At 46.5% G+C, this 119,686-nt stretch overlaps 2 protein-coding genes across 2 annotated transcripts; both read right to left on the bottom strand.

Annotated features, from left to right (window-relative positions):
- Window positions 1-19,948: 19,948 nt before the first annotated feature.
- Window positions 19,949-41,669, bottom strand: LOC134407938 (protein BTG3-like). Its single transcript, XM_063139947.1, has 5 exons — window positions 41,631-41,669; window positions 29,396-29,590; window positions 24,636-24,773; window positions 23,327-23,504; window positions 19,949-21,232 (listed from the first exon to the last, which is right to left on the bottom strand). The coding sequence occupies exons 2-5, from the start codon at window positions 29,566-29,568 to the stop codon at window positions 21,038-21,040; spliced, it is 684 nt and encodes a 227-aa protein (XP_062996017.1). The 5' UTR covers window positions 29,569-29,590; window positions 41,631-41,669; the 3' UTR covers window positions 19,949-21,037.
- A 9,103-nt stretch (window positions 41,670-50,772) lies between these two features.
- Window positions 50,773-71,194, bottom strand: SPACA6 (sperm acrosome associated 6). The gene is made up of 9 exons (XM_063140059.1): window positions 70,992-71,194; window positions 68,161-68,238; window positions 66,782-66,850; window positions 65,407-65,430; window positions 64,177-64,254; window positions 60,838-60,941; window positions 56,242-56,398; window positions 53,295-53,511; window positions 50,773-50,833 (listed from the first exon to the last, which is right to left on the bottom strand). The coding sequence occupies exons 1-9, from the start codon at window positions 71,176-71,178 to the stop codon at window positions 50,797-50,799; spliced, it is 951 nt and encodes a 316-aa protein (XP_062996129.1). The 5' UTR covers window positions 71,179-71,194; the 3' UTR covers window positions 50,773-50,796.
- Window positions 71,195-119,686: the final 48,492 nt, after the last annotated feature.

Genomic DNA, 119,686 nt, shown 5'->3' with positions numbered 1-119,686 from the left:
CTTCCTAAATGCAGAGGTGTGGGGTGGGGGACGGGTAGCAGTTCCAAGAGGACGATGTTCCAGCATTTGGGAGAAGCACAGGAGAAAGGCCTTTCCCACATGCTCTGCAAGTGGGTGTGTCTTCCTCTCCTGCTGATCTTAATTAGGGTGACCATATGAAGAGGAGGACCGGGTGCCTGTACCTTTAACAGTTGTGTAGAAAAAAGAATTTCAGCAGGTGTCATTTGTATGCATGCAGCAAAGCTTGAAATTCCCTCTTCATCGCAGCAGTTAAAGTTGCAGGAGCTATGCTAGAGTAACCAGATGCAAAAGAAGGCAGGGCTCCTGCAGCTTTCACTGTTGTGATAAAGAGGGAATCCCTGCATGCATAGAAATGACACCTGCTGAAATTCCCTTTTCTACGCATCTGTTAAAGATACAGGAGCCCCGTCCTCCTTTTCATATGGTCACTCTATTAATAACCACGCAGATTCATATTGAGACAGGCGTTCCCTCAGAGAGTGAGGCCCTAAACCTGTTAAAGCTTTAAAGGTTAAAATCAACACCTTGAATCGAGTCGAGAAAACAACTGGCAGCCAGTGCTGACCTTTCAGTGTTGCCCTGGCAAGCAACTTGGTCACCACATTATGCAGCAATCGAAGCTTCCGGACAGTCTTCAAGGGTAGCCCAATAGAGAGAGCTTTGCAGTAGTCTAACTGTGATGTAACCAAGGCGTGGATAACTGTTGACAAAGAATGTGGGGGGTACTAGAGAGTTCAGGAGGAAATTTACACAGATGAAACCCAGGGCCAAATTAAATGTATTTATCACATCATTTGGCCACTGAGCGACTGCAGCCAGTTTCCCACAGACATGCAACCAAAAACCAATCAATATATGTTTTTTCTTCCTCCTTCCCTTTCAATGAATGCTTAAAAATGGGGAAGTGACTAATCTGTTATTGAGAGTGAGAGAGCACTGGGTGGTAGCTACTCTGCATTCCTTAATCTAGATTACAAGGCTGCAATCCTGCTTGTATAAACTATGTACCTTCAGAAATGAGATGGATGTGTGGGACGGTCACAAACTTCATTTGCCATGGCTTCATCAGTTGGATTTCTGTCTGGCAGCTGGGACAGGGGCACATGCATGAGGAAAGGGCATTTGCAGGACTGAATATTCACCAGGCTGCAGCCTTTTCTGGATATGGATAGCCTTGCCACGGTGATTCATGCTCTGGTAACATCCAGGCTGGATTACTGTAATGCATTATAGATGGGGCTGCCCTTGAAAAACTGTTCAGAAGAGGCATCTTGTGCTAAATTCAGCAGCTGGAATTTAGAATGATTCATCTCGATGGTGTCATATTACACCAATTCTTAAAGATTTACATTAGATCCATATTTGCTACCGAATGTTAACATTTGCCCAGCCCTCATTCATATCTGGGCACCTAGGAAGAATCTACTATATTGGACTGTTAGTAGAATCCTTCAGTGCTGGGGCGCGGGGAATTAGTGCATCTGAGCATATGTTTGACTAAGCACAACCACCCTGCTTATAAATAGAGGTGTGCAGTTATAGGGCACGGCTTCTAGATCAGTGTTTGACTTCCAGGGAAACTTCAACACCTCTGTTTTGAAAGCAGACGGAAAGGCAGACATACACACCCCTCCAGCACTCCCGAAAATGCTCTGATTGCAGCTGGAAGAATGGATGTGGGTGGGGTCGTATTAAGAGCGCTTAGACTGAAGCCGTTAGCACAACCGCATGGCAGTGAATGAGTCAGATATGTCAACGGCAAGTTTAGCCTTGAGCTGTATCTTAAGAGTCATTCATACAAGCCTCGGGAAGTGTGAAACACTTTGTCAGGGTTGTTAATCATCCCCATGATGACAGCAATCTGAAGGGAATCATTGTTATTACTCCCCTTTTACAGACAAGGAACTGAGGCCCTAGCGGAGAGCGAGACAGCAAACCTGAACCCAGCACTCCTCCGATTTTACACATTTTTGTGTGTATTCCAGAACACGTGTGGTCAGAGGGTGCCATAAAGGATAAATACACTCCCTTTCAGGACAGGTTTATGGACACAACATGGAATTCAAAGCTCTATTAAAGGCTGTGAGCATAGAGTCAAGGGCTGGTAATTATTCAGTTTAATTAACCCAGAGTAAAAGGGAGAACATCGAGCCTCATGTGGTGCAGAGCAGTAAAGCAGCAGTTTCTGCAGCCGAAACTCTCCCCGCGGCCTGAGTTCGATCCCAGCAGAAGCTGGTTTCAGGCAGCCGGCTCGGGTCGACTCAGCCTTCCATCCTCCCGAGGTCGGTAAAATGAGTACCCATTTAGCTGGGGGAAAGGTAATAACGGCCGGGGAAGGCAACGGCAAACCACCCCGCTATAAGGCCTGCCAAGAAAACGTCAACGAAAGCTGGCGTCCCTCCAAGAGTCAGTAATGACTCAGTGCTTGCACGAGAGGTTCCTTTCCTTTCCCAAAAGGGAGCACACTTGTACATAAACTTTTCCCCCTTGCCACTGCTGCTACCTTCCATTCCAGCCTCACAACCCTTGTTAACTCTGCCTTACAGTGGTTGTTGCTGCTATTCTGTTCAAGAACCATACCCTTGAACATGGGTTATTTGAGGGTTGTTTAATCCTCAAACAACCCCTGCTGCCCAGGTTCGGACGACGACGATCATGTGAACCAGATTGCAGTGTGAGGAGAGGACAGATGGGTGGTGGAGAAACAGTGCAGGAGCCTGAAGCCTGCTCAGGATATCTCAACCATGGTTTGGCCTGGATGTCTGAACAAGAAGGTGCTAGAGATGGGTGACAGATCTGGATGATGGATATTCCATCACAGGTGCCAATGTTTTGTGTCAACTTGACTTCCATCCCAAAACCATCCCACCGCTACAAGTACAACTAACACCACCACCGTGCCCCACTGATCCAAGTTGCTGCTTCTAATTGCCTTAGGTACATAACCAAGATGATCAAAGTGTGTAACACCCTCCATCCCATAACAAAAAAGGCAAAAATGTGAATACAACAAATACCTTTCTACGAAGAAATGTAATCATGCAAACGCATGCACGAGAGAGACAGGATTGGCTTCGTCTCATGTTTGGGACACATACGTTGAGAAAACCAGATCTGTTGCTGCATGATGATTGAAATTTAAGTCTTTTTCATCAGAACCTAAAAACATATTTTATTTCGGTAGGCTTTTAAAAATATGTGGTATTTCTTTTATACTTTTAAAGCTTTATATTATGTTTTGATCTGTTGTATTTTACGATTTTAATTGTGAACTGCCCAGAGAGGCACAGATATTGGAAAGTATTAATATGTCATACATTAATAAAATAAATAAATAGTGTACGGTTTTAGATCTTACTATTGCCTGGTTTTATTGTGATTCTTAATGTGTTGTCTGTTTTATATTGCCAGTTTTAGTTAACGGCTTATTTCACTTGTATTTTATGATGATGATGATGATTTTTAATCTGCATTGTTAGCTACTCTGAGTACATCAGTTGAAGAGTGGGATAGAAGTACACTATATTGTGGTTATTATTCATTATTATTATCAAATGGCTTCACAGAGTTTCTGATAGTCTGCAGTGAAGAAGCAGTGGGTGTGCATGGTTCATAGCTGGGATTGGCAACTCACTGCATCGTGAATATAAAAAGCACTGCTACCCTGCCCCCTGCTCCACCCAACCGTCCCAACCTGGGGCGTTGGCTTGGGTCTGACTCAATGGGTTTGATGCCACGCCGGTGAGTCATCAACTGAACATCCTGGAGGATTTGGGTATTTTCCTTGGAGGTGTCCCATCAAAGGAAATTTGGGGCCCTGGCTTTCTGGCACAGGAGGTCCCCTCTTCTGCTGACGTTCAGAGAACAGAAGTGGTTTAGAAATGATAGGGAAGGACAAATCAACACAGATTCTGTGGCTGGGGTTCTTTTGGATACAATCAGCTAGGCTTGCCACGAAGATTCAGCAGTCCTTTTGCACTGCCCTGTACAATCAGTCACTCCAGCTCAGAGGAAGCTGCATTTTGGCATCTGGTAGTTGGGCGTATACAGCATCCAAGGGTGGCTTGATGAATATTCTTGTAGAGCCTTTAGCAAACAGAGAGGCCTTCCTTCCTTCCGTCCTGGCTCATTGCTTTTCTGGTTAGCTTTGCTGCCTAGCAGAAATATATCAACACACATCTTGTGTTTATAAACCAACTTTACATGTGATCGGATGCTATCTATCTTTCTACAGCCCTTGAAGGAGTGCTCTGTGCAGAGTTGTCATTTGCCACCCGAAGAACTCCCAAATAAGGAACACAATTTGTGAAACCATATGGACCTCTCAACGTTATGTGTCTCGGAACACACACGTACACATAGGCCGTAGCTAGACCTAAGGTTTATCCCAGGATCATCCCGGGTTCGTCCCTGCCTGAGCACTGGATGCCCTGTGTGGCACTTAGGCCACAGCTAGACCTAAGGTTTATCCTGGGATCATCCAGGGTTCGCCCCTGCCTGAGCACTGGATCCCCTGTGTGTCACCTAGATGAACAGGTTTGGCCCCTGGACGATCCAGGGATAAACCTTAGGTCTAGCTATGGCCTTAGATGAACAGGTTTGACTCCAGGACAATCCTGGGATAAACCTTAGGTCTAGCTACGGCCATAGACACACACTGTTATTGAAAGGTGCTAAATTAAAATGGCATTTTGCAGCTATGAAATAAGTTTGACTCCTCCCTCTCCTTTACTCCTCACATTGAGGCAGTAGCTAAATCCTGTCGTTTCTTCCTATATAATATTGCCAGGATTCGACCATTTTTGTCTGTCTCTTCTGCCAAGACTCTCGTTCACGCACTGGTTATCTCTCGGCTGGACTACTGCAACCTTCTTCTCTCTGGCCTTCCTTCGTCTCACATCAGTCCGCTGGTCTCTGTCCACCACTCTGCCGCTAAGATCATCTTCCTGGCCCACCGCTCTGACCATGTCACTCCACTTCTGAAATCTCTTCATTGGCTTCCAATTCACTCCAGAATCCAATATAAACTTCTCCAGCTGACCTTCAAAGCTCTTCACGGTCTAGCTCCTGCCTATCTCTCCTCTCTCATCTCACACTATCGCCCCGCTCGGGCTCTCCGCTCCTCTGATGCCATGCTTCTCGCCTGCCCAAGGACCTCCACTTCCCTTACTCGGCTTCGTCCTTTTTCTTCTGCTGCCCCGTACGCCTGGAACGCTCTTCTAGAACAATTGAGAACTACAATCTCAATCACTGCTTTTAAAACTCAGCTAAAAACTTTTCTTTTCCCTATAGCCTTCAAATATTGAGTTTGTTCTGACTCTATACTGTTAGCTTCTCCCTAGCCTGTTTACACTTCCTTGTGCTTGTTTGCATTCTCCTTCCCTCTTTATTGTTTACTACAACTTATTAGATTGTAAGCCTATGGCAGGGTCTTGCTATTTACTGTGTTATCTGTACAGCACCATGTACATTGATGGTGCTATATAAATAAATAAATAATAATAATAATAATAAATAAGGAATCGTTCCTCAAAGTAAGGAAGGGGTGGTAAACCTAGCTCTTTGAAACCTGAAAGCTTGCATAGCTATATGCTAAAAAGAGAGCTGTTGAATTTCAACCCAATGAAAGGGAGGATGCTATTTCACTCTTGGCTTGCTTGTGGACTTCTTACTGGGACGTGGTTGGCCACTGTGGAAACAGAATGTTGGAACTAGAGAAACATTTTGTCCGATCCAGCAAGATGCTTCTTATGTCCTTAACCCTGTGTAGAAGCCGCGTTATGACCTGGAAGGCTTCCTTTTATTCCCGGTAGAGCCAACTATGGTTACTCTGAACATGTTCTGCCAGGGTTCTTTGCTGAACTGCAATCTATCTTCAGCATCATAACTGGAACCAGCAGCACTATGAAACAGAGCAATAAAAGCCGCAGTCTAAAAAGCTTCCATAAACCAGCACTAAAGTAAGCAAAAACGCAATAGAAGGGAAGCAATACAATATTATTTGAGACCCTCCAAATGTGTTAATTGACCTCCAGACCCATCTTCCATATGGCTATGAAAGACAAGCGGGTTATTGCATAAGATTCCCCCATGATTCCTTTCTGTGCTGAATAATGATGCACCAGCCATTGGGAGGGAGAGAGAAATTATGATTCATAGAAGGCCATTATGACACAGAAACTACTATTTTCGTGAAGGGTGGGAAGCCATCGGAAGTTGGAACCTTAGCTTGGCTTGGAAAGATTGAGAGTTTACCCCTAAGGAGGAGGAGTGCCTGAAATGAAAGCACGCTTGCAGGAAGAAAGAAACAGCTTTGCCCTTGCATTTGACATAATCCAAAAACAGTGGGTTGCTGTGGGTTAAAATTGGATCCAGCAGAACTCTCGGTTATGATTTTAGGGAAGAAGAGAAACCAGCTGAAGAGAATTCAGAAGAGCAAGATCAACCTAAGCCCCAGAGCTGTCTGACGCTGCCAGGCCCATGAGATACAGCGTAGCGTCCAATTGAGTTGGTCATATCTGTCCACCATTAAAGGATGTGAACTTATCCGTTTATAATGCTCCCCTCCTACCTCTCATTTGAAAACTGAACTTGCGTGTGTTCTGTAACGTAATAATTTGGGGTTAGAAACCTGGTTTGACGGGGGAGGGGTATGTTTTTAAGGCCACAGCTAGACCTAAGGTTTATCCTGGGATCATCCAGGGTTCGCCCCTGCCTGAGCACTGGATCCCCTGTGTGTCACCTAGATGAACAGGTTTGACCCCTGAACGATCCAGGGATAAACCTTAGGTCTAGCTATGGCCTAAGATGATGGAGAATGAATGCTTCACCTGTTGTAACACTGGCAATGAGTAGGTAGGATGATCAGGTACAAAGGAGGACAGGGCTGCACTTTCTTTGACAGTTGTCTTCCTTCTTTTTTTTGAAACTGAAAAGATATATATATATATATATATATATAAAATATTTTTACAGTTCTGGTTACATAGGTCAAGCAATACAACATATATATGCATTTGGAGTCTGTACAAATATAAATACATGTTCCCATCTGGGTTTCAGGTTGTTTAACATTAATTAATTTAATTTAATTTAATTTAATTTAATTTAGGGCACCCCGGAAACTAGTCTCTTTATCCATCCACCACCTAGACTTTCCATAACTCTATATACGCTGAAGGAGGTGTTCTCTCATCTTCTTCTTTGTTCACATAATCAATAAATTCCTGCCATACCCCCTCAGATTTATCTTCACTTAGTTGTCCTCATGCGTTCCTCAGTTTTTGCATCAACTTTTCTAAGAGAGCAATCTACTGCACCCTTTGGTACCAATTATCAATATGGAGTTGTGATGAAGAGGGAACCTTTGATAAACAGAACTTTTCTCATCCCTGTATGACAAGCAACAGTTCCCTGTTTGACACAGCTGTTAAGGAGCATCAGAGGCAGTAAGCCTGTATACACTAGTTGTTGGGGAACATGGATGGAAGGGTGCTGTTGCACCTGTGTCCTGCTTGTGATTTCCTGGCCAACATCTGTTTGGCCACTGTGTGAACACAGTGCTGGACTAGATGGACCCTTGGTCTGTTCCAGCAGGGCTCTTCTTAGGTTCTTCTGTTCTTCTGAGCCCCGACTCCTGCTCACCCTCAAGCACCTTAGACAGAGGGTCTTAAACAGAAGTGGAATAAAGTACAATGAATTAATTGTGGACTGACCTTCAAGTACACCCCGGTCTCCTTCCATCTCTTCTTGTGTATCAGCCTCATAAATAAATCAGTTTAAGTTATCGATAAATACCTCCATCCTAGACTGGAAACCACCACCCCGAAAATAAGGATGAAGAGTCAAAGAAAACTACGGGAATTTTAGAACATCCTATAATCTAATAGGCTAACAAATTTGTTTGTATTAGCTTTAATGTTTCAGGGGAATAAGGGAATTTGTATAACACACAAAGCAAAATTTGTAGAATGTAGAATGTTCAGTTGGGTTTGCACAAACAAAGATAAGGGCGTTCAGTATAAAAAGGAGAGACTTCCCTCCCCAAAAATGGGGGGAGTTCTGCCTATGTCCCCCAATAACGTCATTGGTTTTATAATTTGTAATGCATTATAATAGGAATAATAGGGTTGTTTGGTGGCAGTATAAACCTACTCTATTGAAAGAGAGGGAAGAATAAGAATTTGGTATTATTTAGAGAGTATGAGTATGAGTGACATATTGGTGATGTGTTTTTGCAGGCTAGTGTAATTCTGAGAAATATGATTTAATTAATGAAAACATCCATTCCTAACCCCCCCCCCCCGCAAAAAAACACCCTTATTCCTAATAAACATCTCAATCTAATACTGTTGGATCAATAGTCTGAACGCAAAACCCAAGGTTCAACAGACAAAACCAAAAGGGAAATTAACAAGGGACAAGTTCCTGCAAAAGACCGGTGTCAGCGCTCAATGAAAGGTCTTCCTCAGAGGTCTTTCTCCAGATTTACTGTAACTGACCAACATCTTCTCATAATAACTGAACTCTTAGCTCCCCTGAACATTCAATGCTTAGATTTCTTTGATCCCTCTAGGATTGCCAACTGACCCCCCCCCCAACTCTACCCGTTCCTTTGTTTTTATCAGAAGCTTGATCTACAGAAATCAACAGGTGAAGCTCTCCATCGTGCAGGAACAATGCTTTATCACCTGTGCTAATGTCTGCCAATAAGACCCAGAGACAGAAATTCTGTGCCCAGGGGCCTGGGAATCATTGCAGAACAGACTGAACATACGATTTCATACTGTTCGTTTTATACTTTGAACGGTTTTAATTTTTGTGAACCACCCATAGAGCTTCAGCTATTGGGCGGCATAAAAATGCAATAAATAAATAAAATAAATTCAGGCAGCATGACATGTTGAAAGTTATGTAATTAAATTCCATATTAATAAAAGTTAACTTTCCAAAAAATTTAAAAACAAGAGTGCATATTTGGGATCTCCAGTGATTTTGAATTCTTTTGTCCAGAATCTTGGAGGGCAGAAACATATTTACTTCTTATAGAGCGATATGCTTTACGTACATAGCTTTAATGAAAGCTAAAAACAGTCAGGCAGCAGCCTGGAATACCCACGCCCAGCCCACCACTTTTGACATGGATGGGCTCACACAGCACCCTAAACCACACTTAGTGGTTGAATGTGGGTTATTGTTGAACCGTGGGTTATCGTGTTGTCTGGATATAGTGCATTTTCTGCAGGGTGGCTTGCTAACCCCACATTGTGGTTTGTTAACCACTCTCAACAACCCAACAACAAGCCATGGATTTCCAAGGTGGCTCATTCGAGGAAAATAAGCCACGCTGCATGGTGAACAAGCTACCCTGTGAAAAACCTGCTGTGTTCAGACAGCACGATAATCCATGATACCACAACACTCCACAGCTCAGCAACAACCCATATTCAACCATGCAGTCTGGGTTAGCGTGTGGTGTGAAGCCAGTCTATGGCTGTGTAATCAAACTGTTGTTAAAGGTGCTATTCTTTCCCCAATGCTATTTAATATTTACATGAAACCACTGGGAGGGAGCATCCGGAGGTATGGGGCAGGGTGCTATCGGTATGCTGATGACACCCAAATGTATTTCTCCATACCTTCGACAACAGCGTCAGCTAAGGATAGCGTGTCTCCTCTGAATAAATGCTTAGAGTCGGTAATGGGCTGGATGAGGAAAAACAAACTGAAGCTGAATCCAGACAAGATGGAGGTGCTCGCTGTCAAAGGCCACAACCTGGGTTTGGAGGTGTGTCAACCAGTTCTGGATGGGGTTACACTCCCCCTGAAAAACAGTGTTCGCAACTTGGGGGTACTTCTGAATCCGTTGCTCCAAATGACAGGCTGGATAGATGCGACGGCCAGGAGTGCCTACTATCAGTTTCGGCTGATACACCAGCTGCACCCCTTCCTAGAGTTAGAAGGCCTAAAGACGGTAGTGCACGTGCTGGTAACTTCAAGGCTCAACTTCTGCAATGTACTCTACATAGGGCTACCATTGTGCCTAGTCAGGAAACTTCAACTAGTTCAAAATATGGCAGCCAGGCTGGTCACTGGTACATCTAGGGGTGACCACATTATACCAGTCTTAAAAACTCTTCACTAGCTGCCAATTAGTTTCTGGGCAAAGTATAAAGTGTAGGTTATTACCTTTAAAGCCCTACATGGTTTGGGTCCAGGCTACCTGTGGGATCGCCTTCTCCCGTACAATCCGCCCCGCACACTCAGGTCTTCTGGGAAAAATCTACTTCAGTCAGCAAATACTAGGGCCATAGCTAGACCTAAGGTTTATCCCTGGATCGCCCAGGGGTCAAACCTGTTCATCTAGGTGACACACAGGGGATCCAGTGCTCAGGCAGGGATGAACCCAGGATGATCCTGGGATAAACCTTAGGTCTAGCTACGACCTAGATTAACAACTGTTACCCAGAGGACCTTTTCTTCTGCTGCTCCCAGACTGCGGAATAGCCTGCTGGAAGAGACTTGTCAGCTTGACAGTCTTTTAGTGTTCAAGAAAGCTATCAAGACTGATCTCTTCCGGCAGGCCTATCCAGTGGAATTTTAGGTTACTTTTAGGATGTTTTTAGGATGCCTTTAGGATGTTTTTAACAGTGTATGCTGTGTTTTTAATCAGTATTTTATGTATTTTATGATTGCTGTTGTTCCCCACCTCGATCCAATTGGAGAGGCAGGTAAGAAGTATATTATTATTATTATTATTATTATTTATTATTATTATTATTATTATTATTATTATTATTATTATTATTATTGGCACAGGAATGGAACAGGAGCCTTTAAAGACAGACTGCCACCACTAACAGTGTGAACCTTTTGCAAATCTGATCACAAACTTGCCAACGTCTGTAAAGCTATAAGAGCGAGATTTAGGTCAGCTTTGCAAACAATTCTTCAAAAAATCACTAACCCTGGAGCACATGTGTTAGTTATTTTAAGTCTTTTAGCTCAAAAGGAAAACAAAAAGAAAAGAAGAACCAACGCTTGTCCAGATTTCCTGCTGGGTTTCCCAAGCTGATTTACTTGCCACATGAGATCATGTGAGTAGCAACATGCCATCTGATTTCGTTTTTTCCTCTCACCCCACCGCCTGCTGTTTGACTTTCAAGGAAAGAAAAGCAATTTTCACTTTTGCAGTGGTTCCACATTTATTTGCAAGTGCATATTTGCTATCAGCAAAAGCATTTGGACTCTGCATGCCCCCAGACTTTTAATCAATGGCTTAAATCGTTGCAACTCTGCATTGTTTGCAAATTTTACTCTAGATGCTACTGCTTTGCTTAATGCATTCAAGACCTTTGAATAAATCAGTCTAGAATTTTCATGATTTGCAATTTTATCTTGATTTGCAGATGACACCTCACGGGAACCTCTGCTTTGAACAAGAAGCTCAGCTTTATTTATTTGGTTTGTAGAGACACCAGATGACACTTCAGGCTCTGTGGTTAGAGAAACTGGGGTTAGCACTGACCACAAGCCGTGCTGTTGCACACAACACTTTGAACCATGGTTAGAGCCACTAACCTTGCTGCAGACGGTCCAACTGTGGCCAGTGAGAGAGCAGGGTTTAGCAAAATGCATCGCACCAGACACCTTAAACCCTGTTGCTTAACCAAAAGCCTTAACTAGCAGGGTTTAAGGTGTCTTCTGAACAGGCCCACAGTATTCTTGTTTCATCGTACAAGGTCAGCTTTTGCCATTTACCCTAATTCCTCTATCATATTAACAGGAGATCAGCAAGGATTTTTGACTCTGAACTGCTTAACCATAGTAACAACAAAACAATCTCTCCCCTCCCCACCGACCAAAAAATTATACTGCGTTGAAGGAAGCTTGGTGTAACTTAGAGTAGATTTCCATGAACAAGGGCTGTTAATTTTATACAGTTCTGGCACTGAAAACAAATTCCTGGGCTCAGAATACTTTAATTCTATTTCTAAGTGTATGTCTTTTGCATATGGATCCAACTGGTGTATCTTGAGGCTCTACTAAAAGAAATAAGTACACTTGGTAAACGTTTCCACCCATTTAACTTCAGGGAATATATATATTTGATTGAAACATTTGTAAAAATAATTAAGACCTGTATATAAACATGGCTGCCACATTTGTTTCTGCCAGTGTTGCATAAATTATGCTAATCCAAGTGCGTTCAAATCCAATATTGAGACACTTACGAAAGATCACAAGCAAGGCGTTGTTGGGCACTAAACATTTATTCTCGAGAACAGGTGAGACCTGGCGCTCACGCAGCAAAGACAGGGTCACAACATGCCACATTCAAACCACAGCATATATAGTCCAGATATTACACGTCATTTGTCCACATCCTATTGGTCCACCTCATCTATTACATCACCCAGGCATGCGCAGGTGTGCACGAGCGGTGGCCAGGAAAGGAACTGCAGTGGGGAAAACATCTGGACGCTGCCATCGCCACGTGTAAAATCCTGGTTCCCAGATGTGCTTTGCGCGGCATACCTGTTCAATGGATTTCTCTTTTCCCCAGCATGGATATGGAACGATGGATAAGGATTGACCTGTTAGGTGTCTGCCTGTCATGCATAGGAGCCCTGCTACGAAAAAAACAAGACTCGTTTTGGGAAAGGTGGCAAACACATTTTCTGCAGTTGCTTGGGGTCTTGAGCATCCAAAAAGAAAACAAATCTGTCACTAATCTCTTTAGAAGCTTACCTCTTTTGGCCAAACTGCAAATCGGGGACTCTATGCAAGGAATGTGGCATCTCAGCTTTGCCCCCTTGCTGGGCTGGGTCAGCACCCATTTTTGGGGGGATTCTCACCATCTCTTCTCTTTCTTCACCAGCGTGTCGGTCAAGAAGCAAGTCGGCGGTTGATGTCTAAGAATGAATCAAAACAAGACTTAATGAAACTTATTGCATAATTTTTAAAGGGGTGTTATTACGTTTTGTTGTTCTTTGTTTAGAAAGAGATGTTTTATGGCAACTGTATGTTTTATACAACAGAAAATAAATGCTTCTTAGCATTATACACTGTTTTCCGAGAGCAGTGAATATGCGTTTTGTTCAAGTCCCAATTGACCGAGCTAAATGTTGTCCAATCAAAAAAATAATAGCAGATTTGAATTCCTGACATCAAAAGGCATATTTTTAGATCTCCTAATTCAAAAATTTGTGGAAAATAATTTTTAACCCTCTGAATGACACGCCCTAGTGTCTCAAGTCTACGGTTCGTCGCAGGCAGCAAACATTTCTTTATTCCTTTGAAATTAGGGACACCTTTTTATTTATTACATTTCTATACCACCAAATAGCCGAAGCGCTCTTTTTTAAAAAAAATATGACGCACCTGACACTGTGCAATTCTTTAAAGCTATGGTTATCAAAGTGTAGGGCAGATCTCCTTTGGGGGCTGAGGGGGCTGACATTCCAGAGGAAGATAGCATTTTAAAGTCAGCAATGCTTCTTTCCCCGTCTGGCCAAGATTTTAAGAGGATTGGCAGTGCCCGGCCATGGACCCTCACTGCCCCTGCAGTCAGGACTGGCTCTGCCCTCACTTGCTCCATCAGCGTTCAGCAAGAGCTGCTGATTTGCTATTATGAGGTTTCCTTGAGTTTTCAGGAGGTAGTCAGAGAGATAATTTTCTATTCCTTTGCTATTGCCTGTGTTGGAATTCGCACCCCAAACCCTAACAATTAGCAGCAGGGTGCATATGCATGGGCACACATTTCAGAAAGAGTTCTCTAAAAGATTCTAGGAACAATTACAAAACTCCTGAACTGAGAGGGCTAATTGGTTCAGACTGCCTTGTGAAATCCGGTAAAGAATTTTAATAGCCTGATGAAAAGCCTAAAAGTTATCAACCTCCTTTCTCTCTTTCCCTCCACCACCCCATCCACTTCTTTTTTTACAGCTGGTAAAAAAAAAACATACCTAGCAGGTGAAACTTGGGCCATAGCTAGACGGGGCGATATCCCTGGGATCGCCCAGGAATCATCCCTGGGCACAGGGTTTCCCAAGAGCAGGGAGGGATGTCGTTCCCTCCCTTTCCCCGGGATCTCGCCCTACACTTCTAGCCTGCTTTTCCCAGTCTCAGACTGATCCCAAGACCACAGAATGTGTGGGCAGGTGTCGCAGTTTATCCTGACTCCTCGCGAGTAACCGCAAGGAGCTGGGAACCGTGCATGGGGCACAGAGCTCCTCAGGAGCTCTGTGGCCATCGGGGTGGGGTGGGGTGGGGTGGGGTGAGCAGGGAAAGTATTTTTTTTAAAAAAAACAACTCACAATTTTTCACACTTGCGCTCTGTCTGCTTTAACAAAAATAATAATAATGGCGGGTGCAATGTCACGCACCACATGTAGACTAGGGCAACAATCTCACGATCATAAAATTGCGAGATCGTCGCCGTAAACCCCCACGGTCTAGCTGAGGCCTTGGTTCCACCACTTACCTCCATGCCAGGAAACACTTCATCTGCTAAGGTTTTCCATTTTGTTTTGCTTTGTTTACTCCTAGGGCAATTGTTAAAGTATAGTGTCTACTTATGAATCGCCCCAAAAAGAAGCCAATCATCACCCAAAAAGAGGGCCAAAGGGGGGCCGTGATTTGCATAAGAGGTGGCTCTGCTAATTTATAGGGATAAATGCAAATATAGACATTATTATAGTTTAAACATCTCGTGATTGAGAGGAAGTCTGTGATCAGGTGACTTTCCTGCCTGCCTGTTCAGTCTTGGTTCAGGTGCTATTAATGGGAAACACTTTATGTGGTTCTTCGTCTTTGAACTGGAATTGGACAGGGTAACCCCTCAAATAAAAGACAGTCTTCTGGTAGCCTTCAAACAGAGATCTGACTTCTGTAAATGAGGACACAGGGCTACCCTAGGCGGAGCCCCTTAGGAAACAGTTGATCTGCTTCTCAGATATGATCACAAAGAATGGCCGGATTTTTTTTTTCCAAGCAGGGCTTTTGTGCCATAACTGAATTCAGTCCGCAAAGCTGCTCCTGGAATGGAGAGGCAGTGATGAGAAAGCTTCACCAGTTGAATTTTTCCTTGACATGGCGGTGCTTAAAGGGTGCTTAAAGCTGCTCGCGGTCTGTCCATGACTAAAATAAATAATGAAGCCGAGTTTAACTGGAGGGATTGTTTCCCCCGAGACAGAAGCAGTTCTAATGAGGGTATTACCTGATATGGCGTTAAGTCCGAAGAAGCTGGAACAGCGAAAACGGGAAATTTAATTGCAAATTCCTGTCATTCAATGCATTGACAACGCTGAAAAGAATAGAAAATGAGAAGAAACCCTATTTTTGTATATATATTATTCTGATGGTATTGTCTCAGGTGCTAAGTGTTATAAAAGTCTGTAATATTGTTGGACCGTATTATAATTGTACTCTTTCATGTATGGTATATATTATTGGTGATTATAGTATTCAACATCGTGATTGTTAACCACCTTGAGACACATCAGTTTGTTTTACATATCTTTACAAATTGTAAATAAATGGGTTATTTGATAATTATCACTTTTTATTGGTGTTTGGAGTAGCTGTGTGCCTCCTGGCACCTTATATAGTAGTGCTTAAAGGTACAGGAACTCTGGCATGTCACCAATGTCTTTTGTAACTATGTTATAAATCTCCAAAGTATAAGGGTGCCGCCTGTGCCTTCAACAATTACATGACAAGCAAAAATCCAACAGGTGCAGCATAGGGCTGTTTCCCCCTTCCTTTCCTGTCAGGACTCCCCGTGTATTTACAGCTTCCTTAACCTGCAGAAATGTAGTAAATGAAGCTTTTACTAGCACTTCTAAGGGCACAAGTAACAGGGCCTGAAAATAAGTGACAATACTGTCAGCTGTGGATTCCCAGGCACAATTAGAGTGGTTTATCCAGTAAAATTGGGTTCTACCAGGTAACCAGTATCCCAGTCCTAAAAGCTGGTCAGGTTTTGCCCACAATACTCTGTACTATCTCCGCCCATCAGATTGTGCCCAAGTTCTGGACTGTTTTATGTCCAGGATTGCCAGCAAATGTTAGGGTGACCCTATTTGGGAAACCAAAAAAGAGGACACCTAGTGTGTGTGGGGGGGAAGCAGCTTTCTGAGTCCTGCAGAAAGTACGTTATTCCCCCGCCACCTTAAAGAACCCGATTGGAGTGGAGGAGGGGAAAGGATTTCATTCTGCACCACCACCATCCACTCCAATTGGGGCCTTTTCTATAATGTCCACGAATGACCCACTTTCCCCTTTAAGACCTCAATTGGAGCTTGGGGTGGGGGAATGATGTGCCTCAAGAAAGCATGTCATTCCCTCCTGCCATGCTAATGGCAGCCTTAAAAAGGAAGGTGTATCATTCCAGGACATTATTGAAAATTATAGAAAATCCCCCGAACACCATGGAAAGAACAAAAACCAGGACAAATCTGGGGAAATCCTGACAGTTGGTCACCCTAGCAAATGTGCTATACCTTCTTTAAGAGATGGTTTGCAAAAATCGGCATGCAAATCTTTTCACAGCAGGAGGGAAATAGGCCCAATCCCCTGCCCATGTGTGTGCACTTCAAACTTCTGTGAAAAGCAGGCCTAAGGTGGCCACCAACTCATCCGTTTCTTTGCAGTTGCTTTGGCCTTACAAGGGAGGAATCTTCCTAAAATCAAATGTTGACAGTTGTTAGGCCCATCTGTTTATTTATTTATTTTTTATTTATTTATTTTATACCGCCCAATAGCCGAAGCTCTCTGGGCGGTTTTAAGAAAGACCTGGTGGGCCTAGAAGGGCTGCATTTGTCATTTTAAAACAAAGGGCCTCAGACCTTGTTAGATAAGGGTGCAGCCCAGAGATAGGACTGCTAATTTTGCAATTTAGAACAACAGCGTGACTGTGTGCTCTTCTTAGCAAGAAAAGATAATTTGTTATCATCTGCTAAGTACTACATTATCAAGCCACACTTAGGCAGGGTTCAGCTGCAAAGATGTCCGTCTGCACTTGGATTGGATGCATGAGAGAATCTGATTCTTTTAAGTTTTGTATATAGTTGGATAGCAGCACACTGCTAAGTAAATGGCGTTCCTTCTCATTCAGACTCTTGTGTCTCATTTTATAATCTTGCAAACCTTACATATGATACGGAGAACATTTAACTAGGCCCAAACAACCTAGCACCAGTAATGCCTGACTAGGCAAACATCCCCCTCCACACACAAAAAAACACCCCCACTGTCTCCATTTCCCATATTACTCCCTCCCCCCCCCCCCCGTTCATCCAGTTCCCCATCCCCAGCATAAAAGGGACTAACAAACCTAGGGTGACCATATGAAAAGGAGGACAGGGCTCCTGTATCTTTAACAGTTGTACTGAAAAGGGAATTTCAGCAGTTGTCATTGGTATATATGGAGAACCTGGTGAAATTTCCTCTTCCTCACAACAGTTAAAGATGCAGGTGCCCTGCCCTCTTTTAAATCTGGTCACTCTAGTACAGCTCCTGCAGCTTTAACTGTTGTGATGAAGAGGGAATTCCACCAGGTTCTCCATATATACAAATGACCCCTGCTGAAATTCCCTTTTCTATTAAAGGGAATTTTCTGTTAAAGATACAGGAGCCCTGTCCTCCTTTTCATATGGTCACCCTAAACAAACCCGAGTATTGTATTAAGACAAGAAACCGAGTCGGCAGCTGTAACTCTGTACTGCTGTTGGTTCAATATTAGGATTGTTAGGTGAAGGATTAGGAGGGAAAGACAGGTGGCTTGCGGTGGGTGAGTGGGTGGGTGTCCCCTCCCCTCAAAAGCATCTACATGACCATATGAAAAAGAGGACAGGGCTCCTGTATCTTTAACAGTTGCATAGAAAAGGAAATTTCAGTAGGTGTCATTTGTATGCCTGCAGCACCTGGTGAAATTTCCTCTTCATCACAACAGTTAAAGCTGCAGGAGCTATACGGTGACCAGATTTAAAAGAGGGCAGGGCACCTGCAGCTGTTGTAATGAAGAGGGAATTTCACCAGGTTCTCCATATGTACAAATGACACCTGCTGAAATTCCCTTTTCAATACAACTGTTAAAGATACAGGAGCCCTGTCCTCCTTTTCATAGGGTCACCCGAATTAACTTCCTCCCATGGCAGAAAATGTGATTTTGCAGCACTAGTGTGGTTTTGTCCTTGGTCGCCGGCCATTCACACACATGCAGGGAAATAGCCCACCCTGCTGGGCCTTAGGCAGAATTGCAGCTCGAAGCACTCACTATTCCGTTTGTGATCACTTCCCTTTCCTAAAGCTGTGAGATTTTTAACTTTCCGCAGGAAAACTTTTGCAGCTTGAACGATTTACTGTGCAACCCCCAGTCCTCTTACTTTGAGTATGCTGTTAAGATTATCGCTGTTATTTTCCTTGTAGCGGAGTACATACAATCCTGATGTACGAATTAACACTCCCCACTCTTTGGAGGGGTCCTGGACTTTTAACACTTACTTACCAGGCAGGAATCCAACAGGTGAAGCTTTTCTTAGCACAGAGGTTCACTGATGGGCAAAAAAACCCAACCAAAACCCCTCCAGGATGTAGGAGCCCTGCCAGGGATGTATAGGGTGACAAAGCAGGGCTTCCTCCTGCCAGCCTGTGCAGGCACTGTTCCTGCCAGCAGAGCGGTTGACTTATAGGATAAGACTAGTAGAAGCATGATCAGGGGTCTGGAAACAAAGAGACTGGGAGAACTGGGCATGTTTAGCCTGGAGAAGAGAAGATTGAGGGGAGACATGATAGCACTCTTCAAATACTTGACAGGTTGTCACACAGAGGAGGGCCAGGATCTCTTCTCAATCATCCCAGAGTGTAGGATATGGAATAACGGGCTCAAGTTACAGGAAGCCAGATTACGACTGGACATCAGGAAAAACTTCCTGACTGTTAGAGCAGTAGACAATGGAACCAGTTACCTAGGGAGGTGGTGGGCTCTCCCACACTAGAGGCCTTCAAGAGACAGCTGGACAACCATCTGTCAGGGATGCTTTAAGGTGGATTCTTGCATTGAGCGGGGGAGGGGGAGGGCTTCCAACTCTACTAGTCTATGTTTCATATGGAAAGGACAGGGCTCCTGTATCTTTAACAGTTGTATAGAAAAGGGCATTTCAGCAGGTGTCGTTTGTATGCAGGCAGCACCTGGTGATATTCCCTCTTCATCACCACAGTTAAAGCTGCAGGAGCCCTGCCCTCTTTTGTATCTGGTCATGCTAGGCAGGGCTCCTGCAGCTTTAACTGTGGTGATGAGAGAAATTCACGAAGTGCTAAATGCATACAAATGGCACCTGCTGAAATTCCCTTTTCTAAACAACTGTTAAAAAGGTGCAGAAACCCTGTCCTCTTTTTCATATATATGGTCACCCTGTGTGTGTGTGTGTGTGTGTGTGTGTGTGTGTGTGTGTGTGTGTGTGTGTATATATGTATGTATAGTGTGTGTATAAATGGGTAACCTGCGTGCTGCTGTCTTCCCTCCAATCCTGCCTGAAAACTAGGGTGGGTTCAAGGTATCAGCCTCAGTCCCTTTTGAAAGGAAGACTAAAAACTTGCAACTGAACTGGACAACAACATATTCTCTCTCTCTCTCCCGCCCACCACAGATTCACCCTTTTTACCTTCCACCTTGTCAATATTTTTAAGACTATGAGCTCATTAGGGTGGAAACCTGTTAGGGTGGAAACTAAAGGTACAGGAGCCCTTATCTCTTCCTCTCCATCTGAGCACCCTCCCTGAAAACAGAAAACCATCCATTCAACAGTTGCAGACACTAGCATCGTTTTATATTTTTTTTTTAATAAATCATTTTCAAGCTTTTCATAGAAAGATTTGGTTTTTAAAAAAGGTAAAAATACATTGTATCAATGGTGCATAAAAACAAGCTGCAGGTAAGATATTTACACAACTAAGCGCATTCCATAAATTAAAAAGCTCGCAATTGTTATTTACAGGATATATATTAACTATTATTATTAACAACAACAACAATAATAATAATAATAATAATAACAATAATAATACTTTGCCCAACAACAAGTCATTCAAGTCAAGCTCCAAAAATCCTTCAAAATATAATAGTTAAACTCTCCCTTGCTCACTCCTCTTTACATCAGCATTGCTTGAGGTAGGTAAGTATTATCTTTGCAGCTGTGGGTATTCCCAGAGCCCACTGTGGCAAGCATAGAAATGGCTTTTGGATACAACATTTGGCATTCTAATTAAAAAATATTTTATAGCCCTTAAAGTTGTAAAAATAAAAGAACTGGAAGTGCAAGGGAAATACTTGGGAGAAATTTCAGAGGCTGGAAATGATGGGGCAGGCAGAAAGAAGAGCAGCCACAGACAGGGGACACATAGCTCTAGTCATCTTTGCCCCGCAGAAGCAGAATAAGTTATGCAAAATAAGCCAGCATATGCAAATGTACAATGAATTAACAGAGGTCAACAATGGTTATCCCCTCTTTGGCAGCAGCAGAATTTCTGTTTTCTTGTTATTTTTTAAAGTGCAGAATATACAAAGTTTCCATTATTATGCCATTTTTACAGAAGCGCTAAAATGTTTGGAGAAAAGGAAATGGCTGAAGGGGTGAGAATTCTTTCCCACTAAACCTCAATCCTCTCCAAGAGCTTAATAATAGAAACTTTGTTAAATCCAGCTCCCCTGCCTAGACTGCTCTAACTACTAGACACCCTTTTCCCTTCCAGAGCAGAGAAAAGAACCCAGGTGTCCTAGTCCCAATTTCTTTTCCTCTGCCAGACCCATGTTAAAACCCAGGCTTCCGGTTCCAAGTGCACGATCAAGTGCGAAGTAATATACACAATCTGAATGCTACAGTCGTTTAGCACCATGGAAACAAGGTGACCCACCCCCCAACCCTGAAACACGCACAACTCTGCTTGAGGCATGTGATCAGGAACCACAGGCTCCACCTGGCCTCACTTTCTCTCCTCCACCTCCCCACAACCCTCATACTTTGGAGGCCCGCTTGGTGAGGCGTTTCACCAGGTTCGGGTTGGGTTTCCTGGTGACCGGCGGTTTTGGGACAGTAGCCGGTGGTATGTAATAGAAGGTGACGGGCTGGTAGGCGGGGATGTAGCTGACCACCATCTGAGGGTGCGGGATCCAGAGAGGAGACGGGGTATTGTAGTAATACTGAGTAGCCTGGAAGAAAGAAGAAACAGAAGAGCTGTCAAAATCGGGAGGGTTTTGCAGATACCGTGCACTGCAGAAAAGGACAAAACGAGTGGGTCCTAGAACACAAATTAAGCCAGACCTCTCACTAGAAGCAAAAATGTTGTTGTTGTATTGTATTTATTTGTATCCCGCCTTTTGCCCGATCCTGGGCCTCAAGGCGGCCTTACAAAGTTTAAAATATACATTGTAAAACATAGGAAAAGAAATGTAAAAAAACAACACACGTTTAAAATGCACAACAAAATTACAAGCCATTAACATAGATGGGGGACCAAATTACTCTCCAAAGGCCTGCTGGAACAAACAGGTTTTTGCCTGCTTCCGAAAGCCCATCAAGGAGGGAGCCAGTCTAGCTTCCCCGGGAAGAGAGTTCCAAAGCACTGGAGCAGCCACTAAGAAGGCCCTCTCCCACCTTCCCACCAAGCGTGCCTTTGAAGATGATGGGACTGAAAGAAGGGCCTCTCCAGAAGATCTCAAAGCACGGGCAGGCTCATAAGGGAGAATACGGTCTTTCAAATAACCTGGACCTGAGCCATATAGGGCTTTATAGGTCATAAACAGCATTTTGAATTGTGCCCGGAAACAGACTGGAAGGCAGTGGAGCCTTTTTTAACAGGGGAGTTGTCTGCTCCCTGTAACCAGCCCCAGTCAACAATCTGGCTGCAGCTCTTTGAACCAGCTGGAGTTTCCGAACACTCTTTAAAGGCAGCCCCACGTAGAGCACGTTACAGAAATCCAATCGGGATTACTGTTGAAACTTTATGACATACTCTGGACAGTTAATGACAAGAAAGGACTCATTAGAAAAGACAGATGGAAGAAGGAAAAGAGGAAAACCAAACAAGAGCTGGATGGAATCCGTAAAGGAAGATACGGACACGAAATCAGGGTGGTTTAACAACAGATGTGAACGGAACCGAGGTCGCTGATTCATAGGGTTGCCATAAGTCGAAGGAGACCTGAATTACTACTATTAAATAAGCGTTCTTGAGACTTCCCCAATCAGGGACAACCTCCTGCAGATGAGCTTCCAGTTAACACCCTTTTACACTGATGCACAATCAATGACCAGGATTTTGGAGAGGGAGGCCAACCAGACCAGGAAGACTAGAGGTTCATGCTATGGACATGCTGGACTTGGACGCAGGCCCCAGCACCTAGTGAGAGTGGGAAACTGCCAACCATGGCAATATCTACACTACTGCAATAATAATAATAATAATAATAATAATAATAATAATAATAATAATAATAATAATGATGATGATGATGATGATGATGATGGAATTGTATTTCTTTAAAATGGTTTAATAGTTTTGACAACTGTAGGGGCCCAGGACACACTCCATATACCGTTTTTCGAAATGTTTTCAAAGTGTTTTATCCTGCTTGGTGAAGATCTGGCACCATGAGTCCCTTGAACCGGGGACCCCCGAACTGAGATCTCCAGAGACAGCACCCCTTGAAGGATGGGAGATTTTGGGAGGGGCGGGCTGGATTCAGATTGGGTAGTGACCCTGGAAATCTTTTGGGGTGCATGCAAGCATACACGTTTTAACTGTGCCTACAATACGTAGCTAGGCTCACTCACTCAAGTCACCTAAAGCACCAGCCTTCCGCAAGTGGGTCACGGATTGCTCTAAAGCAGATTGCGTTCTATTATTATTATTATTGTTGTTATTATTATTATTATTATTATTATTATTATTATTATTAATGTTCATTTATAAATTTAACTTATTTATTTTAAGGAGAATGAGAAAAAGATGGGGGAAAGAGAATAGAAAGATGATCACCTGTGCTTAAAACACAGACAAAAGGGTTAAAAAGTGGGCCTGAAAAAGGGTGAAGAAAAGGGATCTTTGCTCTGCAGAGACTTTAGGGCATCCTGCTCGGTTTCCCCTCTGACCCACCTCTGCAACATTCAGATGAAAAGGAAATGAGATGTTGTGCTTTTAGTACAGGATGAGAAACAACCCAGGCCCTCCTCTTACTCTGATTCTTGCTACACGAGCCCTCGCCTCCAAATTAACTTCAATTCCAGGGATCTTTCTCTCTCACCTGTTTGGCCTTGCTCCTCTCCGGTTCACTTGTCGAAGCCCTGGCCATCCCCTCGTCCTCCGACGAGCACTCCGAGGGAGACTCAGAATGGTAGTCCGACGTGACCAGCTCCGGACTGGCTTTCCCGCTGCGGGGCTCCTCGTCTTTCACCTGGAAGTGGCGGCTGTTCTCCCTAAGCCTGAGCGGAGGAGGAAGAGACAAGAAAGGTCAAGCACAGAAGCTTTCGATTTAGGGCTGTCGGTACTGCTCTTGCAACAGGCAGAAATTCAACAGGCAAAGCTTTCCCCGTGCTGAGAAAGCCATTGCCTGGTCAATTTTCAGTCTGTTATGAAGCTATTCAAAGGTGCAGGAGACCTAAATTTTTATTTATTTATTTATTTATTTATTGCATTTCTATGCCGCCCAATAGCTGAAGCTCTCTGGGCGCTTCACAAAACAGACATCTCTATTTCCCACTTGCTGCAGCCTTGCAGAGCAACCTTTCCTGCTGCCATTTAGCAAGGAAATGAGACCTCCCACGTCGCAGAAGGGTTTGAGCCATGTTTCGGCCGGTGTCTTCTGCTGCCCACGCTGGGCTGTGATTCCCCCACGTTTGTGGTGTATGCTTGCAGAGCACAGGTGGGTTAACTCCTTTATCTACGCCCCAAGATATGTTAGTTTACAAAGTGCTGGCGTGAACTCTCAAATTAATTATTATTATTATTATTATTATTATTATTATTAATTTATATAGCACCATCAATGTACATGGTGCTGTACAGAGTAAAACAGTAAATAGCAAGACCCTGCCGCATAGGCTTACATTCTAATAAAATCATAATAAAACAATAAGGAGGGGAAGAGAATGCAAACAGGCACAGGGTAGGGTAAACAGGCACTGGGTAGGGTAAAACTAACAGTATAAAGTCAGAACAAAATCAAGTTTTAAAAGCTTTAGGAAAAAGAAAAGTTTTTAGCTGAGCTTTAAAAGCTGTGGTTGAACTTGTAGTTCTCAAATGTTCTGGAAGAGCGTTCCTAAAGTCCTAAACGGCTTGGGGCCAGGTGATCTGAAGGGTTGCCTCCTCCCTTTTATACCTGCCTGGAGCCCAAAATCATCTCTAGAGGCCCTGCTCTGGGTGCCCCCGCCAAATAAAGTGAGGTGAGCAGCTACTAAGGAAAGGGCTTTTCGGTGGTGGCGCCTTGATTGTGGAATCCCAGAGAGGCTCACCTGGCATCTACACTGCGGTTGCTTTGGGACCTGTTTATTCTCCTAGGCATTTTAGTTCTTCAGGTTTTAGTGTTAAAAATTAGCTCAGCCTTGCATACTCACCTACAACAGACCTCGTCAGGGTCAATCCAGATGGTGATTTCCCGAGGCAACGCCAACTCCGAGTAATCCAGGCCGGATTCTTGGCAAGCTTTCAGGAGCGACTCATCTACAGGATGATTCTGATTAATCCGGATGCACCTGGGAGGAAGGAGAAAAAGAGAGCCTAGGTTTAGAATGAGATGGATCCTAGGATCATTATACAAGAGAACCACACAACTTGTCATCTGTCACCACCACCACTGCTTTTATTCATTTCACCCAACCCTTCCTCCAAGGAGACTTAAGGAAGCCACTTTGGTTGCCCCCCCCCCTTGATCTCCACAACAATCCTGCAAGGTAGCTTAGCTTGAGTAAGTGAGACCTGCCCAAATACATCTAGTAAGCTCTAAGCCTCCTATGAAGGCCCAACAACCAACCACCCGCCCCCTTCTTTCAGATGAAACTCTGAAGAGGGCATATTCAGAATCTGCCCAACACTTCCCATTTCAAGTTCTGAATGCAAATGTTCCACAGAAATTTGAATGTGCATCCCAAATGCAGAGGTTTGGCCCGATATTCAAGGAACGGGTTGCAACCTACAGAATTTCCACAGCAGAGTGAGACGGCTCGCATGTAACAAGAAGACTTCTCTTCCCGTTGTAGTGGCGCTGGCCGCCATTTTGAAAATTCAAGCTGTCGGGGGCACACCGCAACAGCAGTCTCCGCAGTGAAATCCACCCACGGTGGCTTGCTGTTACGTGCAAACCGGGTAAATATATAGGTTTACTCATCCTTAAGGCGCCATGTGATTCTTTGTGGTTGCTGTTTTTTAAGGGCAAGCAAGGACCTTGCAAGAATCGCAACTCTTAATGCCAGTCTACCCCAACCTGGAGCTCTCCAGATGTGTCAAAATACAATTCCCATCAAGAAATGATGCCAATTGTAGTCCAACACAGCTGGATGGTACCTAGTTGGAGAACGCCACCCTATACAATGTGTAAATGAGTACATCTTTTTTAAAAAAGAAAAAGAAAAAAGGAAGGCTTCATAACCATCATCACAGTAATTGCAAACTCAATGCTCCAAATGCCAAGTTCCACGTAGCCGCACAGCATCATCTATGTGTGAAGTATCAGCAAGATCAGGGGACCCTCAAGGTATGCAGAAGCATGAAGAAGCCTTACCCTAAAGTGAGAGGGGGTGAGGGAGACATAAAAAAAATACCCCAATGAGGAATGAGCATCCTCAATGCCATGGTGGGGAGGAGAGACAGAAAATCTGGTTAAAGAATGGAATATCCTTAAATTAGGCATGGCAGATTGGCTGGCAAACTGGCCAAGAACACTCCACGCTGTAACATTTTGTTGCAGTTCCCACTTTTATATACTAAATGGTTCCAGTTCTCCGAAGTACTGTTCCTTATCTAGCCAAAACACCATTCACACAGGACATGGAATAATGGGCTCAAGTTAAAGGAAGCCAGATTCCAGCTGGACATCAGGAAAAACTTCCTGACTGTTAGAGCAGTACGACAATGGAACCAATAACCTAGGGAGGTTGTGGGCTCTCCCACCCTAGAGGCCTTCAAGAGGCAGCTGGACAAGCATCTGTCGGGGATGCTTTAGGGTGGATTCCTGCATTGAGCAGGGGGTTGGACTCGATGGCCTTGTAGGCCCCTTCCGGCTCTGCTATTCTATGATTCTATGATAAAAAACCTGAAAGTAAACAGGCAGGAGTGTGCTGGCACTACCCTTGGGTACAGGGTGTGCACAAGAGTGTAATACTCTGAAACAAGAACTGCCAGCTAATAATCTATAGCACAACAAGCTCTAGATAGCGCCTTACAAACAAAACTGCCGTCCGACCTGCAGGCTAGTGACACAGGCTGAGCAGCCAGCTGGTATGCAAACTGCGGTTCTATCAGACAAATAGCCTTGAGAGGTACAATGCAGTTATTTCACAGCTTGCTCTGCAAACAATCGACTCCATTAAAAAAAAAAGGCATTAGACCATTGCTTCATAGCATACCGGACAAACAGTGCGAACAAAGTCAAGGGTGTTCACAATAGGCCTGTTTGCATGTAGCGGTGGCAAATTGTGGGTTGACGAACTACTAAGCGTCGAGAACCCAAGATTTGCTATTGTTACATGCGAACCAGGTCAATGCCTGGAATCACAGTGCAGAGCACAAGGTGCAGCCTCGAAGATAAAAATATAACTGCTGTTCTTCTAGGTCTAATTTGACTTTTGTCTTTTAAATATGAACTTTAATTGAGCAAGTATCTAATGATTCTGGAGAGGAAACTTCATATTGCATTATATACGTGTTTTATATATTCTTCATTTCAGCAGTATAGTTTAAGGGCGAGGGAAAATAAATTTGCTGCTGGCAAAACAACGGGGAGTCAGAAATACTTGCAGGTCTCCTCAGGCCCGGTGCTGCCATACAGGCAACTCAGGCGGCTGCCTAGAGCACCAAGCAAACGAGGGCGCCGAACAGCGTACTGGGAAGCTGCTCTCCTAGAGCAGCTTCCAGGTGTGCTGTTCCAAAGCTGCCACCCCAGCCTCTGCCCAACCCCAGCATCCTGGCTCCTTCGAAGCCAGGATGCTGGGGTTGGAGGTGGAGGCTTCAGTATGGCGCGCCAGGAAGCCACTTCCAGGCGCGCCGCTTCAAAGCCTCTGCCCCGTCCCCCAACCCCAACATCCTGGCTTCAAAGCCAGGAGTGGGAGGGAGCGGGCGGTGAGTGGGCGAGCAAGGGGGGAGCCGTAGCGGTGAGTGAGCGAGCGAGGGCGGCGGGCGAGCGATGGGGGGAGCTGGAGCGTGTGAGCGAGGGGGGAGCCGGAGCGGCAAGCGGGTGGGGGTGGGCGGGAGCAGTGAGTGAGTGAGCAAGCGGGTGGGCAGGCGAGTGAGGGGGCGGTGAGTGAGCGAGCGGGGGGCGGCGGCTTCAGAACGCGCCTGCCTAGGGCGCAATATAGTCTGGTGCTGGCCCTGGGTCTCCTGCAAATCAGCTACCTAAGAGAGACGCCAGCTCCTTCAATACTGCATGTCACATTCTTGCAAAACAACTGAGGTCATGAAATGGGACTTGGCTAGAACGTGGTCAAAGACATCTCTATTTCAAATCTCACAACAGTCTGGAAATCCGTAGTGCGAACTCACTCACTCACTCTCTCAGCCTCACAGAATCCCAAAAGCCTGATAGTGCAAGATCAAATATGAGACTGGGTTCTGCATTCATGGAGGGATTTCCACATAAAGCCCGTCCCTGCCCTCTTTATGCAACCATCTACTTGCTTCCTTTGCTGGGAAAAGCCTGTAATGTTCCTGTTAAAGAGAAACACTCAATTTCTTCTGAAGTGTAAAAATCACAATTTTGTTCCTGAATCTGCAGCTGTTGCAGATCTAATTTCATTAAACTAAACTGCGTGTGTTGCTTTGGTGATCGTTTTACACATTTAAGTCATCGATGCGCCGTTTTAGCATTCTGGTTTTCGTAAAAGCGACAACAGCAGAACGGCCTTTGGGCTAGCCAAGAAACCAAAATTCACTCAGGTTGAACTGTGGCCATTCAGGACTCAGCACTGGCATCTGCTTGCAAACCCAAGACCAGAATGCCTCTGAACATGTGCAGTTTAGTTGTTGATTATTAACAAAACGGCAAGCATACATACCCAACCCACTGTCTCCCTGTAGATATTGATATGAAATACATCGATATGGGGAAGGGGAAATTTTATATATAATGTCAAGAACGGGAGAGAGACAAAGAAATATTCACTTCCTGGGATTAGGGAGCAAGACCCCTGGTGACTCTCTCATTTTAGAAATTAAATGCTCTCAGTGTGCATTTTAGGGGGCAGGGTTAGGAGTTCACCTAGAATTCTGAGATTCCCATATCATAGTTCACCCGAGACAGATTTTCCAGAACCATTGTAAAGACTGGTGGGGTGTTCAAAATAAAGGGACCTGAACACCCTATCTTTAGTGAAGCCTCCACCCCTTGACTATTATTTTTAAAAAGCTACTGGGGAGGGTGATGCACTGACAAAGCTCACTGGGAGTCCAGGGGTGATGCTTGGGGATTTCATATTAGAAGCTCCCTGTACCTTTCCCAGATTTCGAAGACATGTTCATTTGAACATGGCTAGATTCTGAATGTAAAAAAAACAATGTATAAGCAATACATTGGTTTTTTTACATTCAGAATTTAAGCCATGTTCAAATGAACGTGTTGAATTAGATCTGTTGAATCGGCAGATGAACATAGCACAAGCCTTTTCAGAAGTAAAAACCACTGTGTTCAGTGGGGCTTACTTCCAGGTAAGTGCACGCAAGATTGCAACTGAACAGCGTAAGCCTAACCACATTTACTCTGAATTAAGCCCCACTGTGTTTAAAGGAACAGACTCCCTAATACGAGTGTTTCAGATGGCGGGTGTCACCATTTAAAGCTTTAGGGTGGGTCACAAGTTGGCTTTTGGTTGTTGATTTTAAAGCTCTTTGGGTTCCAGCGGGTTGCCAAAATACAGAATGAAAAGAAGAAAAAAACATAAAAATATTTCTAACAATGAACGGCAGATTTTCTTACTGAAATTCTAATACTTCCTTCACAATTTCAAACAACAGCAACGTAGCCCTCTTAGATTGAGGTTTTGGTAACCTGGACATCAGTTTACTTCGGTGTTGCTCCTAAAGTAGGCAAATCTACCAGGTAAACATCACTTGACAGCATCTCCCATCAATTTATTTTTAAAAAATAACCCCAATCACCCTCGTTTACCTGTAGGCTTGTCCTTTGAGGGGTTTATCTGGGTACCAATGATCAGTGTAGCGCTCACACAGGATCGCGGTCAGGCACTCGCCGAAATACTCCACCTGCCAACTGTTCAGCTTCTCGTGCCGGTTCACCAGGCGGGTGATGAACCGCACTGCTTTTTCCACTGCTGCTTTCATCGCGGGGCGTCAGTCGTGTGTCCTGCGGAGGAAAGAGGAATTCCCAGTCAGCGCCTGGAGTGTGGGCAAAGCGAACGAAGCCAATCTTTTCAGAACGCCCCCTGTTTGCCAGAGGAACACAGCAGGCCCTGCGTCCACCTGCCCGGTGTCCCAATTGCAGGTAGCCGAGGTTTCCCCTTTGGCACAAGGAAGGCCTTTGTCTCTAAAGTTGCAACACAGAGCGTGAGAAATGACTCGGGCCTGTGATAGAGACGTGAGTCACTGAACAAGGGGAAGGGAGATTGCAGGCCTCTTACATCAGGGAACGCGCGCACACACATACACGCCAGGCAAAACCAGACTGCTTTCTTGCTACATAACCAGGGGGAAACCCAGAGGCCATCCAATCCAACTCCCCTGCCCGGTCAGTGCCATACAGGTCAAACTGAGCTGCGAACAGACGAGTGGGTGGACAGGTCTCCTGCACACCACTGCTGCCCACCCACTTGGCCTCTCCAAAGTGGTGCCCTCTAGATGTCTCTGACTTTCAACTTGCATCAGCCCTAACCAGCATGGTCAATGGTCAGGAATGCTTGTAGTCCAAAACAGCTGGAGGACCCCAGTTTGGGGGAAACTGCCCTACGCCCAAACCTCACCACCACCCAAAGGGGAAAAGCAAGACATATGGGAACTGCTGATCCTTCTCCTCATGGCCGCTGACACGATCATAAAAGGAAGGTGAACACACAGCGACAACAAGGAAGGGGAGCAGCAGCAGAACCAGCCCCCCCCTCCAGATTCCTGACTTCTTTGTGGGCCTTGGTACATGCCCAGGAATGCCGACCCCTAATGACACCCTTGCACTAAGGCAGTGGTTCCCAAACTTTTTCAGGTCACCGCCCCCTTGGTTCCACAAACTCATGCCCAGCGCCCCCTACCCTACCCTATAAAAATCATTATTCAGAATAGTGGTTTTCAACGACCCACTAAGGAAGATAATAAGAATAAAATTCAAAACAGTAACAGTTAATTGAATATTTATTAAAAATCCAAAGCACCCGCCGCAGGCTTGCCGAGAGAGGGAGGGAAAAGAGAGTGAACGCCTCTGTTTTGCAGCCGGCATGGCAGGGCACACCAAGCAGGGTATGTCTCTTCATTAGTGTTTTGGTGCTTTTGAAATATTTCAATTCACCGTTAAAAGGACTCTTCTTAAATGGTATTAATACATGTGTGGATTCTTCCCGTAGATGGCTTAGGACCAAACTATCTTCTCCCATAAAAGTGTCCCTGGGTTTTAAGTCCTTCTGGAGAGGCGCTTCTCGGAGAAGACCACCTCGAGCCCCCCCACCCGCCGCTTCCTTGCCTCTTAACGCCCCCCTATGCAATCCCACCACCCCCAAGGGGGCAATACCGCCCACTTTGGGAACCACTGCACTAAGGGTTTGCAGCTCCCCTGGACAGGAAGAGCCCCTATGGAGAAGACCATCAAGACCATCTGAGATCAATACAGCTCACACACAAGCAGCATTCTCTCATATTCTGGACGCAACTGGCAGTCTACTTCCCGGGAAAAACATTGGCCACCAGAGATCCAACCTGGCAAGGCAAACAAGAGGCTATGGTAAACAGGTGTCCGCAGGGCCAACAGCACTAGGTGACTCAAGCGAGTGAGCCAAGCCACATGCTATCAAGCAAGGTCAACTAACCATCTGCCTTTGGGACAAAGAGTAGGATTCCTGGCAATGAGGGCCTCGACAAGATATTATTTTAGATCCATATCTAGCAGCTTCATTTTCTTTGCTTTTTATTCATTTGTGAAGTACTGTGCAATAATAATAACAATAATAAAATTTATTTCTTACCTGCCTCTCCATTTCGATCGAGGCAGGGAACAACAATAAACAATAGAATACATAAAACTGAAAACATAATATACATCATTAAAAACATCCTAAAAAACAGCGCCCTCCTGGGCCAGATCAGGACCCTAGTCTTGGGGGTAGGGGGCTTTTAAGATCTGAACTTCATTTACTCTAGAATAAAAATATAAAAAAGAATGTAGCTTCTAGATATGGATGCAAAGCAATGTCTGATTTGGTCCAGAGTCAAAGCAGAACTCAACCAAATCAGCCTTCTGAAGGGAGGGGGGAGCTGATGGGCTATGCCCTCCATCATTTTTATTAACATCACACCCCTTAATTGTAGCAATGCACAACACCCAAGAGAGAAGGGCTCCCAAGTCCATGCATTTTGGACAGGAGGAAAAATATTCCTGGTTAAGGAGAACTTTAAAGGAATATTTAAGACAGCAGACAATAAGAAGAGCTTCTGCCTTCAGTCTACTGCATTCCTTGCTCTCCTTTCCTCCAAAGATAAAGACTGGACCAAAGTTACCCTAGGAAGCTGCATGGCTAAGCACTCATTTAAGGATCAAATTCCTGTGGTGGGGAGGTAGGAGGACCCTGGAACAAGGCCCACTCAACTCCCCCAATTTTAGCCAAACCAGCCCCCTCCCAGAGCATTCTAAAACAGTAGCTAAGGGGGCTCTCAGAAAAGGTAGGGGTGAACAGACCCTTCTCCCGATAAAACCAAGCAGTTCTCCACCCCATCACATATACGCAGCACACACTAGATAACAACCACAGGCCTGTATCGCCACAGCACTTCACGAACAAACTCTTCCTTCCAGCTAGAAATTGGTCCACCCCATTTCCTGGAACAGCCCGTCTCAGGCGAGTACCTGCCAGTTACAGGACACGGAAGTACACACAGCGTTAGTTGCAAAAGGTTGCAACATAAGAGGCTGGGCTAGGAAGGGGGGAAATGAAAATAGAAAGGGGTGTGTGTGTTTGTGTGCGCATGTGTGCGTCGTGTGTTGTTTTGCATCAACACAGGCATAAGACTCTGTGCACGTTCGCTTACACACACACACACACACTGAACTATGACCTCTCACCCAAGGCAGCCCGCACGATAAAAAGATTTATGGCTTGATGTTGCAAAGGCGTCTACTGCCCTCGCTGTTTACCAGGACGAGACATGAATGCTGCAAAGCAGGACAAAATGTTTTCATCCGTTGTGGCCCAGCATAACCTCACCCCACATTTCCAAGGCACTACGGCCATTCATAAATTTTGCAAAGGAGGTGGCATTCTCCGCCCCCCCCCAACCCTTGTAGAATTCGGTCTTCCTGTTGGAAAGAACAGCGAACCAACGCGTAGCTCTCCAGAGGTTTTGGCCTACAACTCCCATCATCCCCTATCATTGGCTATGCTGGCTAGGGCTAATGGGAGTTGTAAGCCAAAAGATCTGGAGGATCGCAAGCAGTGAGCCGGAGAGAACATCCTGGGCGCAGGGATGGTAGAACCTGGAGGTTTTGAACCTCTTTTAGTCCGAGGACTGAATTCCATTTCGGGAAAAGCCTGGAGGGGAAGACATTCCAGTAGTGGGGGGAAATATCAACAAATTTGAACTTAATACTCTTAGGAGAGGCATTTCAACCTTTTAGAGTGGGAGGAAAGTGCATAAAAGCTGGGTAAATGGTAAAAAGATCAGTAGCCTGATGAAAGGGGTTGGAACTAAGGGAAGGCTCCTGGCCATCTGCAGAACCTGGAGGGCCGGATTGGGACCCAGACGGGGCAGTTCTGCCCCCCCCCCCGCCCCTCCAGGTTCTGCCCCCCTGCAGTATGCCAACATTTCAAACCCGAAGCAGGGCTGTCCTTCTGTGTGATCCACCCCAACAGAGAAACAGCCCAAGCTACAGTGCATTAAGGCAGTCTAGCCTCCAAGTTACAAAGGTATGGGTGACAGTTGCCAGATTCTGGCCCTATCGATAAACAAGAAGCACAGATTAATATGCAAGTTGGAGCACACCTGGCCAGTGCCACAACCTAAACTTTCGGGTGCAGCTTGCAGGTCTTGAAGCACCCCAAGGTTGTGAACCTGTGAAGAACGCCACAGGTGTTCAGCCCCCCTTTCCCCAAAAGTTGCAAGACCTGCTGACTATCATGACCTCAACGGTGTTGTCTGGCTTCAGCATCAACTGCCTCACCTACATTCATCGTCATCTCAAGAGTCACATTGAGAAAAATAAAACAAATGACATCATAAGGAAGCAAAGCCAAAAAGATTACACCAAAGTGGCATCCTGGGAACATTAAGAGCCCAGAAATAGGACAACAGGGTTCCATAAATGACTTTGGAAGGGGAAGGGTATGCGGACGGGGGAGTTATTTATGTATTTATTTATTGCATTTCTATACCACCCAACAGCCAAAGCTCTCCGGGTGGTTCACAAAAATTAAAACCACAAAGAACAACTTAAGGTATAAAACTTAAACCACAATATAACAACACAGTGACATTGTTCGGACGACACGCTAAGCCACAGTGGTTGGGCACTTTGTGCTAAACATTATGGCTTAGCGTCTTCTGTGAACCATGACTTGGTGTGTCTTGTGAACCACATAATCAAAGTTTAAACACACACACTACTAACAGTTGGCTGAAAAAGGGTTCGCGGCCTAACCCTGATTTAGTATGTTGTCTGAACAGGTCCAATATAAAAGTACAATATAAGGAGAACCAGAGGGTTAGAGGGGAGGAGTGGAGAAGCTTCAATTCCTAGCAACACACAGGGGATCGCAAAGATTAGAAATCAAACTTGATTTCTCCCATCCCCCAATCTGCTAAAATAAGGCCTTAAAAATCCGCAGATTCAAATTCTAAATCCGGATTTTAAAGGCATGTTGGGGTCCCTTGCAGGCCAAATGCAAACTCAAGACGTGACCACCACCACCTCTCCATTGGAATTAATTTCAGCTCTGAACTTGAAGACAGGCCCTAGCTGGTAGTGGTTTGTGATAAACATTCGCTTTCCATGGGGGGGGCGTGCATTTCCTTTGCCACCCCCACCCCCCACCTCTGGCCAAACAGGTTTTGAAACAACAGAAGAACACGCCAAACCTGTTCACCAGAGGCAAAGGTGGGATGAGCCTCAATGCCACAAACAGCAGACCCTTTTCTAAACAGACTTTAGAAGAGGAAGCCAACCATCCCTCTCTCAAATGCAAGAACCAGGTCCACGTGGGAAATCCACATGGGTATCTTAGCCAGTCAGGGATTGTAGACCCCATAAAAGGCTCCTGGCCATCTGCAGAACCTGGAGGGCCGGATTGGGACCCAGATGGACCAGAACAAAGGTTTATCTAATCCAGCATTCTGTTCCTACAGTGGCCAACCAGATATCCCAACAGGAAGCCTATAAACAGCGCATGAGTGCAATAGGACCTTCCTCTTGCTGCCCAGCGACTGGTCATCCAGGAACCTACTGTCTCCGATGCTGGAGGTAATATACAGCCATCATGACTAGCAGCTATTGGTAGCCTTTTATCAATGTAACCTAAATGGTTGTTTAAAATCACACTCTTTGCCCTGCATTAACCTGCTACCTTGATGGGCCTGTGCCTTCAAAATGTGATGCCTATGACATCCCCACCCACAAACCAAGGGACTTTTGGGAGAATTCTTTCCCACATGTTTCACTTTAAAGGAATTGCTGGGCAGTGGGGCTTTCCCAGTTTCCCTCTTTCGCTTTCAGTCTCTCTTGGTTCTCCTCCCTCCCCACTAGCGTTCCTTATCTAGCTGCAGTCCCAACACCTTCATGTCACTCCCAGGAAATTCCCAGGCTCCTTGCAAGGGCTGTGGGAGGAAGCGAGTGGGCGGGGCGTGCCAATGAATTTCTATGACTATTTGGCAGAACGGTGGTACTTATCCACGGGGATTCCTCCGTCCAAAGCTCACCTCCGCCATAAAATCACGGAATGGTATCATGCGAGGAGGAAGCAGCCTCTCCATCGCAGCATTTCTGTTCCCATAATGCATTGGACTACCTGGGAGGTAGGTTAAGATGAGAGATAAACACAGAATTCTACCTTCTAGATCATCTCTCAGCTTAATTTACTTCCCAGGGTTGTTGCAGACCAAAACACATGGGGAAGAAGAAAGGATGGAATGAGAGAGGACAAGAAATTCTGGCCTAATCTACACCAAGCAGGTTATTGCACTATGAAAACAGGATGAAAGCGGTCTATAAAAGGCAGGAGTCACACCAAGCAGGTTATAGCACTATAAAAGCAGTATATGGTCCGTGTCAATGGGCCCTAACAGTTGTCAGGGCACTCCAATACTTCTATAGAGCAGTAGTGTGGCTCCTGCCTTTTATAGACCGCTTTCATAGTGCAATATTTTGCTTGGTGTAGATGAGGCCTATGAAACCCCGGGCCAAGATCACCCAGTGAGCTTCATGGCTCAGTGGGGATTTGAACCCGGGCCATCTTCTCCTAGTCTAACACCTCTAACCAATGCATCACGCTGGGTCATAAAGACAAAACAAAAATGGAACTGTATATGAAGAATGCATATATATGTACACTGCCCTTAGCCGTCCAGGAGAAAAAGATGTATGAGCAAGAGAGAGACAGACAGCATGCAAGCATTTTGTCCTTGCTACAAATATGATGACGTGTAAAACATTGCCAATAAAATTCTTAAACCTATTTTTTTAAAATTTAGGTTTGAACATGACCTGGAATGGGGTCTTTGAACATGGCTGAATCTTGTCTCTTTCCCCACTAAAAGTCGCCCTGTACTAAAATGTCAGATAGTGGCAGGAGTAGAATACACAGAGATTCTACCATTCCCACCCCCCAACCGCTGTCCCATGAAAAAATGTCCATCGTCATCATTATCCTCATCAAAAAAATTTTTAAACTGCCTTCCAGGATAGATTATCTCCCCAAGGCAGTTTACAATAGTCAATAAACAGCAAAATAAGGTCATCCATCCATCTATCCTGGCTAGTAAAAAGGGTACAACATAAATGAATCCACCACTTCCAGGTAAGCAAACCATGAGCCGTGCACGTATATCCAGGGTCTCTCAGAACAGCTGATGTGGACATGCATGCAGAAAAATGTATTGCACAAGCCAGCCATAACAACAGTCCCATTTTCAAATCTCAGCTGTGACACAGACTCATTTGCCTGGCCATGGGCGAGTCGCTTTCTCTCTGCCTCTATTTCCCTCCTGTAAAATGGAAATACTATTTTTGTAAACTGCCCAGAGAGCTTCGGCTATGGGGCGGTATATAAATTTAATAAATAATAAATAAATACTATGGCAAACTACTTCAAATACGTTATTGAGGTAGCAATCACAAAACTGCACTTAAAAAGAGTTTGGAAATTCCATGAATGAGATTATATGCTAAATACAGCATACTATAAGCACCTGCAAATCCACCACCTCTTCCCCACATTATAGCAGGGTGCCCCACAGTCAATTCCTACAGCTGAGCAAGTGTATCTGCAGGAGAGAGGTTTGGAAACATGGGTTGGTGGCATTCACAGTTCACATCCTTTAAGGTGAACCCTTTAAACTTCTACATCCCTACTTATTATTTGTGCAGCGCTGTCAGCGATTCAAAGCACTAATTATAATCCTTACAGCACCCATGTTAAGGCAAGTGGATAATATTATCCCTCGCATTGCAGCTGGGGAGAATGAGGCAGAGAGTGGAGAGCCCAAGGTCAACTGCAGAGTTCATGGCGGAGTCAAACAAGGAGCTTCCTGATTTGTAGCTCCACTGCATGACAACAGCTCTTAGGGCTACTTTGTGAGAGGGAGAGAGGGGTACCTGAATATTTATATCCAGGTTCTCTGTAAAATCAAAGTGGCTTACACACTCAGAGCAATAATAACAGTCAAGTGGCAGCCATTTACACAATAATGAACAGCAGCACCACACTAAAAACTCCAGCTAATAGCATTAAAAGCCAAAAACACAACACAAACAGCATTAAAAGGCAACTAGAATAAAAAAAAGTCTTTACGAACCACCTAAAGCAGCCTTCCCCAACCTAGGGCCGTCCAGGTGTGTTGGGACTACAATTCCCATCCCAAACCAGCAATGCATGTGTCCTTGCTGGCTGGGGATGGTGGGAGTTGTATTCCAACATATCTGGAAGGCTCCAAGTTGGGGAAAGCTGGTTTAAAAACAGAAGAACCTAAGAAGAGCCCTGATGTTGGATCAGAGCGAGGGTCCATCTAGTCCAGCACTGTTCACAGTGGCCAAGCAGCTGCCGACCAGGGACCAACAAAGCAGGACATGGTGCAACAGAAGCCTCCCACCCATGTTCTCCTCACTGCCTCGGATACTGGAGGTTGCACTTAGCCATCAGGAATGGTAGCCCTTGATAGCCTTCTCCTCCAGGAATTTATCCAACCCCCTTTTAAAGCCTTCCAAATTGGTGACCATCACTACATCTAGTGGCAAGGACAAACAAAGAGGACTCCCAGCAATTCTTAGACAAGAAGAAATCCCCCCAATCTCAACACCATCACCAAGAAGGCCCTGTCAATCCCTAAGCTCCAGTCCGGCACCACTGTGCCCTGACCATTTGTTTCCAAATGCTTAAGAGTTCTGCCTTTCCCATGTTTACCCCAAATACAGTATCTGGCTCCAGCATAAAGCAGCTTGCGGGAGGCACATCTCCTCTAAGGAACAATGGGATGTGTTAAGCAGTGCTGTGAGCAACCTTACACAGCAACATAGACAGAGGGTCACCTCCAGGGAACCTGTGGCAGACCCAGACACAAGTGTGGTGTGTGGAAGAGGTAGGGCAACCATACATCTTAAAACACTTTTACAATTCTCACATTGGGAGGATAAAGTACTTTGCAATGGGTAATGCAGCCTTCCCTAATCTGGCCCCCTGTAGATGTGTTGGACTACAGCTGTAGTCTAACACATCTGCAGGGGGCCAGGTTTGGGGAAGGCTTCAGAAATGTAGACGCCAGTGCCCGATCCTATCCAGAGCCGATGGCATGCCCAACTCTGGACAGGATCAGGCCAAACCCACAATAACATTCATAGTCTTATCTCAACACCAAAACCCTATAAAAGCCAGAACTGAGAATCAAACTACACATCCCGCTAATGCCATAGCTCTTTTTCTTTCTCTAGTGTAAGTGCATGCAGACCCAATTTGGAACAGGACTATCACACTCTGGGAGAGGATAAAAACTTTCCCCACATACACCATTTTCTTCCAAAATCCTCCCCCACCCATCCTCCCCCTTTCTCCAGGAACACCAATGATAACTTCACCCCTTTTGTTATTCCCCTTCATGCAGGAGCAGGGTGGGGGGAGATCAGGAGAAAGGGGTGTGTGTGTGATTTAATCCTCTCCCAAAGAACAGTGGCCCCAATCCAAATCAGATGTGGCGATATCTCTCATTTTAGAGCTGATCTACACCATGACATTAAATGCAACAATGGAAGGCTCGTTTGGGGGTAGATTTTCCACGAGATTGCAAGGGGAGGGGAAAGGTTCCTCCCTGCCTGCTGCGGTCCCAATCCTGCTCTCCTCCCATCCTCACTGCGGGCGCTAAACCATGCTGCTTAACCACAAAATAGTTAATAGAATGCATTAAGGTTAATGCATTCCATTAAGCATTTTTGTGGTTAAGCAGCATGGTTTAGCGTGTTGTCTGAGCGGGGCTGAAGACACATATGTTCAATGCTTACGTGCGTTGAACCCCATGTGTAGTTTTGACCCCGCGTTGGCACTTTTTAATTTTTACGAACCGCTCATGGGGCGGCTAAGAAATATAATAAATTATATGATTCTATGAGCCTTCCCCAACCTGATGCCCTCCAGTTGTACTGGTGGGGAAAATGGGAGTTGTACTCCAACACATGGGGTGGGTGGGTATAGGAGACCAGGCTGAGAGAGACAAATTCACAGAACCTTGCTGTTCAGAGGCAGTGTATCTGTAAACCAGAGGGCGGCCCACCTCACACACACACCTGCCTCCCCCAGATTAGAGGAGCAAAGGCAATTCTTAAGTGATCCAGGAAAACAAAAAACAACCCCAATGCAGCATATGCTTTAAGGTGGATTCCTGCATTGAGCAGGGGGTTGGACTGGATGGCCTTCTGGGCCCCTTCCAGCTCAACTATTCTATGATTCTATATGAACCAATGCACGGGGGCCAGAAACATTTGGGGAAGGTTGGGAGGGGGGAGAGACAGAGAAAAGGAATGTATTTGTTTAATAATAAAGTGCCTAGAAGAGAGAGGGAGTTTCTGAGGAGGAGGAGGAGGCAGCCTTCCCGCCTCCAAACATCACCCCACAGGCAGGCACTGATCAAGACACAGGTTGCAAAACAAGGCAAGTTACGGGGCAGTTTCATCAGCTTTTGGGAAAGGGGCGAAGGGGGGGGGGAGGAGAGCATTAGCAGCGGAGTTGGAAATAGACAAGAGAGAAGACCAATGTTGGCAATCAGTGTGGGGAAATGGACCCGGGGGTGGGGGGAGAAAGGCGATTATGGGATGGAGGGGAGAGGCGCCACACACAAGGTCGCGTCATGAATTCCGGGGAGGCACGGCGTCCACACGCGCGAAAGTTGTGGCATTTACAAAACTAACGCGTCCGGCTGCAGCCCCATGCCCGCCAACTCGGGAGTAAGCCCGACTGAACTCAGTGGCTTCTGAGTAGACGTGAAATGGGACCGCGCTGGGAAAGCGGTTAGCTTTGGCCGCCGCCACCAAAGCCGCGCGCCGCCGCCCAGGCCTGGGTGATGGACTCGGGAGCAGGGCTGGGCGAGGACTTGGGCATCACGCAGGCAAGCGGTGGGTGGAGATGGAGAACGGCGGGGCAGAAGGCGCCTCTGCGGGAGGGGGGGTCAAAGAAGCCAGGGAGGCGGGCAGGAAACGGGGGTGGGAGCGCGCGTGCACGGCGCGGGAGGCGTGGGGGAGAGCGGACGATGGGCACACAAACCCAGGCTGGGGATAGAACACACCAGTGCAGGGTGATCTGGGGGGGGGGGGGGGGAGGGGGGACGCACAGCGCAGGAGTGGTCTATGGGGAGAGGGAAGAAACGCACAGCAGTGATCTATGGGGGAGGGAAGAAATGCACAGCACAGGGGTGAGCTATGGGGAGAACACACACACAATACAGGGGGGATCATGGGGGAAGAAACACACAATACAGGGGGGATTATGGGGGAAGAAACGCACAACACCAACACGGGGTGAGCTATGGGGAGAACACACACACAATACAGGGGGGATTATGGGGGAAGAAACACACAATACAGGGGGGATTATGGGGGAAGAAACGCACAACACCAACACGGGGTGAGCTATGGGGAGAAGAAACACACAACACAGGGGTGAGCTATGGGGGAAGAAATGCACAGCACAGGGGTGAGCTATGGGGAGAAGAAACACACAATACAGGGGGGATTATGGGGGAAGAAACGCACAGCACAGGGGTGAACTATGGGGAGAAGAAACACACAATACAGGGGTGAGCTATGGGGGAAGAAATGCACAGCACAGGGGTGAGCTATGGGGAGAAGAAACACACAATACAGGGGGGATTATGGGGGAAGAAACGCACAGCACAGGGGTGAGCGAAGGGGAGAAGAAACACACAATATGGGGGGGATTATGGGGAAAGAAATGCACAGCACAGGGGTGAACTATGGGGAGAAGAAACACACAATACAGGGGGGGATTATGGGGGAAGAAATGCACAGCACAGGGGTGAGCTATGGGGAGAAGAAACACACAACACAGGGGGGATTATGGGGGAAGAAACGCACAGCACAGGGGTGAGTTATGGGGGGCACACACCAGAGAGCATGGGTTATTAGGCAGTATAACAATGTAACCAATCCATCAATACAAAGTATGGGGGAACACACCAAGGCAGCCTGGCGAGAATAAGGGGGGGGAAGCAACGCTGTGGGTGGATGAGGGAAGATGCCCCAATAATAAAACATCTTACACGATCGCCCTCAAACCCAGTCCCAAACCCGACGGTAAACCATTTTTAGAAACTGGGGGGGGAGGGGAGGGAAAATTGCTGTCCCGAAGAACTCAAATGCGTGGAATAAGTTGCCGTCCTGTCCCCCCCACCTACCCAGGCTCAAACAAAAAAAAGTCCCGATTCGTGAGAAAGGCATCCAAGGGCCCCCTCCCTCGGCTCGGCATCCCCGAACTTAGCCTTACCGAAGTGAAGTGACGTGAAGTGCTGTGCTCGGCGCCCGCCCGCTCGCTCGCCCTCGCAGCCACGCGGTTCTCTGTTTCGCTCTGTGCAACGTGCTCTTCTGGGCGCCTCTGAGTCAAGAGAGAGGCGGGCGCGAGCAGCTGGGAAATAGGGCTCGCTACGCCCCGCCCCCCTCTACGTCACCGACCATGAAAGGAGATCCTGGACCGCGTGGGAACGTCCAGGTAAGCGGGGCGAGGTGCAAGGACCGCCCAGAGTCGGCGGGGGGCGCGGGGGGAAATAGATAACACTTGATCAGTGCTACAGGCTTTTTCTTTTGGGACGGTGTAAAAGCCGGAACGGAACGGAACAGACCGGAACGACCCCATTATATTAAAAAACCATACCGAAAACAGTGGCATGTGTTAGCAACACTTGGGAACAGTATTTTAGGACTAAAACCATTCCAATATTATATCACCATTATATACCATTATATACCATTCCAATATTATATCACCATTATATACCATTCCAATATTATATCACTATTAACCCCAGAACTCCCAAAACAACATCCGGAACAGAATGGGATGGCCGGAACGGCCACTTCTGAATGAGCGATATCAACCAAACTTACCAGTTATGCATAACTCCATGGCAGGGATGTAATAAGCCACAAAACGTGCAAAGAAACTGCGTTCCGGGCAAAAGTCTGTATTGTGCAAAATGGGCCGTAACGGCAGCTTCCCAATGAGGTAAGTCAACCAAACTCACCAGACACACATAACTAGGTGGGACAGATGTAAAAAGCTCCCAAAGTTGCCCCGAAACCACGTTCAGATACCTGTTCCAGGCAAAAACGCATATTGCGCAAAATGGGCCGTAACGGCAGCTTCCCAATGAGGTAAGTCAACCAAACTAATCAGACGCACATAACTAGGTGGGACAGATGTAAAAAGCTCCCAAAGTTGCCCTGAAACCACGTTCTGGTACCTGTTCCGGGCAAAAGTCTGTATTGTGCAAAACGGGCTGCTTCCCAATGAGGAAAGTCAACCAAACTCACCAGACGCACATGACAAGGTGGGACAAATATAGAAAGCTCCCAAAGTTGCCCCGAAACCACGTTCCGATACTCATTCCGGGCAAAAGTCCATATTGCGCAAAACGGGCTGTAACGGCAGCTTCCCAATAAGGAAAGTCAACCGAACTTACCAGATGCACATAACTAAGTGGGACAGATATAAAAAGCTCCTAAAGTTGCCCCGAAACCACGTTCCGGTACCCGTTCTGGGCAAAAGTCTGTATTGTGCAAAACGGGCCATAACAGCAGCTTCCCAATGAGGAAAGTCAACCAAACTCACCAAACGCACATAACTAGGTGGGACAGATGTAAAAAGCTCCAAAAGTTGCCCTGAAACCACATTCCGATACCCATTCCGGGCAAAAGTCTGTATTGTGCAAAACGGGCCGTAACGGCAGCTTCCCAATGAAGTAAGTTTTTGCAGGCACTCTTGGAGGATACTGATTATCTAGATCCATTCCAGTCTGGGTTCCAATCTTGTTACCGGACTGAATCAGCCTTGGTCGCCCTGATGGATGACCTTTATCGAGAGAGGGACAGGGGGAATGCAACCCTGTTAATCCTGCTTGATCTCTTGGCAGCTTTTGATACCATTGACCATGGTATCCTCCTGGATCGACTCTGTGGGATGGGCATCGGAGGCACTGTTTTACAGCGGTTCCGGTCCTACCTACGGGGTCATTTTCAGAGAGTAGCATTGGGTGACCAGTCCTCGGCCTCCTGGCAATTGAGCTATGGAGTGCCGCAGGGCACCATCTTGTCCCCAATGTTATTTAACATCTATATGAAGCCGTTGGGAGCGGTCATTAGGGGATTTGGAGCTAAATGCCATCAATACGCTGATGACACGCAGCTCTATCTGACAACTGAATCAGGTGAGGCTGTGGAGGTCCTGGACCAGTGCCTAGACTCAGTAATGGGCTGGATGAGGGCCAATAAACTGAGACTGAATCCTGGCAAGACGGAAGCCCTGTGGGTGAGCGGTCCCGAGTCTGGGAGGCAGGCTCATTGCCTGTTCTGGATGGGGTGGCACTGCCTCTGAAAGAACAGGTTCGTAGTTTGGGGGTACTCTTAGACCCATTTCTGTCGTTGGAGGCTCAAGTAGGCGCCACGGCTCAGAGTGCCTTTTACCATCTTCAGTTGGTTCGCCAACTACGGCCTCTCCTGGACAGGGATAGCTTGGCCACGGTGGTACAGGCATTGGTAACCTCAAGATTGGATTACTGCAACGCGCTCTATGTGGGGCTGCCCTTGAAGCTGCTCCGGAAGCTGGAGCTAGTGCAGAATGCTGCAGCTCGGCTGTTGTCTGGAGCTGCGCCTTTCCAGCATGTAACTCCTCTGCTGAGAGAACTGCACTGGCTGCCTATTCGCTACCGGGCCAGGTTGAAGGTTCTGGTACTTGTGTACAAAGCCCTAAACAACTTGGGACCAGGATACCTGAGAGAGCGCCTTCTCCCTTACCAACCTGCCCAGTCACTGAGGTCATCCAAGGGCCTGCTCCTGGTGGTTCCACCTAGATCCATCCTCCGACTGGAATCCACCAGGGGAAGAGCCTTCAGCGTGGTGGCTCCCCTCCTGTAGAATTCCCTGCCTCTGGAGGTCAGGCAGGCTCCGACCTTGTACTCCTTTCGGCGCCTCCTGAAAACATCTTTATTCCAAGAAGCCTTTCTTTAACATGCAGCCTTAGATTTCTGATTTTTGCTTCTTTTTAAATTTTGTTTTAACAGTTTTATTCTGTTTTTATTTTCATTTTACCTTGTACACCGCTCCAAAATTTTTCAATGGGGAGCGGTATATAAATATTCTAAATAAATAAATAAATAAATATGTTAAGGAGAGAATCTCCTGGTTTACAGAGGATAATAAAGGTTGTCGGATTTTTCAGAGTTTTTAGGGGGAAATCAAAGGCAGTGTTTAGGACAAATGATGGTTGTATTGTAGTAATTTTAGTACAAAACACAGTGATAAGGAAAGAGGCACGGCTGCCTAAATAGAGCTAGACCAGAGAGTTGGTGATAGCTCTCCAATGGAAACTGGATTAAAACTGCTTCTGCAATGTTAAGGCTACTAGAAAAATATGGAGTGGATTTCTAAATTTTAGATAAAGAAAGACTGGTTTTTTTGTGTTTTTTTTGAGAAACTGCTTTGGGGGCAGTAGCTGAAAATTATCAAGTGTGCCTTAAAGCAAGGGCAGAAAGTAGATTTCCAGATTTTTAGGACTTCAATTCCCAGCATTCCTAGCTATTGGCTATGCTGGCAGGGGCTTATGGAGGTTGAAGTTCAAAACATCTGGATATCTGCCTTCTGCTCACCCCTGCCTTTTTAATTTATTTATTTATTCATTTGACTTGTACCCTGCCTTTCTACCAAAAATGGCATTCAAGACAGCCTTAAAGTTTCCGATTCAATTCATCCTCCTGCAGTAATTCACTAGATGGCCTTAGGCAAGTAACTGTCGAAGCTTTCAGTAACGGTCACCCCACAATGGGGTGATAATAGTTCTGGCCAAGTGAATGTGGGTTGAAAAGCTTGTTGTAATAATGGGTGGGAGGTGGTGGAAATGACTTCTATAGAAAAGTGCGAGGCAGAAGTTACGTTTACATATTCGGCTTTCCAAATCCCAATTGTTTTAACAATAGCAGCAACCATATGACCACCCACCTTAAATTAGAATGATTCCTCTGGGAGGATCGAGAAGAGATCCTGGCCCTCCTCTGTGTGAACAACTTTCAAGTATTTGAAGAGTGCTATCATGTCTCCCCTCTGTAGGTACTGAAGGTACTGAAAGCAAAACCTACAGTTGCACTAATGTCCCTCCATTTACTTCCTAGCCTTCAAATTTGCAGAAAAAGGGAAAAAAGAAAAACCTGCAGGTGTTTTTTTTTTAAAAAAATAACTTAGTGGGTGGTTGAATGGGACAGAGCAAATGTGATACATGCACAAGCAGTAATTACCGCCCCCATGGGGCCCCATTTACTCCATGGTGCCCCCTTCTAAACAATTTTTTTAAGTGTTGGGGAGATTTGCACAAATCTGCTGAAGTGCAGTAACTTCTCTATAAAAGAGCCTCAAAAAGGTAGGGTACGGTGCAGAGAGACCGTAGTTTCCCTATCTGGACTTTCCAGAAACTCTGGCAGGGGCGGTGCTAGGTACCAAAAAGAACCACGGTGATAGGACAAAAACAAGCATTTCTAATCATGCAATATATGTGCATGATTAGAAATAATTACTATAATTAAAATGTTAGAGAAGGTAGTCTAATTCACTTCTTGCTTCCTCTCAGGACAGAACTGTGTAATGTCCCAAGTTGTGCATGTTTACAACTCACACTCCGTACACTCACACTTCTCCTAGACCGGGATTGTGGATTTGCCTGGGACTAGCCAAAGAGGAAAAACTGCAAACTGAACATGGCATACTGGCAAGAGAAAGTGTGGGAATGTATTATAGACTACAACAACCCATGTCTTTAGGCTGCAAACTTACATAGTTTCTGTGTAACATAGAACTATGTAACTATGTAACATAGTTTCTATTGAGACACCCCCCCCCCCATTAAATGAAATTTACTTTTGAGTAAATTCTCACTTACTCTCCCCCTCCTCCCATCATCAATGCCCTTGTTCCATTCCTGGGCAAGGTCCTTGAGCGGGTGGTTGCGGGCCGGTTCCAGACACTCTTGGATGAGACTGATTATCTGGATCCATTTCAGTCAGGTTTCAAGCCTGGTTTTGGCACAGAAACAGCCTTGGTCGCCCTGTATGATGACCTATGTCCGGAGAAAGACAGGAGAGGGAATGTGACTCTGTTGATTCTCCTCGGCCTCTCAGTGGCTTTCAATACCATTGACCATGGTATCCTTCTGGGATGACAGGCTGAGCTGGCAGTGGGAGGTACTGCTTTGCAGTGGTTCTGCTCCTGTTTGGCAGGTCGGATACAGAAGATGGTGCTTGGGGAACATTACTCGGCCCTCTGGACTCTCAAGTACGGGGTCCCACAGGGGTCAGTTTTGTCCCCCATGTTGTTTAACATTTACATGAAGCCTCTGGGTGCAGTCATCCGGAGCTTTGGAGTGTGCTGTCATCAGTATGCTGACGACACGCAGCTCTATTTGTCCTTTTCATCTTCAGCAGGAGAGGCTGTGGATGTGTTGAATCGGTGCCTGGCTGCAACAATGGACTGGATGAAGGCTGATAAACTGAAACTCAATCCAGACAAGACTGAGATGCTGTTAGTAGGTGATTCCGCTGACAGGATGGGGTGGTGTTCTACCGGTCCTGGATGGGATTGCACTCACCCTGCAGAAGCAGGTTCGTAGCATGGGGGTTCTTTTAGATCCATCATTGTCACTTGAGGCTCAGGTGACCTCAGTGGCACGGAGTGCCTTTTACAAACTCCGGTTGGTGGCACAGCTAGGCTCTGTTAACTTGGAACCCCCCAACCTAGCATCTTTTCCAAACATATGCCAAAGTTTTGTGCTAGTTTACACGGCTTGGGACCACAATACCTGACGGAACGCCTCTCCCGATGTGAATATACCCGGTTGCTACGTTCAACATCTAAGGTCCTCCTCTGGGTGCGTACTCCGAGAGAGGCCTGGAGTGTGGCAACGAGGCACAGGGCCTTTTCGGTGGTGGCCCCCAGACTGTGGAACGATCTCCCTGACGAGGCTCGCCTGGCGCCAACGCTGCTTTCTTTCCGGCGCCAGGTTAAGACTTTCCTCTTTGCCCAGGCATATGGCAGCACATCTTAATCACCCACATGTTTAATTTTGTAACGGTTTTTAACGCTTTACGTGTGTATGTTCTGTGTTTAAAATTTAAAATTTGGTATTCTTCTTTTTATCTCAATTTTAGCATTTCTGTAAACCGCCCAGAGAGCTCTGGCTATGGGGGTGGTATAGAAGTTAAATAAATAAATAAATAAATAAATAAATAAGCACAACAGCTTTGGACAGAGACCTCAGGACTGCTCGTAGTCCCTCTTTGCTGCTCCTTCTTCCTTCCCACCCTCGTCCCCTCCCTGGACCAAGTGAAGAGGCAGGACTTTGTTTTAGTAGTTTCTGGGATTCTAATTTTTTGTTTTAAACAATTCTTGGGATCTAACTTCTGGAAATCCTAAAATCTACACCCAATGTTGCGATATTACGTTTCTAGCAACCTTACCATCATAAAACCCTTGAAGTATCAAAATGCATAGTTGGATACCTTTATTAGGATCAACCAAAATTCCTAACAAAGGTGTTGCAAAACTGGATTTGGGATTTTAATTTCTCATGGACCAGGACGGCTACCTTTGTTTTGGGCTGATTTTTTTTGTAATTATCAAAGTTATAAATCCTGAGGTTTATCTCTAGATGGATAAAGCAGGCTGCATCTCTGAGCACATTTACTATAAAGTATTTGATGCTGTATCTTGTCGTTTTAATTTTTGTGAACAGCCCAGAGAGCTTTAGTTATTGGGTGGTATAGAAATAAATAAATTACCAAGTCAATGCATTTAGCATCAGGACAGCATAAACAAAACTCAGTTAATTCCAGAGTTTAAAAGGTGAAAACTGTACAAGCTCAGAGTATTTCTTTTATAATTATTATCATCAGGGTGAGCAAAAAGTGTGTGTGTGTGTGTGTGTGCATGCGTGCGTTTTGGTTTTGGTTTGGTTTGGTTTTGCCTATATTTCTGCTGGCTCCAGCTTATAAGAAATGTAGAACCGGTTGCAAAGTGTGAAATGGCTGTGTTGATGGTGGTGGGAGGGGGAGAAATGTAATTGTGTGTTTCAGAACTAAAGTAATACACATGGTCTTCTAAATGCCCCCTCCCCCATAAAACTATTATGTCCAGGGTCTGAAATGACTTTGCTGATGTGACTGTCTCTCTCTCCCTCTCCTCCTCCCCCTTCAGTAACTTTCTAGTCCTCATGACTGCAGGTAACATTTGACTGCATCACCTTTTAAACTCTGGAATGAACGGAGTTTTGTTTATGCTGTCCTGATGCTAAATATATTGACTTGGTAATTTATTTATATACCACCTAATAACTAAAGCTCTCTGGGCTGTTCACAAAAATTAAAACCACAAGATACAACATCAAATACTTTTTAGTAAATGTGCTCAGAGATGCAGCCTGCTTTATCCATCTAGAGATAAACCTCAGGATTTATAACTTTGCAAAAAGTTTCCACATAGGCTTTTCACAAAAATAATAAGGGGACTTGGGGCACCTTTTAATTTCTTTTATTATATTTCTATACTGCCTCATAGTGGTTCACAAAAATTAAAAACCGTTAAAATAAATTATATGAAGTATAAAAACCATACACATCAGGACGATATTCATTGAGCTCTCATGACTAATAGTCACTGATCCTCCAACAATTTTTAAAGCCACCAAAGTCTCCATTTCCACATCTTGTGGCAGTCAGTTCCATAGGTTAAATTAGCCTCCCCGAACCTGATGCTCTCCAGATATATTGGACAACAACTCCTATAATTAGCCTAGCCAGCAGGCTGCATTAAATTAAGCACTGTGTGAACTATTTGTGTGTAGGGGGGATGGTGGTGGTGGTCTGTCCTTAATTTCACTGGGTGACCTTAAGACCTTAATGTTATGTGAGGAGAGCATTCCCCACACCCTCTTTCCGTACACCATTTTATAAACACTGATCACATTTTCCCCGTCAGTCTTTTTTTCTTTCTTTTCCTGGATGGGGTTGCACTCTCCCTAAAGGATCGGGTCTGTAGTTTGGGGGTGCTCTTGGATCCAGAACTGTCACTTGAGGCACAGGTGAACTCAGTGGCAAAGAGCACTTTTTATCAGCTTGGGCTGATATACCAACTACGCCCTTATCTGGATAGAGATAGCCTAGCTACAGTGATCCATGCTCTGATAACCTCTTGTCTGGATTACTGCAATGCGTTATACGTGGGGCTGCCTTTGAAAACGGTCCGGAAGCTTCAACTGGAACAAAACAGGGCAGCCCGTTTACTAACAGGGACTGGCCGGCGATATCATATTACGCTAGTCCTTTTCCAGCTTCATTGGCTGCCAGTCCAGGTCCGGGCCCGATTCAAAGTGCTGGTATTGACATTTAAAGCCCTAAACGGTTTGGGGCCAGGTTATTTGAAGGAACGCCTCCTCCCATATGTACCTACCCGGACCTTAAGATCATCTACAGGGGCCCTTCTCCGTGAGCCAAAGGAAGTGAGGCAGGTGGCTACTAGGAGGAGGGCTTTCTCCGCTGTGACATCCCGGTTGTGGAATGAGCTCCCTAGAGAGGTCCGCCTGACGCCTACACTGTACTCCTTTCATCGCCAGCTGAAGACCTTTTTATTCTCCCAGTATTTTAACACTTAATTTTAACTTAAATTTAAATTTTACTGTTTTAACTCTGTATTTTAATCTTATATCCATTTTGCTGCGTGGTTTTATCCTGGTTGTGCTTTTTATACTGTATTTTGTATTTGTGCTTTTAACCTGTTGGTTGTTTTATTATGGTTTTAATTTTTGTGAACCGCCCAGAGAGCTTCGGCTATTGGGCGGTATAAAAATGTAATAAATAAATAAAATAAATAAATAAATTTTCTGAGCCACATAGCAATACTTCGGCCAATTGCCTTGTCCTGTGTGTTGTTCTTTTTCTGCCCCCTTCTCCAGGTCTACCATGCCCCTTTTTTGAGTTGGAACCTCCGGTACCAAAGAAAGGATGCCTGTGTACACCAGTTGCTGGGGAACATGGACAGGAGGGTGCCGTTGCACCCATGTCCTGCTTGTGGGTTCTTGATCAACAGCTGGATGGCCACTGTGTGTGAACAGAGTGCTGGACTAGATGGAGATCCAGCAGGGCTCTTCTTATATTCTAATTCTTTTCCTGCACAAGAAAATATTTTTGTATTTTGGAGTTTTCACATGAGCCTCATGTTGCACATATTGCAAGACTCCAAATCATTCATGGAAGCTGAATGCATGGCTCACTTTTTATAATAAATAAATAAATAAATAAATAAATAAATAATTTTACTGAGCAGTAATGGTGATTTCCCCATACAGGCCTTCTTTTCCAAGGCACAGCAAAAAGGAGAAGAACAGAAGAGTTCCATGTCCCAGTTCACGATTTGATGTAGGTGGCCCAGTGATAAATTGTCCTGAGAGAAGTGGGTGAGGACATGAGAGAAAGACAGAGAGACAGAGACTGTAGATAAGTGTGCTGTCACAGCCATTCATTCCTGATTAGTGAAATTCCCATAAATAAACATTCAGAGGGGAGGCCTAGATACTGGTTTAACAGATCAGATTAAACTAATCAAGGGTGCATTTTAAGGCAACTTTTACTTTTGAGAAAGTCCCACTGATCCAATTAGGAGTTTTGCATCCGAATAAACATGCATAGGTCCTGGCTGCTTTGAGTTGCAGGTTTAAGGGCATCCATTGTTTCTTGCCTGATGGCTCTCCGGTGTTATGGTAATAGAGGATGAGGAGGGGTAGGGTGTGTTTTGAAAGGATGCCCTTTCTTTCTAAGGATGGGTTGCAGCTAAAATTCCTGTGTTAATGGATTAAGTGTTCAGAACTACTAATTTAAAAACGCACCTTTTGGTCATTGAAAAAGGTACCTGATTCACTGGCCTTTTTTTTTTTTTTAAGAAAATTTAAAAAAAAACTAAGAAAAATATATTAATTCAACTATTTATAAAATCCTCAGCAAGTATCCTCTTTCCCTCATGCACAGATACAAAGAAATGTAGACAAATGCTGTTTGAGACATTTTAGTACACCAATACCAAATTGCAATGTATCTCAGGGCAGTAAAATGTCCCAAAACATATCCACATAGGTGGTGTCAGCAGAGGGGTATTTAAGTTTGCTTTCCTCCATAGGCGTGCGCAGCACATTTCATTAGGTGGTTCGACCAGGGATATTTTTTTTAAGGTAAACATTTTTTAAGGTGAACATTTAAGGTAAACATTGATTGAATATACAGTAATAAAGGACTTTTTTTCATTCATCAAACAAACAAAATAAACGAAAACTGAAGTAAACTGTATTTTTTTAATTAACAAGTAATCTGTACTTTAAAAATACACATTTTAAAACGGAGACTCTGAATACTACTTTTTGGCTGAAGTGATAAGCAGGCACATATAAAGACAGCAATAGGGCCTGCAATCCCAAAGTGTTAACATAAACATAATTAGAAACACAAAACCGGATCATTGACAGAGAAGGGGGGAAGTTGTTTAGAGGGGGAGGTTTCTACAATTGTGGAGCACGTTGTCAGTCACACACAGGATGAACATAGTTTGCAAGTCTTCAAGGTGCCACAGGACACTTGATGGCTTTTGAACACAAAAGAACAAGGTGTGCCTCTGCTTGTTCGCATTACTTTAGCAAGTGCAAACCCCTTCTGTCAAGGAGGACTATGCACTCACCAGAGTGCCTGCTGCCCAAGGAGAAGCCTCTAGGAGCCCAGGGAGAGCCTGGAGAGGCCTGTCTAGGCACTGCTGCTCAGTGATTCAGGCTCCTCCTGGGTCATCGCCATAGCGACGACCCAGAAGAAGTGCAGACAAGCCCTGGAAGTGCCTAGAGAGGCCCTCATTTCTGGGCTTCCTGAAATGGCCTTTGCAGCCTCTGCTATGGCGTAGGCAGGGCAAACATGGCGACGACGGCGGATTAGGAGGTTCAGCTGAACCCCCTGAACCCCCTGTCTGCACGCCAATGCTTTCCTCAAAGAGGAAAACAAATAGGACAATTTTTTATTCCAATATTTCCCACTGGCTGCCAAGTATCAAAAGACTTTTTGGGATATTTTATGTCTCAGGTGCTTCCCCACCCCCCCGAAAGAAAACTGTAAACAGTAATGGGCTGAAATTTGGGAATATTCTTTATTACCGTATGGGTAGTCATGTCCTAGAACAGGGATTGGGACCCAGTACCCCTCCAAATGCAAACTCCCATCATATGACTATTGACCATACTGATGGGAGTGGAGTCCAAAGGGCACCTGTTCTCCAACCCTAGTCCTAGATGGACTATGCTGTAGGTCTACTTCTGGTGTAAATTTCGCTATTAAAAAGTGCTCCGGAGGTAGGATTTTTGTCCCACGTCTTTGCATGAATGGGTGCAATAGGCAGAGGTTCAATAGATGCAGCTATGCAGTTGGTGCTGTTGCAGGGCTTAATTTGTACTATGAGATTGTTGTCCCCCCCAAAGGACTAGGATCTCACTGTCTTCAGAAAAAGTCGATTGGGCCTGCAGTTGCACAACAAATATTGTCAAAACAAGGGAAAGGGGCACTCCTCCAAACGAGTTGGAGATTGAGGCTCCCCCAATTCTACACTCTATACATTGAGCCGCGATCCCCTACTTGTACTCTAACTAGTTGCTCATTGGAGAGGTGGGGACCAACTCTTCTTGAGCCCCTGGTCTCCATCATCTCAAATCTGAATCTTCCAACAACATCATTCCCTCTTGACTTTCTTGCTTCCCGCCAGGCAAAGTACAAGGTGTTGGTTATCACCTTTAAAGCCCTACGCGGTTTGGGTCCAGGCTACCTGCAGGAACGCCTTCTCCTGTACAATCCGCCCTGCACACTCCCCTGGAAATACTCACATTGCTCCCAGGGTGAGCACCATGGAGCTCAAGGCTATTCCCACGATGAGGAAGATGACGCTCTTCTTGCTCAGGGCATCCGGCCCAGAGAGCATCTCTTGCAGGGAAGGCAGGCGGTTCACCACCACCTCCTCCAGCCCTACCTCCGGTGGGGGATTCAGGATGGCTTTAAACATCTCCTGGAGCTTTTTCTCTAGCCCGAGCCTTTTCTCCGTCACTGCAGGAGAGGGGGAAATACGAACCACGATGCCTACTAGCTCTGAGCTAGGGCAGCAGGGTGGGCAGATGCAGAAGAGGACAAAGCGCCTGCACCTTTAAGAGCTGTGTACATGTGGGGGTTTCAGCAAGTGAACCCCCAGGACAATGTTGCTGCTGTTATTTTTGTTAGGGAATAAGAATCCATAGCTGAAGAATCTACATGAAGCTTTTAAGCTGCCACTTATTAGAGATGTGGCCAGGAGAAATTGTCTAGGAAAGGGTGCCACCACAAAAAAGTCTCTCTCTCTGTTTTGTAGCCACCTGCCTCTAACCTCTGAAGTCCCAGAGAAGAGGCTCAGATGATGATTTTAATCAATGGGCTGGTTCATAAGGAAACAGGTGGTCCTTTAGGTGTTTTCTGCCTGGCTCGTGTGCTGTTGCTGGCCCAGGCAGGCTCTGCCCCACTCCAGAGGCCTTTCCCCGCCCCATTAGGTGCCACCCCTTGACCTGCAGAGCCCAACAGGACCCAGAAGTGACAAGGAGAGCATCTTTCACCAGCTTCCTCTCTCTTCTTTCCAAGCTGCATCTGAAATGAAGAAGCTGAAGGACACGTTTGCCAGGATCCTCTTTTACTTGGAAGAGAAAGGCACGGCCAAGGGTGGGTGCACGTGATACTTGGAAGAATTCTGCCTACTTAGCTAGATTTATCTCCCACCCCGATCCTGAAGGATCAGGGTAGCTACCAGCAATGTTCTGTAAGGGTGTTACAGGCCCTGGTGGATGACAACATCACAGCGTCCACAATCAACATGAACAAGGAATCGTGAGCATACACGAAATTCCTCCTGCAGAAAGGCTGCCAGAATAACCAGGCCACAGACCGTCTAACTGCCCTAAGGAACATCTCACTGCCACTCTTCAGTTCAGCAGCTTCACCTCAAGCACACTTTCTGCAACTGCTTTTCCTTTTTAGTCCCTGCAGGATGCGAAAAGATGCCAGCAGTCCCACATGGAGTGAACAAACGTCATAAGCGAGACCAGCCTTCCTTGGCTTGGTGCTCCCAAGATGGACTGGAGCGCAGGTCCCATCATTCCCAGTCACCAGGTTGGGGAAGGCTACAGGCCTTCAACTGCCAGCATTCTGGGATGGAAAAAGTGACGAACATAGCTGCAACAATGTGATCAGAAGTGAGGAGGGAGAAAGGGAGATAAACTGAGGCCTTGTAAAGGGAGCAGGTATGCTAAATAGCGGATAGCAGCTAATAAGAAAACCATTAACAACTTTACAGTGGAGGTCATAAGAATCAACCCTACGGGTTTGCCTTGAAGCAAAGCCTGACATTGATCTACGCCTTCAACTAAGCTCCAGCCATGGACATTCAGCAAACAGAAGCACTTTGTCAACGTCAGCAAGAAAACTAGACGCGGACATGTCATAAGATGGCCTAGAATAGTCACAGAGGAAATGGGGGAGAGAAGTGGGGGGTGGGGTCTGGAAAATTAAGAAAAAAGCCACAAATGTAAGATAATGAGGGGGGATTATTTTAGCAAGGCTAGTCACTATCTGTAACCACAAGGAAATGACAAATCTCCGAGGAGGTGGGACGGGGGAGGGATACTAAGAAGACGAGGGTAGTCAAAAATATGTGGGAAATGTCTGGTGTGATGGGGCAGTGCTCTGGACCCAAGGGGAATAGTTTTGGGAGACCCCAGTAACCAATGGAGGAGCTTACAGTAGAACAACCAAATTTAGGGACCAAGCAATGTGGGGGGGGGGGGGGGAGAACGGAATAGAGTTTCCTAGAAAAGGGCATGGCTGACTGACTGGAATCCTGAAAAGAAGCACTCATAAGTACATAAGAAAAGCCATGCTGGATTAGACCGAGGGTCCTTCTAGTCCATCACTTTGTTCACTCAGTGGTCAACCAGCTGTTGATCAAGAACCCTCAAGCAGGTCACAGGTGCAACAGCACACTCCTGCCCATGTTCCCCAGCAACTGGTGCACACAGGCTTACTGCCTCTGATACTGGAGGTAGCACATAGCCATCAGGGCTAGTAGCCCTTGATAGCCTTCTCCTCCAGGAATTTATCCAACCCCCTTCTGAAGCCATCCAAATTGGTGGCCATCACTACATCTTGCGTTAGTGAATTCCATAGTTTAACTGTGCACTGTTGTGAAGAAGTCCTTCCTTTTATCTGTCCTGGATCTCCCACCAATCAGCTCCATGGAATGACCTGACTGGGTTTTACTATTATGAGAGAGAGAGAGAGAGAGAGAGAGAGAGAGAGAGAGAGAGAGAGAGAGAGAGAGAGATATGAATGCCTCCCTATCTATGTTCTACGCAGCATGCACAATTATGTACACAATAGCTTCGGCGATTGAGCGGTATAGAAATGCAATAAATAAATAAATAAATAAAACATGTCTCCCCTTAGCCTCCTTTTTCCGCAGCTAAACAATCCCAGCTGTTGCAACCTTCCCATATAGGGGAGATGCTCCAGCCCCTTGATTGTTTTCGTTGCCCTTTCCTGCTCTCCATACTGCAACATTTTGTTGCAAGTTCCACTTGTAAAATATCATCCTCATCACTATCGACAACAGCGGGCCCCATAGCTCCATGTTTCACTCCAGGCCCAATCCAACTGTTGACAAAACCCTCTAGGCCTCCCTAAGCAACCATCTGCACCACCCAGTAGAAATCCGTCTTGAGGGACCTTTCTGTCCCTCCACAAGCTCTGAATCCTCACCATTGAGGTAGAAGAACTTCCTGACCAGCACATCGTTGTCTTCCTCAATCTGGCAGGCAATCGTTCCTTGATGGGTTCCCAGGGTGGGCCGGATCAGGAGGGAAGAATCGAATCCGAAACTCAGGTCTTGGAAGAGGAAAAGTTCCTCTGTTCTCATCTGAAGGCGGAATGGTGGAAAGAGAAAAGGGGGCGTAAGATGACGACGGAGGGGCCTGGCGTGGCGATCTCAGCGTCAGAGGCTCTGGGCAAGAGGTAGGACCAAGCGGACGTGATTTCCAGGGATGGTGCAGCTAGTCTGTCTTTTTCTGCTTCATAGAATCATAGAATAGCAGTGTTGGAAGGGGCCTACAAGGCCATCGAGTCCAACCCCCCTGCTCAATGCAGGAATCCACCCTAAAGCATCCCCGACAGATGCTTGTCCAGCTGCCTCTTGAAGGCCTCTAGTGTGGGAGAGCCCACAACCTCCCTAGGCAACTGATTCCATTGTCGCACTGCTCTAACAGTCAGGAAGTTTTTCCTGATGTCCAGCCGGAATCTGGCTTCCTTTAACTTGAGTCCGTTGTTCCGTGTCCTGCACTCTGGGAGAATCGAGAAGAGATCCTGGCCCTCCTCTGTGTGACAACCTTTCAAGTATTTGAAGAGTGCTCTCATGTCTCCCCTCAATCTTCTCTTCTCCAGGCTAAACATGCCCAGTTCTTTCAGTCTCTCTTCATTCACTGGTTTGTTCTGACAGAAACGCAGAGTGGATTCACCACTCCACTGATATCGGAGCCACCAGCTTCCACTGAGCAGGGGCAAAATGGATTTTGGGATGTGAAGGGAAGCTCTGTCCCACCTGTTAGATTACTTGGAGAGAGATAATGGCATACCCCCCGTTTATATTTCCTAAACGTATTTCTTCTGAAGTCCTAGTGGTTTTGACAGAGTTAACTTTTAAATACGCACGCCTAAGATTGCAGCCTTGTTTTAATTTCCAGTTTATGCTTGGGTTATAATTTGTGTATGAAAAACCCCATTCCTTCATGTAACCATGGGCGATCCAGCAGCGGAGGAACAGTGTGGGGGACAGATACTGGCATCCCCCTCCCTCTGATGTTCCTTTATGCTTAGAGAAGGAGGAAGGACTGAGGAGTGGGACAGGACATAAGACGTGCCATACTGGATTAGACCAAGGGTCCGTCTAGTCCAGCACTCTGTTCACACAGTGGCCAACCAGCAGTTGACCAGGGACCAACAAAGCAGGACATGGTGCAGCAGCTCCCTCTCACCCACATTCCCCAGAAACTGAATAATAATAATAATAATAATAATAATAATAATAATAATAATAATAATAATAATAATAATAATTTCTTACCCGTCTCTCCCTTTGGATCGAGGCGGGGAACAACATTAGTACAGGAATCAACACATCATAAAAATTATTGATTTTACATTGTCTGGGTAGGCCTGCCGGAAAAGGCTAGTCTTCAAAGCTGCCTTAAAATCACATAGAGAGTTAATTTTACGAATCTCGTCTGGCAGGCCGTTCCACAATCCTGGGGCGACAGAAGAAAAGGTCCTCTGGGAAACTGATGTCAGCCTAGTTTTGGCTGACTGAAGTAAGTTCTCCCCAGAGGACCTGAGTGTGCGGGGCGGACTATATGGGAGAAGGCGATCCCACAGGTAACCTGGACCCAAACCATTTAGGGCTTTAAAGGTAATGACCAACACTTTGTACTTTGCCCAGAAACTAATTGGCAGCCAGTGGAGTGATTTTAATGTTGGGGTAATATGCTTACCCCTAGATGTACTGGTGACCAACCTGGCTGCCGTATTTTTAACTAGTTGAAGTTTCCGAACTAGGTACAATGATAGCCCTATGTAGAGCGCATTGCAGAAGTCAAGCCTTGAGCATGTGCACAACCGTCTTTAGGTCTTCTTACTCTAAGAAGGGGCGCAGCTGGCGTATCAGCCGAAGCTGATTATAGGCACTCCTGGCCGTCGCATCTATCTGGGCTGTCATTTGGAGCGACGGATCCAGGAGCATCCCCAAACTGCGAACACAGTCTTTCAGGGGGAGTGTAGCCACATCCAGAACTGGCTGACACACCTCCAAACCTAGGTCAGAGCCCTTGACAGCAAGCACCTCTGTTTTGTCTGGATTCAACTTCAGTTTGTTTTTCCTCATCCAGCCCATTACTGCCTCCAGGCATTCGTTCAGAGGAGACACACTATCCTTAGCTGATGCTGTTATTGAAGGCATAGAGAAATATATTTGGGTGTCATCAGCATACTAATAGCACCCCGCCCCATGCCTCCGGATGATCTCTCCCAGGGATGATTTTGACTTACTACCTCTGATTCTGGAGGTAGCACGTAGCCCATCAAGTTCTTTGGTATAGTCATCAATGTGAAAAGGATTTCCTGGCAGGTGGCCATAAGACTATGCACCCCTAGCTGAAAACTAGTTCCCGTTGTTTTGTAAATATCATAAAAACCTAAGACGAGCCGTGCTGGATCTGACCAAAGGTCCATCTAATCCATCTTCACATTCATGTAGTGGCCCTACGGGAAACTCACAAGCAGGACATGAGTGCAACAGTACCCTCCCACCCATGTTCCCCAGCAACTGGTGCACACAGGCTTACTGCCTCTGATCCCGGACGTAGCACACAGCCATCAGGTCTACTAGCCATTGATAACCTTCTCCTCCAGGAATTTATCCAACCCCCTTTCAAAGCCATCCCAATAGGTGGCCATGACTACATCTTGTGGCAGTGAATTCCATAGTTCAGCTATACGCTATTAAATAATGGCAGTCAGCAGAGTACAAAGACTGGATGACAGACAAATTACCGTCACTTCTTAGTTCCACCACTGGAGGGGGAGTGAGATCAAGCAACACTGTATGATGCTGCGGGGATATGCATTTAAGGCAGGGGAATGTGTGGCTCTGCAGATGTTGTTGGACTGCAATTCCCATCAGCCCCAGCCAGCATGGCCAATAATCATGGATGATGGGAGCTGTAGGCCAACAACATCTGCAGAGCCACACATTCCCCACCCTTGTATTACAGACTTCTCAACTCCTGGATTTGAAAAATGATGGGCAGATGCTCCTTAGGAACTTTTCGGGCAATCAGTTCATTTCAGCTCATTGGTGGCACAGAATTCAGACAGATGCCACGCAGGCACCACCCCTCTAGTAAACAAACAAGCAGAGGAATTGCAGGTGCCCGTTACTCTTAACAGCAATGCACTGTGATTGGGGAAATGCAATTTCTCCTCACAGCTAGTGGGACCATCACCACGTAGACCAGAAAGTGGTTTCTCGCAGGCCGGAGGCATCTATTGGCTAGTGCCTGAGCCATCACTGATGACAAACCACAGAATTCTTCCCCTGCGTATTCTTTAACACAAGGCAAAGCGTGGAGAATGTCCCTCGCCAGGCTGGAGCTACACGTTGTTAGGTATAGGCCTTGTACCTAGTGGTTAGATTTATTAGGAAATGCTTTGAGAATGTCAGATGTTCCCTGCAAGCTTATCTCTGTAAGCAGTTCCCATGGGAGTAGCTGGTTCACTGCTTTGCTTCGGCCTTGAAGTAGCTGGTTCTCTGGGAACTTCAGAGTGTTTTGGAAAAGGTGGGGGACACTCTTCAAAGTGGGTTGTAACATCCTGACCTCTTGGCACGTGGGCAAGGTTTACAGGTCAGAGGACCTGTCTGTCAAGTGACTTTGAATTGGCGGTAAAGCCTGGTGCAAAGCTGAAAAAGCTTTGCTAGGTTTTATCTCTCGACACAACGCCTGACCTCCCTCCTGCTTTGGATTCCACCTCCGCTTGGGACTTTGAAAGCACTCTGCACATGGACGCTTTGCTATTTGGACTTTGGATATCTAAGAACTGTGCCATGAAAAGTAGTGAGGCCTTTTCATAGACTTGGACTTGCATATGCTGTGGATTCTGTGTTCGTGCCCAGACTCGGGTGGCAAGGAGTTCCCGGGACTCCTAGGCCTGAGGCTTAACCTTTCCTGAAGTCATGGTAACAGGGTCAGCTCAGTAGTGGTAGGCAGAGACTGACAAGTGCGTGACAGATCTCTCTGCCCGGCTCTGGTGGCTCAGAGCAACCTTTCCTGGGACTTTGTTTTAGGAGATTGGTCACGTTCCTTTGAGGAGCCAGCGTATGCGGCGTCTGGAGAAGCTCAAAGCTGTTCTTGGCATACCCTATTCACACACACCTCCAAGTGTTTGCCTTAAGGATCGTTTCAGAAAAAAGAGCCTAAAACTTCCTAATCATCGTTCAGCTTTAAGTGTGTTTTAGAGACTCTGTAACCATTAAGCTTGTCTACCATGTGATTTCCTCAATAAAAGAAGTCTCACTGATGTGAGTGTCTCGTGTCAGCTTGCCAGCACGTATGAATGCCAGAGGGAACAGGCAAGAACACGACACACACATCATGTGTAATTGAGTTCTTCTCATCCCACCCCCACCCTATGGAATGACAGGATTTGTGGTTCAACACATCCTGGAGGGCCCCAGATTGGAGAAGGCTGATCTGGGGGTTCAACTCAGGGCTTTGTTCAAGAGATAGTTTGAACCTCCAAAGTGTCACTCACATCCTTGGCAAATTTCCATCTGAAGGTGCAGTCTGGGGGAATCTGGAATTTAACCTTGCAGTTGAGAAGAGTAACGTCCCCTTCAAACTTGTGCACATCTTGAACTGGAGAGAGATAAGGGATGCGGGTGTTGGGAGAAATCAAATGATTTTCTTTTTAGGACAGATTCATTATAATGCTAGACAGTGGTCGTCACGATTAGAAGACAAAGAGCTTTTCCACAAGAGGCATTTCTTGTGCCCTCACGGTTGCTGATGGGGTTCTTTAGACAATGTCATGACCCTCCAGTTTCACTTCTGTTTGTAACCAGCACTTTTGGCAAGTATTTTTAGAGCAGGGAAAATGCAGCATTTAATTGTGAAAGCAAAAGAAAGTGTGGTTTCCTCTTGGGTATTTTCACTATTCCATTATACCACGGTGCCACCTAGAGGTTATGTAGTGGGAAAGCAGGAAAAGAAATGCCCATGTAGTGCTTGGATCTCAATTCTGCGCTGAAACCGAGAGTAGATGTAGCAGATTAGCAGCCTTGTGTAGAAAAACCCACAGATCCTTCTGTTAGCTTTGAGCACAGTTTGCTGCGTCATCAACTACACAGGGGCAATGTGTGGAACACAGGAAGCTGCCTTATAGAGTCAGGCCACCAGTCCCTCTAGGGCAGTGTTGTTTACAAAGAACGGATAACTGCAGAAGGTAACTTTCATAACGTTTGTAATCATATATATATATATATATATATATATATATATATATATATATATATATGAATCTTTTGTGTGAAATAGCGATTCCATTCTTGTAGTGGTTTCAGTAGAGGATTCTAACGTTTTAGATACGTTTGACATGTGGGTAAATAAAATCTATTCAGGCTTTGATATTAACCAACAGAGAGCTGTTGTACGTGGAATGACAAAATATACATGTAAGGAGAACACACTCGCATTTTGTTTTTGTTTTTATCGCAACTCCCTCAAGTGAGCCAATACATCATTGCTATGAGATATGCGGGCTTCTAGATAGACAAAACAAGCAAAAAAAAATGTGTATAGAATTTATGACTTGTTTGTCTCTATGTGCGTTTATCTTTTCTTTCTTTTTTAGAAGAACTGCACGTATTTATTCCGGTTTATCTTGTTTTTTCGTTAGGCCGTGGCTCTTGACGACGGAGAAAATTGCTCTCTGAACCACGTTGAACATTTCTATCAAAACAAACACTTCTGCCTCCAACACTGTTTTCTCTCTTTCTTTGCTCTTCCAACCATTGATGCCACTTCTCCCATCTCCACCTTCTGTCAGTCCACCAGCCTTCCCTAACCTGGCTCCCTCCAGAGGTTTTGGACTACAAACCCCATCATCCTTTATTACGGGCTCGCTGTTTGGGACAGATGGGGGGTTGTAGTCCAAAAGACCTGGAGGGGAAGGTTGCTTTACACTGAGTGGCACCAGTTCTACCTGGAGATGCCAGCGATTGAACTGGGGATTTTTGAAAGCGTTGAAAGCAGATGTTCTATGACTACGCAGTGGCCTTTCCTTATCTCACTTCCCCGCTCCATAGCTCAGTGTGATAGAGCATTTCCTTTGTATGCATAAGGTCCCAGGTTCAATACCCGGCTTCTCCAGGTAGGGCAAGGAAAGAATCCTGCTTGAAAACCCCCGGAGAGCTGCTGCCAGTCAGTGTTGACAATACTGGGCTAGATGGACAAAGAGTCTGACCCAGTATAAGGCAGCTTCCTGCGTTTCTATGTTCCCCACGTTGCACCTTCTGTAGGCCTTCCAGGGCTTCAGCATGAGATGCTATTTTGTACAGAGCTGGCATGAAGAGTAGGCTTGGTAGAGCACCTGGTGAGGGTCCACCCTCTAGCAGGTCACCCCTGACAAAAAGCCTCCCAGAGTTGCTCCTCCTCTGCACCATTTTCTTCTTCCCTGGCCTCTTGCTCTGACCCAAACAGCGGTGGCAAGAAAGAGCAGTAGATGCCGCTGCCTCCTTGCTCATTGGCTCTCCGCCCGTCAAGCAAGCATGTGTGACCAATGATAAGGAAGAGGAGGAGGAGCAAGAGCAGCGGGTGACGAAAGAGATGAAAAGGCAGAGTCCCTGAGGGAGGGGGCTCACGGAGGGCGTCTTGCACAACGTCCCTCGAAAACCTGGAGCCGGCACTGATTTCGTACTTGCCATCAAAACACAGAATCGTAGAATCATAGAACAGTAGAGTTGGAAGGGGCCTACAAGGCCATTGAATCCAACCCCCTGCTCAATGCAGGAATGGACAGATGGCTGTCCAGATGCCTCTTGAAGGCCTCTAGTGTGGGAGAGCCCACAACCTCCCTAGGTAACTGGTTCTATTGTCGTACTGCTCTAACAGTCAGGAAGTTTTTCCTGATGTCCAGCCAGAATTTGGCTTCCTGTAACTTGAGCCCGTTATTCTGTGTCCTGCACTCTGGGAGGATCTAGAAGAGATCCTGGCCCTCCTCTGTGCGACAACCTTTCAAGTATTTGAAGAGTGCTGTTATGTCTCCCCTCAATCTTCTCTTCTCCAGACTAAACATGCCCAGTTCTTTCAGTCCCTTCTTATAGGGCTTTGTTTCCAGACCCCTGATCATCCTCGTTGCCCTCCTCTGAACCCCCTCCAGCTTGTCTGCATCCTTCTTGAAGTGTGGTGCCCAGAATTGTACGCAATACTCAAGATGAGGCCTAGGGTGACCATATGAAAAGGAGGACAGGGCTCCTGTATCTTTAACAGTTGTATTGAAAAGGAAATTTCAGCAGGTGTCATTTGGAATCTGGTGAAATTTCCTCTTCATCACAACAGTTAAAGCTGCAGGTGCCCTGCCCTCTTTTAAATCTGGTCACTCTAGTATAGCTCTGCAGCTTTAACTGTTGTGTTGAAGAAGGGTTTTCACCAGGTTCTCCATATATAGAAATGACACCTGCTGAAATCCCCTTTTCTATGCAACTGTTAAAGATACAAGAGCCCTGTCCCCCTTTTCATATGGTCACCTTACCTAACCAAGGCTGAATAGACAGGAACCAGTACATTTCCTGTCACTTAAGGCCTAATCTACATCAAGCAGGATATTTCAATATGAAAGTGATATATAAAAGGCAGGAGCCACACCAAGCAGGATATAGCTGCATGAAAGTGGTATATGGTATGTGTCAGTGGGCCCCAACAGTTGTCAGTGCACTTCAATACCGCTATAAAGCAGTAGTGTGGCTCCTGGCTTTTATATACCACCTTCATAGTGCAATATCCTGCTTGGTGTAGATTAGGACATACCATAGTCACTTTAAGCAGCAAATCTGTAGAAAAGGACATTCAAGAAAAGACCAAAGGGGATGCATACGTGGGCAATCGATGGGCAGCTGACAGTCCTCAATACTACAAGTTGTGCATCGGAACCAACGGGCCTCTCTCTGGAACCCTGCAAAGACCAACGAAGGGTGTGAGCAGCGCAACGGATTCCATGCAGTGTTAACACAGAGCATGGAAATGAAACAAACTTTTATTCCCAACTAAGTCCTATAGGCTCGTGCTGTGGTGGAACCGCTCGGCTTGACTCAGCGGTTCCCCAGCCAGAGAAGGAGGGGTCTGACTCAGCCAGCCCAGACATACACCCCTTCACTGCCGTTTGTTAACCCTTTAAAATCTAGGTTCTCAAGGAAACGACACCACACTCAGGAGATAGGGACCAAACACGTTTATTCTTCACACCACACACTTCCATAAGGGTCCACACATTAAGGTAAACATGTAAGAGGTTTTGGGGAAAAACATGGACAAAGGAACAACACACTCAGGACAGCAGGGACTAATACCTCACCCTTTACACGCTCAAGCCAATTGAATTCACACTCACTCCCCACTTAACCAACCACCAGCCGTAACTCTGGCAAGGTTCCTTGCTCACTTGTACCCAAACCTAATCTAAAACATAACAAACATTTAGCACTGTGACTCAACCTCTTTGTTGTCCACTCCGACTCGGCTTTATGCCATTCGAACTAAGACTCTTTCCCTCAGCAGCCACGTGGAGCTTCCACCATCCAGCCGGCTCGGCCTGGATGCTCTGGCTTACCACGCACACACTGGACCCGACACTCACAGGAAAGAGACCGGACCCTTAGGTGCCCAAGCTTTTTATCCCTTTCTGGGACCCCCTTGTCACCAGACCCACCCTGACCAATAGAAACCACATAGCAACCCACACCTCTCCTGAAGGGAGATGGGATGCTCCCAGACACAGCTGCAACTTGTTACTCTTCCCCCGGTACCAGCCCAAGGAGGCATTATCAGATGCTAGGCACTTCTCGCCTAGTGCGGCCTTGGCATTTCACTTGCTACTCCCTTTTCAGACACAAAGAAACCCCTCTCCCTCTCCCTAGGATGAAGCAAAAAATGTCCTCTTAAAGGAACCATGGGCTCAGCCCATGACACATGCTTGAAATAGCGAACAGGGAGGACAGAAGAAGAAGCAAGGGAGGGAAGGGGGGGAAGGGATGCAAGTTGGGCCTGGAGGTCACTGACAAGAATCGCATGGGGCCAGGATAAAAATGCAGTAGACATTTGGACTCACCACATGGCGGGATGCAGGCTGGAGCTGTAGAACAGGGGTGGTGGTGGGGAGAGATTGGTTTTATTACAATATATATTGGTTTTACATTTGCAGTTTTGCAAGCCAACTTTTTGATGGATTGATGCATGGATGTAAAATATATATATGTTGGATTGGACCAAAGGTCCATCTGCCAGATCTACACCAAGCAGTATATATAACTTCGAAAACGGTTTGAAAACCGTATATGGAGTGTGTCCTGGGCTCCAACAGTTGTCAATACTGTTATAAATTATTATAAAGCAGTAGTGTAAATTCTATCTTAGTCCTGTATCCTGTTTAGGGCCAGCTTAAAGCATTTGGGTGCCTGAAGAGGAGCCCAAATGATACACACACACACACACACACACACACACACACACACACACACAGAGCTTGGGGCATACTTTTAAAGAGCATTGCTGCACTATTCAGACCCCAATTCCTACCTTCATCTATCTTACTGCCCCCCACATGAATGACGCTGCCTGAAGCACATGGCTTCATCCTGCTGCACGCCAGGGCTGTCCTTGATCCTGTTTCACACATTGGTCAACCTGATGCTGCTGGAAGCTCATAAGCTGGGTGTGAAAATCTCCCCCTCTTGTTTTCCTCTCGGGCAACTGCTATTCAGTGGCATAGAGCTAATCATGGTCCATTTCATGGTCCAGTAGCCACAATAAAGGGCAAGTCTCCAGCAAAAATGCTGTTGTACTTAAAGGAGGAGTTATTTTCACATTGAGCATGGAGGCAACATGAGTTCAGTTAGTCATGGATGCGAAGTTAACTGAAAGCCAGCATGGTTAGAGTGTTGGACTGGGACTTGGGAGATCCGGGTTCTAATCCCCACTCAGCCATGAACCACACTAGGAGATTATTAGCCAGCCACTATCTCTCAGCCTAACCAGCCTCACAGGGCTCTTGTGAGCACAAAGTGGAGAGGAGGAAGACCATGTAAGCTGCTTTAATTCCTTGCAAGGGGAAGGCATGATAGAGGCCTTAGCTAGACCTAAGGTTTATCTTGGGATCGTCCCGGGGTCGTCCCTGCCTGCTCCAGGGATATCCTGTGTGTCATTTACATGAACAGGGATGACCTCGGGACGATCCTGGGATAAACCTTAGGTCTAGCTAAGGCCATAGATGTAATAATACATAAAGCATCATCCACAGTGTATGTGGGGCATTTGGGGACTGCAGAGGAGGCTACATGCATGTGGGGAGCAATGTTTGGGGACACAAAGGGAGAAAACGTTTCAATGGGGAGCGGTATATAAATATTCTAAATAAATAAATAAATAAATAAAATGTTTTGCGAACATTTGTCCAGACACCGGTTAGACCCTCGTTCCTACATTACCTTTTTGGAGTTGTGCCACCTCTTTTTTAACGTGTTGTGCAGCCTCTGGAATGGCTAGATTATAAGGTACTGTGGGGAAAGGTGGAAGAAGAAGGCACATTGGTTCTATTTCTTTGGGTACAACAGCCTTGCAACCCTTGGCCAATGGCAGGTCTGCCTGGTCTGCGCATGGTCTGCCTGCCCCTTGGAGCCAAGGATCCAGTGAGCTTTTTCTGCACATCCAAGAATCCATTCTTTCCCAGTTCCCCCGTTTTCCCTTCCTCTCACCTTCCCTCTGTATTGCTCAGAAGAATCAATTGTTCTTCAACAATGGGTACAGATTTATTTATTTTTTAAAAAATATTATTTTCAAAAATCTAGGGCAGTTTTCTCCAACCTGGTGCCTTTGAGATCTGTTGGACTATAACTCCCAACATCCCCAGACAGCATAGCTTCTCATTTAGAAAGGCCTCATGTAGGGTGGTGCTTGTATTTTTTAAGTTTGCAAGATTTTATTCATTAATGAATCAACTAAAAACATTTTGGCTGATTAATCAATCCCAGTTACTCCCCCATCAGACCCTTTTGGAACCATTTAACCTGTTTTCTTAGTGCAAAGTACCCTTTAAGGGTGCAATCCTTTCCACCCAGATTGTGGTGGGGCAAAACGAGGGCATGCTCTGACCATAAGAACATCATTAAAATCTCCCCCCCCCCCTTCTCAAACAGATGCATAGATTTATTGTGGCATAAATGTTCAAGGGAATAGAGCCACCTTCCCCAAACTGGTGCACTCCATATGTGCTGGACTGTAACTCCCAGCATCCTACAGCTGCTGTAGGAAAGGCTGGCCTCAAGCTACTGCATCTGATGCATGAAAAAGAAGTGGGCTCCGATTTATGTGAGTTTTCTACATGAGGCATTTATTGTGTGCACTGTTGTTTACAGGTTCCTTAGACAACATTGGCACTCTTCAGTTCTGCTTCTGTTTTTAAAGAGCACTTTCCCGTTTTTTGTTTTGTTTTTTTGAATGGGAAATGGAGTATTATTTCTGAAAGCAAAAGAAAACGTATTTTCCCTATTTGTGTAATAGTGTTATTCTGCTATAGCCTACAAGTTAAGTAAAGGTAAAACAAGAAAATAAAAGCTCTGTGTCAAGCTGGGATCTCAATTCTGTTACGAAACCGAAAGTAGATACAGCAGGTTAACGACCTTGTGTAGACAACCTGTAACATTGCTTTTACAGGTTTATGCCACAGTAAATCTGAAGGTGTCACAGGACGCTTTGCTGTGACACCCTTGCAGAACATTGCTGGTAGCTGCACTGATCCTTCAGGATAGGTCTGGGATTTAAATCTAGCTAAGTAGGCAGAGTTCTGTCAGTTATCATATGCACCCACCATTGGCCATGCCTTTCTCTTCTAAGTAAAAGATGATCCTGGCAAACGTGTCCTTCAGCTTCTCCATTTCAGACACAGCTTGGAAAGAAGAGAGAGGAAGCTGGTGAAAGATGCTCTCCTTGTCCCTTTTGGGTCCTGTTGGGCTCTGCAGGTCAAGGGGTGGCACCTAATGGGGCGGGGAAAGGCCTCTGGAGTGGGGCAGAGCCTGCCTGGGCCAGCAACAGCACACGAGCCAGGCAGAAAACACCTAAAGGACCACCTGTTTCCTTATGAACCAGCCCATTGATTAAAATCTTCATCTGAGCCTCTTCTCTGGGACTTCAGAGGTTAGAGGCAGGTGGCTACAAAACACACACACACACACACACACACACACACACACACACACACAGAGAGAGAGAGAGAGAGAGAGAGAGAGAGAGAGAGAGAGAGAGAGAGAGAGAGAGAGAGAGAGAGGCCTCATCTACACCAAGCAGGATATTGCTGTATGAAAGTGGTATATAAAAGGCAGGAGCCACACTACTGCTTTATAGTGGGAGAGCTAGAGTGTGGTGTAGTGGCTAAAGTGTTGGACCTGGAGTTGGGCTGTTGTGAGGATAAAATTGAGAGGAGGAGGATTATGTATGCCGCCTTGTGTTCCTTGGAGGAAAAAAGGCAGGATATAAATGCAATAATAAATAAATAAATAGCGGTATTGAAGTGCACTGACAACTGTTGGGGCCCATGGACACGTACCATATACTACTTTCATTGTGCTATATCCTGCTTGGTGTGGCTCCTGCCTTTTATATACCGCTTTCATACCGCAATATTCTGCTTGGTGTAGGATGAGGCCAGAGAGAGACAGGCCTTAGCTAGACCTAAGGTTTATCCCGGGATCGTCCTGGGGTCATCCCTGCCTGCTCCCGGGATATCCTGTGTGTCATTTACAGTACATGAACAGGGATGACCCTGGGACGATCCTGGGATAAACCTTAGGTCTAGCTAAGGCCAGAGAGAGAGAGAGAGAGAGAGAGAGAGAGAGAGAGAGACAGAGAGAGAGAGACAGAGACAGAGACAGAGACAGACAGAGACTGAATTTTCTGTGGTGGCACTCCTTCCTAGACAAATTCTCCTGGCAACATCTCTAATAAGTGGCAGGTTAAAAGCCGCATATTGATTCTTTAGCTATGGATCCTTATTCCCTAACAACAATAAAAGCAGCAACATTGTCGGGGGGGGGGGGTTCACCTGCTGAAATCCCCTTGTGTACACAGCTCTTAAAGGTGCAGGAGCTTTGACCTCTTCTGCATCTGCCCACCCTGCTGCCCTAGACTTCAGAGGTTAGGAGCTGGTGGCTACAAAACAGCAAAAGAGTGAGAGCCTTTTCTGTGGTGGCACCCCAGTTGTGGCACTCTGCTTCCTAGCCAAATTCACTTGACAATATTTCCAATAAGTCTGTCCTGTTTGCCTGTGGTTTTCAATAATGAACAATCCCTGGTGTGTGGGTGTGTGGGTGTGGGTGTTGACTGTCATTTGCCTTCATCTTTATTCTTTGGGGGCTTTTTCTTCTTTTTTCAAACACTGCTCTAAGTTTTAATGATTTGTTGTCGTTAAGTCCTATCATTTTTGATGTGTGTTTATAAGTTGCCTTGAGGAGGCCTACTGCAGTGGGAAAGTAGTTCAAAACGTTCTTTAAGAAATAAACCAAGCCCATCCCTTTGTCTTTGTCTGCTGACATGTGCTCTTGAGCCTTTCTGCAAGATGCTTTTGTTAGCACTCATGATTGCTCACTTAGAGTGATTTGCCAGTTATTTACATGACTCTCCTGCCCTTTACAACTATTTCCCCAGCTTTTTATTTCTTTAGATGGAGGAACTGATTATAATCCCACAAAGAGTCTGGAAAGAGAAGCCTCGTTAAAGGTGCGGGTTAAAAGAAAAACCCATTAGAAAAACCCATTAACCTTTCCCCTGAAGAGACCTTAAGAAACAGGCCCAGAGCCATTGGTGGTGGCATTCTGGAACCTGAAAGGAATAATCCAGACCCCTCCGAGTTTTCAGCTGCCATTAACAAAAAGCAAAAAATGAAAGAAAAAGGGGCGGGCAAGGGAAAAAGAAAGTAAGGCACTAGTCCAGGCATCCCCAACCTTTCTGGATCAGTGGGCACATTTGGAATAGGAAGGAATTTTAATGGGTGCTCTCACAAAATGGCTACCATAGTGGGCATGGCTAGTCACAAAATACATATTTCCCAGAAAGTCAAACCGGTGAGTCTACAAGAAAAGTGTCTGAGCTCCAAAACAAAACACACTCGTTTGAATCGAAATAAAATTGGTGTTGGAGGGGTAGCACTTTGCTTTGCAGTAAGCCAAGGTTTTGTTTTCCCCTTTAAAAAGAAAAGTCTTGAGAAATAAAAGAAAAATCACAAGGGGCAAGACGGCACCAAGAGAGATGTCCACATGTACCATGTTGGAGACCGCTGCTTTAGATCTTTTACTAGTGGGAGATATATGAAAAAGCGTCATGCGTGTAATATTCTACCCAATTGTCCCCCCCCTTCCAGTGTCCTCTTGACCAGTTACTGCAAAGACACTGGGATAACGGACAAAAATATATTTTCCAGCCCTTTAGGCTCCCTCATCACATTCCTGGCTATGGACTTGCTGTGAAGAAAGCTAAAATCCTGAAACTTTAGGTCAAACGCTGCAATCTGGCAGCGCTATCATGCGCTTGGATCTTGCCTCACCAAACCCACCAAGAACAGCTGCAACTACTTGTCCTGCACGCTACACATCGGGGACAAATCTCTGTACCTCCTCTCACTCCAATATTTCGGTTCAATGCACTCACCAACATAGACTCTGCTGTAAGGCATAAAGGCCTTCCGCAGAGACTCCAGGCAGGCCCCATGCTGAGGACTCTCGTAGCCCAAAAATTGCTGGCAAACACGAAGGCGCTGGGGGGCATCAGAGAAGCAGAAGAGGCAAGCAGCTGCCTGGGAGGAAAAGGCTACCCAGAGGAGATGGGGGTATCCCATAGGTGTCACTCAAGTGTCCAGAAGCTAGGAGAAGAACCGCACCCAAGAAAAGAACCCTTTGGTGATGTCATAAGGGAGCTTATGATGGACAAAGAGAAGTACCTGCAACTGAAGAATATGGAGGGAAAGGTCTTAAAGTCAAAAACGAAACGAAACACAAGTATCTGAATTTCTCGGCATTCAGACCACGTAACACAGCCCTCCTAAACATCTCTTCACTAGCCATAGCTCAGTGGTAGAGCACTTGCTTTGCATGCAAAAGGTCTCCATTTCAACCCCTGGCATCGCCAGGTAGCACCGGGAAAGACCCATCTGAAACCCTGCAGAGCCATTGCTGCCAGTCAGTGTCAACAACACTGGGCTAGATGGACCCATGGTCTGACTCAGTTTAAGGCAGATTCCTATGTTCTTTCCACATTTAGCATAGACCCCTTTTGGTCACAATTATCAATGGGCTTAATTCATGAACGTCAAGCTTTATTATAAAATGCTTTCTGGTGGACCACCCAGATTATTCCTGGTCTACGCCCACGTTTTTTTCACCCTTCTGTCCATTCCGTCCTGTTTCATATTGACCTGTTATTCTTGTTGCTGTTTAAATCCACTAAGAATTGGGCAGAAAGGGAGAGATTCATTACATAAGTAAATCTGAGTTTTCCTATGCTGTCTGTGCTCGACAAGGATTTTAGCGCGGACACCTGTCCTACACCAGAGCTACCTCTGCGTTAGAAACGGCAGGATCCCCCTCTATAAGGACATCGGTAAAAATGTAGGTGCTCTTTGCTGAAACAAAGAGGCCAAGAGAGAATTTCTATGCACGCTGGCAAGATGAGAGATATCCCATTGTTGGTGCCTTCTGTCTGTGCAATTCTGGATTTTCTTGGCATCATGACAGGCAGAAGAAGAGTGTGTGTGTGTGTGTGTGTGTGTGTGTGTAGCTGTAATGAGAAAGAGGAGGGACCTGTAAGCCTCAGACCTCCATCTCCATGGAAACCAGACAGCTCAGCTTGAAGCTTGGAATATGTCCTTTAAATTGGAGGTGGGGTGGGGGTGGGGGGAGAGAAGCAGAGAAGGCAGGAGGGGTTCTTACCCATGACAGCTAAATCGATAGGGAATGAACGAGAACACTGATCCACAGTGCAAAGCAAAATCCGCCTCGGATCCTCAGTCTCCATCCCAGTCTGTCCCCCCCCCCCCTTTTGCAGTTGGTTTCATATGTGGTGCCATGCCCCTTGGTACACTTTAGCAGGCGATTCTAACTTCCTTCCTTTTTGTGTTAAAATATTGCTGGAAAATCCAGTAAGAGTTTACTGCTCCTTTGCGGATGCATTGAAGGAGAGTCCATTTCCTAATCCTGGCGGAATGCTTTAGCACCCAGCTCTTTGGGGTCTGCTTCATTCACACATTCGGCAAGAGAGGGCCAGTTGCCTCACCCGGGAGGGCTGGAGCTGTTTCAATGAAGAGGCTGTGCTACAGAGGGAGTACAGCTAGCCATCCGGACTCAAAGAAGCAGTTGCTGCAGCAGAAAGGAAAACCTTCCCTCTATATGGGGCTAACCCAATGCTGCTTACTACAGTTTTGGTCTCAGGGGCTCGATGAAAGGGATCTTAAGGGCTGTTTTGCCTACAATTGCAACTCAGGGAGAATTCTGAGAGCCTGGCCAGAATTATATCCTTGTTGGCCAGCTGCCAGAATTAAAAGAATGCAGGGGGTGGGTGGGGAGAGTGTAGGGTGCATGTGTTTGCTGTCATAGTACACACCTGTGCAGTAAGGCAGAGCACAGTGATTGATACCTTCATTTACATAGTACAATGGCTGCCTGCTGTTTTATCCCAGGACATCACTCAAGACAGTAGAGGGTCTGGGGAGTTACCCTGTCACCACAGGCAGGCAGATTTTGGCATAAAAACCAAATTCCACAGTTTATCCGGACGAACAAAGACACACTCTCTTCACAAAGGAAGGGCACTCTACAAATGCTCAGAGGAAATTTGGCGTTTGTTTTTGCCTGTAATATGAACTTTGCACAGCTCAAGGCCCTCAGCCGTAGGATTTCTGTAAACGAGATAAAAATAAAATAGTAACATTATCATCAGCATCATATATATATATATATATATATATAGAGAGAGAGAGAGAGAGAGAGAGAGAGAGAGAGAGAGAGAGAGAGAGAGAGAGAGAGAGAGACTATTTAGAGAGATGGTGCAGTTCTGGAATAGAACGTACCTTTATTCTCATGAGCAAAAATCCAGTTACCTATCCAACAGTTGCATCTTCCATGCTCTCTCTCAATGCAATGCAATATTTATTTATATTTTATTTATTATTGCATTTATATCCCGCCTTTTTCCCTGCAAAGAACCCAAGGTGGCATACATAATCCTCTTCCTCCACTCCACTTTATCCTCACAACAACAACCCTGTGAGGTGGGTTGGACTGAGAGTCTGTGACTGGCCCAAAGTCACCCAGTGGGTTTCCATGGCCAAGTGGGGACTAGAACCCGGATCTCCCGACTCCCAGTCTGACACTCTAGCCACTACACTGCACTGGCTCTAGACATCTAGAAGAGCCCAGATGGATTTTTCCAATCTTTTTTTAAAGTGCAATGTGCCCACCCTCAGTAGCTGCAAAGCATTCAAAATATCTCTTTTCAAACAAGTGTGGGTATTGTTGCAAGGGATCCAGATGGTATTTCCTGAAGGTGACACTTCTCTTGTGTAGGGACACTGCATTTTTTTCATCAATATGAACTACCACATTGTGGAAAGGTCCTATTGCTTCCATTGCAATGAATTATTTTCATCAACCTTCACTCTAGAAGATATAGGACAGGTGTGCCTGAACTGATGTTTTCAGGAAGGGAGTCTGAGGAACTGAGGGAAATACTGGTGACAAAAGATTTAAGTTTTGAGCCTTACTGACAAATTGAAAGTTAATAAATCACTGGGACCAGATAAAGGGCATGTCTAGACAGGGCGATATCCCATTGATCATCCCGGGATCATCCCTGTGCATCCACATGATGCACAGGGCATCCCAGGAGCAGAGAGGGATGATCCCTCCTTTGGCCTGGGATATCGCCCTACCAATCAATTCTGATTTTTCCATGGTCTCGGGATGATCCTGAGACGGCGGAAGGTGTGGCCCGTCATTGCTATTTTGTCCCCGCTCCTCGCGAGTAATCGCAAGGAGCTGGGAACCAGGCACAGAGCTCCTCAGGAGCTCTGTGCCCACCAGGAGTGGGGTTGATCGAGCGCTCCTTTTCCTTTTAAAAAAAATTCTGAAATAGCGGCCACAATGCGGCGAGTAGACGAGGGCGACGATCTCACGATCATAAAATCGCGAGATCGGCACCCTCTAACCCCCTCGTCTAGACATGCCCAAAGAATTCAAATGAGAAATTGCTAATCTAACAAAAATATGCAACATGTCCCTAATATCAGCCTCTGTACCAGAGAATTGGAGAATGGCCAATGTAACACCATTTTAAATAAATTAAAGGGATCCAAGCCCGGGGGTGGGGGGAGGGGGAACTTGGAAATTGCAGGATAATGACTGTCCCGGGTAAATTGGTTGAAGCATTATGAAAGATTAAACTATGGAATTCATTTCCACAAGATGTACTAATTGCCACCAATTTATATGGCTTTAAAAGGGGAGTGAGCAAATTCATGGAGTATAAGGCTATCAATATCTACTAGCCCTGATGGTTGTATGCTACCTCCAGTATCAGAAGCAGTATGCTTATGTACACCAGTTGCTGGGGAACATGGGTGGGAGGGTGCTTTTGCACTCATGGCTTCATTGTGGGTTTTCTGTGGGCAGCTGGTTGGTCACTGTGTGGGCCTTGGCCTGATCCTGTACGGCTGTTCTCACGCAATAAGGAGTGCTATATAATCTGTAGTTCCTTGAGTAGCACCTATCAAACAGTGTGCATTGTATCACCAGTGACAAACATTCCTCCGAAAGTCTACTTTAAGTGATGGTTGTGTTTTTGAATTGCTTGCACTGGGGCGTTTATAGACTCCAGCAAATTTTTAAAACTGCTTTTATATGCAAGATGCCTTGGGAACATTTGGGTTAAAAGAGAGTATAGATGGTAAATAAATATTCACATGAAAGCAAGCAAACACCCACACCCACACCTAAACAGGATTTAGTCGCAGGGATTCCTGATCTGTTGATTGGACACTCCTTCTACTATGGAGTTCTCTGTTGTGATGTTGCCCTCTGCTGGTCTTGGACGGTAAAACATATGCACAAAGGTGTCATTGAGGGGAAAAAAGGTCTTCCTGTCTTCTATTGCTGCAGCAAAAGTGCTGCCGTCGGCAACCCCCCCTCCCCTAGCAAAGCCAGTCCTCTACCTCTTCTCCAGGGATATTGAGCTGGGCATCCCCCAGGTGCTAGGCCATGGTATGTGCAGACCTTCCACCCACCTCTGGCTTGGAAAAATGATTGCATGGGCACGTTGCTTAAAAGCAACAGCGGACCAGCACAAAGGCCTGCTTCACCTCCTCTGAAAGCCCAGACCATGTGTTTTATCTGTTCAATGAACAGACCTCATGCTTGAGCAGTTACCTACGCAGAGCCTTGGAACATGGCAGGCTACATGGATGGAATGCTCTTTAATGGAACAGAAAACACGCAGAAGACCGGATTTTGCTCACGGGCCTCTAGTCATCCTGTTCCAATTCCTCTTGGGGGTGGGGGACGATGGAACCGTACTGCTGCTGAGATTGGGGGATCAGCCATTTGATGGTGTCTCCCTCTAAGGAGTCTTAAAGACACAGAGACACCTGTCAAATCTGCTCCCTTGGATGGGGACGGAGTAGTAGTTCACTTCCTCTTGGTTCAGCCTACTGTAAAGAGTTGCTTGGTTATCTACAGGGGCTTTGGCCCCCAGCCCTTTTGGACAAGTTTCACTTCACTTGCTCCTACATTAGATGTACTATGACCAGTAAATCACAATTGGTAATAGGGCCAGCACAAAACATTTTCCTAACCAAAACAAAGGACAAAATGGCGCCCTCTCCTATTCCATGTACAAAAGCTGACTGGACTGGGAGGTGAATCTGCCTTCAACACTAATCATGGGACAATGTTCTCCACTGAACTTGAAGGCAGCAGGCCAACTTACAGGGAGCAGGGTGGGGTGCAAGTAGACCTCCAGATGTTTGGGCCTGCAACTTCTGGCATTCCTGCCGACTGGCCATGCAGCCAGGGGTTTCTGGGAGCTGAAGTCCAAAACACCTGGTGATCGACCTTCTGCCCACCTCCTGTTGTAGAGGTTTCGCCAGTCTGAATAGACAGGACTGAGCTAGACTGATCAATTCGAAATATGGAAGCATTATTTGTACTTGCTGCTGGGAAGCTGGTTTTGGCAGCATCCTTGTAAGAAGTTTCACTTGCAAATAGTATTGTCTGAAGTTGTCAGTCAAGATTCGGTGCTTCGAGCAAAATCTGTCTGAGGCAACAGCATGACAATTGGCAGAGAGTGGGATTTTGCGGTGGCTAAAGAAGCTGGGTCTAACATTGAAATGGGCAAAACCCAAACATTTCAGGTTTGTAAATAATTTGGATCCACTGAATTCTCTCTCCAGACATCTACTGAAATTATCTTGTGATGTCCACGGGAACAGTATCAGAGCATTCAAGCCACCTCCCCCAACCTGGAGCCCTGCAGATGGACTAGACTACAATTGCCATTATCCCCAGCCAGCATGGCAATTGTAGGCTGTTGTAGCCACAATCAGCACCTTCCTTTCCCCTCCTCAATTACGCTGTACAGGAAGGCAGGGTGGACCCCACCTGTGCAATGAGGACCAGGGAAGCGGCAGAGGCCTCTAAGCTCTGGTACGTGCAGATGATATCACCAGCACACATGGCAGGACCCAGAGGCCCACAAACAGGGTTTACACACTATGGGGCCTGCTCCGGATTAATTAGAATTCATCTCACAGTTTGTGTAGCGAGTTCGACCCATACAGACCCCAAATCCACTGAAAAATTCCAAGTGTTGGTGGAATTTGCCAGCAACCCATATATTTCTGCATGTGTGTATCGGGGTGGACAACTTGTGGTCCTCCAAATGTTTTAGCCAGAATCCCCTTCCGCCCTAGCCAACATAGCCCATGGTGAGGAATGATGGGAGTTGTAGGCCAAAAGACCTAGAGGGCCACAGGATGCCTATCTGATACACACACAAAGAGAAAAAAAGAAAACAGTCCCTGTAACACTGGCAATGAATGCACTCCATGCACAGCAGTGCTGGTAAAGGATTTGCCCCATATACACAACCAAGAGTTACTTCATTATTACTGGTGTTATATCACCAGTAATGGGGGGGGGGGGGGGATCTTGAAGACTAGCATATCTTCAGATGCATCCCAGTGGTAATAACATCCCACGGTAGAAAGTCAGGCAGAGTTACAGCTCCCTTGATTTATGAATAATGGTCCAATCAGGTGAATCCAGAAAGTACGAGCTTGTTTGGAATAGGTTTTGATGCAGTGATTAGAAATCCGTTGTGGCTCATGCTGGGCTGATATGGAACGGACGGCCACCCACCAGGGATAATTTTGGGCTAGGGGGTGAACTGCTTCTTCCAAGCTATGGAGGCCTGTAGCAGCCTGCACAGGAGCAGATTGTGGATTAGGCAAAGTCAGGAATGCACATAGAAATGGGGGGGGGGGGAGAGGGGAGACCCTCCCCGCCTTCTCACTGTCACTCAGAGGCAGGCTGGAAGTGTACCTGCTTCCCTGCAACTGCCAATTCACAAGGGTAACATACTGGCCCTGTCGACACTGTTGCAGCCTCCCGTGCAAATGGTGTGTCTTTCCCCGGCAAGGGATTCTAGAAACTGTCTTGAGAGAACTCTAGGGATTTTGAATGAGGAGCTTTTAGCACTGTCACAAAACTACAGTTCCCGCAGTCCTTTGCAAAAACCAACAACAGTTGGGAACCAATGTAAAAGATGCACCCGCACCAGCCAATTCAGATCTAGTTTGCTTCCAGTTGCTAATGTCTTCAATAAAGCTAGGATCACAAGACTGGGCAAGAAGAACTTAAGCAGGTTTGCTTCTTTGTGCAAGGGAGGGGGGCAAGGCGGAGGTTCAATTGTTTAATGGTGTCATCTCTGATGGAGTGAGACCCGGGGAGACCAGCCCTTTGGTGGTGCTGGTACTCAGTCCGAGAGATCAGGACCAGTTCTTTTATTTTAGATCAGTAATGCCAGTGGAACATAAAGATTAGATATTGGCCCCGTTCAGACAACACGCTAAACCATGCTGCTTAACCACAAAATGGTTAATGGAAAATGCATTCCGTTAATCATTTTGTGGTTAAGCAGCATGGTTTAGCGCAGTGGTTCCCAAACTTTTTCAGGTAACCGCCCCCTTGGTTCCACAAACTCATGCCCAGTGCCCCCTGTGCATGGCCCCTTTAAATGGGAAGCACCCGCTGCAGACTTGCTGAGGGAGGGAGGGAAAAGAGAGTGAACGCCTGTGTTTTGCAGCCGGCGTGGCGGGGCACACCCAGCAGGGTATGTCTCTTCATTAGCGTTTTGGTGCTTTTGAAACATTTCAATTCACCGTTAAAAGGACTCTTCTTAAATGGTATTAATACATGTGTGGATTCTTCCTCTATATGGCTTGGGACCAAACTAACTTCTCCCATAAAAATGTCCCTGGGTCTTAAGACCTTCTGGAGAGGCGCTTCTCGGAAAAGACCACCTCAAGCGCCCCCCTGCCGCCCCTTTGCCTCTTAACGCCCCTCTATGTAATCCCACCGCCCCCAAGGGGGCAGTACCGCCCACTTTCGGAACCACTGGTTTAGCGTGTTGTCTGAACGGGCCCATTATCTGCTGCAGGTCCCATGCTGTGCAAGTTATTAATCTTCAGAGCTTTTATATAGGGGAGAGGTTTGGATGCCCTCCACCCCACCCCACCCCACCCCAGCAGAGGAAAGAATCCCTTTCCCCGTAAGTAGTCTTCATCATTCCTAACGACGGAGCTGCACCTTAAAACTTATCGAGCACTTTTGCCTAGCAAGACTCTTTGCTCCATCCTGGTGGAACTAGGTAAGGGCTTTGATGTTGAGGTCGCAAGGGGGCTACCCGCTCAGTTCCCAAGAACCTCACCTGTGACCTCTGGGCTTCCTCACAGGTTAAGGGTCTCAGGGACAGAGAGGATGCCAGGAAGAAAGGGAGTGAGAAGCAGGAAGGCAGAGACAGGAGCATGGGGGTTGTCGAAACGAGGGACAGAGGAAAAGGTGGTTTCCCCCATGTGACTCCTTGACGTGAAAAACAACAGCAGCAATGTGGGAGCCAGAGCACCGTAAGGTTAGCAAGACAGCAATAAAAACAGCGAGCAGATTTCCAATCCCCAACTATTCCTAGACGTCAACAAGACTTTCAGGGCTGATTCTCAAGCTGCTTGTGTAACCCTTTATTCGTCTACTCCCTTTATACCCCCAAACCTTTGTTGCTTTACTAAAGCATGCAGCATAGCGGAGGGGTGACGGCCATGTCTGAAACGCAGGGGAAGCATGAAGTTCAGCAGAGCCGGGTCAAAAACTGTCCAATGTGTTTTTTCGTCATCTTCTTTTAGTTTCCCTGAAAAACAAAACACCCTGTGGCTTTAGAACACAACTTTTATCTAATTCCAGGTTTTGATCCAATCGCACAGGGGCGATCCCGCTTATCAGCCCGGGCTAACCCCTCGTCTAGCAAAGCTTTAAGAAGAACAAGATATGCAGAGTGCTCCCTAGCCAAAGCACAGAGTAGCTACAATCAGCACCCAAAGTAAAGGTTCTACGTCAGAGAATGCAAACGCGAGGCAAGCTTGAAGCCCAGCCTCTCTCATTTCATTTAGGGGCCCTCCACAAACCTTCCCTTTTGCCCTGGCATGGAAGGCAACCGCTCTATCCTGCCAGCTGTTCAGCCTACAGTTTTATTTCATCTCCAAACCTTCCTTCTCCCTCTGCATCAGTACCATCTGACGCAAACTGTATACAATCACAATGAAAATGTGTCCCTGCACTGAGGGGACGGGAGGAGGAAGAAGATAGTTTGGGATATCCTGTTGATCGCCACATGATTCTGAGTAGATTAGCACAGATACCCAAATCCAAATAGCTTAGCAACAGCAAAAACATAAAGACTTTCCACCTCCTCTTGAATTAGGGTGCAAAAATCAAGAAAGCTTGGTGGGGTGCGGTGGGGAGAGCAAATTTGTGTGCAGAGATCTAATTCCTGGGCTATGCCAATTTTCCTGAGCCATTATTTTGCCCCTGGCTCCAGCTGGTGGATTTCAGGGTTCCAGTGAACATCCTGCAAGCCTAAAGTCTGCACATCCCAACCTACACTTCCCCGCAAAAGGCCCACAAGTAACAAGAACTCAAGGAAGTTATGGGGCAGGATCAGCAAGAGAGCATTGAATAGGGTGACCATATGAAAAGGAGGACAGGGCTCCTGTATCTTTAACAGTTGCATAGAAAAGGGAAGTTCAGCAGGTGTCATTTGTATATATGGGGAATCTGGGGAAATTTTCTCTTTGTCACGGCAGTTAAAAGCTGCAGTTGCCCTGCCCTCTTTTTTAAATCTGGTCACTCTAGTATAGCTCCTGCACCTTTAACTGTTATGATGAAGAGGGAATTTCCCCAGGTGCTGCATGCACACAAATGACACCTGCTGAAATTCCCTTTTCTATGCAACTGTTAAAGATACAGGAGCCCTGTCCTCCTTGTCATAGGGTCACCCTAGCATGGAAGCCTGTTACTTAATGAAAAGTGGAATCTTACATGGATTGTTTTTAAAAAGGGGAGTGTGAAAGCTGTCTGAGAAGATAAAAAGTCGTCAAGCGGATATAAAGATGCAAGGAAAAAGAACGAGCTGGGCAAAACCAACAACATCGAATTAAAAGAACTGTTGTGGGAAGGTCCATAGAAGTTCTGAAAGAAAACGGGATTAGTAAGTTTTGAAAGGGCACTTTCGGTTCTGAGAAAAGCCTTGACTCCATCTACATTTGGATCGATGCCCACTGAGAAGTTTGCAGAAAGTGGGTCAGTCTCGAGCCCGGCAAGGGGAAGCAACTGAGAAGCTTCTGTATAAATATTTGGGTAAAACCTTCTAAGATGCTTGCTGTGGAGCAGTCTCAGCCCTAACTGCTGTGCTGCTGGCACTTCGGCATGGCAAGGCCTTGCTTTGCTCCTGCTGTGATTCCAGAGAGACTCCTTTGCGCGCCGGGTAAGAATGGGCCTACATTTCTGGAACGTTCCAGCATACGCCAGAGGACACAGAGATGGCGCCTGCCCCTCTGCTGTTGTGAACAGCAAAGTGGATTTCCGTGCAGTCTGGAGGCTGGCTCCTGTGGCGGATTCTATCTCAGGGTTGAGGGAAGGGGTTGGGGTCCCAGGCAGCTCAGGAGGGGCTCCGTGGCCCTGTTGAACTTGTCCTCTACGTATGAAAAGGCTCCCGAATTTCAATCCAGGTCCCACCAAGGCCGGGACCGCTCTCTTCACAAAGGAACGTCAGCTCTCCCAGGGCTAAGCCCCTCACAACTGTGTCATTCATTGCGGCTGATCTATTCTTCAGCCTGTGGCGGGCCTCTGCTTGTGTCAAGCTTCCCGACTCATTCGCCGCAAGCTACCGCAAACCGGCATTGTTTCGAGGCCACACGAGGAAGCAGCGCCGTCCTTTCGGCGGCAAATGCGCTGACTGGCCCACAGGCCAAGGGAGGAAGCGGCCACCTGGATCCGTAGTGGCAGCAAGAAGGCCACGGGGAGCAGAGCCATGGAGACCTGCTGAGGTGGGGCAAGGACGCTGGTAAGTGCTGTGTAGGAAAGCGCCGTCCGCCATGTCACTGCTCCGAGAGAGGCGCCAAGGGGCTGGAGTCTAAGCCAGCATCTGTTCCCAAACACAAAAGGAAGGTCCTGTCGACGTTTCAACCTTTTTCACTCACCTGGTCAGGGGTGTCTGTCATTGCTGCTGCTGGACAGGCATGTCGACAAGCTGAGCCAAAAGCAAAACGTGAATCGCTCTGCGATATAACAGAACACACACACACACACACACCCTCATACACATATTTGCAACTATCTACAGGTAACTCCAGGACCCCAAAGACAATAATCACAGCTAAAAATCGCTCTTCATCCAACCCATAGCAAATGCATAACCCCACCCCATCCCAACTTCCATCAATCCAAGTTTGTGCTGGATGGAAACAGCCTTCCAAACATGCTCTCTCTCTCTCTCTCTCTCTCTCTCTCTCTCTCTCACACACACACCCCCCACAGAAATAGCGACAAACTGCCTAGCACATACTCTTAGGGTCTGTCTTATGCGAGCATGTTATGTCCAGATGAACCTTCAGAATTTGCACAATCACAGCCACATTGCACACATGACAACAGCCCTGCCGCCTCTCTCCCACTCAAACGTACAGGCATCACGTGTTTCCATATACAGATATCCCTTTCATGCGTTCACCTTGGCACTTATACCACACAAAAGCCACCCTCCACTACCCACGCACCGCGCCATCCTCCTTGCAAACAATACCCTCTCTGTGCGCTCGTCTCTCCGCCCAATGGTGCCCCTCTTTTAAAGGACCATCCGTGCACACTGCCAGCCTGTGCACAATGGAATCATCCGTGGCACGCGCATGTGGCAGGGCAGAGCCCGTCTCCCTGCATACATAACTTGCCCCACATACATCTCGCGGCTTTCAACTTGCCACATCAAACATAACTCACGGCACACAGAATTACACTTGCATGCAACCTGAGATGGATCTGCTACAAACAGCATAGGATCCATTCCCCCAGCCTCTCTGCTTCCCCACAGTTCCCACCCTCACAGAACTCTTCACCCCGGCCGATTCTTCCTAGACTATTTCTACGTGTTTGTGTGTTTGAGAAGGAAAGGCATGGATTCTGTTGCTAAAAAAAGGCTTGTGTATGTAAGTACAGGTGGGGATGGGAATCCCTCTGGTGGGTGTGGTCCCTGAGGTGGGTGTGCATCCTTGCAAGGTACGAAATCCTACAGATGCATGCGCAACGGTGGGTTGGTCGCCTTTGGGGAAAGGCGAGGATTCGTCGGCATGTGCTTAATCCCTAAGAAGAACGTGGGCTCATGGTGCGAGATGTTAGGAAGGGGTCCCTGTGAGAAAACCCTCAGGGAGGGTGCCAGACATGCATCACCCCCTTCCTTGGAGAGAAAAAGCTGCATCCCCCTGACATGCCCACAACACTTGCCCAGAGCTGCCCCAGGTGGCAACTGTTGAACCCCAGAGGAGGAAGAGCACTTCTCTCTATGCCCGGCTTCACTTCCACTTGCCCCCAGTGAAAAGATGGCATTCCAAAGCTATCGTCTTGTCATCTCTCCGAGGGAGATGGTGGCCCCCCCCCAAACATTTCCCCTTTTTCACGGTCAAACTAGTTACCCTCGGTCATTGTCCTGCCCCTTCTCTCCCCTCCCCACCCGCTATGTAATACCACCCGACCCCTGCACTTAAGTCTTCCCGTCTAAGGATCCGTGTCCCACCTATCACCCCACCCTCTCCGGTACCTCTGGCCCCACTTCCCCATCCCTCTTTTGTTGGTCTGTGTCCATCCTTTCCCCTCCCCTTGTTCTCCATCACCTGTTCCTGCACTCCCTCCACCCCTTTCCCCTCTGCCGTCATCCTGGTCCTTCCTATTCCCCTGCCAATTTTTCCTGACAGCTCAGGGCCGGTGAACTCCCGCGCCCACAGAGAAAAGGTTAACCTGCTTTGGTCTTCTTCCTTGCCATCCGCCCTCGTCGGTTGCCATCCTCCATCCTTGGCATTGGCTCTGGTTCATGGATGAACATATTGATGGATGCTCTCTCTCTCTCTCCCTCGTCTCCCCATCACCGCCTCACTCTGGCTGTATCTCTCTCTCTCTCTCTCTCTCCCTGGGCCGCTGTCTATGCTGTAGCAACGCAATGCGGCTGTTGTCTGGAATGGAACTTTATCAGACTTGCCTGGATCCAGACGGCAGGGAGGGCGGAGAGAGAGAAGGAGGGGAGAAGAGGGAGCGGCGGAGGAGAGGAGGGAGGGAGGGAGCTGGCTGGGAAAAATTCAAATGGCAGCAAACCGAGACAATGAGCAGCAGGTGAGCTAGGCAGGTGTGGCTTTGCCCACAGACCCACACTCCGTGCCCAGCAGACAAGGGCATGCGGAGCACTGAAGCCAGGGACAAGGCTGGGCAACCCCAGCTGCAAAACGCAACACAAAAAGTCCTGGAACGTGCCACCCTGCGGCGCCGGTCGACTGCTGAACATGCCACGCTGCATGGCCAGCCACAGGTCAAGAACATGATAAGACCTTGCACAGGAAACGACAGCGCTGCACAGCACATGGTGCTTCACACACAATGCCAAGCAACACGAGGGGGCTGCATAGAGGGAAGAGTGCTATTGTGCCAGGCAGTGGGGTTGGGTAGAGCGGCCACTGGCTCAGATGGTTTGGGGAAAAGGGACTGGAGAACTCTATGGAGGACTGGGCTGCCAGTCTAAAGCCGCTGTGTAAACTGAATAGAACCTCCATGTGCAGCGGCACTATACCTCAAAGTACCAGGTATGTCAATGAGGATGGCTATCACCTTCCTGGCTCCTAAGATTCCAGACACATCTGGCTGTTCACCGGTGGCCACTGGATGATGGACCCAACTGACCTTTCGTCTGATCCGTCAAAACACTTGCCCCGTGTTCTCATACTACGTATTTGAAATACAAGGCCAGATCTGCACCAAGCGGAATATAACACTTGGGAAATGGCTTGAAAACGGTATATGTAATGTGTCCTGGGCCCAAGCAGTTGTCAAAACCATTATAAAACATTATAAAGCAATAGTGTAGATCCTGCCCAAGTTTCCGATGTCAGCAGACACAAAGTGGAGGCGCACCACACAGATGTGCACAGCATGACACAGCTGGACAATGACACGGCAGGCGGGGCGGCCCGTGGGCAAACGAAGCCACCCATTACCACACAGAGAGCTCCCCGGAAGAAGTCCCTGCCCTGTGCCCACAGGTGCATCCATCCTCTCTGCCAACCCCACACTAATTGGTGTCGCCTAACCCCCCAGATTTCCTTTTTCAAGGGCTTTGTGTTCTTAACAAAGGCTGCATCCCATAATATTGCTTCCACACCACACCAGACAGCCGCTCACAGCACAAACAAGGACGATTCACACAGTGAAACAAAGAGCCCCTTCATAGTACACACCGTTTGTAAAGGTTAGAAAGCCCAGCTTAATCCACAGAGTCCAGCACCTCTACATGCCCACAACTGCACATCGATCACCGCATAGACCAGCGTAGAACTAGAAGATCACTCCCCAGGAATTCATGCGTTCTTATTCCAGAGTGGTTCGTCTGGAAAAAGCACCACCACTCCTGCGCTCGGAACCGCCACCATGGCTCCGAACCGCTTTCTTCCTCCGCTTAAGGGGAATGCAACAAAAATCCAGCTTTTCTGGGGCAGTTAGAAGTTGGCTAAGAGGTGACTGCGCATGCGTTCAGTTCAGCGAATGCATACGCAGATGGCCCATGCAGCCCCCATGGGAATTTATTAAAATGGAAAAGCAGTGTATAAGTGTCCTAAACAAACAAACAAATATAGATCTTCACATGCCACGAGACTGCCACACCTGAGATTCTTCAGGACACTCCCGTTTCCCCCCATACCAACTTTTTCCTGCTAGGTTTGCTTACACAAGGCAGTCAATCGTCTCACTTTGGAATGGCAGTCTAGTCTAGTGGGTAGAGTGCTAGCCTTGCATGTTTAGACAGAAAGATGTCCCACAACTCCCAGCATGCCCCAGCCATCATGGGTGGCTGGGGCATGCTGCGAGCAGTAAGACTTCTTTCTATATTTATTTATTTATTGCATTTATATCCCACCTTTTTTCCTCCAAGGAACCCAAGGGGGCATACATAATCCTCCTCTTCCCCATTTTATCCTCACAACAACAACCTTGTGAAGTAGGCTGCGCTGAGAGTCTGTGACTGGCCCAAAGTCACCCAGTGGGTTTCCATGGCCGAGTGGAGACTAGAACCCGGATCTCCCGACTCCCAGTGTCCAACACTTTAGCCACTACACCACACTGGTGTAGTGTATAAACATGCATAGGATTGCCCCCTTAGCAATGAAGCCCCCTCACCCCACCCTAACCTATTTCACAGGATTGTTGAGATGATAAAATGTGGACAGGGGGATTCACCAAGCATGCCACCCTGAACTCTATGGAGGAAGAGTGGAAGAAAACCGCAATAAATTCTCTCGCACCTACATGCCATTCCTTGTCTTTCTCCTAGGTCCAGTGCCATTTCACACAGCCGCTCCTGAGATTCGGGGTTGCTGAGCCTTTATTCCCTTCTCCTCCACAAACTGTTCCATCACTTCTTTTTTTTCCAGGCTAGCACCCATGAAAAGTGCACCATCAATCCAATGGTCCATCCTTGTCTTTTAAGTCTCATGCATCATATACAGGGGAGGAACCGCAGCTCTGGAGTAGAGCACATGCTTTTCATGCCGAAGGTTTAATTCCCAGCATCTCCAGCTAGAACTGGGGGGGGGGGGGATCTGTCTGAAACCCTGGAGAGTCGCTGCCAGTCAGTGTCGACGATGGACCCACAGTCTGACTCAGAATAAGGCAGCTTCCTGTATATTTCTACACATGTTCTAATACTATTTGCTAATTCTTGAAACAACATCGGTATGAACACGCAAACATATATCAGAAGACTGTTCTATATATCTGTTCAGGAATATATGTGTTTACACTAATAACGGCTGCACCAAAAAAAGAAAAAGAAAAAAGCTGAATTCTGCAATTGTTATACAAGTTCCTCACTTATTTTACATGATTTATTCTGCATAATCTGCAATTTTTGCATTTTTTTAAATTTATTTTTTGTTTTGTTTTAAATGGCTCCTTGCAAGGCCTTGAATCTTTGACTATTGAAAAATCCAATTCAGCAAACTCTCTGGCTTCTGTGCCTGGACAAATATGACAGGTTTCAGGGGGTTTCTTCTCAGGCAATTGAAGGTTATTTGGAAGAGGGATCACTGTTGATAGCATGCTCAAGCATCCTGCTTCCTCTTCTGACCAAACAGGTTTTGCTGAGTTCTTTTCTGCTTCGAAAACCTGCAAAAACCGTTTGGTAGAAGGCGACTGTGGGACAAAAGACCTGTGTGCATTTGCCACAGGAAGTGAAGCCTCTCTCACACTATTTTCAACATTGTTTGTCACCAGCCTTATTGCCCACACACTTTCAAGCAATATCTTTGCCTTCATAATGTCTAGAAACTTGATCTTTTTTTTTTTTTTTAAAAAAGAAAGAATAAAAGACAAAAACGAATTTGCAAGAAGCTGAATTCTGTGGCCAATGCCATTCTGCCCTTCTTCTACGCTCACATAGAACAGCAACATACAAACAGCCCCATACGTGGCTTGCCGTCTGGTGCACTATCACACACTGAATTACAGTTGGGGATTTCTGAGGTTAAGCCAAACCATTTCTAGCAGCAGGAAGTCTCGTTGCTACTCACCCTTCTGGCGGCTGACACCCCGCTGCCAAGTAGACCAACTTGTCTCTCGTATTGTGGCATTGCCCCGGGGAAAGCTAGGAGGCTGTACAGTTATCTCCTGATGGTGTTATTCTAAACCATACAACCTACTACCTCAACACGAGGCACGCGGCAGAGTTGGAGGATGAACAAGGCGGAGAAGAGAGATTTCCAGGTATCATCTGGAAATGTGGCAGAGCCCCAGTAAGTGCGTACTGGTTCCACTGGAGATTGAAGGCAGTGGTCATTCCATGGGTAGGGTGAAGTCCAGCTGTTGGAGGCAGAGAGGTTTTCACAAGGTTCTACCACGCTATAGAAAGCGGCCAGTTGTGGGAACCTGCTGTCTAAAGAAGGACAAGGCAAGAGTTTTCCCTTCTCAGAAGTCTGGGTTCCTCCGAGCTGCAGGCAAGAGAGGGAAGCCTGGGCTCCAGGTTTTCATGGGCCCTTGAACAAGAGACTCTCCTAGCCCCAATTTTGCCTTCTGACATTTGAAGAAAAGAGGGAAGCAGACTTGTCAATGTCCAAAATGCTTCCCTTATCATCATCCTCATCCTCATCCTCATCCTCCTCATCATCACAGCCTGCCTCAAAACATTGGAGATTAAGGCTTTCAGGGCAAAGGCTGCTACTCCCGGGTAGCATTCGCAAAATCTATGCTGTAGATCACAACAAAGGACCGGGCAGCTCATGTGTATGGGGGGGATCGCGGCTCATGCATGCTCACTAGCAGGGGAGATGGGCAGCAGGGATTGATGGAACCCTCTGCAGTTTCGAAGCCCCGGCAAATGCCTCAATAATTATTTATTTATTTATTTATTTATTTATTTATTTATTTATTTATATAGCACCATCAATGTGCCGACTGTCCACGCCGGCTGTGAGGGCTGTGTCTACTGCATCTCTAACAAAGTAAATCGCCATTAGGCAATCCACATTCTGCAACCTGTTTTAATTAAGCCCCACATGCTTCCTCTTCCTCCTCCTCCTCCTGTAATCGTTATTTTTCATAATTGAATCTGGATTTACTAATCATGGAGAGACATAAAGCACTGAAACCCTGCCTCCCAATCACTGGACTCTTGACGCAGCATCCCCTCTGGTTTCGAAGCATATCTTTACAGGCATAAGGACTAGAGTCTTGCTGGATTTTTTTAAAAAAAGAAAGCTGAGGTTCCCAGGGAGTTACATTCTGTGCCCGCTACCAAATTCTTCACTTTCTCCTGCACTTCAAACTGAATGACTTCTGAGAAGGGGGAACTGGAAGCTGCCAGACTACACCCTTGCAAGTGGAGACATTGGCTATCACCATTTTTAGGAGGATCAGTGGCTAAGCCCCGATTCTAGAAAGTAGGGTCACGTGCAGCAGCGTTTCTGGACGTCCTGGCCAAGGTCGACACATACCCACAGACTCGAGCTTGTGTGAGGCAGTCGTACCGCAAGTTCGGATCTACGGGTTTATGGCAACCGGCAAAACATAACAGGAGTTCGGTGGGTGCATCCCAAGCTCTGGCAGGTGCTGGGTAGAGGAGCCAGAGATACCTGGTCCACAGGGCGGAAGAACCAAGCTCTGCAAGGCTACGGGAAGAAAATATACATAGGAACGGGGTGAGGTGAAAGAAGAGATGGAAGAATAAAGTTAGTTTCATGCAATGCTATGGTCTGAAGGCACATAATGCAGAAACCTTGCTGAAGCTAAGCAGGTGTGGGTCTAGTCAGTATAGGAACCCCACACACGTTCCATGGAAGAAAGGCTGAATATAAATAATCACTAGACTGGAAAGTGGTAAGCCAGGTGGTGCCAGCCAGCAGCATGGATATGGCTGATTCCCATTTCACACAAACAATCCCACATTTCAGAACAGAATTTGGAAGTCCAGATTTCCAACTTAAACTACTTCTAACAGTCCAACCCAATGTATGTTTACTTAGGTGTCCCACTATGTTTAGTGCCGCTTGCTCCTAGATACGTGTATGCAGGCTTGCAGGCGAAGCCCCTGTTCCTCAAAAGGCAACTCATGCCAGAGCTGCCAAGGCTGCACAACTGGTCCTCTGAGTCTCTCTCTCCCGCTCCCTCCTCTTTGCCTTCCCCCCCTGCTGTTCAAGGTGGTCGCTGGTGCCCATGTCCAAGCTGACATGCTTCCGTATGATACTGCATGTGTGCAGAAGTTTAAGGCAGGCAATGCGAGAAACTCATGTTTGTGACAGATCCATTCCTTGATCCAAGCCAGTATATCAGAATGCCTTGGTTTGTCCTAGGACTTCTGAGAGACCGGGGAAGACTGAGGATATTCAAGATGGAAGGGGAGTCCCCCGGTTGTTGCCATAAGCAGAGTTTGTACGTAAGCTCTAAGCTGATTTTGCATCCTGATGACTTAGGGCCTTGCTAGACCATGCCGGATAAGCCGGCACGGAGGAGGGGCGACGGCACGCTAACCTTAGCGTGCGCCGCCTCGGCTCCTAGACGCACAACGCGCAGGGACTACGGAAGCCCTGCAGCATCGGCCATTTTTATTTATTTTTTGTTAAAGGGGCCACGTGCACCCCCAAGACTCCGGAGAAGGTAAGTGGTTTTTTTTTTAATCAAGCCCCCCCCATCTGCTCCTGATCCCCTCCCATGCCTCCTGCCCACTCTTTCCCCGCCCTTCCTCGCCGTCCCCGTCCCCTGTGTCGCCCTCCGCCATCCCCCTCTCCTGCCAGTCCAGCCTTCCCCCCCTATCTCCCACCCACGGCCCGATGGGCACAGCGCTCGTATGAGCACTGTGCCCAGTCCGTGGCTTTTCCCGGCTACTCGTGAGTAAGCGAGTAGCCGCAAAAAGCCACGGACCTTGCTAGACGTTCCGCAGCCCCGGCCTCAGGCCGGGGCTGCGGAAAAGGCGCGCCATAAGCGACTTCGCTTATGGCGCGTTAGGGGAGGCTTCAGCGCGGCTTGACCCCGGATTCCCCTGTGTGTCAACTGAACGCACAGCAGGGAAACCAGGCCTCACAGCGCGCTAAGGCCTCGTCTAGCAAGGCCCTTGGTCCTAAGAGTCCCAGGCTCTCAGTCTACCACAGTGATAGCTTTGGGAGCTACAGGGCAGGGAGTGGCCTTGTCCAATCAAGAATACAACAGCTTAAATGCGCTACTGCTTGTCCTATCTTCACCTTTGTCAAATGATATAAACAACCCTCTCTGCACTCAATGGCTGCCCAGATGTGGTCAGTGAGCCTTCAACTTTATGCCAATATACATGATGTGTATCCCTAGAAATGAGCGCATAGTGGGGGCAGTGAATATCACATGCTACATTGAAGTGTCATGTCACGTGCATGGAAGCAGGGCGGGAGGAAAGCTGGGCTGGCGCACCATATGCGCAGAGTCCTGTGCCCACTGCTCATTCAGGGTACACCATCTGGAGCATAGGGCCCGGGTATTTTAAGAAGTGACTCCAACAAGCTTATTGCCATTGTAGGAGTTTGCTGAGGAAATTGCACTGGCTAACTACTGGCTACCGGGCAAGGTTTAAGGTTTTCGTCCTAGAGTACAAAGCCCCAAACAACTTGGGACTAGGATTGTTGAGAGAGCGCCTTCTCCCTTACCAACGTGCCCGATCACTGAGGTCGTCGGAGGGCCTTCTCCTGGTGGTTCCATGTGGACTTTTAAACTTCCCCCAGGAGAAGAGCCTTTAGTGTAGTGGCCCCTTCCCTGTGGAACTCTCTGCCTCTGGAGGTCAGGCAGGCACCAACACTAGGCTGCTTCTAGTGCCTTCTGAAAACAACTCTGTTTCGAGAAGCCTTCCTCAACTGACCAGCCAGTGTTTTTCTGGTTCCTTTGTTTTTAAATTGAACAATTTTAATTTGCTTTTTTAACCTTCTTTCTTTTACTATTTATACCTATGTTCACCACTCTGGGATCTGTGTTAGATAATTGAGCAGTATATAATATTGTAAATAATAATAATAATAATAATAATAATAATAATAATAATAATAATTCAATGCCATGTTTCCTTACTATACCATACCTGTGAAGAAGCACAACGGAAGCACTTATGCTGACACATATGCAGCATAGGTGACAGTCCCTGGGATGAAAACTATTTTAAAGTTATTTTACTACCATTAGCAATATCTACCATGGTGCTTCAATGTGTGGCGCCTTACAGTCCGAATCTCATGGTAAAATGCCCTTGTATAGTAGGACACTACTAGTTCCATTTTACAGATGGGAAACAGAGGTCACTGAGTCCTGCTTGTGGGTCCCTGGTCAACAGCTGGTTGGGCACTGTGGGAAAAGAGAGCTGGACTAGATGCATCCTTGGTCTGACCCAGCATGGCTCCTCTTACGTTCTTATGAGTTTAAAAGAGCTCAGGACTGCCACAAGTGTTTTATAATAGCTCAAGATGGGATGAACCTACCTGTACACTATGCTCATCATCTAAGCCTCCTCTGGGAGTAACCTGTTATCAGGATCACTTCGATGTTATATGCCCATGCGAGCATGAGTGTGTGTGTGTACATGTATATGCACGTCTTGTCTGTGAGCAGCATTGTATGCTGCCCTGGGGGCCAAAATGTTTGTGCACCCCTGTCCAGCCCCTAATTAAAGTTGGGCACATTGGGCATTTCTACAGCAGTGATTTATTGCATGCTTGCAACTGATCACTCACGGACATTTGCGGGTTCTTTACACAATGACGTCAGCCTCCAGGACATCTCCCACATTTCTCCGGCCTTCATCCCGCTTTCAAAAATGTCGGAGATGAAGCGGTGAGGGGCGCTAATGCGCCATCTAGTCGCTGTATAATGAAACGCAAAGAATTTACAGAGGCAGGAAGTCTTTCGTTCAAAGCAAGCGTCTGCCCATGAAAAGGGGCTGATCGATCCTGCGAGGAATTTGGAAAGCTGAGGCCTTGATAAATTGCAGGTTTCAAAGCCTGATGTGGTGGAACTGATTCTCCCAGGAAGCTCTGCTACGAAGGCCCTATAGAAGAAAGAATGTCCTTCTTCACTGATGAGCCACCATGGTAACACAGGAAGCTGCCATATACCGAGTCAGATCATAGACCCCTCCAAGCTCAGTATTGACTATTCTGACTAGTAGTGGCTCTGCAGGGTTTCAGGGCCAGCTCTACCTGGAGGTACCAGAGACTGAACCAGGGACATTCTGCATGTAATGCATGTGCTCTGCCACTGAGCTATAGCCCTTCCCTTAAGAATAACTTTCCTGAGCAATTACCTCTATCTCAGGATGCTTCCAGGAAAGGCTTTTATCCTGCAACTGCCCTGCCCCAAGCACATTTTTACAGGTGTGGTGGTGTGCGGGGTCCAAATGTCATTTTCCATTTGTAACCCTCCCGCGTTTTCCCACTGCTTCTTCCATCTTTTTTGCTCACAGATGCGCAGTGCCTTTTGATGTGTAACCCTAACAGCCCTCCATCTGGAATCAACCTCAGAAAAGGGACCAGTGGGCCTCTGGTGATATAGTTTGGGTCACAGGGAAGATAACATCCAGGGGCTTCTAGCATCTAGCTTCAACTCTCACACACTCCTTTATTCAATGCTCCCACCATCTCCTCCTCCAGGGAGGAAAGGGAACGGTAAATGCCAGCAGCGATTTGTACCTTTTGGATCAGGACCAGGAAAGGAGGGGATTTAAGAACATTTCCACAAGTAAACATTGTCTTTGGCTGGTCCAGCATTTTAGCACTAAAGTAAAACCTATCGTAAATGGAATCTCCAGGTTCAAGGGTAGTATATCATTGAAGATCAATTGCTAGGGGTGTGTGGCAACAGTGGCGGACAGTTGTTGTCTGGCTGCTGGGCTTCCTGAAACATCTGGCTGGCCACTGTAGGAAACAGGATGCTGGACTAGACAGATGTTTGGTCTGTTCCTGCAGGCCTCTTCTTTATATCCTTAATCCAGAAGTTCCCATTTAGCTCATCGAGAGCATCAAACACCCTGAATCAGAGAAACAAACTCTGCACAGACAGGTGCTTAGCATGTGGCGGCTTCCAGGAGCCTTCTGCCACTTTGTAGATCTCAGGAATTTCAGTCCCTGTTCCTCATCCCAGCCTGCTTCCAACCGCTGCTAACATAAATTTTCTGCCCTGGAATTGTGAATAGAAGCCTCACCCCATTCTTTTCAGGGGAAAAAAATTAACATTAAAAAGAAGCCGCTTTGACTCACTGCAGTGTGTAAGAGGAAACCATGAATCAACTCAAATATGAAAGTAACTCAACCCAGATTTTCAGGGAGGGTCCGGAAAGGCAGAAATAAAGGGTAATCCTCATTATCCAGTCCTGTGGTAGATGAATGTTAGCAGTTACGATGTCTGTGATGCCCTGGAGGTGTTGAGGTGGGCAGTTTATAGCAAGAAGGTCTAATCTAAGTAAGACATTTAGATACCTGACGCTGAAAATTAGGGCATCTCCTCTGAATAAAAAGGGGGCACAATCCCCCAGGATGCTCTTGTGCAAATCGCAGTAAAATAAATGAAAGCTTCTCTCACTCAGAATGGCAGGAGAGACAAAAAACATTGAGCTCTGGGGAATGAGTAACCCTCTGGTGTTAATTTCCACTGAGTTGCCATGTTGCTCTATTGCAGCAAAAATAGCAAAGGGTCTTGAGGCACCTTAAAGACTAACAAATCTATTCAGACGTAAGCTTACGTGGACCCCAGTGGCACGCACCTTTCAACTGTCGCACCCACTGCAGCATGTTGAAGGAATGGGAAATGGGGAGGGATAGATAGGGAAGAGGACAGGCAATGGCCACTTTCCGGAGGCTCATAAGAACATACAGGCCCCGTTCAGACAACACGCTAAACCATGCTGCTTAACCACAAAATGGTTAATGGAATGTATAATAACCTTAATGCATTCCATTAAACATTTTGTGGCTAAGCAGGATGGTTTAGCGTGTTGTCTGAACGGGGCCATTGCCTGCCTTGTTGCTGTTCAATGGTGGAGCATCAGCATATTCACCAGCTGATATGAACAGAAGAAGAGCCATGCTGGATTAGACCGAGGGTCCGTCTAGTCCAGGACTCTGTTCATACAGTGGCCAACCAGCTGTTGAGCACACTCAACTCTTTGGGCAACAACACCCTACCGCCCATGTTCCCCAGCAACTGGTGCACACAGGCTTACTGCCTCGGATACTGGAGGTAGCACATAACCATCAGGGCTAGTAGCTATTGATAGCCTTCTCCTCCAGGAATTTATGCAACCCTCTTTTAAAGCCATCCAAATGGGTGGCCATCACTACATCTTGTGGTAGTGAGTTCCATAATTTAACTATGCACTGTGTAAAGAAGTCCTTCCTTTTATTTGTCCTGAATTTCCCATCAATAAGCTTCAAGGGGTGATTGTGGGTTCTAGTATTATGGGAGAGGGAGAAAAATGTTTCCCTATCCACATTCTCCACACCATGCAAAATAGTGTACACCTATATCATGCCTCCCTTTAGACTCCTCTTTTCCAGGCTAAACAATCCCAGCTGTTGTAACCTTCCCTCATAGAGGAGATGCTCCAACTCCTTAAACATTTTAGTTGCCCTTTTCTGCACTTTTCCCAGCAAACAACCCCTCTCCTTCAAAAAAGGGCCTGATGTTTATTTCTCAAGTGGGAAGGAGCAACATTATTCCAATGCAGGGAAAGAACACCTACCTTCCTGTAGTGGATATGTACATCTTCCTCCTCTGGACACAACCTGGAGGTGTGGGGAGAGGAAGCATATTGCACACCTGTTTCTTCACTTGAGGCTTCTTTGCAATGTTTGAGGCAGCTCTGATAAGAGGAATTAAAGGCTCTGGGCTGGATCTGGGTAACTCATTGGCTCATCTTTGGGAAATCATACTCTCCCAGCTGAAATTCCCCATCTGTAAAATGTAGCAACAAAATTGGTGCAAGGACGAACAAGATCAGGTCTTTTTAAATTGCAAAGTGTTTCGGAAATGATGATTCGAGTAGTGGGAAAAGAACAGTCATTGAATAATCTTACCTCTAGGGGGCGCTTCCTCCATTTCTCTTTGATGGTGTTCAGTAATGGGTGTTCTGGTTCTTAACCTACCAAAAGAAAGTTGGTATTTATTTAATTTTAGGAGACAGGACAAGCTGAATAAAACAAAACTGAATTTAGTGGATTTGGAGACCTCAGGATTATGTATTTGTAGTTTAGCTACCCTCAGTCCCCAGACAGGGTAAATACCTTTGGCAACTTTTGTAAACCGCCCAGAGAGCTTCAGCTCTGGGGTGGTATATAAATGTAATAAAATAAAATAAATAAATAAAATAAATAAATAAATAAAAGTAGATAGATGCACATCTTTGCGGGGCTTAATTGTGAACAAAATGCAAATTGTTCAAACAATTTGTTCAATTTGTTCAGGAATACAAACCTGTCCAGAAACGAACACCTTGTGATCATTTTATTTTTTTTAGCTCATGTGTATTCTACCCTTCTTTTTACATGGGGCCATCACATTTTACCATCACAGCTTTGTAGGATAGCTCAGCCTCAGCAAGTTCCTGGTCTAATGACACCCAGGGATACTCTACCTGCTGCATCACATCAGCTCTCAGAGACTTGTGACTATTCTGTGTGTGTGCAAGGAAGAGAAAGTGGGAGAGACAGGGAGAGATTCTGCACATGTTCAAAGATTCCAACCTCCAACCAACTTGCAGGTGAAAAGGAGAGAGAAATCTGGTTAATTATGTAGGGGCTATGAGTGCTGGTACTGAACAGCTGAATTGTAGTTCATATTAAGCCTTTCAGCCTTAGGAGTGCAGCAGGTATATCTGAAAAATATTGTTTTGGGGATGTCTCTGTCCTGAGAGATGCTCATGAACTAGGCCTTGATCCCATAATCCTCTCTGAAGCAGATGTGAACATCTGCCCCTTGTAGCCAACATTGGCTCCATTTGGCAAGTTCCCAGACAAAGCAGGACTCCTCCACAAGACTATACAGCTCTAGAAATTTGTTTGGTGCAAATGGGGCTCTTTTTCTATGAGAATTTCCATAGTCCAAGGGCAACTTAGACCTCAGAGCATATGTGCCTTAGAGTACAGATGGCCCTGTTGAAACTTACAGGATGAGTTGTCAATGAAATTCAGCCTGAAGCGAAATTCGGAGTAAAACGAAGGGGTTCCTCCTTAGAGGCTACACCTGAGGGAATTCAAGGAAAGCCAAACAATTTTTGCCCTTACTGGAAAAAAAATATCTCAGGGCAGTTCCACACATCCTTTCGTTGTCACCAGGTGCCACCTAAATTCATGGGAATGTCTTTCTCAGACAAAATGACTGAGAAATTTCAAGAGCAGCCTAAGGAGCCGTGACAAAATTAACTAAATTTTGAGTGTGTGTGTGTGTGTGTGTATGTATGTAGGCGAAGGGGAGAACCATTTATATATTCCTGCTATGGGCTGAATTCGGAGCTAAAGTTTACTTCTTTGAGGGTGCTTTTGGAATGATTCCCTTGGAGGAAAACATGCAAAAGAGGTTACATCAGAACTGAAGCGCTACATGGGCATTACAGGACCTTCCTGGCAAATCTGCATGGATTTTCAATTCCGTCATCGCTTCTCGGAAACGTATCTTCGTATTGTGATGAAATATGGACGCAGAGCCAACTCTGCCTGCGGTAGCGAAACTTGTACCCCATACTTCCAGCACCGTCCCTGCTCTCCCCTAGCAGCCAAGACTCCTTCCACCCAAGGCAGCCCTAGAAGAACCTAGTAGGTAGAGCCTCCTTCCTTCTGTTGCTATCTGCTGTTGTCGCAGGAGGCATGAAGAACAAAAGCCAATCGGAGAAATATAGAAAAGGATGAAGAGAGCCCAAGGAGAAGATGGGTCTGCAAAGAAAGGAAAGGAGAAGCAAAGGGGGAAATAAAACCCAGACATACCTTTTGTTCTCTCTCTCACAACTTAAACATTTCATCGGTGGGGTGTTTAACGGCGGACCAGGGTGGGACGGTGGACCCACAGACTATGCCGGAGGGCTTGCCCTGAGCTGTTGTGCAGGAATGGGGGGCAGAGGAGAATGAGCTACAGAAAGTCTATTAGCTGGGCATCTTGTGCCAAGAGACTCAGGGTGGGGGTGGGGAGGAAAAATGACGGAGGGGGTCAAACATGGTGAGGTGGGAGAAGCAGGCAGCCGTGATGGTGGTGGTTTGGAGAACAAGAGGGAGAGGGAGGGTGGGGGGAAAGCAAAAGACTGAGACAGACAATGGAGAAGAAAGATAGGGACGTGCAGGCAGAGAGGAATACTGAGATCTGGGCACAGTGCCACCTTCCTCCCCCCTCTCTCGGGCGCCACCGTCAACACAGGAGGGTCCCGGGCTGGAGAGAGGAATGTTATATGGATGGGGGGTGGCTGCAAAGAAAAGGGGCACCATTAAGAGAGTGGGGAAATGAGAATATGGATGAACCAGGCAGCTCCCAAAAGAGGGAGGAAAAGATTAGGCAGAGGTGCGAGAAGGGTGGCGAATTCGCCGAGGAGGCAGGATTCGAACACGGGAGCAAAAGGAACGGAGGAGGAGGGAGGCGTGTTGGCAGCAGCTTCACGTTCATAAATAGCAGACAGAAGGAAAGAATGAAAAAGAGTGACCCGACCCCTCCCTTGCACCCCACACCACTGTGGGCGGGTAATTCCCCAGGGGTTGTCTGGATAACTCTCTCCCCACTTGAGAAGCTAGGCTGGCACAGCCGGGCGCATCACCATGGTTACCTGCTGCCATTGTCTGGCCTTTGGGTCAGTGCCCGTCTCCCCCCCCCCCCCCGGCCGCGCGCCACTTCCCTTCTTTCCCTGTCTCGCTCTCTCGCTCCGGCCTCTAATGAATTCACATCACGCTGTATTGCGGTACGCTATGCCAACTTGCCCGCCAGCAGGCTGGCCCCCTGAGTGCCAGGCAGCCAGCTCTCCGCCCCCACCCACCTGCCTGAAAGCCCTTCTCTGCTGGCCAACCCGGCCTCAAAAGGCCAAGGGGGAAACAACAACGGCTAACCCCCCTTCGCTTATTTCATTACCTGCCATTTTCTGTGCCAACCCCCTTAAGTGCCAACCCGGGGGGGGCCCTTCTGCCCACCCCATAGCTGTCTTCCTTTCTTCCAGTCCCTAAAGGGCCAATTTTATTCCAATAACCTCCCCCCCTCCACCCTGCTGATCGCCAGCTGCTGCTGGAGTACCAGTCTGCTGACCAGACCCCTCCCACCCAGAGCAACCCATCTCCCTATAAGTGCCAGCCCCCCGGCACGACCCACACATGCACCGCCTGCCAGCTCCCAAGCGCAGCTATTTCAGATTGGAATTCAGGACTCCATTCCTCCATGGCTGCCAGTGCCGTCTCCCCACCATCCAAAGGCTCACAGCTATCGCCCCCCCCATTTGTCCCTCTTCTCCCATAATGCCTCAGATTTTTATTATTTTTTTAAAGTGGGCTTGCTAGCCACATCACAGGGAGGCCAACTGAGACAAAGGCAACTAAGAGTGGCCTGTTTGGGGTTGGACAAGAGAACCAGGCTTTGGGCCCAAAATCTTACACCCTCAGTGGGGATGGCGATAGGGCATCTGGGCAGACAAAGGTAGCGATTGTTTTGCTGCCTTTTCTATGGTTTTCTGTAGAGGCATTTTTTTTAAAAAAAGCATAGGGAGGGACAGGCCTCTGCACCCCGGTCTTGAAATGACACCCCCAAGATGTATGCCTCAATGAGTCTTGTGCTGTCTCTCTCTCTCAAACACAAACACGCACACCAGCACCACATCTCTGACCCAATCCAGCTCATTCTTACAATTCCACCTTCCAGCAAAGGGAAAGCCTGAAACATACATACACACACACACACCTCCTCACAAAAAATTATTGGGGAGGAAGAAGTTTGTTCCTTTGCTATTTGTGGGGGACCGAGGGGGGTGGACAGACATCACTCCGCCTCCCCCCAATTGACATTCCAACCCAGCTCTACGCTCCGCACCCGCCAGAGTGACTCCAAACGGTACCGCTTGACCCAACTCCGCCAACCCCCCTTCTAATGGCTCCTCCTGACCTGCCCCCCCTCCCCATTTCTTCTCTGTCTCCCTCACCCTTTAATGAAAGTGAAACGGCGGTCTGGCTGCCAAGGGAACCTGGGTTTCCTAGCAACGGCCGCCTAGGCCTTGGCATTGTGCCAATCCACCCTCCCTGTGCCGATCCATCGCCCATGGCACCCACCAGCCCCCTTCTTAGTGCTGTGCATACAGCTTCCATCAATGCTGCAAGTCTCTCTCTCTCTCTCTCTCTCTCTCTCTCTCTCAGCCGTGACCCACTGCAGTTTTCCCCACAGCCCTCTGTTACTCCTCCCCACCTAACTTAAGCAGTGCGCCTCAAGTGCCATCCTCCCTCCTCCTTCTCCTCCTCCTCTCTCTCTCACACATACATTGTTACAGCCCTGCTTTTCCCCTTCAGATAACCCTTGTTCTTTTGCTCCTGTGCTGGCTGAAACCCACCACCACCACCCCAGCATTAGATGCAGACATGCCGAGAAGCTGAGAGTGAAATGCGGCAACATGGATGAAGGCGTCTGAATGAGACTTGAAGGTTTGAATCTCCCGTATAGACCAGTACCGCGTTTTGCTCCTGAGCCCTACAGCCGTGCCAGATCAGATTCCCTGGGAATCACAGGGCTGCAAGCACCCCCCTCCCCTTTCGCCTTCTCTAATTCTGCGGCGATCTTGCAGCCCAGAGGCTGATGGGGGAATTCCTGAAAGGCCTTTAGTCCTGTTACACAACTGCACTGCGGCCAAAGAATTTTACAACTGAGCCTGGGGGATCTTCGGCTAAACTTCGGGGTGGAGGGGGCAGCAGCCCCACAACTCTGGTTGCGGGTAGGAATAGTGCAAGGAGGCTACGGATCTTGCCTGTTGGAATCTGCTGATAATGGAGACCTGAGGGCTGAAGGATTCCCTAGGGTGTGGGACCAGAAACCACGTGCCAGAGTTAGGGGGCACGCTAGGAGAGCCACAAACGGCTCGGGGTACAACGTTGGGGGTCTCTAGGCACCAGCAAGGTTAGCCCTTAAAGCAAGAGACACCTTGGCGTTCCTAGTTTAAAGGAAGAAGCAGGAGACAGAGTCTTCTCCGACCACTCATCCGCCATTACGTACAGTGTGCCTCAGCATAACGTGGTCCACTGAATTTGGCTCATCTATTGTCTCCCTTTTTCTGACTTATAAGACAGAGGAAGGAATGATATCGCCCACTTGCCAAGTGGATTTACCTGGTTCCACTATGGTGAAGATAAACTGTGGAACTCCAGTTCCAACTCACTCGCCTCCTTGTCTCGGGAACCCCCCTCCCCAATCCCCAAATGAAGCTCCGCCATTATCCCCTGCCCCTGTCTCCCCTCAATCCCAAAGAAAAACCCTTCAGATTCCCAACCCTATTATCCAGCTCTGGGGATGCCCCTAGATCTCAGCCCCACGACACTGCTGCTAGCCCGAAACAAAACTTTTGCAAAATTGGCAAAAGAAAGAAAGAAAAGCCTTTAGCGTGACGCCTCACCCTGCTTGGGACGGGTTCATCTTCAGGGATGCAATCTTCGGGGTTCAAGCGGGGAGATGCCCAGGGTTGTGGGGTGGGGGCACCAAAGCGAGAGAGTGCAGGTTAGGAAGCGAGGGAGAAAGAAAATGGAGGGGTTTGGCTGGCACAGAGGGCGAGAGGGACGACAGGCCGGGAGCCCTGCCAGGGTGTGCCAAGCTGGGGCAGCTCCTGCCCGAGGCTTGCTGCGTGGTGGGGGAAGAGGCAACAGAGGAAGTGGGGCAGAAATGCAGAGGGTAGCTGCAAGGGAGGCGGGGTGCTTTGCTGGGAGAATGAGTGCATGCTCAGTGCCAGCGAAGGGAGGAAGAGAAAGAGAGAGAGAAGGAGGGAGGGCGGGAGAGAGCAAAGAGAGAGAGAGAGAGAGAGGGACGCTGGGAAAAAAAAAACGGAACTCTGGGCCATGATCCAACAGCCGTGGTTAACTCTCTCCTCCCACCCCACCCGACTCCGCTTGGTTTGGCAGGAGCCTTCCTGCCTCAAAGTAGAGATACCCCTGACTGGCCTGGGGTAACTAACCCCACGTTGTGACCCAGAACTGTTCTCTACAAACTATTCTGTTTACACTCAGCCTTGGCCAAACAGGGCTGCCCTTCCCGGTTTATTTCTTTTGTCCAATGCAATTGCCCCTACGGCCATCAAACAGACAGAACTTCCCCAGTTCATTTTCCCTGTACTGAAAGGGGATGGATACAGGCATGGTCTTCAGCCTCCGCTTTAATATGAAATACACTTTTATGTTTCTCCTTCCTTCCCCCACCTTTTTTTTTTTTTTTTTTTTACAGTTCTCCTTTATTTTGTCCTTCTCTCTCTCTCTCTCTGCTTTTCCCTGCTTTCAGCCTCATGCAGCGGAGCCAGGACTTTCACACCAGCCACTGATGCCGAAGTGCCCGGTAGCAGCCATTTTAGATTTCTCTCCCCGTCTCCAACTTCCTCCATGCTGCACGTAGCTTTCCCCTCTTCGCACCTCGGCTTCTTTTACTAACGATTTTGGAAAAGACAAATACTTCGAACATGGTGATAGTGTCACCACTGCCAGCTCCAGGACTTTAGGGGCCCTCAAAATGGGTGCACTTTCTGAACCCCTTTAACTTAGGAGACGCAGGATGTGCAAGCCACGAATTCTCACAGATAAGAAGGGCCCTGCTGGATCAAACCAAGCGTCCATGAAGTTCAGTATCCTGCTTCTGATAGTGGCTAACCAGAAGCCCCAGGGAAGCCCATGAGTAGCGTATGAAGGCAGCAATCCTGCCCTGTTGCTTTATCTCCAGCAACTGAGACTCAAAGGCCTCCAAACATAGAGGTTTGCTTATGGTGAACAGTCGCTGATACACCTATCTTCTTCCACGAACATGTCTAATTCCCCCTGAAGGCCTTCTAAACCTGTGGCCATCACCACATCCTATGGCAGCAAATTCCATACATTAATTATGCGCTGTGTGAAGAAATACTTTAAAAAACAACAACACTGTCCTGAATCTACTGCCAAACAACGTCAAATGGTTGACCCCGAATATGAATGTTATGAGAGAGGGAGAAGTGTTTCTTTCTCCTTCTTCTCTACCTGACACAAAATTTTATAACCCTTCTGCTGCCTGACTTTTCTGGATGCTTTGCAGAAAGTAAGAATTGTGGGCACTCTTGGGACTGAGGTCCCAGTGTGGCCCAAGCATACCTTGCTCTGGAACCAGTCCTGAGCACCGCTCAGTACAACCCATGTTAGGTCAGATCATGACCCACGTGTGAGTCACACAACCCACTGGATGTTACCAGTGTTTTACTGGGGCATGTTCATGTTGGGATCATGGATAGAGGGAGGATTCCAGCAGAGAGAGGGAGGGAGACAAAGAAGACCTCAGAGCCTGCTCCAGCTGGGCCGTCCCATCCCCCCCCCCCCCCCGGACCATCTACCACCAGCTGCCCCTTGGGAAGGATCCTGATGACTTAGTATGCGTTGGTATTGTTATTGTGATTAGATTAATGCATTTTGATGTTACTTGTAAGCCGCCTTGGAAAGATGTATATCCTGAAAGGCAGGATATAAACGATTAAAATAAATCAATAAATAGTGGTCTCAGATGTGCTTATTTAGTATACCCTAACTTCATGGCAAGCCATGCACATCCCCAAACAAAAAACTCATCTGTCTACATGGCAGAGGCAGGAAATTGCGGATTATGCACTGGTGGCAGAGACAATGTAGATCTACTGTTGCATGAAAGCCCCATACATCGCTTCCAAACACTGCTCCCCACACGTCTGATTTTGCACGCAAGCACCGAGAAAGGCGCGCAGGATGCTCCCATGTGGGGAACCGAACAGACTTCTTCACTGCATGGAGCTGTGATCTCCCCTACCCTGCCCCCATTCTTTGGGCAAGGAAATATTCAACGTTTTTTTTGCGCTTGAGACTAATTTGAAAGAGTCTTCTTTCTCAAACGGGGAACACCAAGCCTGGTGTTAACAGAAAGGACCACAAGTAAGGGTCTTGAGAGCTTGTGTGGTCCCCTTGGGCTGGATCTGTGTTCAAATCCTAATTTAGCTGCACACTCACTAAGCATCCTTGGATGAGGCAACCTTTCAGGAAGTATCCACTGCAGTGCGTATCGTGCAGATCCACTGAACATAGCATGGGACACTGGGGTGCAGCCTATCTACCCTACAGCGTAGATCATTTAAGTGTCAGCTGTATTCCAACACACAACCGAGCTGTGGAATTTGTACTGCAGAGTGGCACAATTGCCATGCTAGACCCTGCTCGGGATCAGGTTCAGGGCTGGCAGCAGGTCATCCCATACCACAGTGTTCCTGGTTTTGTGAAGTATATATCTTAGTAGAGCAAGCGTGCCAGCAACAAACACACTTAGTTTCCCTATTGTAGAACAGGTTCCGTTGTGTGTATCTGCATGTTCCCACTTGGCATCCTTTGCATTTCAGTTTTGTTTTTGAAAGGCAAGTTTTCAGTTCTTCTGTTTACATAGAGAAGATTGAAGAAGCGGCGAGAGTCTAGAGAATCTTGGGGCATAAGGAATTAAACAGGAAGAGCGGACACACGCAGACTGGTGCTGTGCAATCTCTTAACCCCTCTGTGCAGGTGCTGGGGGTAATGGTGGCTTTGGAATCTTGTGAAGTCCTGCCTTCGTACAATACATGGGAGTTGTATGCTGCATTGTCAACCAAAGCACAGTTGAGCTGTTCAAAGAATGGGTAGATCATTTTGCCATGTCTCAGGGAGGACCTTGTTAGTTTTAAGACCGTGTTAGTTTTCATTTGGACTAGGGGGGATTCCACACGTCGTACTGAGGGCGCTTCCATGCGCCCCCAGTGCGCACCCAAAGCGATCGTGAGCTTGCCTGTTCAAAGAGACGAGGAAGAGGCGTCCTTGCCGCCGCCACCCACCTACCTCCTTGCCGGCCGGGTCGGAGAGCTCAGCCGAAGAGCTCTCCGACCCGGCCGGTGAGGAGGTAGGTTGGTGGCAGCGGCAAGGACGCCTCTTCCTCGTCTCTTCCAGGCAAGCTACACGATCGCTTTGGGTGCGCACTGGGGGCGCATGGAAGTGCCCTCAGTACGACGTGTGGAATCCCCCCAGCACTCTTTTGCAATCTGAACATGTTCATGTTTCACCACTTCCTCGGAAATGAGTAGGGCCCATATCTCAGAGCATGTTTCGCATGCATAACATCCCAGTTTTAGTCTCTGGCATCTCTAGGTAAAAAGGACTGTGGGGCATGGGTCTGCCTGAAGCCTTGGAGTCAGAGGTGCTGCCAGTCAGAACAGGTAACTAGCTTAGATGGACAAATAGTTAATGTTAGGAAGATTCCTATGTTCTTTATGGCACTTCTGCAAATGAACAGCTCATCCAAATGTCGATCAAATCTAAAACCTCCTGGAAGCATCAGAGGATTCCTTGATCAATAGATCTGGGGATGGCCATATTTGCAGAGGGTTGAAAGTGACTGACACAAATGCACATGCACACACAGTGCTTCTACAGGGGTTCTAGTGCTAACAAACAGAAGACATGATGTGGTTACTCCTTTGGTTCTTCCTTAATGGGAATTTTTTTGGTGAGAAAATATATAGAGGAAACAGTAAGGAAAAAAAAGGAGGAATTAGAAGCAATGACGACAAAGTCTGGATCCCCCTTACAATTCTGTGAATGAGGCGGCTGCACATTCAACACCTCGTCTGGAAGCACCCACAAAGTAAGATAAAAAACAGGAAGGAAGTGACCAGGTGGGCATTGTGACAATATTGGAGGCAAGGTTACCTCCATTGCGAGAAGACACACAGCTGGAATATGCACAGCCTCCTCAAAGACTAGTAGCAGCGTAGTGAAGATTTCACAAAAGGGCCTATCTATACCATGGGCTGAAGCTGGTTTAATAGCCAATGCCTTTAAGTGGCGAATCCTGGCGACTGCAGTTACTGGAGGGGTAGGTAGGGATCGTCTAACAAAGACTTGTCAGCAGCCTCCCTAAACTATAATTCCCATAACTAGTATAAAAGCAATCTACGTCGATAGTGTAGGTATACCCCCCACCAAGAACGTTGACTCCAGTCAATATTGGTAGTCATCAGAAAGAATATGTTGCACCTATAGAATACCACCAATGGAGGGGGAGGAACTCTTCATTGTGTCCATGGAAATGTATGAACAGAAGGTGGTGCAAGTCCTATCCAAGAGGAGATGTGGAGAGACTTTTCACATCTCTGAGCATTGGGCTCCCTGCCACAATTGAAGATGGGGAGCACCATTTTCTTCTGGTCTGTAGGGATCACAGAGCACCAGCATTGGGGTTCCTAAAGTCCAGATGGGGCAAAAGGAGGATTAAATGCCAGGAAGGAAGCAAAATGTTGAAGGAACTCCATGTTGGGACAGTCCTAAGTGGCATTCCCAACTGGGAATGTGACATCCATATCTACATAGGCTGGGGAAGTTACCAGTAGTAACTCTACTCATAGACCTCAACCTAAGGGTTTCTCTGGCCTTTAAAAAGAGGGATGCGGATACAGTTGCTTTTGATTTCCAAATCTGAGCAGAATATCACAGACATTTGCCCCAAAGGAGTGGGGGGGAGTTCTTCCACATTTTACTTAAAATGTTTTGTTCAGCTCTGTACAGCCAACAAACTAACCCCAAAACTTGAGCAAGGAAGGGATTATATTAAACAGGTTTTCAGGAAGAAAAACACTTTCAAAATTAAAATGGAATGCATAGTGGAACAACTTCCGTGGCATGTGAGGTTTGGGTGCTCCTTGTGGACACTTCCGTCTGTGGAAAGGCCCAGATTGCACAGCTCTTCCACCTCAACAAGGTTGAGGGGAGACTGTGGGCGCTCCCACACTAGAGGCATTCAGGTATGCTTAAGGTGGATTCCTGCATTGAACAGGGGGTTGGACTTGATGGCCTTATAGGCCCCTTCCAACTCTACTATTCTAAGATTCTATGTGCAAATAAAGTCATCTGTGGACCACCTACATCACATGTTATATTAGGAGTGCAAATTTTGGCCCAGGTAAGCATCTGAAATAGGCTACATTTTTTGAGGAATCCTCCCCACCACTCACTCCAACTGTTTCCCTGCTTCAAGCAGAGAGAGGCTGGTTTCCCAAAACAGGAGAAAATATTGACTACAACGTTTGACTGAGAAAAATGCCTGTTTTCCAAGGTATTTAAATATCTGATGCTGGAATTTGAAATATTTTTCTAGTGTCATGCCTCAGATGCCAGTAAATTCATTGGGCACAGTCCACCAGCAACGTTGCCTGTGCTAATCCTACTGAACTGAATGGGAACACAACCGAGTCTATTTCGAGTCACACAGTTATTTAAAAGGCATAAATAGGTGATTTCGTAAAATCCAGAGTAGAACTCTTCATCGAGGCAAAATTTGATGGTGAAGGGAAAAAAAGTTGACTGATGTTGAAGCCACGGTGTTCGCACTTAGTCAAAGCCTAATGAAGAGTTCTGGCGAGACTGAAAACTTGCTAACTATTTTGTGACATTACTTCTTAAAAAGTAACACAATGCCTAAACACCTAAGGACAAAGCAGCTCAGCTAAGGCTGTGTACTGATTTATTGGGAATGCATGCAAATAGAGAACAGGGACATGAGCAGGTGGAAATTAGGCTGCTTACACTGTAGATTAATCTATAATCATTTAAATTTATTCTGAACTGAAAATTACAATGATTTGTTTTGGCACAGAGCACACAGAAGCCCTTATTACAGCTATTTACTTCGAGCCAAAGCTCACGAAACCCACAAGCCTTGGGAACCTCACATTTAAATTCTTTAAGCCATCCCCCAAGCTGTGGAGTAATGTAACGAAGACTATGATGAATTTTGAGAATGCACATATCCAAAGGCAGAGATCTCTCCACTGGTACTAATAACCTATTATAATTTATCTTCCCTGTGTCTACAAACAGCGGGCATTGCATTTTTTTGTGCTGAATTAAGGGATCTCATCCCATTCTACAGTTTTCTTGAGCTTGCTTCAACAATGTACAATGCCTTGTAATGTCAATGCTTCCACTTTAGGGGACTGAGTTAAGGGCCCATCTGTATGGTGGATTGTAAATAGTGTCAAATCTTGTAACAATTTGTAACAATCTCAATTTCTGATCACTTTCATAACTTTGAAACTGGGGTTCAACCGAGACAGAGTTCTTTTCAGATCACACCCACGGGAATCTGATGCATCCCATAGGTTCAGGTCCATTCCAGAAATGGTATGTGACTTGGGACCAGTGAAGGTCTTAACTGGTGTGCCAAGGTGCTTCTAGACAAGCCATTTATCTTGCCATCACCCTGCCTCATTCATGGAATTTTATGGGGGATCCAGACATCGTTGTCTTCCTCTTGCACCCCTTCTGTGTTTTCCCACCACTTCTTCCATCTTTTTGCTTGCTAGAGAAAATCCATTCAGGACAAAATGATGGACGTGCTGTTTGGTGATGCTAGGAATCCTCCACTTCGTAGCACCCTCGGGCTCCTTGGAGAATACAAGGCAAGTTCTTGTGTCCTGGGATATCCCCAGGCAGTGCTAGGCCATGTATCGTTTAGCCAAAGGTGCCCAGTGCTGTGCAAGGCGAATGAATTCCTTGTTCTGTTACACCTTTTCAGAGCTTTACAACTTGATTCTGCTCATCCCTACAAGATGGCCAACCTTTTCAGGTGTCCTTGTGGCCCTGTTCAGGCATGTATAACCGAAACCCTCATAATGCTTTCAGCTCAATTTTTTTAATGAAGGGGTGGGAACCTCAGGCCTGGAATTGGTCCCCAAGTTCTTCTCCAAAACTGAATTTGATCCTCAAGCTGAAAGACGTTCCTCACTACTGTCTTTTTCTCATTAAAAAAGCTACAGGATACTCTAGATATACTGGGTGATTTTCTTATGATTCATTCTATCCTACACTGGGAGCAGGCTGTGCCAGCTCTTGGCCCTCTCAGGGTTTCACTTCTGGTTTTGCTTGTTTGTTTTCGTTCTTACAGTAGCATGAAGGTTAGTACCTCAATAAAATATGGTATAAACTTTAACACAGCGTACCTTAAAAGTGGAGAAATAGTTCACAACATCCTTCCTCTGAACTACTATTCCAATCTCCCTTCTAAAGTTTAAATCCCTCTTTCAGATTATGTACACCTGTCTATTCCCCAGTTTCTATCATATTTGAGTCACAAATCCCAAACGGGCCTGACGGTCATCTTATTCAAAACACCAGCCAAAGACAAAAGTCTCAGTAATTCACATCCACACCAAAATTACTCCATTTACATATACACTGGTGAAATGTTAACTGTTTTGAGTTTTGCAGCGTGGCCTGGCCTGCCACTGGGAGCATGGAATTTTCAAGCATGCAAATAACAGGGAGGAAAACGGGAAATAATGGGTGCAATTGTTTCTGATGAAAACAACGGTCTTTAATTGCGCACTGAAATCCTGTATCATATGTACGTGCCCGGACCTTAAGATCATCTTCAGGGGCCCTTCTCCATGAGCCCCTGCCGAAGGAAGTGAGGCAGGTGGCTACTAGGAGGAGGGCTTTCTCCGCTGTGGCACCCCGGTTGTGGAATGAGCTCCCCAGAGAGGTCCGCCTGGCGCCTACACTGTACTCCTTTCATCGCCAGCTGAAGACCTTTTTATTCTCCCAGTATTTTAACACTTAATTTTAAATTTTACTGTTTTAACTCTGTATTTTAATTTTATATTAATTTTTATGCGTGGTTTTTATTCTGGTTGTGCTTTTTATATTGTATTGTGTATTTGTGCTTTTAACCTGTTGATTGTCTTGCTATGATTTTAATTTTTGTGAACCGCCCAGAGAGCTTCGGCTATTGGGCGGTATAGAAATGTAATAAATAAATAAATAAATAAATAAATCATAGGCTGCTTCCAGACAGAGGATTCCCAACACTACCAATGAGAAGGCACTGTGCAGCTATTCCATCTTTTTCTCCTTAATGGACTTTCTGTTGTGAGAAAAAAGACGGAAGAAGCGGTAGGAAAACACGGGAAAGGTACAAGTGGAAGATATCATCTAGAAAAGTCTGTGAATGAGGGAGAGCGATGGTACGATAAAAGTCTAGTCTGGAAGCACCAACTGCTTTTCCGAAGCTAATGGTCCACTTGGGGGTGGGGGAGCTCTCATAAGATGTTAGTTCATAGGTTCCCCAAACAGAGCCTGTTATCTTTTCTTTTGATGCTTCCAGACAGAGGGCTCTCAGTTCTAAAAATCAAAAGACACTGTGCAGCTGTTCTGTCTTTTCTTCCTCATCAGATTTTTTTCCGGTAAGAAAAAATATGGAGGAAGCAGTGGGAAAGCAAAGGAGGGATGCAAGGGGAAGATGGCGTCTTCTAGATTCCCTGTAGAATTTCATGAATGAAGTAGTACAATTGCACAATAAAAGCCTTGTCTGGAAGCACCCTTATTCTTCTGGCATCATCTCTCCTACCTGTGCCAGTGACGTGATTCAGAAGAAGATGAGCAAACCTGTCGCATCGGCATTGTTCTCAAGGTGCTTCCACACTAGAGTCCTTCAGTGCTATGGAGTCAGTACTGTTACACAACCCGATGGAAGTGGAATTATAACCCTGGTTCCACATACGAGCCACTTTCTCCACTAACATCCTGCAACATCTGTCCACACTATAAACATATAAGTAGCTGGCACAGTATTGGTGGGTGTATATAGAGCACTACAGGACTTAGCCTTACCCAGGTTTTTCCCCTTACCTGCAAAGATATGCACAAAAACTCCACTGTATTCTGTGCTTATTTTTTCAAGAATAGAAATACTACCCAGGTTTGTTGTTTATGCATAATTGCACCTTAACACATCCACGATATGTTCCATTGCGCATATATATATATGAATTTCAAAGACAAGCTACTGAAGAGATAATGATGACAGGAGGGGACCACATTGCAGGGAAGGCAGTGGAAGGGGTACAGGCAGGTAATAATAATATAACATGGAAGCAGAAAGCTGTGGGCAAAACCAGCCACAGCACCAGCCACACATTTACCCAAGTCACTGAAACCCCCTCTGCAAATAGCAAGGAACTAGCACTATACTAATCTACATGTTCAAGGACGGCATTGCATATATTTGAAGCTGGAAAAGATCATGGAGAAAACACTGAAATATAATGGTTTCGGAGCACCATGGTCTGTATTCTCCAGAATAACCAAGTGAACCATGTCAATTTCATGGAAAATTGCTAGTGTGGAAGTCACCTACAATTTTTGTGCCAAAGTTCCCCAAATTTTGGGTCAAAACACTGATCTGTATAAACCACGGATAGGCAACTCGGTGCCCACAGGCACCAATGCACCTTCCTTCAAACACTTTTCCTGTCACCTACCAGTATGGTCTACCCTCACATTTTAAAATCAATTAACATATTTCCTTACCAGCAGGTGGAATCGGTGTGAAACAGGTTTCTTTTGGTGCTGAAAACTGTGGTTCAAAGGAGTGGTTTACTGTGTTGGGGCTCAGACCCACTTCTGCCTTATACTCAGACTTTTGAGCAGGCTACTTGTCTTTTCCCATGCCTCCCATGGCAGCCATTCTGCAGTGATACCCAAAAGTGTTTATCTAATTACCAAATAGGCCTACGGCCCAAATTAGTTGCCTACCCCTGGAACATAAACTATACAAGATAAGGGGTTTTGTGAATATATGCAGAACTCATTCTGCTTCTCCAAATCACACGGTGTGGCAAAGAACTACAGAAGGCCCCAAGGCCCTAGTTCCTGACAACTGGAATTCTTGTCCACAGGCACCTTTGGCTTCTGAGATTTCTATACACTGCAACCGTCCTGGCTTACCAGTCCCTATTTACCCTGGTAAATTCTGTCCCTATTTATCCTTGGGGGAGGATATCTGGTTAAAATTTTGTTAGTGTGAGCAGCTAGAATGGTCATTCCTCAGGGTTCATATCCTTTCCCAGGTGTGTGGGAGAGATGGTAGATGTATCTTGTCTCTAGCGCACATGCATAGACACTGAAGTTGCCTTGTAGTGCAAATGCTGCCATTTCAGACATAGACACTGCAGATGCTGATGTTTTTTTGAAACCGATGTTTTGAAAAGCTGAGGTTCTCAATTCATTGACATCTTATCAGATAATCATGTCGTTGTTGTTTTTTAATAACATATATTGAACCAAACTAGCAAACACCATCTTGGTTTCTAAATCAATGGCGGACAGGCTATTGCAGGATAAATGAATACAACACAACACACAACAGCCAGAATGTACATCAGCTCTCCACAACTTAGTGCTCTTCAGAAGTGTTGGACTGCAACTCCCATCATTCCCAGCCAACATGGGAGTTGCAGTCCGACACGTCTGGAGGACTTGAGATGGGGGAAGGCTGACCTACATCAATGCTCAAGCTTTGTTACAAGAATAGAGGTATCTCAACTATATCTTCATCTCTACCATATTGGAGGGCAAACATTTCACCTGGCATCACCAACGAGCTTTGGAGCCTGTCTTCACAACCCTAAGGGCTAATAGCTCGCTCCTACTGTTAAATGAGAAGCTGAGGTTCTCAGTACACTGGTATTTATGCCCCCAGTATCAATTTCTGTACACCAGTAGTGTCATCACAGAAATACGGAACATGCACATTGACTCACTCCATCCACATAATATAGTGTGTGGGAAGTGGAAACCTGGAGCAAGCAGGATGTCCATAGGCAAGGAATCGTTTCGCGGAAAAATCGAGCTGACTCAAGCAAACGAACCAAACTAGACACGAACAGGAAAGCATAATTAAATAAAAACCACCAAGCTAATCTTACCTGCTATAAAGTCCTTTCCCAGCCCCAAATATGGTCATCAATTCAACCCTGACACTGAAGTATAACTAATCCAATAGAGGCTGTAAGTTCAGGGTTGAAACGTGGTGCATAGAAGTTTTGAATAAATAAATAAATACTCTGGGCCCTCTGCAAGACAACTATGTACAAGCTAACTCAATTCAGTGGTACTTCACCCAAGTGCTCATTGAAAAGGTAGGTGCTTTTCCCTTGGGGCATCTCGGTGCTACAAGAGGAGGACTGCATAAAACCCTACCTCGTTCTCATCAACCATTGTAGAAAAATGGAGGACTGCATGGGGCTGGAGACCCTGGACTTCATGGCCTTCAGTAATTACACAATTGCACCCAAGATCCCATTTGTAGTTATCTTGGCCTCTGATGCTTCAACACAAGTTAAAACCATGCTCGCTGGAGGAAAAACAACACCCCCTTACTCCATAGAGGTATGAACCCAGACTTTCGCGATTCTGCCTCACTCTGCCTTATGATAGACCGGCCCTGCCTTAGGAATATAGCTACTTTATAACAGATCAAACTCTGTTCATATTGCCCAGTATTGCCTACTTTGACTGGCAGCAGCTCCATAGTGCCTCAAGCAGAGGTGTTCCTCATCATCTACTACCGGAGCCCTTTAACTGGAGAAGCCATGGATTTTGCAGGCAAAGCAGGTGAGCCTTTGCCACTAAGCTATGGCTGCTCCATTTAATCCAATATTTTGTTTCCATCTATGGCCAGCCAGAAGCCTCTGGGAGCTGTGCCAACAAGGCACAAGGAAATAGCTGTCTCTTTCTGTTTAATCTATTTAACCTGTTATTCAGAGATATACTACCACTGAATATGGAAGTTCCATGTAGTTATCATGGCTAATAGACTCAAAGAAACCTATGTTTCATAAATTCATCTAGTTCCTTGTAGAATATATAAGGCTCCAACCACATCTTGTTATACTGAATTCTCTGTTAGGATAGGATATGTACCCCTCCCCTGGATGGGTTAGGCTTTATAGTTATTAGCATATCACTATGCCTCCTTGATATAGCGATAGACAGCTAGGCCAAACACTCCTCTTTTCTGCCAGTTAGGTTCATCTTTAGAAGTAGGAAAGGAATCCAGTAGGCTAATCAGAAGAAGCAGCCATGTTCTTGCCTTTATAAAGAAATCCTAAGCATGTTTATTGAAAGGTATGTCAATTCAATCTGGCTTACTCTCTAGTAAATATGTTTTGGATTGTAGGCTTAGTATGGAGAGCCACATAAAAATCAAATGTACCCCTCTTAATCCATTTCATTGGTATAGGACGCTGGTCATCAACTGGGGGTGGTGATCAGAATTAGGTAGGGTGGCTGTGTGTCCTACCTTATGGAGGACAGTCCTCTATTTAAAGGGTTGTCAATCCAAAATAAAGAACCAGAAGAAGGGAGAGCAGAGGACTTGAAGTTGCTCATCAAAATTTAGGACTTGGATGGGGAAGAAATTCGTTCAGTTCGCATTTTAATGCAAACCCACCTAATTTCGCACTTCTGAACAACTACGTGAACTGAAATTCAGTTATCCTATCAAATTCACACGTCTCCAAATTTTGTAATTGAGTTCTCTAATCAAAAAGTACACATACTAGAGGAAATATTAAATGTGCACTATATTAGGAAAAGAGCTTCTCTTTTTTTGGTGATGCATTGGATTTATTTATTTTTTGCAATGCATAACTGGCCACCCTAGGTCACGGGCCAACCTAAGGTGGGTCACAGCAGAGGCATAACCAACACTTTCTTTTGTTTGATGTGTTTGTATTTTTTTTTTTTAAGAGAGGGGTTATAGGAAGAGAATATAAAGCATAAAGATGGAGGATTTGGGGAAAGATAAGGAGAAAGAGGATAGAAACAATTTCATTATGGACATTCATAATGAAAAATGGAATGTGAGCGCAGGTTGGGACTAAACCTGGGCCCTGGTCTAAAAAGTCAAAGACAAATGGCAAAATAAAGAAACAAGACAAAGACAAAGACAAATGTCATTGCATTCAGAGAGGTTTTGTTGGGAATGTTTGGTTTTGGTTCAGAACTACATATGAGCACCGAAGCATTACGCCTGCAAATGCTGACAAGGAGACAATAGGGCACTCAGATTATACAGGACAAAGAAGCAGGCATCTTCTCAACACGGCTTCATCGATTAGTGATCCACACACTGCATACCCTTTATCTTTATCAGCATTTCTCCCTCCGCTTCTTCCATCCTTCCCAGACAACATCCCTGGTTTGAGCAGCTCTCACCCCAACCAGAGCTGGATTGTTCATTTATTTATTAAAACTGGGCCCATCTCCTGCGATCCCACAACATTTTAACCTGCTGCACGTGTTCTCCTTTGCTTGCACTTATTGATGAATGATGAGGTGTCTCTGTTAGGTTCCCAGGCCCAGTTCCATGCGCACAAACACCATTTTGACTCCTGTCCCTTCTAAATTTGGCAGCGCCTCTATCATTGGCTCACACCAGCAGGGGTTATGGCAGGGGTGGGGTGGGGGTCACTTTTTTGGGCCCAAGGACGGCTTTTCTTCAGTGGAAACAGGTTGGGAATTGCACGGCAGCAGTAGGTGGGACCAAGACCAAAGAAGGCAAGATGAAAACCAACATGGGCATGATCAGAACTAGCAATGGGTGGGGCTATCTCTCATTCACTCCCTGTTTTCCCCGCCCCCTTCTCTCACACACACACTTCACCAGCTGAGCAGCATGGGAAACAATTGAGGAAGGGGGAGGTTCTTGCCTGAATGTGGTTTGCTTGTGTCACAGTCTTTCTGAAGCATCAAGCACATAGTCTGGGGGTGCCTAGTAGGTTCACCAGCCAAAAGGCACCTATGCATTGTGATACATCTTTTGGTATAAGGAACGGTAAAGGAGTGGAGTGATTAAGAGAGCAGGGGGCTGTCTTGACATTGTCTTTGCCCTGGGGTGGCTTTGAATCCGCACTGTCTCAGTCAGATGAAGGCAAAGAAGCGAAGATGCACGGCTGAGAAGTTGGGGACTTACCCCGACTTCTCCAGCCAAAGTGAGGTCAGCCCGGCTCTTCCGCTGGTCTGTCCTCACTCGAAGTAACTCCAGGGGTCTTCCCGGGTGGAAGGCGACCTCCTATTGGCAACCGGGAACTAGGGGAAGGGGTGGGCCCAGCGAGCCTAATGGCTGCTGGAAAGCCTGCGCTGCCTCCCCTCATTAGGGCAACTTGCCACCACTGTGCACCAGAGAGAGCGCGGGATTGGGCAGCAGAGCAGCACCAACCCGGTGATGTGAAGACGGGCCCAAGGAGAACTTTTGATGGCTCAGGGTGGAGGAGTGAAGGTCATGGGGACGGATGTATTGGGATACCAAAACAGAGCCACAGCCTAACTAGTGGTGGACAACTCGCAGCTCAAGGGCTGGCCCTGGCCCTTGGCCTAATTTCATGCAACTGGTGGAGCCTAGAGGGAGAAGAGGAGAGCGAGACAAGGAAAAAGTGGGGAAGGAACCCGAAATGGAAAGAGTGACGGAAGAGGTGTGGGGCGAAAAACCCTTCTGAAAGCCATCGGTTCAGACATCTGGCAAGGAGTGGGGGAGCAAGATGGGGAAAGGAAGCTGAAATGGACCTGCTGCAATTGATCAGTTCAGACCACTGGCAAAAGGATTTTTCTTCCCCAGGCAGCCTGCAAGACAGAGAGGAGGAACAAGGGCAAGAAAAAGGGGTGGCAGAAAGGGAGGAGAGAGAGAAGTGAGATGGCACTACCTACTTTTGGCTCCAGCCCTGACCATCCCCAGTATGCGCCCCTTGACAGAAGAATAGTTCCCTACCCCTGGCCTGGACCCAGGTCAATTACAGGAATGTTTTGTCCCTTACAAGCCTCCTTGTACAATAAGATCCTCAGAAGAGGCCATGTTCCTAGTCTGAGGCTGGGTTGGAGGGGAGAAGGAATACAGCCGTCCCAGTAGGAGCGCCCACTCTGTGGAACTCTTCCCAACCCCGACTGAAGTCCACCAGGTTAGCTTTGTCCTCACCTTCCAGGGACCAGTCCCCATTTCCATTTCAGCAGCTGTTTGGAGGGTGACACAGCTTGTTATTCTAAATTGACTAATTTTTTTCTTCTTCTACTCCATGGTGCATTATCATCTTGTAGCTTTTAATAGGGTGTTGGGATTATATATAGAATACTGATATTGAGAGAATAATGTAAGCCACCCTGATGGCCTTCTAAGGCCACGTGGCAGAATGAGAGATGTGAAGGCTGGGGAAGGGGGTGGAGGAAAAAACTGGGGAAATTTGGGGAACTCCTCAACTTTGGAAAAATTCCTGGGGGGAAAAGTTTCCCTGTCCTAATTTTTCTGCTTTTCCAGCACTTTTTTCTGGTTCCCCCCTCCCCCAAGTCTAGGAAAAATGATCAGTGCTAAATAAATAAATATGACACACATGCACCCACCTCTGAGGTCATAGGGTGGTCATGTGTCTTCTTTGCAGAGGACAGTCCTCTATTTGAAGGGCTATCCAATCCAAGTCCAGTATAAAAGATACCATCAGATAAAGAGTCATTAGAAGGAAAAGCTGGTCCTTGAAGGTGCCTATCCACAGCAGCTGAATAAGGCACACAGGTGACCTGGTTACAGACTGAACAAGGCACACAGGTCACCTGGTTGCCATCTTCCACTTCATGGTGAGATGTACTGTGGCCTCAGCTAGACCTACCTGGTCTAGTGCGATGGAGGGGTGTGGATCTTGCGATATTTTTATTGCAAGATTTCCCCCTCTGTTTACATGCGGCACGCGATGACCTCGGAGGGAGAGGCCATCTCACCTGCCATTTTGTTTTTCCTTAAAGGAGCAGAGCGCACAAATGCTCGTGCGCAAAAGGTAAGTTATTTTTATTTTTAACAATTTTCCACCCACCCCACCCCCGACGGGCACAGAGCTCCTGAGGAGCTCTGTGCCCCATGCGCGGGTTCCGGCTCCTCGCAAGTAACTGCGAGGAGCCGGGACAAACCGGAATCACCCCGAGACTGCGGAAAAAGCGGGTTCAAAGGGTAGGGTGAGATCCTGGGGAAAGGGAGGGATCATCCCTCCCTGATCCCAGGATCCCGTGCGTCATGTGGACACAGAGGGACAATCCCGGGATATCGCCCTGGGATATCGCCCCGTCTAGCTATGGCCTGTATTTCTATTTAAAGCAACAATTATATGTAAATTTGCATCTGTACATAGAAATTAGCATATGTAAAGTTTATACAAAACAACACCTTCTTTTATCCTCTTTTTGGGGTGATTTACAAGTGGCCACCCTATTCCTGCAGCAGAAGCACTTTAGCCCCACTCATGAGCAGCTAGCCCTCCTGCTATTTCACTAGCCCCAGCTAGAGTTGGTAGGTTGGGCTAGCATTGTTACATTGCTGCTCCACATAAGCGACAGCAGTAGGGGTGACTGTTTCCTGTTTAATTGACCCTTTTAACCGCTCACTCATATGCACACCAGGCCGTTGCCTGGATATTAAAGCCCCATCTGCCTAATAGTGCTGAAGGATGCCCATGTAAACACAGAAGCATGCATCCTTCTCTTGCTAACCTCCTTGTGTGTTATAAAGACCATGCAATTCTGCTGTCTTTGTAATATGCAAGCAGAATGGAAAACTCATCCTCACAACAGGCTGCTTTCACATGAACGTAAATGAACAGTATTAAGTCCTCTTGTGAGGTGTATTCAAAGTGGAGCGCACTTTACTTCTGTATCACATCTCTGGTGGGTGGGTGCCTTCCATGTAGCGGCACCCACCCTCTGGAAAACCCTTCCCTCGTGCAGTTTGGGTGGCAGAAAATTTAACAACTTTTAAACGCCTCCTGAAAATACACCTCTTCACACAGGCTTTCCCTGGGCTGTAACTGCTGCTGGATTTATTCTGGTTTTACGTGGTATTTTTTAAAGTTTTAAAGCTTTATAGTATGTGTGGTCATGTTTTATTTTATGGGTTTAATTGTGAATTGCACAGAGAGCTTTGGCTATTGGGCAGTATAAGAATGTAACAAATAAATAAATAAATAAATACATATCCTTTCAGCTTTAAGAACCAAAATATCCAACACTGTTTTTCTCTACTGGGAGAATCGCACTCTGTGAAGTGACTGAAGGATATCCCTGAAATCCCTTTTATTTATTTATACAATTATTTCTGAGTCCCCCTTTGGCCCAGAAAATTCTTCCCAAAGCAACTCACAAGGCAAGTTAAAATAATTATAAAAAGTAAAATACCACACACAGCAAAACAGTCTTTTACAAGCAGAAAGCTGAGATAATACATATAAAATTAATTCAAAAGCCATGCAGAACAACAACAAAAAGGTTTTTAACAGCCTACCTAAAACTAAACAGAAAATCTAACATCCTTAAGGAGAGAGTTCCACAATCACGGTGCCGCCACAAAGAAGGCCTGGTCTTGTGTTCTCCCACCTACCCCCTTTTAGAGGTGGTAGGACATACAGAAGAGCCTTTCAAGCAGATATTAACTATGGGTCGGTTCTTTCAGATATCCTGGCCCCAAACCATTTACGGATTTATAGTTAAGGACCATCACCTTGAATTGTACCCAGAAAGAAACTGGCAACCAGTGCAGCTGATGCAAGACTGGTTTAATATGGTCAACCAAACACGTGCCAGAAAGCAATTGGGGATGCTGCATTTTGAAGGCTGCTATTTTCAAACACTTGTCCAGGGCAGCCCCACATAGAACGCATTGCAGTAATCTAAACAGAAGGCATGGATCAGTACCTTCTCCAAAAAGGGGTGCAACTGACCGGCCAGTCAAAGCTGGTCAAGGGCTAGCTTCTTATAATGCAAACAGCCATATACTTATGGACCTTGGGAAGAAAGGTGGAGAGCAAGCATTTCTCCTTTATCATTTATATGTTAAATGGTGCAAAAATCAGGGGAGGGATGGCCAACCATTCAACACTGAAGTTTCTGAACTTTTGTGATAAGAGAGAATTGTGAAATTGTGGTAAGAGAGAATTTC

Source organism: Elgaria multicarinata, chromosome 13 (genome assembly GCF_023053635.1).
Source record: "Elgaria multicarinata webbii isolate HBS135686 ecotype San Diego chromosome 13, rElgMul1.1.pri, whole genome shotgun sequence".
NCBI lineage: Eukaryota > Metazoa > Chordata > Lepidosauria > Squamata > Anguidae > Elgaria > Elgaria multicarinata.
This window is presented reverse-complemented; position numbering and strand designations above follow the sequence as displayed.

Bases quoted from the DNA above. Each gene is read 5' to 3' on its own strand.
- SPACA6 (XM_063140059.1), bottom strand. From the start codon at position 71,178: ATGGGATACCCCCATCTCCTCTGGGTAGCCTTTTCCTCCCAGGCAGCT. The intron at 66,851-68,160 runs GTGGGTGCATAT...CTTTCCCCACAG, and splicing joins AGAGAAAGGCATGGCCAATG to TACCTTATAATCTAGCCATT. The intron at 60,942-64,176 runs GTATGCATCCCC...ATCTCTCTCCAG, and splicing joins GCTGCCCATCGATTGCCCAC to TTCAAGATGTGCACAAGTTT.
- LOC134407938 (XM_063139947.1), bottom strand. From the start codon at position 29,568: ATGAAAGCAGCAGTGGAAAAAGCAGTGCGGTTCATCACCCGCCTGGTG. The intron at 24,774-29,395 runs GTAAACGAGGGT...CCTTCCTCCCAG, and splicing joins CTCAAAGGACAAGCCTACAG to GTGCATCCGGATTAATCAGA. The intron at 21,233-23,326 runs GTGAGAGAGAAA...TCTTTCTTCCAG, and splicing joins AGAGGAGCAAGGCCAAACAG to GCTACTCAGTATTACTACAA.